Here is a 144179-nt window from a genome sequence, read left to right on the forward strand (position 1 = left end):
ACCTGTGGTGGTGCCTTTTGATGAGATTGTTCCCATGGAGATGTGACCCTGCCCATTCAAAGTAGGTCTTAAACCCTTACTGGAGACCTTTAAGAGAGCAGAGAGAGGGAGACAGAGAGGGCTCAGAGAAGCTGAGAGAGACATTCTGGAGAGAAGCTAAAATAACGTAATCCAGAGTTTGCCCCTGGGAGAAGCTAAGAGAGAATCTAAGAGAGAAGTTCAGAGACACTTGGACAGAAATGCCCTGGGAGAAACAAGCAGAGAGCTGAGAGAAAAGCTGGGAGACAGAAGCCCATGGACATTTTGAAGAGAGCCAAGTGTGTTGGTTTGAATCTGTTATATACACTATAAAAGACTCTGTTCTCTCTTTTTAAAATTCAGTTTTATTGAGATATATTCACATACCATACAATCATCTATGGTGTACAATCAACTGTTCACAGTACCATCATATAGTTGTGCATTCATCACCACAATCTATTTTTGAACATTTTCCTTATACCAGAAAGAATCAGAATCAGAATAAAAAATAAAAGTAAAAAATAACACCCAAATCATCCCCCCATCCCACCCTATTTTTCATTTAGTTTTTGTCCCCATTTTTCTACTCATCCATCCATACACTAGATAAAGGGGGTGTGATCCACAAGGTCTTCACAATCACACTGTCACCCCTTGTTATCTACATTATTATATAATTGTCTTCAGGAGTCCAGACTACTGGGTTGGAGTTTGGTACTTCCAGGTATTTACTTCTAGCTATTCCAATACATTAAAACCTAAGAGGTGTTACCTATATAGTGCATAAGAATGTCCACCAGAGTGACCTCTCGGCTCCATTTGAAATCTCTCAGCCACTGAAACTATTTCATGTCATTTTGCATCCCCCTTTGGTCAAGAAGATACTCTCACTCCCACAATGCCAGGTCCACATTCATCCCCAGGAGTCATATTCTGCATTGCCAGGGAGATTTACAACCCTGTGAGTCAGGTCCCACATGAGGGGAGGGCAGTGAGATCACCTGCCAAGTTGGCTTATTTAGAGTGAGAGGGCCACATCTGAGCAACAAAGAGGCACACAGGGAGAGAAACTTAGGCACAAATATAAGCATGTTTAGCCTCTCCTTTGCAGTAACAAGCTTCATAGGGGCAAGCCCCAAGACAGAGGGCTCAGCATATCACGCCATCAGTCCCCAGTGTTTGTGAGAACATCAGCATCAAAGACTATGTTCTCTTAATCCACTCTTGTGGGGGCAAACCTATTGTGGGTGGGATCTTTTGATTAGATTGTTTCCATGGAGATGTGACCCTGCCCATTCGAGGTGGGTCTTAATTAATTTACTGCAGTCCTTAAGAGAGCTCAGGGAGAGAGAGAGAGCTCAGAGCCAACACAGACTGACATTTGGAGAAGCAGACAGAAAGATGTTTGGAGATGGTAAGCTAAGAGATGAAGCCCAGAATTTGCCCTGGAGAAGATAAGTGAGAACCCACAGGCACTTAAAGAGAAAGCCACTGGAATCAGAAGTTGAAAGCAACGCAACCCAGGAGCAAAGGACCAGTAGACACCAGCCAAGTGCCTTCCCAGCTGACAGAGGTTTTCCGGATGCTATTAGCCTTTCTTCATTGAAGGTATCCTCTTGTTGATGCCTTAGTTTGGATACTTTTAAGATCTTAGAACTGTAAATTGGTGAATAAGCCCCCATTGTAAAAGCTAATCCAATTCTCATATACTGCATTCCAGCAGTTTTAGCAAACCAAAACTGAGGATAATATGATAGTTCATTTCAAATCCAAAAATCTTATTTGTTTTTTTAGCACCTTCAATTGGTATGTTTAGGAAATAAATTATTAAAACATTGGCATCCTGTACTGGATTCTCACTGACAGTTATGAGTAGTCTTTGCTCTACTCTGAAAATATAGGCATATCCTATATTACTGCCCTAGGACTGAGTCTCTTTTTACCCTCCACCCTCTTCTTTGGAGAAGGCATGCACTCCACAGCTTTGATACTGTGCATATAGCTCCCAAATCTGTCACTAGTCCTGACCTTGCTCCTGAACTCCAGACCCAAGTTTCCTACTGCCTATTTTGATATCTCCACCTGGATATCCACACCCGTCCCTTAAATCCAACCTGTCGACAGCAGAGCTCTTCCTTCTGACTCCTGTATTCATGCTAGGAGAAGCCCTAGGTTTTCCAGTTATCCAGGCTCAAAACCTTGGAATCATCTTTCAATCCTTCTTTCACAAGTGCTCCACACCCCCAATCAATTGCTAAGACATGTTAACCTTACCTCTGCATTGACTCTTGCATCTAGCTTCTCATTTCTATTCCTACTGCATCCGTTTAGTTAAGGCCTCATTACTTTTCAGCAGGGCCACTTTTCTACTGCCCATCTCTGCATTTCATTCATTCCCCTTTCTGTAGCCAAATTAATATTTGGAGGTTTTTGATAAGGGAAATGGAGGAGTTAAAATTTCTAAGGCATAAAGACCTTCCACAATATGACTTCAGTCTAGCTTTTCAGCCTTTCCCCCAATACACAAATTAATTAACTCAGTGTTTATCAAGAACCTCCAGTGAACCAAGGACTGTACTAAGCACTGGACCAAACTTATCTACACTTTTCAATGATCAAGTATTTACCAAGCACTTATTATGTATGCAGTACCATAAGGCCCTCTTCCAATGTATCTCTATTGAATTGAACCTATGCCCCAGGTTCAAACATGAAGCTCTTCTGTTTACTCAATGTGAGAGACCTTTATTGATGAACAGATATGTTTTACTGAATGAGTACCTACTTTGTTTAGGCCTCATGCTAGATGCTGCCAGTAAAGAAATGTGACACCTAGTCCCTGCCCTCAAGTTCCTTGCAACATGTGGGATAACAAATGCATAATATGTTGTGAGGGCTACAATAGAGATTTTTTCCCAAGGGTCTGTGGGAACCCATATGCGGAGCCACTACCTCAGCCTTGAAGGCATCCTGGAAGGCTTGGTGACTTTTAACCTGAGTTTTGTTGAGCAAGTGGAAGTTAGTCAGGTGAGAAAGGGGTGGAAGGACAATCAGAGTAGAGGTAACACATGGAAGGCACATCGATGGCATGAAACTACATGCAGCATGCAGCAAACTTCAAGGAGTTTGGAATTGAGAGGAGAGCAGGAATTCCCCAGAAAGGGAAGTTTAATAGTTCCATGCATTCTTTCTCCAGCCCTCAAGGGCCTTTGCAAATACTTTTTCATTTTTTGCCCAAAATACTTCAAAATACATCAGGGTATTACATCAACCAGTACAGAATATCAAGATCCCATTCCCTATTCTAGATTCCATATCAAATAAAGCTGAATTAGGTTGTTTAAATAAACTGACCAGACAGGTTAAATCAGATAGTGTGCTACAGAAAATTTAAATTTGGACAAAATAAATCTCTCCTCCTTTGGCCCCACACAGAAATTAAAATCTTAAAATATAGACAATATCATCCTTTACCCTGTATTCTGATTCAACTTAGTCCTAACCAGATCAGCTTCATTCACATCCCTAATTGGATTTTGATCTATTTGTCAGCTTCTCTAACAGTTGCTCTATGGAGTAATGTTGCTCCTTTAGTACTTCTAGAGCTGGAGAGCTCTGAGTCTGAGTCTCAGGTATCACACAGCTAACCAAAGTTCCAGGGAGCTACCAGGCTATACACAAAGAGCTCAGCATCTCAGAATTTAGAAATAATAGTTAAAGCTCAGGAATAAAGATGACTGCTGTAAGACTTTACCTAATTTTCATATAAACATTTTCTAAACAAAGCATTTATTTCTGGAAATAAAAACATTTGATTTGTGCCATCAACCACAAACTATAGCAGATCTGTTCTGTCTCACCTTTACACACATACCAGGGTTATATTAATTAACAGGTAGAACATAATTTATATAATTGCCTTGCTTCTCTTTTAAAGTTCTTTTTTGTTGAAGAAGTTCTGACTTGTAGCTGACCACATGTACTTTTAGAGCAGTGTTAGAGCAAAGTGGTGTAACTGACAAGGAAATTTGGTTGTCTCCATGATCTATAACATTCTTCTAAGAATAACTGAAACCGTAACTAACAACATACTGTTGTCTAACATCATGCAGATCAGTATCAGGATATAACATGGACAGTGAGAACATTGCCAAGTCTTTAGAAATTTTACATAATCTGTAAATACATGAATAATATTTCACCCAAATTTATCCAACAGAAGGTTATAAAATATCTCTTAATTTTGGTAACACTTCCCAAACACTTCTCATGCAATGTATTAAACTATTTTTAGCACCTCATTTTTTCAAGGTGAAAGAAGAAATGTTTTCCAACAGTTTGAAATAAAAAGATATCTTTTAGGGTTTGATTTTGGGGAGGGCAAAATGTCAAAAGTTGTTAGGTTTAAATGTCATGTTAAACAGGAAAATGGGTTACTGTAAAACAATGTCATTCCTTATTTAGCCAAGGTGACAGCAAAAAGTAAAATAGGAGTTAATCTGATTATAATGAAAAGACTTAGTTATTTTAAAAGTGAGATGATCTCTTCTAAAATAAGGATGATAAAGTCAACAAAAATGTCAACAAAGATATTATTCTGATACAACATAAATCTTTGTCTTTTAGACAGAATACTCAGATGGCGAAGAAAAACCTTTTATAAACTTTCATTAAGAGCAAACCAATAATTTGAATTATTTTAACAGAGATAAAATTAAACTCCAGTTTTGTATGAATGCACAGTTTGACACAAAACTCTTAAAAATAGTAAAAATAAGTCTATCAAAATTTTGGCCAGCATTGATTAGGACAAACAGAATTCACTTTCATACACCTTCTACAACTTTCCATATCCTTTCAAGTCTTGTCTTACATACCAAAATTAGCAATTTTACTTTAGGACAAAGCCATACTCCCTTAGACAAGGTTATCAAATTTTAGTCAGAATTGACTATGATAAACAAAATTCACTTCCACAAATTTCCACAACCTTCCTTATTCATCCAGGCTTTGTCCTACACATTTTCCAGGACTACACTATACTTCTTTCCTCAACAAAGCACATTCTGTATACTTCACATACCTGCATACTTTAAGTTACCTAAAAGATCTTGGATTCTGTCTTTAAACATCCTACAGAATGGAATTATTCTTAAAATAAAGTTTGTTAAAATAACTTAATTTCATAATCACAAACTTACATTTTTCACCATTTTAAAGATCGAATAGATATAATGTTAGTTTATTTTATCAGCACACTTGTGTAAATTTAGGGGGCATATACCCAAGTAGAATAAAATTGTATTTGTCTGGTTCAAAAGTCATCATAAAAACAGGGATATGACTGGACTTGGTCACTTATTTTTGCAGCTATGTTTGCTTTTTATCCCCTTTTTATTGGAGGTTAAAAAAACTCTGTTTTTTCATAGTATCTTAAAATTATGAATAACTTTAAAAGCACACTATCAAGTTATGTAAAATATACTAAAATTGTTTAATTTGTCCCAAGCATGAATCCAGGAAAACATTTGTCTCAAGGGCATTTTCTTTACTTACTAAAATTTGGCAACTAGATCTTATTTATTTACCCCTATTCCAAGGCTATTTATGTTTTAATAATATTTATTGTGGCTACCATTGCAAAGGTATCATTAGAAAGAAATTTTAATTGGGGAATTCTTTCAGAACAAACATGGCCTATTTCACAACATTTCTTCTGTGTCTACCATTTCTAGTCTCCAGGCCCAGTAGAAAGAATTCTAAATTAAGCCTACACCACTTCCCCCCCACCCCCCACCCCCCCACTCATTCTGCACTCAACTCTTTCTCCATAGTTGCCTTAACTAGTTCCTTTATATTTTGGCCAAGGTTTAAGAGGCCCTGGGGGCAGGGGTAGGTGAGACAGAAAGAATGTGGCCTGTTGAATTTGGTTTTAAAAGTTTTAAATGGGGTGGTGAGATTTAAGACCCACAAAGTGGCCTTAGTGTTGATGAGAGTTCCTATACCCTTCTTTTAATTGTTTCCAATTATTAGATCTATTTTGCTTAAAGCTGTGACCTTGACCATTGGAAAAATCTTTGTTGTTTCCTGAGGCAGCCATCTGCTGCCTTTGGGAAATTCCAGGCAGTGGTTTCTTTCCAATGCCCAGGTTTGTTTACAGTAATTACAAGTACTAAGCCCTTGAACCCTGATGCCTAGAGGGCTGTTTTTTTCCTTTTTCTCTGGAAAAAATTAACTATTATTTCTAAATCTGAGATGCTGAGCTCTTTGTGTATAGCCTGGTAGCTCCCTGGAACTTTGGTTAGCTGTGTGATACCTGAGACTCAGACTCAGAGCTCTCCAGCTCTAGAAGTACTAAAGGAGCAGCATTACTCCATAGAGCAACTGTTAGAGAAGCTGACAAATAGATCAAAATCCAATTAGGGATGCGAATGAAGCTGATCTGGTTAGGACTAAGTTGAATCAGAATACAGGGTAAAGGATGATATTGTCTATATTTTAAGATTTTAATTTCTGTGTGGGGCCAAAGGAGGAGAGATTTATTTTGTCCACAACACACACACACACACACACACACACACACACACACACTTGTTTATCTTTAAGAAATTTGAATAGAGAGCTCTTTTAAGATTTTTTTTGTTAATTTGCTTTTACCATCCAGAGGTATGAAAATATGCATTGAACAAGCAGACATATACAAATAGAAAGTTCGACACACACACAAAAAACAGAAACATAGAAATAAACTTTTGAGAGAGACAAATAAAGGACTGAATATACATCATCTCATCCTATTTCTGCTCTCTTTTGCAGAATAATTCTAACTGTAATACAGTGTCCTTTAATATAGAACCTTTTTCAGGCCATTTCTCTCCTGATTTTAAATCATATTGAGGCCAGGCTGTGCTAGAGAAATAAACAACTTTTTGTTTTTTCATAGGCTTGTGACTAAAATCTTTCAGTTTTTTAAAATACAGCCCAAAGCACTACATTCAGGAATGCTTTTAGAATTAGACTTTCCTATTTTAAAGAATTTCAGTAATCATAATTGTGCTGGTTTCGATGTCCCCCCAAATGCCATTTTCTTTGATGCAGTCTTGTGTGGGCAGGAAATGTATTGGTGTTGATTGGGTTGGAGACTTTTGATTGGATGTTTCCATGGAAATGTGATCACTCGACTGTGGGCGAGATCTTTCACTGGATAATTTCCATGGAGATGTGGCCCCGCCCATTCAGCATCAGCCTTGATTAGTTTATTGGAGCACTATATAAGCTCAGACAGAAGGAGTCAACTTGCTACAGCCAAGAGGGACACTCTGAAGAACGCACAGGAGCTGAAAAGAGAGGAGCCGCAGATGAGAGACAGTTTGAAGACAGCTGTTGAAAGCAGACTTTGGCTCTGGAGAAGCTAAGAGAGGACAAATGCCCCAAGAGCAACTGAGAGTGACATTTTGGAGAGAAACTGAAGCCTAGAGAGGAGCGTCCTGAAAGAAAGCCATTTTGAAACCAGAACTCTGAAGCAGATGCCAGCCACATGACTTCCCAGCTAACAGAAGTTTTCTGGATGCCACTGGCCATCCTCCAGTGAAGGTACCCAATTGTTGATGCATTACCTTGGACACTTAATGGCCTTAAGACTGTAACTGTGTACCATATAAACCCCTTTTTATAAAAGCCAATCCATTTCTGGTGTTTTGCATCCCAGCAGCATTAGCAAACTAGAACAGTAACCAATTAGGAACACTTGAACAATACAATTGCAGTAACATACCAACTACAAATTTAAACAGACACAACACTTACTATGCATTTAAGTAACACACCAATTAATAATTAAACCTAACACAACAATTAACAATTAAACAGACATTAAACACTTACTATATCTTGATAACACCCCAATTAACAGTTAAACAGTCATCAAACATTCACTTAATTTCATTTAGTACCAATTAATTGTTGGATTACTTATTTTTCAGGATTATACTCAACAGTAGGAGTATATTCAACAGATGAACTCAGATCAGGGTCCTGAACCATGTACAGAAAGGTACTCAGAAAACAGAAAGGTGTGGAGGTCAGAGCAAAGAGGGATCACTCTGGACCCAGGTCTCAAAAGCCAGATCCAGGGGACTCAAACCTCCATGCCAACTTCCTGATCCACTTTTACCTTGATGACCTACTCACGCAGTCTGATGTCCAAACCCGGAATTGGAAATGGTTTCTCTCTTTGAAGCTTTAAGGCAAGGAGGGCCTGGAGTGCCAGCAGAACAGAGAAACATCGGGTTGCCAAGCCTCTAGACTAAAAGAGTCTAGCGGCCACAAAAGGCTTGATTACCATGTGTGCTGATTTGAATATATGATGTCCCCCAAAATGCCATTATCTTTAATGTAATCTTGTGTGGGCAGATGTATCAGTGTTGATTAGATTGTAATTCTTTGAGTGTTTCCATGGAGATACACCCTACCCAACTGTGGGTGATGACTCTGATTGGATAGTTTCCATGGAGGTGTGGCCCTGCCCATTCAGCATGGGCCTTGATTATTTTACTAGAGCACTGTATAAGATCAGACAGAAGGAGTGAACTTGCTACAGCCAAGAGAGACACTTTGAAGAATGCACAGAAGCTGAGAGAATAGCTGCAGATGAGAGATAGTTTGAAGATGGCCATTGAAAGCAGACTCTTGCTCTGGAGAAGCTAAGAGAGGACAAATACCGCAAGAGCAACTAAGAGTAACATTTTTGCGGAACTGCAGCCTAGAGAGGAAGGTCCTGGGAGAAAGCCATTTTGAAACCAGAACTCTGGAGCAGACGCCAGCCACGTGCCTTCTCAGCTAACAGAGATTTTCCGGACACCATTGGCTGGCCATCCTCCAGTGAAGGTACCTGATTGTTGATGCATTACCTTGGATACTTTATGGCCTTAAGACTGTAACTGTGTAACCAAATAAACCCCCTTTTATAAAAGCCAATCCATTTCTGGTGTTTTGCATGCCAGCAGCATTAACAAACCAGAACACCATGCTTACCTGTCCTGCTGGGTCTCCAGAACTTCAGGTAGTCAGATTCCTTACTTCTTAGGGACCTGGTCCCATATAGGTCACCAAATTGATACCAACCAAAAGTGGGGGGTTCTCTTCCTGATGTGTTCAAATGGCCAATTCTTGAGACAAAGGGATTTCAAAGAGAGAAAGAGTTTATTGTTAAGCATGAAGCAGAAGCCCGGATGGCCTTTGGTCTAAATATCTGTCTGTCTGAACTGCAGTAGCTCTGATAGTTTTATAGTATCAAAAGGTGGTCAGGTTTTAGGATAATGAGCACAATGGCACAAGATGATGTAATTAGGGGTGATATTATTACTGAGCATATGCTTCATGAAGAGCATATGGAAGAAAATGGTGGCCTTAGTACGATGATGGGCGTGGTTTTTAGGATTATAATGAGGTATAGGTCAACTATAAGTTTGAAGTTTAAACTACTACACGTGTCAGGTGGGTCAATTTTAGTTAGATTCAGCTTCGTCTAGTAAGATAGTTTAGGAATTAGGGTGGGTTAGTTCTGGGCTGACTCAAGTTCCTACCTTAATAAACATTAGAGCTGTTTTTTGTAATCATAAGACTCTATAGTTGAAAAACAGGATAAGGGGGTACAAGTGGGGCCAGCCACAAGGTTTTTGCAATCACAAGATAAAGGTTATATAGTTATACAATCATTATCAAAGATCGAGGTAACTGGATTACAGTTCAGTAATTTCAGGTGCTTCCTTCTGGCTGTTCTGATATACCAGAAAGTAAGAATCAGTACTCATAATTATTTGTTATGTTTATGTTATCATAATTATTTGTTATATCATAATTATTTATTGGTAAACATAAATATATCATAATTAATTTATATATAATTAATCATAATTTATTTATAAACAAAATATATCATAATTAAAATAAATATATTTATAGTTATTTGTTTTTTATAATAATTATTTGTTATCATAATTATGTTTTATATATGAATCAGTAATCATAATTATTTGTTAATTCTTAATTTCTCAGTTTCAGAATGGCTGGGGCAAACTATATTTGAGGGAAAAGGACAGGATATAAAGGTGAAGAGCCAGTATGGAGTCAGGATGTGGAGAGCATCATGTGCCAGTCCAAGGAGCCAGAACTTAGGGCAATTGGTGGCCAGGGAGGAGGGATGTGATATAATCAGATTTGTGCTTCTGAAATAGTCCTCTGGTAGCAGTGTGGAGGAATGATTAGAAGGCACTGAGACAGAGGTCAGGAAACTTTTCCTGTAAAGGGCCTGACAGTAGATAACTTAGGCTTTGTGGACCTTGTGTTCTTTGTCACAACTACTGGGCTATGCCTTTGAAAGGCAAAAACAGTCAATAAAAACGAATGTGTGGGGCAGAGTTCTGACAAAACATTATTGATGGCCACTGAAATTTGAATTCCATATAATCTTCAGGCTTCACAAAATATTTTTCTTCTTTTGGTTTTTTTTCCAGCCATTAAAAAATATAGAAACCATTCTTAGCTTGCAGGCCATAGAAAAACAGGTGGCAGAGGGAATTTTCCTTCAGGCTGTACCTTGCTAATCCCTGGCCTAGGTGATAGGAGTTCAGAGAATGTAGACACCACTTTTGAGACGTTTGTCTCTTAAGGGGAGGAGAAAAATAGAGCAGTAGCTAGAGGGGTGATGTAGACAAAGGATTGTTTAGAGACCAGAAAGAGACAGTGGAGAAAGAGCCTTTGGAGATGGTGGGGTGTGTGTGGAGAGGCAGTGATGAAGTAGATCCTGGAAAAGGCAGGAGGAAGGGGGTAGAATGCAGAGTACAGGTTGAGGGATATGCTGTGAAAAGGAGGAGGAAATACATCTTTCACTGAAGCTGGAGGGGAGGAAAAAAAGATGGGCACTGATTGGGGATATTTGAGAAAGTTGTTGGGTAGGAAAGTGAGGATTATTTTCCTGAGGACCTTGATTTTCCTAGCGAAAAAGGAGGCAAGGCTCGAATTCTAAGTGAATTGTCTGCATGAGCACTGCAGGCACCCAGGACGAGGGCAGAGCTTAGGGGAGAGAGGAAGCCTGTGAACCAGATGCCCAACTACCCAATGAGTGTGCAAGAGTGACCAGGAAATCATTAGATGAAGACAACAACAAAGGCAGAGGGTGTAGCACTTCAGTGAGGGTGGAGAAGTAATGGGCTGGGAACAGCAATGGGGAGTGAGCAGAGTCCTTCTTCAAACCACAATACAAGGTGTGAGTTGTGTGCATGCATGTGTAGGACAATGGGGATGGGAGGAAGTGTACAGTCTTCTCTTGAAGCAGCTTCAGAGCAGTACCTGAAACCTGGGCAAGACTCAGGTACTGGTGAGGGAGGAGAGGGAGGGGGCATCAAGGCAGCAATGGACAGGGTAGAGTAATTTGTTCACAATGGAAAGCATTCCAGAAAGCCCACTGAAGAGGACTGGCAGGCAGGCTAGCACTGAGGGAAGAAACTGAGGGCAGGGTGGCAGGCTCAGAAGCACAGAGCAGGGTTGGGTTGAGAGAGGACATTCTGAGGGCAGGCAAAGGTTCAAGGGGCTTGGACACTTGGTGGAGTTATTGCCATCTCGACATTCTTCTTGGAATCTTGATATAAAGAGGTTGTTGGAGCTATAGAAACAGAGGTACCATAGTTGAGTCTGGGGCTGGCAGACATTTTCTAACTGTGGTCAGGCAAGCAACGTGTGACCTTGTTTTTACAAGTTCCAAACACTCAGAATAAGAATGGTTTTGTGCTCAGGCTCAACAGCCTTGGATTGGGTGGCTAAACTGAAAGAACCAGGTAAGCTCATTTGCTAGGTCTTCTGGGGTGACCAAGACAGGTCTGGGGCAGGGGCAGTGGGGCAGCTTGGGAAGGATCCTCAACTGCTTTTCTCACCTCTGCAAAGCCCATCCCTGTGTGAACAGGGCAGTGTGGTTAGGCTGGAGTCAGGGTATAGGGGACAGGCGGCCTTGAGGTTTCTTGGTAAGGTACTAATGGGAGAGAACAAACCCAGAGTCACTGTCCCTGCTCTGGGACAGTTCCTGACCTGACAGGGACAGGACTTGGAGTTGAACCCTGTTTCAGTGCTTTTTTTGTTACACTCACCATGAGCACAGAGCTTAAAGGCTGATTAGTAGGGGTGAGGAGTGAATCTACACTGGGGCATCTCAAGTTGCCTGAATGTTATTTGTTTTAGCAGGGAAGTTTTATGGCCATGAGATTAACGTGTTTGAGAACCGTGATTTCTAGGCAGAATGATAGGAGTTGGACCGATAGTAGTACCACTGATGGTCTGAGGAATTTGAGAAACAAGGAGTGTTTGTAAGAGTAAAATGACAAGCTCATTTTCAAACAATTTTAATTTTTGAGGTTGGCAGAATCCTCAATCAATATGCTAAGAATCCAACAAGTAGAGGCCTGAAGAGTGGGGAGCAGGTCAGGGCTTGAGATTTGTAGCTCACTCATGTGGAGGTAGAAATTAAAGTCTACAGAAAACAGAGCCCACACAGATCTGAAAAAATATGGAGAAAATAGGAATAAACTGTTTTCCAATATGGAAGCGAAAACTGAAAATTCTGATGTGCGAGGTTGAGAGATGTAGGAGGCTGAGAGCAGACAAAATGCTTTTTGAAGAAGAGACATGAGAGATGGGGTCAAAGGCGACTTCAGAGCTGGGGAAATTTGCTTTAAGTCAGCAGTGAAAAGGAGCAAGAGAAGGAGAAACCCACCCCGTTACAAAAGGTTTCTTCTTGGGGAGGGGAGAGGAGTTTGAGCACCAACTGATTGCGTCTTCCCTTGTGAGGATGATGAGTTTCTCGGTACAGGTTCCTGCCGTGAGAAATGACTGTATTAGGTGTTCACAAGTAAAGAAAACCAAATATACAGACAGGCAAAATCCATGCCTTTCAGCAAATTCTTTTATGAACTGCTACGGTGTTGTTTTTCCAATGAGCCCAATGAGCATGGAAAAAGGAGAATCCAATTTAAATTACAGAGATTAAGATTCAGGCCAAGCCCAAGGGGACAACTTCTTGTCCTGTTAAGAGACACTGGGGCACAATACTGAGATGGATTTTGAAAGATTGATTCCCCTGCGAGCTCTAAGAATAGGATCAAAGTAGACATCGCTCAAACCGCCTCTCCTTCAATACGCTGAGCGGATGTCTCTGTTTCAGAAGGCAGTGGGCTAGATTCGACGGCCTTTCATTCCCAGACTGCGCTTGGGTGTGTGTTGAGGCCGGGTGGATGTGGGGGGTAGACGGATGCGGTGGCGGCAAAAAGGCCAAGGGATGGGGAACAGCAGCCTGCTACTGTCGCGCTCCCTTTAAGAACGGCGACCGCGGAAACGGCAGCGCGCGCAAAGATGGCTTCCACAGGACCCCGCCCCTTTCCCGTGAGCCCTCGGGGAGTGGTCCGATTGCGGGCGGCAGCCAGTGAGGAAAGGGGCGGGGGGCGGGAGAAGACATGGCTCTCCGTAGCTGGCGGCGGGCTCCCTTACACCGTGGCGGCGACGGCCGCGGTGGTCCCCGGGCAGGTCCGCTCATGCGGCCCCTGTGGTTGCTCTTAGCGGTGGGCGTCTTTGGCTGGGCTGGGGCTTCGGACGGCGCCGGCGGAGCGGCGAGAGCCATGGATGAGGAGATCGTGTCGGAGAAGCAAGCTGAGGAGAGCCACCGGCAGGACAGCGCCAACCTGCTCATCTTCATCTTGCTGCTCACCCTCACCATACTCACGATCTGGCTCTTCAAGCACCTCCGGGCCCGCTTCTTGCACGAAACCAGCCTGGCTATGATTTATGGCAAGTGTCTCAACCCCTGTCCATCTCCTGGTGCTCCACTTTTCTCTGCCCCCCGGCTTCGTCGTCTCCTCTCCTGGCCTTTCGCGGCCTTACGTTTGACTCCCCTTCTATTCCTTCCATTTTCTGCCTCGCCCCCCAGCCCCCGCCGCCATACTCTCTGCCTCGCCCCCCTTTTTTGCGGCTTCGCTTCACCTTTCTCCGCCTTGCCTCCTTTCCTTCTCTGCCTTGCCCCCCCTCCCCATTTTCTTTGCCTCTCCACACCCAATTTCTCCTCCAACCCCACCCCCTTTCTCATCTGCACCCCTCCACCGCTTTCTCTGCCGACTAAGCTCAGAGGCCCGGGACTAAGGCTTGGAGGGGAGTGGGTGCGGTGTCGCGGATTGGGCTGTGGACTGGGGGAGGGGGAGACACCATTTCCGTCGACTTCTCTGGAGTATCAGTTTGTTAAAGGTTCATTGAAGCTGCAGTAGTATCCCTACTGCTCAGAAGCCGGCGTTCTTTTGGAGACGGAGTCGACCTTTACCCATCACCCAGCTCTTGCTACGCCCTGTCCCTTCGAGGTTGAGAATGAAAGAAAACCTTACTCCTGTGTAACCCGAGTAGAAACCCGAATGTGGAATATGTCAAAGAAGGCTTAGGATGTTTTAAATGACGTGCTGATTTATTGATCTACGCCAGTGTCTGATACGGATACATATGTTGATCCTCCCATTTCGGGCATACGGAAGTGAGGACAGGGAAGAGTTAAAGGTTCTCCCAGTAGTGTGTTGTGCTATTTATGCTCAGGACAGTTCAGCCAAACAGTAATTTCAAACCCCACGCATATGCAATATGGGTGACTTGATATCGGCATAAGGTTATTTACCATTTGGTAGAGAGTAAATGGCTTTGGTTCTCGTGGCTTAGGGTGCATTCTTTTTGAGGCTTTTAATTTATTATTTTTTTTTTGGTAATGGGAAGAGAAGGGCAAATCAGACTGTGGTCTCAGAGGTATCTTGACCTATGCTGTTGCTTCTCATGAGAGGAAAAGATACATATTGCTGACTGTCTTAACCTAAGATGACTGTGGGGGTATGGCTGAAGAGATAAGGGTCGACAAACAATTCTTTCTGTGCAGCACATGAGTGAAGGTTGTTTATCTTCGTTTGGAACAAACCTAAAACGATGAGCTTGTTGAGGTTTGTTTCTCAGACTTGCAGATAGGTAGAAGCAGCTTTGGCACGAAAAGACATTTCTCCACACCCCCTCCACCTCCACCCCTTTCTGGTAAATACAGACTTCTGGATGTGCATCTCAAGGGTAGCAAGGAAAGGTTGTTGTGTGTCAGGAGAATGCATGAATTGAGGCTTATTTTTCATTTGTAAGGTAATGAAATTCTAAGAATGCACAATCTCTCTACTCACTAGGATACCTTGTTTTTAGACACACTAGGTGGTTTTTCTATTTCATATTTTTGCGTTTAATTCACAGCACCCCTTAAGCTAAAGTTGTCAGAGAAGCTATACATTTCTATATAATTTCTCTATATAACAGTGTGTGATTTATTTATTAACCTTAACAAACATTTACTAAGGAGCCAACTAGGTATCACACAGAAAATGCAAAGAGGTATAAGATCCTTGCCTTTAAGGAACTTATAGTCCTTGTTGGATAGGCAGGTTGTATGTAAAAAAAAATAATAATAACAGCATCTTAAATTTGGTTAAATGCCAAATGAATATTATCGTATTAAAAGAGGGAACCAATCATAGATGCATCTTTCTTATAGAGAGAGATAGTATGATGTAGTGGTTAAAGATGCAAGGCTTTAGACCAGAGGCTGGAAATTTTTTTCTGTGAAGGGTCAGATAGTAAATATTGTCACCTTTATGCATCACATAGATCTCCGTGTCTCGCGCATTTTCCTTCTCTCTCTCTCTCTCTCTCTCTCTCTCTCTCTCTCTCTCTCTCTCTCTCTCTCTCTCTCTCTCTCTCCAACTCTTTAAATACATAAAAGCCATTCTTAGCTCATGGGCAATACCAAAGCAGACTGTGGACCTTACTTTGGCAACCCCTGCTTTAGAGTCAGACCTGGGTTCCCATCTTACTGTGCCAATAGCTATGTGGAGTCTTAGACTGTCTCTTACACCCTCGTCTATAATAAGAGACAAGGATGGTAGGATTGTGAGGAAAAGATGTTGTTAGCTTAGTACCTGATCCCTGAAGTAAATGCTCAGTAAACCATAGTTGTACAATTATTATTGTTGTTGTTACAACTGAATTTCCTAGAGTTAGACTTGGAACAATTATTTTAAATTGCTCAGTCTCATAAATTAAGAGGCAAACATACTACTTTTAAAAAATCAAATAGGGACTCAGAATTGCCCTGAAGTCTTTTGCTCTTGGGAGGTTGATACCATTAACCTCATCTGACTCTTGGGTTGAAGTTGAAAAATGGGATTAACGATTATGTTTCCTGAAGTTTCCAAGTTACTAAAAAGTGAGGGAGTGTCTTAGTGCTAGTATTTTGTAAAGAATAAAGAAGTTTGTCTTGTGGATTATAACGTGGAAGAGTGTCAATCTGAGGGTCAAATCTGGGGTTGACTCTACCTCAGCTTGGCATTATGGGAAATGGGGACTGTGGGTATACCCTCCTGACTAGCTCCCGAGGCCAGTTTGAGAATGGATGGGATTGGGTTGATACCATGGAATCGATGTTTTCTAATCCTAATTACTGTTGTCATTTACCTTTTCTTCCAGTTCTTACACCATCATAGCTATTGTGTTACTATATTATTTAAGATCTTTATTTTTCAGCTAGACTTCCAGGTGAAAAGGCTACTCTGGGAAAGTCTTGACCTCCAAGTTTCAGCCCACTGATGATTTCATTCTTGTGATGTCAGGGTTAGCTACTTAAATCCTGGAAAAATGCTTAATTTTTTTAAGAAGCAGGGGTAAGAAAAAGTCTAAATTGCCAATGTGGTCAGTTTCTAGATTGTAATATAGACTGATTGCTTTAGTTACAAACATACAGTCTCAGAGCACCCACTTGTTTTGTTCATTTGGCTAGCTTTCTTAAAAAGCTTAAAAGTGGGTCACTATTAGTAAAAACTGTCAAGGAAGTTAAGTCTGAAAAGCGACCACCCACTGCAGTGTGCTTACAGATGGTACAAAAGGCAAAGGACAGGAAAGAAGTTATTTATTTATTTATTTTTGCCTTAAAGCATCCAGACTTCTAAGCTTAACTAATGTGATTCATCAATAAACATTTAAGCATCTGATGTGTGAGATGATGGGAAATACAGGTGTGAGTCGTAGTTTCTGCCCACAAAGCACTTACAATCTAGCAATTTAATAGGTAACATAGAGCATTACAATGTATTAGACTCTGTGCTAGGCACTTTGCAAGTATTATTTCATTTTAAACCTCCTAACAACCTTGTGAAATGGGGTATTTTATTTTTCCCATTTTAGAAATGAGGAAATTGGGGCACAGAGAAATTAAATGACCTGCCTGAAGTCGTATAACTAGTAAGTCTGGAGCCAGGCTTCAAACCCAGTCAGGCTGGTTCAAAAGCCCCCTTCTCCTAACCCCTGAATCATATTGCCTCATGTTGAAGCAAGAAAACTTAAAAAGACAAAGTTGGAGAGATAAGAGAAATAAGTCTACTTCTGGAGGAAGGGGTAAAGAATCCATATTACCTTCTCAAAGGGGCATGTACCCCCCCCCGCCCCCCCAGTTTGTCAACTATTTCTTCAGAGAGTGCAGAAATTAGATTACAAGGATTTGAGGAGAGTGGATGGTAAGAAATATGTAGCTAGTAATTTACATTGACATTTATGAAATGCAAATAATTTACATTTACATTTAATTCATTTAATCCTTAACAGCAACCTTATGATGTATTAGAGTATCAGTATCACCATTTACAAATGAAAAAAACTGAGGCACTGGGAGGTTAAGTCACCTGCCTGAGGTCACACAATTGGGATGGCAGAGCTGAAATTTGAATATAGGCAATCTGGCTCAAGAGTCTGTGCAAACAACTCTTTCAGAAGGTTTGGAGGAAGGGAAGGGAGCTGCCATTGTTGAGTACCTACAAGGGCCAAGACACTGGACTAAGCCTTTTAGGAGAATTATCTCATTTAATATTCTCAGCAGCCGCATAAGGTTAGTACTGTCATCACCACAAGAGAGGATACTGAGGTTCAAGGAGAGGTTATCAACCCTGAGGTCACCCACTAGAACTTTATAGAATCAGAATTTATATTTCCATCTGACTTCTAAACCTGTGCTTTTTCTCCAGCACTATATTGTAAGTTTTGTAATATCAAATACATAGGGAAATAGTACTCAAAGAGGTAGGAGTTTTAGGAGGTGGATTGTGAGGGAAAGATAATGGAAACCTAAGCCATTCTGGCTCTCTAGAGAACTACTGGAGAAGTTGGTGAAGTGAGATTGAGGAGATGATTAGAAAACCATGGAGGCTTTAGAATTAGAAAAGCTAGATTTCAATTCTGGCTTTGTCACTTAAGGCTGAATAATGTTGGGCAAGTCATTTACCCCCATTTTATAGATGAGGAAGCAGTGATTGAGAAATTGATAATAACTGTTTCACAAGGTTGTGAAGATCAAGTCACATGCAGAAGCAATGAGGATGGGGTTCAAGGTCCTCAGTGAAAGGATTTCCTTGGGAAAGATGTTTATCTCCTGAGAAAGGAGCTAAAAGATAACAGCTCCTATTGCAATAGAGATGCTAAGAATTGAGGCAGCTTATGTCACAAGGCCCCTGTCTTCTCAGAAGAGTAGGCAGTGGGGTTGAGGACTTGAGAAAGGAGGGTGAAGATTGGAGGAGCCATTGTGGGAAACGTGCTGGGAAACCAAGAAATGAATAAACGTATTTAAGACTAGAGGTCAGCAAAAGCCTTAACTTTCTTGACTGTCTTGGAGTTTAATTAGCTTTTAACAGACTATAAAACAGCCTTCTTCAAGCAAATAGATAGATAGACATTTATTTATCTTTATATCCATGTATAGATATGGACACATATGTATCTATATTTATCTATATATCTATATATATCTTTTTTATCTGTATATATACTTTTTAATCTGTAGAAATTTTATCAGTTGTTCACCACACTTAATGCCCCAGACTCACATATTTTTGAGTCTCAGAGGCTTGAAGTGTGATCCCCTGGAAGAATGGGCTAAAATCAGTGTGCAAACCAGTTTGTCGTAACAGTGAGAGTCAGACAATAAAGGGGCCTTGGGCCATCGTGAATTCCTTATCACTGGGAGAGTTTCCAGCACAAGTAGGTCAGGAATGTGTAGGAGGGTTTTGAACTATCTGTTTTGTGAAAAATATCTCTTTGTGGTTGTATTCTTTGTTTCCTGTAAGTGGTTATTTTAAATTTCATAATATCAATATTTTCTGTGCCTTTGACTATGTAGGAAGCTAGAATGTTTCTATCTTGTTCTTGTAAGAAAGCCCCCTTGTTGTGTTCTTTCTCCTGAGAATTGTTTTAACTCCATGATTAGGATTTGACTTTTCACAGAACCCAAATTAACTTGATTTTTCAACTTTTTTCAAAGAAATTTCAACTTTTCAGATGCCTGATACTGTAATAAAAGGATCCTGATTTCTTTTTCCAATCTAAGTATTTATTTTCTTTGCTGTTGTTTTAACTCCCAGGGTGTGTGTCTCAATTTGGCTAGTGCTGAGTCCTACTCGGGGCCTCTGATGATGTTTTAGCGCCAGGGAGGCAGTAAATCCAGTGGGTACTGTTCTTTATGTAGTTGCCAGTGGGTACTGTTCTTTATGTAGTTGGACTTGGGGGACATGAAAAGAATTTATGCTGCTGTTATTAGTGTTTTTAGTAGCTTAACTGTGATTTTTCCCTATAAATCTAAGGCGACAACTTTTACTGCGGTCTTATGGCAGAGTAGAGAAAAGAGCTGTTTCTATATCATAATGCCTGATTTCAACCATCTTGTGACTGCCAAGTGGGTATCTCCAGTAGAGAAACCTCTGCCCCCTCTTTGAGGCAGATTGACTCTAGGTCCTTTTTTTAGGCTACGTCCAGCAGACATAGTTGATAATTTGCCACCGATTTTTTAAATTAAATCCAGTTTTATTGAGATATACTCACATACCATACAATCATCCATGGTGTACAGTCACCTGTTCACATTATCATCATATAGTTAGGCATTCATCACCTCAATCTATTTGTTTTATTTCTTTTTTTTAAATTCACTTTTATTGAGATATATTCACATACCATGTAGCCATAGAAAGCGTACATTCAGTTGTTCACAGTATCATTATGTAGTTGTGCATTCATCACCAAAATTAATTTTTGAACATTTTCATTACTACACACACAAAAATAATAAGAATAAAAATTAAAGTGAAAAAGAGCGATTAAAGTAAAAAAAGAACACTGTGTGCCTTTTTTTTGTTTTGTTTTGTTTTGTTTTGTTTTGTTTTCCTTCTCCCATTTTTCTACTTATCCAACCATAAACTAGACAAAGGGGAGTATGGTTCATATGGCTTTCCCAGTCACACTGTCACCCCTCATAAGCTACATTTTTATACAATTGTCTTCAAGATTCATGGGTTCTGGGTTGTAGTTTGATAGTTTCAGATATTTACTGCTAGCTATTCCAATTCATTAAAACCTAAAAGGGGTTGTCTATATTGTGAGTAAGAGTGCCCACCAGAGTGACTTCTTGGCTGCTTTTGGAATCTCTCTGCCAATTAAGCTTATTTCATTTCCTTTCACATCCCTCTTTTGGTCAAGAAGATGTTCTTCATCCCACGATGCCGGGTCTACACCCCAATCTATTTTTTAATAATTCATCTGATTGTATAAAAATGTAGCTTAAATGTAGCTTATGAGGGGTGACAATGTGATTGGGAAAGCCGTGTGGATCACACTCCCTTTTGTCCACTGTTTGGATGTGTGGTCGCAGCTAGGTAGGGGCGGGCACCCACGGAACCTTCTGCTGTTAGGTTTGCTCCGTGGGTACCGGCGGAGGCTCTTCCCGGAGGCGAGGGCGAGGTGGGGGACTTGGCCGAGTCCCCAGCGGAGGCGTGCAAGGTGTGGAGGGCGGCGAGGGAAAAAAAAAACGAGACACTCTCCTTACAGGGGGGTAGAACAAAAAGCCTTTATTCAGGGGTGAGCACAAGTTATATAGGCTGGCATAGAGGGCGGGGTTGGTGTAGGGGTGTAAGGGCCTTAAATGGTAATGCTGAGGGGAGAAAGGCTAGGATTGGTTCTGAGAGGACGTGGAAGCTGTTTGCCAGGGGCAGGAGTTGCTCTGGCAATGGTGCATGCGCACTGGCGGTGGGGGAGTTGCTCTGGCAACGGGGAGTGTGTGGCAAGATAAGGGAGGCGGTTTTCTCCGGCAAGCCTCCTCCAATGGTTGTATTTTGGGTGAGGAAATGGGGCCTGCCTCCGGCCTCACTTTCTCAGGCCCAGGGGGCTGTGGAGGGCGCTACCGCCCGTGCCCACCACCCTCCCCAGGGGCTGATCAGGTCCCCCGGCCCAGGCCCGCCAAGTCGAAGCACGTAATCAGTATCCCGCATTTCCCCCTTCTTTTCTAATTACAGGAAGAAGCTTACTGGAGAGATCCGCTAAGGGATGAGGGAAAGGTGCGGTCGCAGTTGATTTGTCTGGGGGTGGGGCAGCCGGTTGCTGAACCCTCGGCTCTCGGCGTTGCTCGGAGGGTACCGGCGGCGGGGGCTCTTTCCCGGAGGCGAGGGTGAGGCGGGGGACTGGGCCTGGTCCCCGGCGGAGGCGTGCAAGGTGTGCAGGGCGGCGAGAAGGAACAGGCAGGACACGGTTCTTTGAGGGTGAAGAAGCCAAGAGAGCTTATTAGGGGTGAGCACAGGTTATATAGGCTGGCATAGAGGGCGGGGGTTGATACAAGCCAATGCTGAGGGGATAAAGGCTAGGATTGGTTCTGAGAGGGTGCGGAGGTTAGGATTGGTTCTAAGAGAGCATGGAGGTTGTTTGAAAAGGGGCGGGAGTTGCTCTGGCAACGGTGTCTGGCAACAATGTATGCGCACTGGTGGTGATGGGAGTTGCACTGGCAACGGGGAGTGTCCGGGCAAGATAAGGGGGTGGGGAAAAGGCGGTTCCCTCCGGCAAGCCTCCCCTAATGGTGGTATTTTGGGTGAGGAAATGGGGCCTGCCTCCGGCCTCACTTTCTCAGGCCCGGGGGGCTGTGAAGGGCGCTGTTCACCCGTACCCACTACCCTCCCCAGGGGTGGCCGATCCCCTGGCCCAGGCCCGCCAAGTCGAAGCACGTAATCAGTGTCCCGCAAAAGGGGAGGTCGGGGAGGGGAAAAGGGGTTGACGGTTGCTCAGAGAGGCTGGAGCTCGACGTTGGTGTGGCGCCCGGGCGCTCGAGAGGGGGCCTCGCTGCTTGCAGGATGGACGAGGGTGGTGGCGCTGCGGAGGGTCAGCTTCTTCAGAAGAAGACAGCATTGGCTTGGTTTTTAGCAAGTTGGCCAATTCTGCGGATAATACAGGGCCCTAGGGTGAGAGCTAGAATAATCATTAGTAGGGGGCCGAGGAGAGGGAGGAGGTATGGGAGGATGGGGCAAAGATGTGGGACCAATAGTTGGCGGCTTCTCGGTCCCTTTTGCGTTGTTCTAGTTCCTCTCGGACTTTCTTTAGGCTGTCTTCGGCGAGACCTGTGGAATTGGCATAAACACAGCATTCTTCTCCTAGGGAGGTTTTGGAGCACGACCTCAGAGAGGGAGTTAACAGAATTTTTAAGATGGGAAATAGCGTTTTGTAGGTGACGAATGTCCTCGTCAACAGCTGCCCGGAGGTGAGTTAGGGCGGAGCCTTGACTGGCTAGCGCAGCGATTCCGGTGCCAGCGCCTGCAAGACCTAGGAGGGAGGCGATCGTGAGGACGGTGATGGGCTCTCGCTTTTGCAGACGGGCAGGAGCTGCAGTTCTTTCTAGGCGGAGGAAGAAGTCTTCCTTGCTGTGGTATAAGACCCTAGGGATAAGGACAATTAGGAGGCAAGTTTCATGAGTTGTATTGAGGGTTCGCACGTTAAGGCAGGGGGTAAGTCCTGTAGAGGAGCAGAGCCATTGAGAGGAGTTGTGGGGAATAAGAAATTTGGCAGAGCTGTTGGGGGATGAGTAGTTGGCACAAGCTGTGAGGTTGGGAGAGTTGTATGAGAGAGGGCGGATGCACTTTCCTGTGGAGGAAACTGAATGAAAGGTTAGGGGGACGGCAGAGGTATTCCAGTTGCATTCCGAGGGGCTATTCTCTGTATTTTCTGAAAAGGAGAGGTTGGAGGCGACGGGCTCATACAGGGAGGAGGAGGTGGAGAGGCAAAGCCAATAGGAGGAGGTAAGATTGGGGTTGGAGGAATTCACTGAGGTGAAGGCTGCTTGGATAAGGCCGAGGAGGGGAGAGGAGTAACGAGAGGGGGGTAGAAAAGGTTGGGGTGGTGGGGTTGGCGATGCGCTGTTGGCAGCTGAGGTGCGGTTGGTTGGAGCTGAGGTGTGGCTGGAGGGCTGTGGATAAAGGGGGTTAAGGACCTGGTTGGGACCGATGCCAGAGGGTGTTTTTAATGCAGTATTTTGGCATGGTTGGTTTGCAGCCTCCTTTTTTATGAGAATAAGTGATCCTCGGTCGGCTCCTTTCTTATAGATTCTGAAGCCCCAAGTTCGACCGAGTAACCAGGAGGGATCAGTGGGGAGCTGCACTGTAAGATTAAGATGTGTGCAGGATCCCTCACTTTCTTGGCCGAGCCAGTTAACAGTAGGGAGTTTGCACCCTGGAAGGGCCCACCTTAAGGTAAGGTATTGATCAGGAACAGGAGGCTTCCAATTAGTGGCTAATGTTTTACACCCCCAGTATGCACAGTAGTACTCGTTGGGAGAATTGCAGTACGATTTTCCAGGATTTGAGGATGGGCACATGTAATACTGGTCTAGGTTTTTGTTACTGCGTACTCCAACTCGGCCTCCCCTTCTAGAACTGCCAGAGTCGCTGTTGGCGGGGACAAAGGTCCCGGGAAGAAACAGTTTAGAGGCATTAAAAGAAAAGGAGGGGGGTTGTGCAGTGATATTGCAAAAGACAATTTTTGAATCCTCCCAACGCGTAAGGGTCCATTTCCAAGGCTGGTGGGGGTTGGCCTGGGTAGAAGAGGCGAGGGCCAACATGATCGTTAGAAGGGAAGCAATGCTTGGGTGGGGGTTAAGGAGGTGTAGGGGGCTGGTTTTTGCCTGTCTGTATAGGCGCATGATTTCCCTGATTTCCCGTCTCTCCGGGGGTATCTCGGGACTGGGCTTCCGATCCAGGTGCAAGGTTGTCATCTGGTACACCAGGTTGCGGAGACGACGGTGTTCTCGACTCGTTAGACTTGTGGCTGCTGGTGGCGGGTCGGATTGCTCTTCCTGGGATCCAGATTGGCTGTGATGCATTATCTGGGAAAACACAAGCAAACCCGCGCCCCTGGGCGAGGAGTGGGGAGGGACCCTTCCAGCCATTACTCTCTGGGTCCTTTTAGTAGACCATTGGGGCCTGGGTGGGCCTATACGAGGGCCCCCAATGTCTATGTAGGGGCGAAAGCCCTTCCTTATTGAATGTGAATAGGTTAAGGTGAATAAGGGCTGCTATGATAAGGTCCCCTGGAGTTGCCTGGGGGAGCATGGCCCTTTCTTTTTCAATTTGTGTTTTTAAGCGGCGGTGGACTGCTTCCACAATGGCTTGCCCCTGAGGATTATAAGGGATGCCGAAATGATGGGTGATGTTATATAACTGAAGAAAGGCCGCAAAGGAGGCACTGCGATAGGCAGGCCCATTGTCTGTTTTTATGTCCCAGGGAACTCCCATGAAGAGAATTCCTTGTCTTAGGGCCTTGATACAGTGTTTGGCCATTTCCCCGGCAAGGGGGACTGCATAACACATGGCCGAGAAGGTGTCAATCATTACATGTACATACTTGAGGCGCCCAAAGGACGGAACGTGAGTTACGTCCATTTGCCATCTAGAATTGGGTTTTAGGCCTCGTGGGTTGACTCCCTGAGGTTGCAGGGGGCCAAGCGGCGCAAAGGGCGCACAAGTTGTGCAATTGCGGACAAGATGTTTACAGGTGTCTAGGGGGAGGCCACATAGATGATGTAATGATGTAGCCGAAAAGTGAAACCTAGAATGCAATAACTTGGCCTGGTTAACAGCGTCCCCCGGGGGGGGCCGCTGTGTGAGTTAGCATAGCTTGGGTATTTTGAGCTGAGACCGCTTGGTTTACTATACTGTTGCCATTAGCCAAGGGCCCCGGAAGGCCTGAGTGACTACGAATGTGGCTAATGAACCAAGAATCCTGTTTATGCTCTAAGATGCTCCTGAGGTCAGAAAGTGCTTTATCGATGGCCGAGTTTCCGGGGAAAAAGGTGGAAAACGCGAGGACTCGGCAGACCTGATAAGTGTAGAGGCTGTCGGTGAAAATGTTTACTGGGTGGTTGCAGTGGGTGTTCAGCGCATATGACACCGCCAGGATTTCCCCCACTTGGACTGAATGAAGGTTGACATAGCTGAATAGGCGGGGTTCTGGGTGGTCCGGGGGATAAGAGAGGAAGGCGAATCGGGTTTTGGAGGCGTCAGTAAAGACGGTAGTGGCACCCGGGATGGGTGCAGAGGAGGGGAAAGGGTGGAAGGGACTGCGGAAGGGAAGCTTGGCGAGCCCCTGTAACAGTCAATGGCTAGGATAGTGGCAGCTGAATTCCCCATGAAATCCTTCTAAAAGGATTTGCATGTCTGGGTTATCACGTATAAGCAGGCGAGTTTGGCCTGCGTCCAGGGGCCAAACAATTTTTTCCGGCGGCGCTCCAAATACATGAACAGCCAGGGTGACTAGATCTGAAGCTAGGCTGATCCAGAGCCGCACTGCGGGGCAAATTTTTCTAAGCCGGCTTTTAGCGGGGTGCGCCCAAAGTAGGGGGCCATCTTGCCACAGGCAGCCCATGGGTGTTCCGGGCGTAGGAAGGATGAGTGCCATAAGATTGCCCCCTCTAGTGCTGAACCTGTTGAGACAGCAGGCGGCGAGCGCCTTGTTAATGGCGGCAATGGCTTCTTCTGCCTCCTGGGTGAGCTTAATGCGCCGGGAGACCGCTAGCGGCAGGGCTTCTGGGACACTCAGCAGCATAAAGAGTGGTTGGAGCTGCGCGGTGGTGATCGGCAACGCAGAGCGGAGCCAATTGATTTGACCGCAGAGCTGTTGGAGCTCAGTGATGGTGACCTGATCTGGTATATCCAGCTGGGGAGCGGACGGGGCAATGGTTTTATCAATGCTAAACCCTAAGAAGGCCAATGGTGGCACAATTTGAACCTTTTCGGGCTGAACTGTAAGGCCGAGGTCAGCTAAATTAGTGGTGAGGTCTTTGAGGATTAGAGGAAGCGCCTCGGCGTTCTCAGAGGCCACCAAGATGTCATCCATGTAATGGATGAGCATGGCCCGCTTTCGCAGGGGGGCCACTGCGTGATTAACATACATTTGGCAGATGGCCGGACTGTTACGCATTTCTTGAGGGAGGACTTTTCATTGGTACCTGCTAGCCGCGCCCGCGTGATTGGGGACGGGGACTGTAAAGGCAAAGCGAGGGCGGTCTCGCTCATGTAGCGGGATGGAAAAGAAACAGTCTTTGATGTCAATGGTGGCTACATGATAATGGGCCGGGATGGCCACCGGATGGGGGAGGCCAGGCTGCGGGGAACCCATGGGAAGAATATGCTTATTGATCTCCCGCAGATCATGGAGGAGCCTAAATTTCCCTGTGGCTTTTTTATGAATAACAAACACTGGCGAATTATAGGGACTAGTAGAAGGTTTTATGTGGCTTGCGTCCAGTTGTTCTTGGACAAGGGCTTGGAGTGCAACTAATTTGTGCGTGGGAAGGGGCCACTGCTCCACCCATATAGGTTCCTCAGTATTCCACTGCAGAGGAACGGGCGCTGGAGGTGTTAAACGAGCAGTGGCGCACATTATTGGGGGGGCTGCGTGGTAAGCACTGCCCCAGAGGCGGCGAGGATATTACGGCCCCATAAAATTTGGTCTATGGTGTGTAGGAACAATGGGTGGAAGGTGCCTGAGTGGCCTTCTTCATCCTCCCACTTAATGGGTCCCATAGCCTGAAGAGAAGTGGAGGTACCAGTGGCTCCCACTACCGAGGGACCATCGAGAACCATGCACATGGTGGCATACTGAGCGGGCATGCAAGAGACTTCTGCCCCTGAATCGAGCGTGCCCGTGTACCATTGCCCCCCTATTTTTAATTTACAGGTAGTCTTTTCCGGAGTGATTGGGACTGTCCAGAGAAGCGTTTTATTGCCGGTGAGGTGATGGGTTTTATTAGAACCGGCCGGCACGTTGCTTCTTAGGGGCGGGGCTGAGGCTTGCCCCACTTGGAGTTTAAAGCTTGCTCAGCGTCTTGGTGCTGATTAACATCGGGGCAGCGGCAGAGGGTTTTGGGGTTAATTTTGCAATCGCGCGCCCAGTGATAGCCACGCTGGTAGCGTGGGCAAGGAGTGGGAGGGGGGCGCCCATTGCGCTGCATGGGAGGTGGGCGGTTGACCTCTGCATTGGGGCACTCCTGGGCAAAATGGCCGCTTTGCCCGCACTTGAAGCAACCGGCGGTGGCGGCTAAGGCAGCCGTGACAGCGCCAGAGACAGCCTGGGCTAGAGACGCGGCAGTTGGGTTAAGGGCGCTGCAGGCAAGTACCCAATCATGTATGCTCTTCTCCCGCAAGGGAAGGATAGCCTGCTTGCAAGAGGGATTGGCTCCCTCGAGAATGAGTTCTCGAGCAAGGGCCAGTTGGGCCTGGGGATCACTAACCTTTCGAGCGCAGGTTTCTTCGACCCTGGAGACAAAGGTGGCGAAAGGCTCACTCGGCTCCTGGAGGAGCTTGGTGAATTTAGTAGGCCGACAGGCGGAGCAGTTGGCAAACGCTCTTAAGGTGATTCCCCGAAGGATAGGCCAAAAGGTGGCGGGTGCATTGATATAGGCGGATGCGTGTATAAACGCTCCCGTGCCCAAGTAAGCTTCGGCGGGATGAGTGGCCCAGTGGCTGCGTCTTGCTCGCTCTGCCTAGCTGCTTCTGCCTGGAAGTGGGCACGCCAATCAACGAACTGGCCGGGGCTAAGGATGGTACGGGCAGGCGAGGCCCAGTCTTGGGGGAGGCAAAAGTTCATGGCGAGATTCTGCAGTATTTGGGAAGCGTATGGGCTACCTAACCCGTCCTCCTTGACGGCCCTGCGAAGCTGCTTGATAATGTCTGAGTCAAAGGGATACCAGTCGTACGGTTTTTGCGGTATGGGGGTAACGTTAAGGGGAAAGCAGCGAAAAGCGTGAGGGAAAGGAGGGCGCGCTTGCAGAGGGCCTGGCACGGGAGTGGGGGTAGGGGCAGCGTTGCCCCAAGGGTTGCCTTGAGGTGTAGAAGGCAACCAGGGGTTGTTTGCCGGCGGGGCGGGAGGGGCGGCGGCAGCCGCCGGCAGCAGCTCTAAAGGGGAGAGGGAGGCAGGTTGCGAGTGGGGGATGGGAGTGAGTTGCGGCGGCGCAATCCAAGAGTCCGTGGAAGGGGGAAGCGGAAGCGGGAGGCCCCAAGTGTCGCAAGATGGCGGCGCGGTGGATGTAGCTAAGGCTTAAGATGGCGGGCTGGCTCCGCCCTGTGAAAGGGCGGGGTAAAGCGCATGCGGTTTCCGGCCCGGCTTAGGGCTGACGTTATTGCTGGAGCACTTCCTCCCTTCAGTGGAAGAAGAAGGAGGAAGTTCGCCATTTTGGCGAGACTCGGTATTGTTTCGTTTTTGGGGGGTGACTTCGAGCGCGTTGTTAATCTGCTCGACTAAAGATTTTGCGTCCGAATCGTGGTCCGCATTGGTCTCACTGTCCGAATTTGTCGATTGAGTTGACAGGGCCTCCTTGGATTTAATGGGGCCTCGGTCAGGGGGGAGGGAGCCTTGAAGGCAGGAGCGGACGGTTATTAAGGTGGGGAGTAAGCCGGGAGGGAAGCGCTTGCTCTCATGTTCCATGGCGTTGGTGACCCGATCAATAAGGCGATTATAAGTGACGGGGTCCCAAAGATGGCAAGTGGTGAGCCATGGGTTAAAGGGCAGCAGGAGGTCCCAGTATACTTGCAGCTGCCGGACAGACACCTTACAACAATGTGTATCTAGGAGACCCGCCAGAGTGCGAACTTGAGGCGCTTGGCGTGCGGATAGACGATTACCCATAGCGGAGGGGAAAGGAGGGGGGTGTTGTCTATCGAGCAAGGAGAATGAGGTAAACCGTGGCCGCGAGGCCGAAGGAGATGACGAGAACAGAAAGCAGGACTCTCTGGTAACGAGAACAGTCGGGGGGGCGTCACGGCGAGGCACACTGCGCCGAACAGAGAAACGAAGACACAGAGGACTACAGCAAAGTAATGGAGGGGAAGAGGGAGAGTGTTAGGAGGAATGGGGGTCATAGAAAGAGAAGACGAGAGGTAGTCGGGGGCAACAGTATTTGTAGCCGGGATAATTCGGCAAGGGAGAGGCGGCTCCGGGCGCGGAGCGGCGAGGGAGAGGCGGCCCTTACCTTGCAGGCTAGGGGAAGGGGAGATGGAGAGGCGTCCGGGCGAGTGGGCGATTTGCTGGACCATTGTGTGGAGAGGACCTGCCTCACACGGGGCACCAGTTGCGGTCGCAGCTAGGTAGGGGCGGGCACCCACGGAACCTTCTGCTATTAGGTTTGCTTTGTGGGTACCGGCGGAGGCTCTTCCCGGAGGCGAGGGCGAGGTGGGGGACTTGGCCGAGTCCCCGGCGGAGGCGTGCAAGGTGTGGAGGGCGGCGAGGGGAAAAGAAAACGAGACACTCTCCTTACAGGGGGGTAGAACAAAAAGCCTTTATTCAGGGGTGAGCACAAGTTATATAGGCTGGCATAGAGGGCGGGGTTGGTGTAGGGGTGTAAGGGCCTTAAATGGTAATGCTGAGGGGAGAAAGGCTAGGATTGGTTCTGAGAGGACGCGGAAGCTGTTTGCCGGGGGCAGGAGTTGCTCTGGCAACGGTGCATGTGCACTGGCGGTGGGGGAGTTGCTCTGGCAACTGGGAGTGTGTGGCAAGATAAGGGAGGCGGTTTTCTCCGGCAAGCCTCCTCCAATGGTTGTATTTTGGGTGAGAAAATGAGGCCTGCCTCCGGCCTCACTTTCTCAGGCCCGGGGGGCTGTGGAGGGCGCTACTGCCCGTGCCCACCACCCTCCCCAGGGGCTGATCAGGTCCCCCGGCCCAGGCCCGCCAAGTCGAAGCACGTAATCAGTATCCCGCAGGATGGATGAGTAGAAAAATTGGAGGAAAAAAAAAAAAAAAGCACCCAGTGATGTTTTTTACTTTAATTGTTCTTGTTCACTTTAATTTTTATTCTTATTACTTTTGTGTGTGTGGTAATGAAAATGTTCAAAAAATTAATTTTGGTGATGGATGCACAACTATATGGTGGTACTGTGAACAACTGAATGTATGCTTTGTGTAACTGTATGGTATGTGAATATATCTCAATAAAAACTGATCTCATGTCCCTACTTATAACTTCCTTTTGCTGCTAGGATAAAGTCCCAACTCCCTTTCCCAGCATCCAAGGTCTTTTATGATTCAGCCCCTGCTTCTCTTTCAAACCTCAACACTTGTAACTTTCACCTGTATCTTAAGAGCCAGCCATGCTGAACTACTTGTGATTCCCCAAATGGGCTGTGTTCTTTCACTCTTCCTTGACTCCATAAGTACTACTCTTCACCCTTCCTGGAATACCCTTTCCTCTACTTTGTTACCTGCTCAGGTGACACCTCTGGAAAGACTTCACTTATGCCCCACTTCCTCAGACTTGGTTAGGTATCCATTTTCTGTTTTTTTTTTTTATAACCCCTTATATACAGATATATTGTATTACAGTTTTTTACTTGATCTGTTTCCCTAACTGGACTGAGATCTCTTTGAAGGAGGGGCCTTGTTTAGATCTCTGAATCCTGGAGGGCTACCTAGCATAGTACTCCATTCACATATGTTAAAAGAATGGCTCGCTGGTTGGAATAAAAGGACACAGGAATGCAAAATGTAACTAGTGGTATACTGTGCATCTGGGAGTTAAGGAATGTTGTAGAAGTTTGGGTTCAATCTGCAGTTGAAGTGTGTCCATACAGTGGAATATTTGGTCATAATAATCATGCGTAAAATACAGGATTCCCATATATCACCCTATTATTATTGTTTTTTTCATCAGACATTCATATATGAGAAACAGACAAATATTTTCACCTTTCCTCTGGACATTGGTTTGTTGACACCAGCATAAGTAATCTTTTTTTAAAAGTTTTATTCACACACCATACAATCCATCCAACGTTTACAATCAGCGGCTTTTGGTACAACACATAGTTATGCATTCATCACCACAATCAATTTGAAAACGTTCTCATTGCTCCAAAAAGAAGAAAAAAATTTCCGTACTCCTTATGACCCCCCCCTCCCATTATTGATGTTTGCCTTTGGTATATACCTTTGTTACAGTGGATGAAAGAATATTACAATGTTACTGTTAGCCATAGTCCTTAGTTTGCATTAACTGTATTTTTTCCCATATGCCACCCTATTGTTAACACCTTTTAATGGTGATGTACATTTGTTCTTGTTCATGTAGGAACTTTCTTATGTTTGTACAATTAACCACAGTCATTCTCCACAATAGGTTTCACTAAGTTATAAAGTCCCATGTTTTATTCTCTAGCTTTCCTCCTAGTGACATACATGACCTTAGACTTCCCCTTTCTACCACACTCACACTCAGCATTGTTAATTACACTTACACTGTTGTGCTACCATCACCTCTATTTCCAAACCTTTACAATCAACCTTATTAAACATTCTGTGTACCTTAAGCATAATCTACACATTCTGTAACCTCTTTCTATTTCCTGGTAACCTTTCCTCTAGATTTTAACTCCCAGAGTTTACTCATTATAATTAGTTAATATTAGTACCACCCTATTATTAAGACCTTGCATTAATATGGAACATTTGTTACAATTGATGATAGCATATTTTTATAATTGTATTAGTAACTATAGTCCATGGTTTATCTTAGGGTTCAATGTGTAGTATAGTTCCATGACACAGCTTTTTGAACATACTAAAACCCACTGGATTGTACACTTGAAAAGGGCAAACTTTATGGTATTTGAATTACATCTCAATAAAAGTGTTATCAATATGGTTTTATAGTATCTAGAACATTGTGCATATCTGAATATCAAAAGCGAAGCAATGTGTTCATCTCCTAGCACTAGATTCAGGACTTATATTCCATGATTTTATTATTTAAAAATTGTATTGTGGTAACATACATACAACATAACATTTCCCATTTTAACCACTTTCAAATGTACAATTCAGTGGTGTTAATTCATTCACAGTGTTGCACTACCATCATCACCATTACCAAAACTTTTCTTCACCCTGACATGTTTTGATTTTTAAGCAGATATTTTAAAATTAATATCTGACCTTTTAGAAGAAGAATTCAATTGATCTATGAATATTATTGACTTTTCAATTTATTCAGTGTGTGTTATGTGGCCAGCCATGTGCTGGAGGAATAAAGTGTGTAAGTGCTTGTGTTTAACAGTCTTGTGACTTGATGGATGGAGGTGGAAACTACAGGGGACTATCGTAAGAAAATTTCCATTACCAGTCCAAAGGTATGTGTGGGGTTCAGAGGAAATCATCTGTCTGCAAGAGGGACTTACATTTTTTTTTAATTCAGTTTTATTGAAATATATTCACAAACCATACAGTCATCCATGGTATACAATCAACTGTTCACAGTATGATCATATAGTTATGCGTTCATCACCACAATCTATTTCTGAACATTTTCCTTACATCAGAAAGAATCAGAATAAGAATAAAAAATAAAAGTGAAAAGAGAATACCCAAACCATCCCCCCATCCCACCCTATTTGTCATTTAGTTTTTACTCCCATTTTTCTACTGATTTTTTTCAATTTTTTAACTTTGTTTATCAAAAAATTAAAAACAAACAGGCAAACAACAACCAAAAAAACCCCACAACATTTCAAACAAAGCAATGGATTAAGGAAAACAAATAAGCTAAAATAACTGCTTTGCTTCCAATATGTTCCTACCATACCCCAAGAAAATTAATAAACCATGTCCAAACAGAGGAGTAAGAAAAACAAATAATCTAAAATAACTACATTGCTTCCAACATGTTCCTTCCATACCCCAAGAAAATTAACAACCCCTAAGAAAACAAAGGAATAAGAGAAAAAAAAAACCTAAAATAACTCTATTGCTTCCAACATGATCTTACTATATCCAAGAAAGTTTACAAACCATAATCATTCCTGAGCATTCCTATAACATTGAGATTACCCTCCATAGTTTATCTGTTCTTATTAGATTATCATTCCCCCTCCACTAATTGGTATCTCTAGGTCCCCTACATTCTACAGTATAAAACATTGTACATTTTTCACAGAATTCACATTAGTGGTAACATACAATATCTCTCTTTTTGTGCCTGGCTTATTTTGCTCACCATTATGTCTTTTTTTTTTTTTTAATCTTCATTTTATTGAGATATATTCATATACCGCACAGTCATACAAAACAAATCGTACTTTCGATTGTTCACAGTACCATTACATAGTTGTACATTCATCACCCAAATCAATCCCTGATACCTTCATTAGCACACACACAAGAATAACAAGAATAATAATTAGAGTGAAAAAGAGCAATTGAAGTAAAAAAGAACACTGGGTACCTTGGTCTGTTTCTTTCCTTCCCCTACTTTTCTACTCATCCATCCATAAACTAGACAAAGTGGAGTGTGGTCCTTATGGCTTTCCCAATCCCCTTGTCACCCCTCATAAGCTACATTTTTATACAACTGTCTTCGAGATTCATGGGTTCTGGGTTGTAGTTTGATAGTTTCAGGTATCCACCACCAGCTACCCCAATTCTTTAGAACCTAAAAAAGGTTGTCTAAAGTGTGCGTAAGAGTGCCCACCAGAGTGACCTCTCGGCTCCTTTTGGAATCTCTGCCACTGAAGCTTTTTTCATTTCCTTTCACATCCCCCTTTTGGTCAAGAAGATGTTCTCCGTCCCACGATGCCGGGTCTACATTCCTCCCCGGGAGTCATATTCCACGTTGCCAGGGAGATTCACTCCCCTGGGTGTCTGATCCCACGTAGGGGGGAGGGCAGTGATTTCACCTTTCAAGTTGGCTTAGCCAGAGAGAGAGGGCCACATCTGAGCAACAAAGAGGCATTCGGGAGGAGGCTCTTAGGCACAACCATAGGGAGGCCTAGCCTCTCCTTTGCAGCAACCGTCTTCCCAATGGTAAAACCTGTGGTAGAGGGCTGAACCCATCAAACCACCAAGGACTTACATTTTTCTTTTATTTCCAGGACTTTTGGTAGGCCTTGTGCTTCGATATGGCATTCATGTTCCAAGTGATGTAAATAATGTGACCCTGAGCTGTGAAGTGCAGTCAAGTCCAATTACCTTATTGGTAAATGTTAGTGGAAAATTTTGTGAGTATATGCTGAAAGGAGAGATTAGTTCACATGAACTCAATAATGTTCAAGATAATGAAATGCTTAGAAAGGTAAGTTCTGGTTAAAGGGAATCTTTGGAATATTTTTAAATGTATAGCAGTAAAGTGATTCAGAAGAAAAATCAGTATGAATTTTTTTAATAATGAATTTTTTAATGATATTTAAAATAGTCTTTTAAAATGAAGTAAACCTCACTGAAGTAATGTAATGTGATGCTAAGGAAATGAATATGTAATTTCATTTTCTGATTGAGGCCAAGTATTATAACCTTTTTTGTTTCACCCATGTTGTTTATAATTGTTGTAATAAGTGGTGAAGAGCATCAAGTTAAGCAGAATTCAGAAGCCTTTGTTTCCATTTGAAGATGGCCCTTTCAGTTTTATAGTACTTTAGCACATTGCCTTTATTTATAATACTTAAAATGTTCCATTAATGTTTGTTTATTTGAATTCTCTCTTGCCTTGATTGTATTCTATATTGATCACAATTTAATCTTTTTAGATTTATAACCTGGTACAACTTCAGGGACCTTTGTATGAGTATCAGTTATTTATTGTGCCATGCTATCTTAAAGATATATGTAGGAGGTTGGGATGCATCTTTTGGCTTGCCAACATTCCTGGAGCCACTTTCTCCTATCCTCTTCATAGTCATTGCCATGAAGCTTCTCAGTGCCACTTTGCTCACGTCCCTTTCTTTTCACCCATCCATGGCTGTTTGTCTCCACTTTGTCTTCTACATTGGCAGGACTGGGCTGTTATAGCTCCTTGGTTGTGTTTCTTGACCATTTTTAATGTTTTAGAATTTCATATGAACTTAAACTTTACTTTGCAGTAAGAGTTCTTTCCACCTGTGGAAAATTCCAGTTCCTTAAAAGTTCTAGTAAACTGTTTTAACATGGGTATATGTGTAGCTTCTTTGTATTCATGTCAAATTCTACTACAGCCTTATGAACAGAAGGGGGCGTCTGCATTATTATATTGAGTAGGTCTTAAAATAAGTGACTAGAAGTCTGGGTTGTACAGAAACTTTTTATCGTGATACTGTTGTGTACATTTAGAGATGCTACCTATGCAAGAAGTATGTTTTTTCTTACCAACTATGGTGTTATACCCCCAAATTTTATATTACCAGTTTTAGAGTCACTTTTATTTAAAGCAAAGATATGTTCATGCTTTCTCCTATTTATATGATTTTTAATATCATAGTATTTTAACACACTTTCCAAAGATATGACTTAATTGTTGCATCATCATCTCCTTGTCATTTGTTTGAGAGATAGAACAACAGCTATTCTATATGAAATATTTTTAAGTTACCATAGTACTTTTCTTATCTTTGACCAGTTTAACATTTAATTTTTTTTCTTTTGGATAATTTAGTAATGTAATAGGAGGTCTTCTAAGAAATCCGTCTAAAAGAACTCTTTATTTTAACAAGTTACTTTTGATCCAGAAGTATTTTTCAACATATTACTTCCCCCTATCATATTTTATGCAGGCTATAGTCTAAAGAGGGTAAGTGCTTTTGTATTTCATATACTCTGAGCAAACAAACTCCATGGGATTTATGATAACTTGACACTTCCAAACCACACAGTTCTTTCCAGGTTCTCCTCCCTTCTCCTTTCCATTTCTTTAATTACTTACCCTTTTTAGATGCTGAAATTTATGCCCATACAAGAATGCTTTCTCTTATTTCCTTTAATGAATAATGCATTTAATATTAGCATAGCACACTAGAATAGAAAGCTGTTCTTTTTCACATAATTGTTACATATTCTAACACAGTATAACTTTTTTTTTTAAAATCAGAGACATTTCTTTCAAAACATTGGTTCTATCCTAGCATATGCTTTTCTTGAAACAGCAATTTCTTGTTTTGTCATTGGGTAAGTACTTTTGAAAGACACTTTTTAGTCTTCATATTATAATTTAAAAATATTACATATTTGATTTATGCAATATTGTATTCTTGAATGTGGCCAAGGACTTATGCAGTAAAATGTATTCACATAGATAATAGTTTGACTTTTCCTTAAGGCTAAGGTATTACCATATTTAAATGACATGAATTAAATTCAGGGTTAATCAAAAGGTACGACGACGGTAGATGCATCTTTTTTTTTTCTTTGATTCTAACTTCTTTAGCAGTTGATGTTTTTTTCTAAAGTAGAAATATTTTTATTTAACAGGTCAATAATGTATGGCTGTGTAACACTGATGAAAGTAACTGGGCAACTTGCAGGAGATTTTTACTTTACAGATTGCCTGTTGTTTGGTGCTATTGTATCAGCAACTGATCCAGGTATGTGTTAGATGAGCATGGAGCATAAATACTTAAGGTACAGTGTTTTGCAGTCAAAGCACATGTGGGTATTTGAGGTGTAGAATTCATGGTTAGGTACTTCCTGTATTGCACTTCCCAGTTGTGGAGGAAAATCCAGAATTCATGGTTCCTTTTGTCTTAAACACAAGTTCATTTTTTTTTGCTTTTAATTCTTTATTACAATTGCCAGTTACTGGTCCATAATTTGGTGCTATTTAGCCAAGCTTTATAAGGTACTTTCTTTAGAAATTCAGGTTGCTCTCTCTCTTTAGTGATTGAGTTTAGGGGAAGATTAGCTAGATTAATTGAAATAGGTTCCTTTCAAGCTTCCAAAAAAAACCAGTTCCCTAAAAATCTTCTGTTTACCTTCAGCTACCTACATTTAATAGAAAAAAGAGTTTTTAAATGATTGTGACAAGGCACTTGTCATACAAGTGTGATTTGGGTCATTGGTGGGCCTTAATTAAAAATTGTTTTTATAAAATTGAACTGTGGTTATAAAATTGTTTTGATATTAACACTTCTTTCCCTTGTGTTTTTAGTGTTAGCTCTTCTAAAATATCACGATGTAGAATGAATTTAATTTTACAGAGTTAGGTTTTAGTTTTCCTAATATAGTATTGGTAAGCTCAATTTAGGGATTTAGAGAAAAATGCGAGATGAAGAGGCAGGGTTGGGAACATAGACTAAGGATGGAAGTTTTCTTCTATTGTACTTCATGGTAGAGGTAGAGGTTTATTCTGTTTTTACCTTTTGACCTTGTAAGTATAATCATCTTCTTTAATTGCCTGTCAGCACAATTAAATGCAAGATCCTAAGGTTATCTCTGAGTTCCTGTGTTAACTCTTATAACAGAGCACTATGGGAGAGAGAAAAATGTATTCTATACTCTATAAAAGATGATTTTAAAAGATTAGACAGTGGACTTTTTTTTTCTTAGAAAAGCCTGTGTGTTGTTCAGCATGTTTTAAACTGGAGGTCTTTAAATTGCTTCCTTAAAGACCATCAAGGCCACCCACTTATTGTTTGTAGCTGTTTGTATTATCAATTTGAAGGTAGGAAGGTTTTTGCAAAGAGTCAGTGGTCTTTGTTTTCTGTGCCATCTCTGTTTTCTGTGTCCTCTCACTGGAAGCAAGCTCCTCGACTTTTCAAAGCCTATGAGAAATCTTATTTGATTGGGCTTGGCTACATTACTTCAACCTTCTAGTTTTATTTTAGTAGGGATATTGCCTGGATGGCTCAAGCAAAAATCTTTTGCTTATATAATGTGTTATAGTTATAGTTTTTTTTTTCCTGAGTTATATAGGCAGCTGCTCCAATTCTATGATTTAGCAATTGTTCACTTGATAAAAGAATGAACTGTAAGTTCTATTTTCAAAATTCTGCAGCATTGCTCCCACCCTCCTTTTCTCTCTCTCTCTTTGTAAGCTTTGGTATCAGTAGAATCCAGATGAGATGTTTACAGTTGAAACTATATCTTTTAAAATGAAAGTTTAGTGGTTTTTGGTTGGCATTTGAAGAGGCTCTCTCATCTCTGGTTATATTAATCTTTCCTGTCTGCTTGGGTTTTATTTAGTTAGTGACCTGTACGTGACTTAGCAATTAAAGTTATAACACAACTTCAGTCTCATCTGACTTTTTAAGGATTCTCTTCTAATTGTTTTCCTGAAAGAAGGTTTTTTTCACCCTTCTCAAGCTGTACTATCCTGATAGTTTGCTGCTTCTTATGTTAAATTTAGCAGCTGTGATTCTGGCCATACATTTTACTGCAACCAAAAACTAAACTTGTATTTTCATTTCCTACTGTCGTTGCCAAACCAGTATGCTTGATATTTGCAAGTCAGATAGAAATGAGTTGTAAGTCTTCATGTAGAAAATGAAGTTTGCAGCAGGAGATACTTTTAATAATATGCTTCATCCTCAAAGATTAATGGCTACTTGGTCTGGAAGAAATTCTGAATCTATTGTTTATGGAAAAGAAATGTAAAAGACAAGATTGTTAACATTTGCAAGAAGAATATATCAACTTAGTCCTCCAAGGTTATTGTCAGCTGTTTTTTTTATTAAATTCAGTTTTATTGAAATACATTCACACACCATACAATCATCCATGATATACAATCCGCTGTCCACAGTATGATAACATAGTTATGCGTTCATTGCCACAGTCTCTCTCTGAACATTTTCCTTACATCAGAAAGAACCAGAACAAGAATAAAAAATAAAAGTGAAAAAAAAACACCCAAATCATCCCCCCATCCCACCCCATTTGTCCTTTAGTTTTTATCCCCATCCTCCACTCATCCATACACTAGATAAAGGGGGTGTGATCCACAAGGTCTTCACAATCACACTGTCACCCCTTGTAATCTACATTATTATATAATTGTCTTCAGGAGTCCAGACTGCTGTGTTGGAGTTTGGTAGTTTCAGGTATTTACTTCTAGCTATTCCAATACATTAAAGCCTAAGAGGTGTTATCTATATAGTGCATAAGAATGTCCACCAGAGTGACCTCTCGACTCCATTTGGAATCTCTCAGCCACTGAAACTATTTCGTCTCATTTTGCATCCCCCTTTTGGTCAAGAAGATACTCTCAGTCCCACGATGCCGGGTCCACATTCATCCCCGGGAGTCATACTCTGCTTTGCCAGGGAGATTTACACCCCTGGGAGTCCTGTCCCATGTAGGGGGGAGGGCAGCGAGTTCACCTGTCGAGATGGCTCAGTTAGAGAGAGAGAGGGCCACATCTGAGCAACAAAGAGGTACTCAGGGGGAGACTCTTAGGCACCATTACATACAACTTTAGACTTTCCTTTGTGGTAATGAGCTTCATAAGGGCAAGTCCCATGCTTGAGGGCTCAGCACATCAAACTGCCAGTCCCAATGTTTGTGACAGCATATGCTAGGGGATCAGCATCTTAAAGTTTAGAGATAGGCCTTACAATTCAAGGATAGAGTTAACTGCTGTAAGAGCTTACAATCTAGGGACTATTACAATTATTGTGTCCACGTTAGGCTATGTTCTAAGATTCAATTCTGAGTTTACACATTGTAGTTAGTCCATATTGGTGAGGCATCATCCCTCTCACCATGTTTTCTCCAACACTTTTACTCCTATATATATATTTTCCTACAATTTTATAGAGTTATGTTCACATACCATACATTTAACCACAGTGTACAATCAGTTGTTCATGGTATCATCATAAAGTTGTACATTTATCACCACAATCAACACTTGAACATACTGATTACTACAAGAAAAATTTTTTTTTAGCAATAAGAAAAAATGATAAAAAGAATAATAACATGTCATACAATACAATATACTGCTAAGGACAGCAAATAACACCACTACCAAGAATCCCATATTACTCCCCTATATCCCCCTCTCGTATACATTTAGCATTGGCATATTGCCTTTGTTACATTTAATGGAGGTATATTACAATGTTACTGTTGACCATAGACTCCAGTTTGCTTTGATTATGTTTTTTCCTGAATACCATCCCTTTTTCAAATTTCTACATGGTTGACATTCATTTGCTTTCCCACATGCAAAAACATTTTTATATTTGTATATTTAGTAACAGTCATTGGCCACTCCAGTTTTTGCCACGTTATACAGTCCCAGTCTTTATCATCTATCTTTACCTCTGGTGTCATACATTCTCCTGTCCCATCTCTTTCAGCTTTACTCACAGACATCTTTGTTCAGTGTACTTACAATACTGTGCTACCATCACACAGTATTATGCTATCTATTTCTGGATTCATGCAATCAATCCTAAACATTCTGTAGTCCTTCAGCATCAAATGGCTGACCTCTGCCCCCTTTTTATCTCCTGGTCGCCTGTGTTGTCAGCTTTTAACTTCCAAAGTTTGTTCATTAATGCTGTTCATATTAGTGAGACCGTACAGAATCTGTCCTTTTGTTTCTGGCTAACTTCACTCAACATAATGTCCTCAAGGTTCATCCACATTATTACATGATCCATGTCTTTGTTCTGTCTTACAGCTGCATAATATTCCATCATGTGCATATACCACAGTTTGTTTATCCACTTGTCCTTTGATGGACATTGGGCTGTTTCCATCTCTTGGCAATTGTGAATAATGCTGCAATAAACACTGGTTTACAAATGTCTGTCTGTGTCTTAAGTTTCAGTTCCTCTGAGTATATACCCAGCAATGGAATAGCTGGGTCATATGGCAAATCTATATTTAGCTTCCTGAGGAACCTCCATACTGTCTTCCAGAGTGGTTGCACCATTCTACATTCCCACCAACAATGAATAAATGTGCCTCTTTCTCCACATCCTCTCCAGCACTTGCCATTTTCTGTTTTTTGGATAATGGCCATTCTGGTAGGTGTGAAATGATATCTCATTGTGGTTTTGATTTGCATTTCCTTAATAGCCAGTGAAGTTGAGCATTTTTTCATATGCTTTTGAGCCATTTGTATTTCCTCTTCAGAAAAATGTCTGTTCATGTCTTTTGCCCATTTTTTAATTGGATTGTTTATCTTTCTGTTATTGAGATGCAGGATTCCTTTATATATTCGGGATATTAAATCCTTATCTGATATGTGGTTTCCAAATATCATCTCCCATTGTGTAGGTTGCCTTTTGACTTTTCTGAGAAAGTCCTTTGATGTACAAAAGTGTTTAATTTTGAGGAGATCCCATTTGTCTATGTGTTCTTTGGTTGCTTGTGCCTTGGGTGTGAGCTCTAAGAAACCACCTCCTTTCACAAGATCTTTAAGATATTGCCCTACATTTTCTTCTAAGAGTTTTATGGTCTTGGTGCTAATGTTTAGGTCTTTGATCCACTTTGAGTTAATTTTGGTATAAGGTGTGAGATGGACATCCTCTTTCATTCTTTTGGAAATGGTTATCCAGTTCTCCAAACACCATTTATTGAACAGGCTGCTCTTTCCCAGTTGCTTCGGCTTCACTGCCTTATCAAAGATCAGTTGTCCATAGATGTGAGGGTCTACTTCTGAACACTCAATTCAATTCCATTGATCAGTATATCTGTCCTTATGCCAGTACCATGCTGTTTTGAGCACTGTAGCTTTGTAATATGCTTCAAAGTCAGGTAGTGTGAGACCTCCCACTTCACTCCTCTTTCTCAAAACATTTTTGGCTATTCGGGGCATCTTACCCTTCCAAATAAATTTAGTTATTAGTTTTTCTATTTCTGTAAAGTAAGTTGTTGGGATTTGAATTGGTATTGCATTGAATCTGTAAATCAGTTTAGGTAAAATTGCCATCTTAACTATATTTAGTCTTCCAATCCATGAACATGGTATGTTCTTCCATTTTTTCAGGTCTTGTTCAATTTCTTTTAGCAGTTTCTTATAGTTTTCTATGTAAAGGTCTTTTGTGTCCTTGGTTAAGTTTATTCCTAAATACTTGATTCTTTTGGTTGCTATTGTAAATGGGATTTTTTTCTTGATTTCCTCCTCTTGTTGCACATTACTTGTGTATAGGAACACTACAGATTTTTGCGTGTTGATCTTGTAGCCTGCTACTTTGCTGTATTCATTGACTAGTTCTAGTAGCTTTGCTGTAGATTTTTCTGGATTTCCTACATATAGAATCATGTTGTCTGCAAATAGTGAAAGTTTTACTTCTTCCTCTCCAATTTGGATGCCTTTTATTTCTTTTTCTTGCCTAATTGCTCTAGCTAGAACTTCCAGCACAATGTTGAATAGCAGTGGTGATAGTGGGCATCCCTGTCTTGTTCCTGATCTTAGAGGAAAAGCTTTCAGTCTCTCCCCATTGAGTGTGATACTAGCTGTGGGTTTTTCATATATTGCCTTTATCATATTGAAAAAGTTCCCTTCTATTTCTATCCTTTGAAATGTTTTCATCAGGAAAGGATGTTGAATTTTGTCAAATGCCTTTTCTGCATCAATCGAGATGATCATGTGGTTCTTCTGCTTTGATTTATTGATATTGTGTATTACATTAATTGATTTTCTTGTGTTGAACCAGCCTTGCATACCTGGAATAAATCCTACCTGGTCGTGGTATATAATTCTTTTAATGTGCTGCTGGATTCGATTTGTGAGTATTTTGTTGAGGATTTTTGCATCTATGTTCATTAAAGAAATTGGTCTATAATTTTCTTTTTTTATATTATCTTTGCCTGGTTTTGGTATTAGGGTGATGATGGCTTCATAGAAAGAGTTAGGTAGCTTTCCCTCTTCTTCAATTTTTTTGAAGAGATTGAGCAGGATTGGTACTAATTCGTTCTTGAATGCTTGGTAGAATTCACACGTGAAACCATCTGGTCCTGGGCTTTTCCTTTTTGGGAGCTTTTTGATGACTGACTCAATCTCTTTACTTGTGATTGGTTTGTTGAGGTCATCTATTTCTTCTTGAGTTAATGTTGGTTGTTTATGCTTTTCTAGGAAGTTGTCCATTTCATCTAAGTTGTCTAGTTTATTAGCATATAGTTGCTCATAGTATCTTCTCATTATCTCCTTAATTTCTGCAGGGTCGGTAGTTATATTTCCTTTCCCATTTCTGATTGCATTTATTTGCATCTGCTCTCTCTCTTTTTTTTTTTTTTTTTTTGTTAGCCTAGCCAGTGGTCCATCGATTTCATTGACTTTCTCAAAGAACCAACTTCTGGTTTTGTTGATTCTCTCTATTGTTTTCCTGTTCTCAATTGCATTTATTTCTGTTCTAATCTTTGTTATTTCTTCCCTTCTGCTTGCTTTGGGGTTAGTTTGCTTTTCTTTCTCTAATTCCTCCAGGTGAGCAGTTAACTCTTCAATTTTTGCTCTCTGTTCTCTTTTAATATAGGCATTTAGGGCAATAAATTTCCCTCTCAGCACCACCTTTGCTGCATCCCATAAGTTTTGATAAGTTGTATTTTCATTGTCATTTGCCTCGAGGTATTTACTAATTTCTCTTGTAATTTCTTCCTTTACCCACTGGTTTTCTAAGAGGGTGTTGTTTAGCCTCCATATGTTTGTGAATTTTATGACCTTCTGCCTTTTATTTATTTCCAACTTCATTCCATTGTGGTCTGAGAAAGTGTCTTGAATAATATCAATATTTTTAAATTTGTTGAGACTTGCTTTGTGACCCAACATGTGGTCTATCCTAGAGAATGTTCCATGAGCACTTGAGAAAAAAGTGTATCCTGCTGTTGTTGGATGTAGTGTTCTATAAATGTCTGTCAAGTCTAGTTCATTTATCATACAATTCAACATCTCTGTTTCTTTAGTGATCCTCTGTCTAGATGTTCTATCCATTGATGAGAGTGGTGTATTGAAGTCTCCAACTATTATTGTAGAGGTATCTATTTCTCCTTTCTGTGATCGCAGTGTTTGCCTCATGAATTTTGGGGCATTCTGGTTTGGTGCATAAATATTTATGACTTGGGAAGACGGTTGCTGCAAAGGAGAGGCTAGGCCTCCCTGTATTTGTGCCTAAGAGTCTCCTCCTGAATGCCTCTTTGTTGCTCAGATGTGGCCCTCTCTCTCTGGCTAAGCCAACTTGAAAGGTGAAATCACTGCCCTCCCCCCTACGTGGGATCAGACACCCAGGGGAGTGAATCTCCCTGGCAACGTGGAATATGACTCCCGGGGAGGAATGTAGACCCGGCATCGTGGGATGGAGAACATCTTCTTGACCAAAAGGGGGATGTGAAAGGAAATGAAATAAGCTTCAGTGGCAGAGAGATTCCAAAACGAGCCGAGAGATCACTCTGGTGGGCACTCTTACGCACACTTTAGACAACCTTTTTTAGGTTCTAAAGAATTGGGGTAGCTGGTGGTGGATACCTGAAACTATTAAACTACAACCCAGAACCCATGAATCTCGAAGACAGTTGTATAAAAATGTAGCTTATGAGGGGTGACAGTGGGATTGGGAATGCCATAAGGACCAAACTCCACTTTGTCTAGTTTATGGATGGATGTGTAGAAAAGTAGGGGAAGGAAACAAACAGACAAAGGTACCCAGTGTTCTTTTTTACTTCAATTGCTCTTTTTCACTCTAATTATTATTCTTGTTATTTTTGTGTGTGTGCTAATGAAGGTGTCAGGGATTGGTTTAGGTGATGAATGTACAACTATGTAATGGTACTGTAAACAATCGAAAGTACAATTTGTTTTGTATGACTGCGTGGTATGTGAATATATCTCAATAAAATGATGATAAAAAAACTGCAAAAAAAATATTTATGACTGTTATGTTTTCTTGATGAATTGACTCTTTTATTAATATATAGTGTCCTTCTTTGTCCCTTTTAATTGTTTTGCTGTTGAAGTCTAACTTGTCTGATATTAATATAGCTACTCCCGCTTTTTTCTGGTTGTTGTTTGCATGAAATATCTTTTTCCAACCTTTCACTTTCAGTCTATGTTTGTCCTTGTGTCTAAAGTGAGTTTATTGTAGACAGCATATAGATGGGTCCTGTTTTTTTAATCCATTCTGCCAGTCTGTGTCTTTTTATTGGGGAGTTTAATCCATTTACATTTAGTGTTATTACTGTAAGGGTAGTACTTTCTACTACCATTTTGTTTTTTGGAATTTATATTGCATATCTTATTTTTTCCTCTCCTTTTACCTTTCCTGATAATCTTCATTTCTGCACTCTTCTCCAACTCTCTCTCCTGTCTTTTCCTATCAGCCTGTAGCACTCCCTTTAGTATTTCTTGTAGTGCCGGTCTCTTATTCACAAACTCTCTCAGTGTCTGTTTGTCTGAAAATGTTTTAATCTCTCCCTCATTTTTGAAGGAAAGTTTTGCTGGATATAGAATTCTTGGCTGGCAGTTTTTCTTTTTCAGTATCTTAAATATATCATGCCACTGTCTTCTTGCCTCCATGGTTTCTGCAGAGAAATCTGTACATAGACTTATTGACTTTTCCTTGTACGTGATGGATTGCTTTTCTCTTGCTGCTTTCAGAATCCTCCCTTGGTCTTTGACATTGGACAATCTGACCAGTAAGTGTCTTGGAGTAGGTCTATTGGGATCTATTCTATTTGGGGTACGTTGTACTTCTTGAATCTCTAATTTTCTGTCTTTTATAAGAGTTGGGAAATTTTCAGTGAATATGTCTTCTGTTACTCTTTCTGCCCCTTTTCCCCTCTCTTCTCCTTCTGGGATACCCATAACACGTATATTTGTGCGTTTCATGTTGTCACTTAGCTCCCTAAGACCCTGCTCATATTTTTCCATTTTTTTCACCATCTGTTCTTTTGTGTGTATGAATTCGAATGACCTGTCTTCCAGTTCACTGATCCTTTCTTCTGCCTGTTCAAATCTACTGTCGTGTCCCTCCATTGTGTTTTTCATCTCCTCCATTGTGGCCTTCATTCCCATGGGTTCTGCCATTTGTTTTTTTAAGTTTATGAATTCTTTTTTATGGTCAGCCGGTGTCTTCTTTATATCCTTCAGCTCTTTTGCTATATCTTCCTTCATTTCATCAAATTTATTTAGCATTAGTTGCCTCCACTCCTGTGTCTCAGCTGAGCTATACGTTTGTTCCTTTGGCTGGTCCATGTTTTCGTGTTTCCTGGTATGGCTTGTTATCTTAAGTTGTCTAGGCATCTGATTCTCTTGATTAGTTTATTTTGGAGCTTGTTTTCTGTCTTTTACTTAGTGGTTTTCTTGTTGGTTGGCTTTGTTTTCTGGCCTCTGTTATTCAGTTCAACTTATTCTAGACCTCTAACTTAGGTTCTATTTAGTTGATCGGAATTTTTCCCCTCTTGTTTTTTCTGTTTCTTGCTCTGCCTCTATGTAACCTTTTTGTGAGTGGGTCTCCTCAGATATGGTCGACCCTAGTCAGATTTTCCCAGTCTAGTGAGGCCCATGTCTCATTGGGAGGGTATGGAGTTTTCCTGAGAATGAGACCCTCCTATGAGGCCTTTAGAATTGGTGCTTTTCCTCTCCTGTCCAGCAGGTGGCGCTGGCCAGCCTGCAGCTCCCCCACCAGTGTAAGGAGGTATGGAGCCTTTAGTTCTCCTGGTGACTCTGATCCTGTCAGGGGCGTGGCTGACTGAAGCTGGAATCTGAATTCCAGCCCCTGGGGTCTGAATTCCCAGAAGGAGGACTGCCAGTTGAGCTGGGCCTCCCTCCACTCTCCCAATCCTCAGAATTCCAGTTGTCTCTCAGGGGCACTATTTCCTTCTCCTCTCTCCTCTTTGGGGCCTCTCCAGGTAGATTCCTTGGTCAGCCTGAGTTGCCAATTAAAGACGGGGGTGGAGGCCTTCAGTAGTGAATACGGAATTCAAAGACACTGTAGGTACTCTGTCTCCCCTCAAGCCCAGCCTAGTCCCTCAACCTGGGCTTTCCGATAGAAAATAACCACATATATTACTTTTAGATTTAAAAAAAAAAATAGTAGAAAAGAAATCAAGAAAAAGAAAAAAGGAAAAAAAAAAAAAGAGTCTTTTTTAAACGTTTTTCCCCAGCCTGGAAGTTTTGTCAGTGTCAGAATAGAGCATTTAAAGATATGCTTTGGGCTATTGTCTGATAATTACTCTCCAACCGCTTCAGTTCCACCCCTGCCGGGGGGCTATTGAAATGCAAAAAGATAAGGGATCAGTGAGAAGCCAGAAGGGACAAAATGTAAGGGAAAAATAATGGCTTTTTTGGAGTCTGGGAATGGGTGCCTGCTTTTACATGCCCCCACTTCTTGGAGCCCAGCCCTTCTTTAGCACCCCAGCTCCCAAAGTTAGTTAATTAATTTGTTAATTAATTCTGCAGTTGAGGCTGGTTTGAGCCTCCCTTCTTGCCCTCAGCAGATTGTTGTTTTTTGGTTTTTCTTCCCCCCCCCCCCTTTCAGGGAGCCGGCAGCAAGACAGTCTGTGAGGTCTGGGTGGGGAGGGGCGCCAGACCCCTGGTTCAGGAAACTTACAATGTTCGCTGCGATCTCAGCTTTTCCTCCAATTCCAAACTTGTGTCCAGTGTGTGACTGGTTACTGGAGATCCCCAAAACACTGTTTCATATAGTTCTTGGGTAATTGCCAGCTGCTCTACGGGAGAGACGAAATTCTGCTCCTCATCACTCCGCCATCTTGCCTCCCTCCTTGTCAGCTGTTTTTAAGAGAGAGCAAAGATACTGCATATATATGATTAGGGAAAAGAAAGATATGGACATAAAATTACTGTATCTTTAATATGGTAAGAGAATGTTTATTAGGATTAAATTCTAAGAGGAAGTAATTAATTTCTAAATAACTATTATAATCATCTGTTGAGGGGGATATATTATTATTTGTAATCTCTAAATATTCCTCTGGCTCTTTCTACTTGCTAGTGACTGTTCTTGCCATATTCCACGAGCTTCAAGTTGATGTTGAACTATATGCACTTCTTTTTGGTGAAAGTGTCCTCAATGATGCTGTTGCCATAGTGCTGTCTTTGTAAGTGTTTGTTTTCTTACTATATTCTGTATATTAAATGTTAGGCCACTAGGAACCAGAAGTCACTCATTGAACAAAGTACATCATGAATGCGAACATTTGAAAGAACCAGTCATTTTTATTTCCTTATGAAGAAATGTAACTTATAGATAACTTGGAAAATGCAGGGAAGAAAAAATGATATATAGCCCCACTGTAAGAAAGGAATAAGTTTCGTTTTCACATAGAGACAGCATGGAATAAGGGAAATGGAGGCAAAACCAGTTTAAACAAGCCCCAGACAAAGAGAAGAGATAATCTGCCTGATGTAAAGAGACATGAGGTAGTATCAGAGGCGGGAACTCACAGCAAAAAAATAAAAATTTGGGGGGGGCATTGGCTAATCAGTTCAAAATCTCAATAATGAGCTAGTTGGCTCTCTGGGATTGGCTGTACAAATTAAAATCTCAAAAGATGAATTAGTTAGTGTTCTCGGATAGGCTGTAACCTCTGTAGTACCCAGTCAATGGGGAAACAGGGGAGGGACTTGCGAATTAGGAGTAGGAGATTTAAACATCGCCATTCTCTTCCTCTGGTGCGCCAGCCTTCCGCGTGTTTGGCTGGACGCCCTATCTTGCAAGATCGTAAATAAATTTTTTTCTCCTCCAGAACCGAGAGAGGGTTTATTCCCTTACAGGTACCACTTTATTTCCGACAACTTGGGGGCTCGTCCGGGATCCGAAGCTTCGGAGGGGGACCCCCGAGGTGGACAAAGGGAAGGCGCGCCCCGCTGATTGAGTGGTCTCGGACTCCGCCATTGGGGGCCCATCTCCGGCAGCTAAAGGGCCCGAGACCAGATGCTTGGATCTGCCGGTTGTGGATGAGAAAAGGGGGAAAAGAAAAGGCCTGCCTCTGGTTAACCAGGCAACTCCGTGCACGGACCAAGGTAAGGAAAGAAATATTATATTACCTTGGTGGTTAAAGCATTCTGAAAGTCTGGGGCTGATCCTGAGGGAAAGATGCCCAAACAAGACTCAGAATGGGGACATTCTGATGAGCCTAGAGCTGATCCTAAGGGAAAGATGCTCGGGCAAGACTCAGAATGGGGAATAGAGGCAGTCAGCCGGCCGGGAATAAAGGGAAGGGGGTACCTTTAGGGTCCCCAGGGAACATTCCTCTAAATAATCCATTGGGAAACATGTTAAAACATTGGGCTAAAAGTAATTGGACCAAGGGAAAGGGTAAAAGAAAATGATCAAATATTGTTATGTTTAGACAAAAAAAAAAAAAAGGGGGGCATTTTGCTGCCAAATATATTCTGGCCAAAATATAAGGCAGATAAGAGTTGGCTTTGTGCTGACCTCATGTGTCATGTTAATAAAAATAAACCTTTTTCCAAGGCAGAATTGAACTGTGCCATGTGGTGGCTGCAGGGAAAAAAGAAACTAAAACCTGGGGTATGCATTCCCCCACCTTATGGTTTCCCCTCCCCCACTGGGGTGGGAACCATTAAAGCCTGAGGTTTTGGTGGAAGCAGTCTATGCCCCCAGGCAATTGGAGAGCCAGTTAATGCTGACTGCTCCAGTAATTACAACCCACCAAAAGTTAAAAAAAAAAAAAAATGGAGAGATTTCCAAAAGTTTCTGTTTCTAAAGGCTCTTAAAGAAAGGAAGGTAAGAATCATTAATAAAAAGCCTAGCAAGGCTAGCTGAATAACAATTAACTTGATTCTTAAAATCTGGTTTATGTAAATATCCCTTTCTTCGGAGAAGAAGGGGAAATGGGAAAGAGGGCGGCTATGAGAGAAAGAGAGAGACTGCATCCACCTAAAATAAAATTGGCTGTATCCATATCCCCAAAGAACGATGAAAGTTGAGGTCTGAAGTCAAGTGGTCTCAGGCTGGGAGACTGGAGTGGCCCACATGCATGAAAAGGGTGAGTTTGCCCTGCGGGTTGAGGGTGGGCCTTCCGCCTCAATGCTCTAGAAAAGTTTTGCCGCCTCAGGACCCAGAGGGTGGAGCACATTCCCAGGGGAATGCGAAAAGCCTGGCTGCCACCCCACTGTTCAGAGAAGGTAGAGCCTTTACCCCGAAGAGGCAGAGTCTGGGTGGCACCCCGATGTTTAAGAAGGGTGGGGCCAAAAAGGTAATCTCCCCAACATCACCCCAGACTTTGAAAAGAAAAGGGCTGCCACAAAAGCCTCTAAAAAGGGTTGGACTCCCACTCCCTCAAGCCCCAAGAATACAATGTCATTCTGTTAATAACTCAGACTTTAAAAGGTCAGCTATATAAAGGAATTTTAGCCTAATATTCAGAGAAGATCCAAAAATCGATGAATGGCTGAATAAGCCATTAGAGGAAATATTCAGAGAGTCAACAAGCCAGGGAGGAAACAGACAAAAGTGAGATAGAGAAGTAATTGGAGCAGTTTAAAAAAAAAAAAAAAAAAAAAAGGAGGAAGGAAATTTGTAGCATGGGGTTTGTGTGATTCTCTGTTCATATACTTATGTGGGGCTAAACAGGTATTAATAAATACATTTACATATTTTAGTGTGCTGTGTAATTAAGTCTAAAGCATGTGGAAGCTACATTTAAAGTCCCTTAATGTGTGTATCAGGGTATATAGAAAGTTATATGCACATTTTTTAGGACTGTATTTGGATGCATTCTGAGAGTTAAAACTTCATGAATCTAATGGGAGTTTAAGTTGTATGTTTACACAGGAATGTGGGATAGTTGTATTTGTATGTAATAAAAGCATGTAATATAATTACGTAGAAGTCTTTCAAACTGTGAAAGTTTGTCAGTGTGTAATTTAAAACTTGGCAAAAATTTCCTGTGTACTCATCTATAGTAAACTGAAGCTATTTCTTTGTGTCTTTATAGCGTATACTAGTTTGTGTGTACTCTAAAGCTGGGCAATTGTGTGCAGTTTCACAATAGTGTGAAAAATGAAAAAAAAAGTGAGAAAAACTGTGTAAAAGTTTTCTATGTATGTGTAACAGTAGTGTATTGGCTATACATGCTTGTAAATGGGAATGTATGTCTGTTTCGTATGGTTATGAGTGTGTATATAAGTTATATGTGTCTGTATTACAGATATATGAGACTGTGTATTCTTGTAAAAAGCAGAATAATTTTTCTGATATATTTTGGGCAAAAGCAAAAGGTCCATACTCAAAGTGCAAGTAAATGTTCCTATAAAAGGGTTTAAGGTTCACTAAAGCTGAATTAAACAAACTTAAAACAGTGAATGGTTCATATCTCTTCCCAGGTCTCCATTTGGTAATGCCAGGTTGCTATCTTAACATTAAGTCTAATAGGAATAAAGACACCACATATATTGTCAAATACTACACACCAAGGCTTGTTCTCCTCTCCCTGGAGAGTGGGTTTTTACTCATCTAACAGCAAAACTTGTGTGTATGTTCAGGGTATGCATATATGTGAATCACGTATATTCAAGCATCACTAAACTAGGTGTACTAAAAACTGAATTTTAAGTTAGCATTTAAGAGTGGTAAGCCTTTTTATGTTCATTAATCTTAGGTTATTGTAAATTATTGTTGTTCTTTAGTCTAATTGTTCTAGCCTGAAATGTTGGTAAGTTCTTGCTGCTCTTCATGCACATGACTTCAGGAGTGTCTGTACCTAAAGCAGGTATTAGCAGTTTTACACTAGGGGAATCATTAGAGGAGTGCAAGCCATGTGTAATTTAGTACTTAGGCAATTACAAGGTGTAGGCCTTTGGTTTTTGGTTTGCCTTTCCCCAGGAGGACTGGAGAGCTCCCCTCCCTAGACACAAAGGATCTTTTTCTTAAGAATTATATACTGGCCTTGTCTTCTACTTTATCATCTCTCAGGCACCGTGGACTGCTGGCTCAGACCCCGCCTCTTGAATTTGCTGCCCATCGACATCAGCCTGGCAGCTGGGTTCTGATCCAGTCGTGGAAAGAATCCAAACTTCAACCGATCTGGGAAGGACCCTATCAAGTCTTGCTGACAACTGAGATGGCAGTCCGAATGGCAGAAAGAGGCTGGACTCATTACACACAAGTGAAGGGACTGGTGCCTGAACCAGACGATAAGTATCCAGCAACTCAACCTGAATCCTGGAAAGTGACTCCTACCTCAGATCCCCTAAGGATCACTTTAAATAGGCAACAGTTAAAGGAACGTATTAGAAGGGAGAAAGGGCTGGATTAAACCCTATGTTTGCATTGTGCTCTGTGTATAGCTTAATGATGAAATTGCTTATGCTGATCATAATGTTCTATATTCAAGGAGTAACAGGTTCTGCTAAGCTGGTTATAAGTGTAGTCAAAGGCTTAAAGTCTCAAACTGTACAATTTGATGTTTGTCAAGTAATGAGCTGTAAAAATCTAAAACATCAGCAACAACTGAGGGAGGAATATAAGCATTTATGTAAGCAGACTGTTCAAATAGAAAGCAAGATTGTTGGGGGGCGAACATTTGAGAGTATAACTTATGAGACACCTAACCCCTGTTATTCTTGGAACACTGCTTGGTGAACCACACAGTATGAGGGATGGGTCTTACCCAGGTTGGAGGAAAAACCATTAAGGAAAACTTGGCTGGAATTTAACTCTCCAGTACAAATTGACCCCAAGGTCATTAGAATACTTAAGACCAAAGACTTAAAGCAAACCACAGAAATAGAGACAGGTTATGGAAATACAAATGCCTGGGTAGAATGGGGCAAACATACCATCCAGAGTCTAAACAGAAGTGACTGTTATGCTTGTACAACCAAACAACCCACTGTTCAGATTATGCCCTTCCCCTTGGGGATGAAAAAGCATGAAAGGGAGTTTAAATGTATAACACTCCTCTTTCAAAATGCTACTCCTGGTGAAAGTTGTAGTACGTGGTCCTCCCTTTTCCCTCCAGTCCAGGAGGGAAGTGTCATTCCTGGTATAGTTAACCTCTGTAGTACCCAGTCAATGAGGAAACAGGGGAGGGACTTGCGAATTAGGAGTAGGAGATTTAAACATCGTCATTCTCTTCCTCTGGCGCGCCAGCCTTCCGCGTGTTTGGCTGGACGCCCCATCTTGCAAGATCGTAAATAAATTCTTTTCTCCTCCAGAACCGAGAGAGCGTTTATTCCCTTACAGGTACCACTTTATTTCCGACACCACTACCTAAAGACAATTGCTATAAACATTCTAGAACATTTTCTTTTGCTCCTTTTCTCCCCCCTAATGTTTGGTATTTTTATATTGTTGTTGTACTATATATATAATTTTGTATTCTGGTTTAACATTATAACCTGAACATTTTATTTTTTAAATTCAATTTTTTTGAATAGCTTATATTTTTACATGGTCAGAAATCGAATCTATATAAAAAGGTACACACTGGAAAGTCACATTCTTACTCCTGTCCTAGTCTACGCTGTCGCCCCAACCCCCCTTGTAGGTAACCGTTGTTATTCATTTCATGTGTATCCTTCTGGTATTTCTTTATTCAGATACAAGCATATATGAATAAGTATTCTTATTTGTCTCCCATTTCTTATTTTAAAAGTATTATGCTGTATCTCTTATATACCTACCTTTTTTCTCACTTAACAATAGATTCTGGACATCTTTTCATATCAAAATAGTTTCCTCATTCTTTGTTTATAGCCGTGTAGTATTCTGGGTGTGAACTGTGCTATATTTAATCAGGCCCTATTGCTAGACACTTGGAGTGTTTTCAGTCCTTTGCTATTCCAAACAATGCTGCAGTGATTAACCTTGAACTTTCCTAGTTTTGTACATGTATAGGTTTCTTGGTAGGATAAATTCCCAGAAATGAGATTGCTGGGTTACAGGATTTATTTTGTATTTTTTTGGTAACTTTTTATAATTTTGTTAGCTAAATTGTCTGTCATAATGGTTGTACCATTCTGCACTTTAACCAGTAAAGTATGGGAGTGCTTGTTTCTTCACAGCTTTACCAAGACAGCGCTTGTCAAACTTTTATAGTTTTGCTAATTTGCTAATTATGAAATAGTTCATCATAGTTTAATTGACATTTCTCTTATTTAACATAATCATTTCAGAAACATTTTTAATCTTTAGAAGTGTTAATACAGTTTTATTGAAGACAGTTATTGAAGTGAGAAATACTTTTGCTGCAATTATAGAAATTACTATACGTGTCATTAGAAGGTTTTTGCAGGTGGAAAATGGGTCTGGACCTCTGAGGAACTCAGTCCTGCCTATTCAGTCCTACTAAGCGAATATCTAACCCTACAGACAGTTGCCTTCCTTTACTTCATACCAGAACTTTCTATGAGAGAGAAATAAAGACCCTTCATATTTTCTCTTTATTTTTATTTCACTCCTTAATTTCTACTTTGTTGACTATAACAAAGTAATAATAGGTCACTAACTCTGGTTTGTGTAGCCTGATTGTCCTCATTGCCTTACTGAAAAGTGGAAAATTGTCCTTTCTGAGCTGACTCTGTAACACTGATCTCTTAAATTTTGTGTATGAAGATTTCAAAAGGCCAAATCCACTTTTTTTTAATCATCATTTTATTGAGATATATTCACATACCACGCAGTCATACAAAACAAATTGTACTTTCGATTGTTTACAGTACCATTACATAGTTGTACATTCATCACCTAAATCAATCCCTGACACCTTCATTAGCACACACACAAAAATAACAAGAATACTAATTAGAGTGAAAAAGAGCAATTGAAGTAAAAAAGAACACTGGGTACCTTTGTCTGTTTGTTTCCTTCCCCTACTTTTCTACACATCCATCCATAAACTAGACAAAGTGGAGTTTGGTCCTTATGGCTTTCCCAATCCCATTGTCACCCCTCATAAGCTACATTTTTATACAACTGTCTTCGAGATTCATGGGTTCTGGGTTGTAGTTTGATAGTTTCAGGTATCCACCACCAGCTACCCCAATTCTTTGGAACCTAAAAAAGGTTGTCTAAAGTGTGCGTAAGAGTGCCCACCAGAGTGATCTCTCGGCTCGTTTTGGAATCTCTCTGCCACTGAAGCTTATTTCATTTCCTTTCACATCCCCCTTTTGGTCAAGAAGATGTTCTCCATCCCACGATGCCGGGTCTACATTCCTCCCCGGGAGTCATATTCCACGTTGCCAGGGAGATTCACTTCCCTGGGTGTCTGATCCCACGTAGGGGGGAGGGCAGTGATTTCACCTTTCAAGTTGGCTTAGCCAGAGAGAGAGGGCCACATCTGAGCAACAAAGGCATTCAGGAGGAGACTCTTAGGCACAAATACAGGGAGGCCTAGCCTCTCCTTTGCAGCAACTGTCTTCCCAAGGGTAAAACTTATGGTAGAGGGCTCAACCCATCAAACCACCAGTCCCCCATGTCTGTGGTCATGTTAGCAACCATGGAGGTGGGGTAGGCGAATACCCCCGCATTCCCCACAGGCTCCTCAAGGGGGCACTACATCTTTTTTTTTTTTTCCTTGTTTGTCTTTTTTCTTTTTAACTCTCCCTTCTTTTTTAACAAATCCACTTTTGTGAATGCAACATGTGTAAATTTTAGCCCACATATTATTTTCAGGATTTTTTTTGTAGCTTTATAAACTAATATAAATTTAACATAAGAAATAAACCCCAAAGGCTGTGACTAATATTGATTCAGAATGCAAGCACCTTCAATGGCAATAGATGCAGAATAAAAGTTTTGCATTATTGGAAGAGAGGAAGAAATGAATACCATGGTTGTAACTTGTGTGTTATAAAACCAATGAGGCTGCAAAGACTGTTGAAGCTTTCAGTGCTTGGGAGATCACAGTGCTACCGAGTAAAGAGAATGAAGTATAGGCAATTGCTTTTAGCATCAATTCCCTATCCTGTAAAACTATTCTACACTTAATCATCTTAGTCATAAATGTTCCTTCCTCATTGCCCTGATAGATTAAGAGTCAGAAACTCTCTGTTCTGATCCTGTCTTAAACTGATGTTGCCTGTGCCTTAGTTTTTCCATTAATGAAGTAACCTACTTCCTGCAACTTTAAAAACAGTTGAATGTTGTTAAAGGTAAAACAAACAAACAAAAAACACAAAAACAAAACCAAAAAAACTCATTGAAAGGTTTTGAGCTTGGGATACACATATCAGTGTTGGTGAAGAATAAATGTGTTAAAGAGAGAATACCCTTTCCATAACACTTCTCACAAAGGGACATGCTTATCCTTCTGTTGCAGCCAATCTCAAGCAGGTTCTGTGAGAGTGTTAAGCCTTATAGAAAATGATTTGAGTGATTCTTTTCTCAATTCTCCTAAGGATGGTGTATGGCTAGTATTATTCTAGAGGGATAGGAGAAAAATTACATACTCTGGTGGAACTCAGATGGAGAAAGGCTGTGTCTAGAGTATATCATATGAGGGAATTTGTTAGCTGTGTAGGTATCTTAATGGAGTTGATCACATGAGTTCTTGCTCAGAAGCTGAAGGGAAGCTGGTTGTGTTGCTGACTATAAGGGGTTACTATCTGGAGTGCTCAGCAATATGTTTATCATCATTTCTCATTTGTCTTTTATGTGTTGAAAGCATCCAGTGGATAGAGGCCAGGGGAATCACAAAATATCTTGCAATGCACAGGACAGCTCCCCATGACAAAGAGCTGTCTGGCCCCCAAAGTCAGTAATGCCAAGGTTGAGAAATCTGACCCCTCATACATTATTGTTAACATTGAAATTGTTATCACATAGACTTCTTATTCCATCTTTTATCATTATTTATGGTAATAAAATCAATACATTTATAAAAGTAGAAAGTAGAAAATTCCTGAAACTTCAGCTCTCAAAGAGAGCTGCTGTTATGGTTTTCATCCAGACTTAGGGTATTAGGATATTAGCAGACATATAAATATATTAATAAATTCAAAACAAAAAAAGGCATTGTACCAGGCACTTTTTCTGTAGCTTGATTTTTGCATTAGGACATTGTGCTATATTAATACTTCTATTCCATTGTGTGGATGCACTACAAATTTACCTCTCCAATCCCTTGTTGATTAATATTTGGCTTTTTCAAATGTTTCATTATTATGAACGGTGCTGCAGTGAACATATACTTAAGTGTAAATCTCTGGGAATCCTTGAGAATATTTATGTGGGATATTCTTTGAGAAGTAGAATTTCTGGGTCAAAGGTTATGATCATTAAAAAATTTTGAGAAATATTGCCATGTTTCTTCCAAAAATGTAATAGAGACCTTTTTTGAAGGTAATTGAGCAACATTTAAAAAGAGCCATAGATAGAATAATATGTTATTTCTAGGACCATAGCCTAAGGAAATAGTCCAAAATATGTAAAAAGCACAAAGGTATCCTTTCACTTATTAATTATAATGGAAAGAAAATTTGAAGTAACTTTTGAATATCTAATGAGAAAATGGTTAAGTAAATTATGCTCTATCCATTTGGACTGTCTTGAAATCTTAAAAACCATGGTTATAGAGAGAGTGCAGTGATTCTTTAAGTCATTGTCAGCTGAAGAAGCAGAATTCGAAACTGTTCACTATGGTTACAACAAAACATGAAATAGCACACATGTTTAAAAAAAGTAGGGAAAGAAATACAAAAGGAAAATAAGATAGATGTGTCAGGGTAGTGGAATGATGGGATGATTTTTCTCCTAAATTGTACGTTTTATTCCTTTCAGGATTTAAAAATAGTATTCATAAAAATGTTGCTGCCTCGAGATAAAATGTTGATTGGTGTGGAAAAGATGAGTTAAGATTTCAATCCACAGGCCAACATTTGACTAAAAAAAGGGAAAACCCTTTCATCTGTTCTCAGCCATGCTCCCCATGTGTTCTTTGTACTCTTTAATGGTTAAAGAATAAATGATGATGATTAGTGTGAATCTCGAGTTTATGTGAACTAATCTGGGTAAAGCAATCTTGGGAGTCGTGGCGTGGAACAAATTATCTATTTGTTCCAACCAGCATTTGGAAAACTATCTCAAGGGAGAAAGAAAGTGGTCATAATAATATCCTTTCTTTTCTTTTCTTCAGCCAGCTGCTATATTTTAATGTTATAATGTGGGCAAATCTCCTCATTTGTGGTGGTGGGGCCCTTTATGTTTAAGTAAGGTAGCTTAATATTAAAGGCCATTTCATATTTATTAAAACAGTATCAAATTTGTTGGTCCCCAAATTATCTGGTTACTTGCAACATTTAAATCCAAATGTTCAAAAAATTCAGTTCTGATTGAGTTGCAGAAATTTCTGGATGCCATGATCAGAAATTAATGTCAGTACTATACTTCAATAGTTTGATTATATATATATATATATATATATATAAAACTTAAGCTGAGAAGTATGAAAAGAACCTGATGTATATGGTATAGCAAGCACAATTTTTAAAAACATTGCAGTAATCACAGGGAGAATTCATTATATTTTTTGGAACATGTTTTTCTTTCTTTCCTTTGACGTGACTTGTATGATGTCTTTGAGTCTGAACTTTTTATAATGTTGGTACCTCAATTACTGAGTTGAGAACTGATTTAGTAATGGCAAGCACTATTGCCAGAGACTGCTGGCACCAGCAATTTTCTCAGCCATTTCTGTTTCCTGGTGTGATCATATAAAAGAAGCCTTTTCGGACCAGGTTTGGACTGAGTTGAAGATGGAGCGTGTCTCCTGTAATTGCGTGCCTTGGCCTCTTACAAAGTGACTTTCTTTCGGAAGTTTGGGATGGGGGATCCAGCTGGGTATGTTAAAAGTACTGTTGAGTGGATTATAATTCCTTGGAAGGCCTTTCAAGCCCTTTTTCCTATACAAATCCATTTCAGCAAGTGAATAGATATTAGGCATTTGGCCCATTCTGGTATTGTAAAGATTGAAAGGGTACTTCAGTCTTCTTTTTTCCCATAGCAAAAACAAAATGTGAGTGGATTGGATGTTGAACAATAGTCTTTATATTCTTATGTCTCTGCTGGAACTATGCAGAATTTTTCATTCATATGTTCACATTAGTACTTTAGGGCTTTCAAGCATTCAGCACTAATAAGTCTTAAGCAGAGTCACAAGAGAACAGTAGTGCACAATATTTTGAGGATGGAGGAAAAGGCTCGGTACAACATTCATAAAGAGGACTTTAAAATATTCTGCTTCTTGAAATCATCATTTAATTAAAAGCTGTGTTTTCTTGCTAGCTGGGTACATGGCAGGATATTGTCCTTATTTTGAGCATCTGAATCCAACCAAAGCTGCTTTTTTCTGTCTGATTTCATCTTTCAACTCTATACTAAATAATATTTTTAAACTAAAAATTGTTCTGGAAATAAGCACAGTCTCTCTTTTGCAGCTCAATAGTGGCTTACCAGACAGCTGGGGACAATAGTCATACTTTTGATGTCACAGCCATGTTCAAGTCTATTGGGATTTTCCTTGGGATCTTCAGTGGATCTTTTGCAATGGGCGCTGCTACTGGAGTGGTGACAGCTTTAATATCCTTTTATTGTGTTTATTTTTTCAAGTTAACCTAAAATGAAGTAGGTAGATGCTGTGTTCAGTGGTATCTCCGAGTTCCCTAATTGGAATTAGGTTATAATTATTAACCTTATAACGAAATACTTGGTTTGATAATATTAGGCAATATTTACCACTAAATAAATAAAAGAATTTCACTATATTACACAGGGCTCAGTGCCCTAAAGCTTTAGCTACTAAAGTCTAATTAGGTACCATAGCCCTTTGGGGGTAAGTTTTAAGGTTGTAGATTTAAATTGATACAAAGGTAGATATATTTCATAGATCCTCCATGTGTTCTGTGCTGTTGGTTGGCCTGGTAGTCTTTTGCTCTTTGTTTAATAGGACAAATGGGAAATGTAAGACCCTGAAGCCAAACAAACAAAATGTGGTTCCTGGGTTAGGATATATGGGATCACATCTCAGCTCTCACTGATTTTCCCTGCTCTACATTCCTGGGTTGTAGTGCTGGCACTGCCACTGATTAGCTATCAGAAATACTCAGTAAGTCATTTTTATACTTAGCAAGTCATTCAGGCACTTATTTATTGATTACCTGCTATATGCCAGATAGATGCTATGCTAGGTTCTGGGTATCAAAGATAAACAAGACAAACATGGCTCCAGCCCTCATGGAGCTTACAGTGTAATGACAGACACAAACACATTGGAAGCTTTTACACTTCATCTCTTTGAATCTCATTGTAGGAAAGTGGAAGGGAGGGGGGGAGATGAGTGAGACTAGAAGATCTTGAAAGAGTTTCCAGCTTGAAAACTTCTGAGATATTTTTATGTAAAACGAATATGTGCTTTATTATTTTTTTAAGGATCTCCTAAGTTGACTGTACTTCAGCTTTGTGTTAGAAGACTTGTTTTATGACTTTTTGCAGGTGAATTAAGGCATAAAGAGGAAGTGAGAAGAGTTCTGAGATAGGAACCAGAAAGGATATCTCTTTCCCATTACAAGTTCCTTGAGAGTAGGAAGTATATCTTGCTAACCTTTTCGTAGTAGTACACATTTGCTGAAGGAAATCTAGATTCTAGCCTAAGATAGGTCACAACTTGACATGGGTCCCACTGCTATCAACTGACAATTTTTAGACTTGTGTAAGTAGAAAAAGTGCCTCAGTTTCTTCATCATCAAATGCCCTACATCACAGAGGTGCTAGAGGACAAAATAAATATGAAATGACATGTTTTTATAAATGTCAGTTTCTGTAATTATGGAAGCTGTCTTGCTTTGGGTCACAAAGCAAGCGTCAGAGTTCAAATGTTGCGCATTTGATCTGTTGCTCCAGTTTCTAGCTGACCTTTACTGCATCGTTTCTGGTAAGGGATGTGCTACCCATAAAACAAGTGGATTGACTAAGCTGTAAGACTTCCTTATTGAAGGGAAGAGTGCTGACTCCTCAACAAGACGCTCATTTTAAGAGTTCTTCATTTTGGTGCCTGTTAATTCTGTGTGTTTTGTTAGAGATGCTAGAGAACCCTTCTTTTGCTTTTGCAGTTGCCTTGTTTAGACTGTTACCAACCCTAACAGTCTTACGTAACAAAATTCACCAAATTATGGGAGTTCCAGTTATTGGAGACTGGCTTTTTCTTCTTGATGTCCTGGAGTACCTTCCTCTTGGCTGAGGCATGGGGTTTCACAGGTAGGTTACTTTATCCTTTCGATTTTAGAGTGTTAAAACATTTTCAATGTAAGTGGTTCCTCTCAACAAAGTAAGTCACAAATGAAAATTTGTGTGAAACCTACCTCTCTAAAATGAGTCTTCACTGTAAAAGCCAGGAACCATCCTTTTACGTGAACTTGGAATACATTGTTTTTATAGGTGTGGTTGCAGTATTGTTTTGTGGCATCACACAGGCACATTATACATACAATAATTTGTCCACGAAGTCTCAGCATAGAACTAAACAGGTAAGAAAAACTTTAGTTTGTGAATAAACTTTTCTTCCTTTCGCCATAACAGAAGTATTTTTACTTAACCTTTGATCTGTTTAAAATGATGGCTAATAATTTCAGCTCCTTTTCCTTTCACTGGAGAAATAAACAGGTTTGGCAAGTTGAAGGGTAACAGCTTTTAGGGTAGAGATGGGTCTGCAGAATAGCAGGGTCTGTTAGTATTTTTTCTAAATTAATGGCTTTTAAGTGGAATGTTTTGGAAATTCATTATGATCTGACCAGAGCTACTGCTGTGTGATATCAATAAAATTAACTTTCTTCAGTGTTCCTTCAGGCACTAGGAAGCTGCTATGTGTCCAGGAATGTCGGGACTACATCAGTGGGTCAGACTTCATATGGGACTGAGTGACCAATTGTGCCAGGGTACCTGAAGGGAATTAGGAAGGAGATAGGCATAGAATTTTCCAGTCTCAGGAGGGATACAGGATGAATACATGAACAATGTGGAATGTCTGAAATAGAAACAAATGCCTATTTGATTATGGTTCTGTTAAGAAGTGGAAGCTTTGAGTTTTGCCAAGTTATTAGAACACAGTGAGATTGCCTTGGAAAGGGCTAATGGCAAGGCAGGAGCAAAGGCACTTTTTTTCTTTTCTTTTTTGGAGCCACAGATTTAGTTTATTACCTGTGCTTTTTCCCAACCCTTCAGAAAAGACTTGAGTTTTTTCCCCAAAACAAATACATTGGGGTTACAGGTCTTTTTTTTTTTTTACACAAATTAATTCAGTACATTAAGAATAGAGAAGACACTCTTGAGGGGTTCAGCATTTTTCTAGGCAGTGGGGTAGAGAATTAAAAAACAAACAGGATAAGGGCTTCCTAACTTGTTGCTGATATGAAGCTTGTTTACTTAAAAAAAGAAAAACCAGACTAATAATACAAATTCTAGATTGGGTGCTTCAGATTATATGTCATGTAAGAGGTCAGAAAAGGGGGAAATGATTTTAGGCTTGAGGAGCTGGCAAGCTATCATAGAGGACATGACGAGCCTAGAAGGATGGGAAGGTTTCAGAAAGGCCTAAGGGAAACTGTGCTGGTAAAGGCAGGAATAATGATAACATTTGTCAGTATGGTTTAGTTTAGTGCAAGGCTATATTGCAAGGCAGTCTCATTTAGTGCAAGGGGTGACAAGCTTCTGCTCTCAGGCTAAATCCAACCCATACCCTCTTTTGTAAAGTCTGGAAGCTAAAAAAGCTCTTTACATATTTAAATGGTTGAACAAAAAAATCAAAAGAAGCTTTATGTTTCATGACACATAAAAGTTATATCAAATTCAAATTTCAGTGTCTGTCAATAAAATCTTCTTGGGACACAGTCATGCCCATTTGTTTCCATATGGTCTGCAGCTGCTTTTGTGCTACAACAGCAGAATTGGCTAGTTGTAACAGAGACCTTTATGGCTTGCAAAGCCTAAAATACTTATCATCCAACCCTATACAGAAAAAGTTTGCCAACCCTTGGTGTTGTGGATTAAAGCTTGGACTCTGGAGGGTGGTTTCAAATCCTCGTTTTACTCCTTGCTAGCTGTGTGACCTGGGGCACTTTACATAACTTCTCTGTGCTTCAGTTTTGTCCTCATTAAAATGGAGATGATAATAGTACCTATCTTATGGAGCTGTTGTGAGATTAAAATGAGATAATGCATGTAAAGCCCTTAGCCTAGTAGTGGGCACATAGTAAAAACTTAGTAAAGCTTAGCTAATATCATTAGCTAAATAAATAGTAATGGTAAGTATATTAAATAATTTAAAGTACGTTAGGTATACTTACTTCCATTTTCATTCCCATCTTTCATTAATAAGGCAACCACATTTTAGAAAGGTTAAATAACTTACCCAAAGCCACACAGCAGCAAGTAGGGAACACAGGATTCCAGTTGAGGCATTTTGACCCCTGAGTCTAGGTTCTAACCACTACCCTGTTGTTGTGGGGCAGAGGGCTCATGTTAAGAAGCAGTGGTCGATAACTATGTCAAATAGAGGGATGCCAGGTTATGGAGGGCCTTAAATTCATTCATTCAGTAAGTCATGTATGCCTGCTTTGTTAGCAACACTTGACTAGACAGTAATATGAGAGAGGGGTGGGCACAGAGCAGGGGAGGGTGCAGAGCACAGGACTAAAATACATAGGCCCTGTCCTTGGAAGCTTACTTCCTGAATGAGGGTTAAGCCCACATAAAAAGTGAAATCACACAGAAAGGCAGTGATACAAGAGGTGTCATGAGGCCCTCTGTGACGGGATAAAAGAATTTGAAGTGGATTCTTAAGAGGGAAGTGTTTTGAAACTGCTGTTTTGGGGAGAGATTCATTTTGGTGGGGATGTGGAAGAGGGGAGGTGCATAGGGGAAAAGCTGGAGGCAGGGATACCAGCTAGGATCCTTTTGCAGCATTATGGGTAGGAAGCAATGAAAGCTAGACTAGGGCAGTGGAAAGGACACAAGAAACATTCCCAAAGGAAAACTGACAGGCTTTGGGGAAGAAGGATAAGAGTGACCAAAAATGGGGATTTGGAGAGGGAAGCTGATTGGGGGAAGTGAGGTGGTAACATTTCTGGCTTTTTCCATGGGACTAGAAATGTCGTCCCTACATTCTCTCCCCTCTGAATCACATATTTTAGAGTATATACGTGAAATTTATTTAAAGTGACTGTTTTATTATCTTAGTAATACTCATGTTTTCAAATTATGTAACTTATTTTTTTAACTGGACTAACATTGCAAAATTTTGTTTCAGTTGTTTGAGCTTCTCAATTTCTTGGCAGAGAATTTCATCTTCTCCTACATGGGGCTGACACTGTTCACCTTCCAGAACCATGTCTTTACTCCAACAATTGAAGTAGGAGCATTTGTATCCTTTATTATGTGTTCTATTTTGAAAACAGTTTTAAAAATTGAACTTTTCATGTGTTCTTAAGGGGTGGTGTGGTTGATAAAAATACATTTAAATATATACAAATTTCCTCTGATAAACCAAACAAGGATTTCAGCCTGCTTTTTCTTTTTGCAAAATGCTAGGATGGCATTTTTGCTTATTGCACACATAGTGTTGAAATGGCAGGAAAAAAGGCTCCTACCATCCTGCCAACCCCAAAAGATAAAACTGTTTGTCCTCTGTTATTAAAGGGAGGAAGGAGAGAATGGATACTGAGGAACAGTTAGCAGTCTGTGCCACAGGGCAGCAGTTAAAAAATGAGAGGTTGAACAAGACTGTTTTTGTCCTTCTCCTTCCTCCCCACCACCTCTCCTGAGTGAATTGAATCTTTAAAAATCATTTGAAATGGAGAAGCTGAGTATATGAAAAAGATCAATCAAAGAACACAGGAGGAGATAGAATGCAAAGCATAGAGAGAGGGATTGGCCTTTAGCAGGAGGAGGGACAGCTCCATCATTGTCACAGGGGAGGTTGGGGTACATAGAGATGAAAGTATGTTTGTGAGACTGAGTTCCTGTCTGATGGATTCTAATTTTATCTGTAAAGGAGGAGGTGAGATGATCTGCTGAGAGAGATAGAGAACAGGTGGCATATCAGTTATCTAGCCTGTAACAAATTACCCTAAAATGCAGCAGCTTTAAACAACAGACATTTATTATCTCACACAGTTTCTGAGGGTCAGGAGTTCAGGAGCAGATCAGCAAGTTGCTTCTGGCTCCAAGATTGCTCATGAAGCTGTTGGCTGGGGCTGCAGTTTGTGAAGATTTCACTGGGACTTGAGGAGCCACTCCAAGCTGACTTATTTGGCTGCTGGCAGTAGGCTTCAGTTCTTCACCTCATTGCTCTTTCTGTAGGGCAGCTCACTACATGGCTCCCTTCCCCCAGAGTGAGTGAGCTGAGAGAACACCAAGATGGGAGTCATGGTGTCTTTTATAATAACCTAATTTTGGAAGTGGCATACCATCATCACTTCTGCCATGTTCTGTTGATCCCACAGAGCAACGCTGCTACAGTATGAGAGTGAACTGCATAGGGGTGTGAATACCAAGATCGTTGGGGACTATCCTGAGGGCTGCCTTCCACAGGTGCTAGGTTTTGAGGAGGGTGGAGAAAGTTTGTGAGATTGTCTTGGTAGAGTGTAGAAGAGTGAGTGGACTAGAGAAGTGCAATAGGATTGCTGAGCAGTATTAGGGACCCATTTGAGTTTGCAGAATAGGTATTAACAGTAGAAACAGTTTGTCCTGTTGTGTAACTTTGTCCAGGAGTGCTTATCTGTAAGCATGGAGAAAAGAGATAGTTGGGTCCATCCAAGGTTAGGTTTTTTTCAAGCAGGTGCAATGGGAACACAGAGAAGGGCAAACAAATTTAGGCTACTGAGAAGAGTATTATTAAAGTGATGGATAAGAAGGGAAATGAAAAAAGAGGACAGATTGAGGGAAAAGTACAGGGATCATTGGACTGGAGGTCCCTGTGATATAGAAGAATGATCAGAAAGGATAGTTGAACAAGAAACATGGAAAGAGATTGTGGTCAGAGAGAAAAATGTTTGAATTAGTGATTTTCAAAAGAAATATGTTGAAAAAAACCCACCTCAGAATGAAGGTTCTGCCAAAGAGATAAGCAAAAAAATAATAATAATAATAAAATGAAGACTCTAAGTAGGGTCTCTGTCAGAAAGTGAGGTATTCCTGAAGTGCCATTATGCAGTCTTAGTCCATGAATGAGTTTCAGTCAAAAAAGATAAAGCCCTGTTAATAAGAGAAGAAACTTAGCTAGAAAATTACCGTGAAATCAGTAGCTTCATATCCTGCTAGTCTTTGCGAGTGACTTGATGAACTAGTATCACTCTATTTAATTCGGAAACAAAGCTAAATGTTCTTTGTATGTTTCCATTAAGAATTGAAGTTCCTCAGTTAAAAACCCTGTCATGAAAATTGGCTCTTAATAGGAGAGATTTCTCTTTCTGGCTATGTTAGTTAGAATTTAGGTTTAGTTTGATGTGATGAAGACCCAGATGAGCTGAGATTTAAACATGATAGAAATTTCTTTCTTTCTTATGTGAAACTGTGAATTGGTATGGCAGCTGTGTCCCACAAAGTCATCAGGGACCCAAGCTTCTACTGTTGTTACCATTCTTAGAGAGTTGCCATTCTTCTTTTGGTCCAAGTAACTGTTTTATTTTCCTAGCACCTGTAACAAATACCATACATGGGTAGACTGAAACAACGGGTATTTATTGACTCATGGTTTTGAGGCTAGAAGTCTAAAATTGAGTTGTCGGCAAGGCAATGCTTTCTCCCAAAAGACTGTGGCCCTCTGGGACTGGCTGCCAGTGATTCTTGGTCCTTTGCTTTCCTGTCTGAAGGCAATGCATATGGCAGTGTCTTCTCCTTTCTCTTACGAGTTCTGCTGACTTCCAGTTTCTGGCCGCTCCTTGTGGCTTCTCTCTGTGTGACTTTTACTCTGCCTGTAAAGGACTCTATAATCTGGATTAAAGCCCAGCCTGATTCAGTTGGGCCACACCTTAACTGAAGTAACATCTTGAAGATATTTTATTGGCCATGGGTTGATACCCATCAGAATGTAGACCAAGGCCAAGAACTTGTCCAAACTGGGGTATGCAATGCAATATACCACAGTGGTTCACTCCCATGTCTGCCAATCCCCCTTTAAGGGCATGATCTGGAAGGATACACATAGTCCTTACACTGCACATCCCATTGATTACAACTACCTGCAAAGGAGGCTGGGAATTATATTCTTTTTCTGGGTAACCATGAAGCCAGATAAAAATCAGGTTTGGGTCGGGGATGTCTGCTGTTATAGAAGAAGGGAAGAATAGATATTAGGGATAACTAGTAGTCAGTCGCTGCCACATTAGCCCACATGTTTTGTTCTTTTTGTCAGGGAATCATGATTTTTTACATAAACTTTTAATTTGAAGATAGTTTTAAATTTGCAGAAAACTTGTAAAGATAATACAGAGAATTCCCATGTACGCCACACCCATTTTCCTTGATTATTAGCATCTTATATTACTGTGGTACATTTGTTACAATTAATGAACCAATATTGATAAATTTTTAACCAAAAAGTCCCTAACTTTATTCAGATTTCCTTAGGTTTTACCTAATTTCCTTTTTCTGTTCAAAGAGCCCAAGATAGATACCATATTACATTTAGTCATCATGTGTCTCTTCTCTGTGACAGTTTCTCAGACTTTTCCTTTTTTGACAGCCTTGATGGTTTTGAGGAGTACTGGTTGTGTATTTTGTAGAATGTCTCTCAATTGGAATTTGTTTGTTGTTTTTCCTATGATTACACTGGGCTTCTGTGTTTAGGGGAGGAAGACCACAGAGGTAAAGTGCATTCTCATCACATCATATCGAGGGGACATATTTATTAACATGCGTTATCAGTGTTGATGGTAATCTTAGTCACTTGGCAGAGGTGGTGTAGGTTAGGCTTCTTCACATTAAGTTACCCTTTTTTCCCCTTTCCATACAGTACTCTTTGGAAAGAAGTCACTATGTGCACCCCAAACTTGGGAATGGAGAATTATGTCTCCCCTTCTTGGGGGCAGAATATCTACATCAGTTATCTGGAACTGCATAGGAGAATTGTCTCTTCCCCATTTACTGTTTTACTCATTTAATTTATCTCACTCTGGACTCATGGATATTTATTTTATACTTTGGGTTTAATCTAACGCCACACTATTTTGTTGAAATTGTTCCATTTTGGAAACCAGTAGCTCTTTCAGTTGGCTTCTTTGTCCCTTTAACATACCCCCATCATTGTGGATTGTCTTATAAATAGACAAGTTATAGGTTTAGAGAAAATCGTGCAGAAAATACAAAGTTTTACCTTCCCTGGCCCCCACTTCCCAGCATGGATTTTTTTTTTTTGAGCACTTGCTTTCTGGTATTGCAAGATGCTTTAGGCTCACCTTGCATATTCTCTGCCTTAGCCCTGGAATCAGCCATTTCTCCAAGAAGCCACCTTTTGTTGGAGAGTGCTAGGTTTGTTTGTCGTTACTCTGGTGGTATTGCTTCTAGGCCCTTTCAGCTGACAGCAATGAAATATATGTGTATGTACTAATCCATGTGTGTGTATATATACACATGTGTAAATATTTCTATAGCAATCATCAGTGTTAATATTAAGCTAAACATGAGTTCATACCAATGTCTCCAACTTATCCATTATCACATGGATCATTCTAGCCTCCTCTCCTTGTTGATATGTAAATTCCCATTCCAAAAATGAGAAACGTGGTTTTCACCATCCACCAAGCATTTACTTAATTGTTTCAATTCCAGTATACATGCATAGCAGTAACAGAATTGTTAACCTATACCCCATGGGAATGTACTTTATCAACAAGAATATAGGGCTCATGTGTATTCCTTTTGTCTTTTGTCTTAAAATTCCAATCATTTCTAAAGTTACTTAGGTCAGCACCATTTCTCCTACCATGTTTTGTTTTAAATCTTAGGTTTTCTTTTATATGCCTTTCAGAAAATTGGGTGAAGACTATATTGTGATTCCTGAATTAAGAACTATAATTGTAAAGCAAGGGTCTCTATAGACAGTTTGACATCTGTTTTGACTTGGAAAAAAGATACTAAAATTGGTTTCTAGTTAAAGCCAATCTGAATTCACATTAAGCCTTTCCTTTGAAGCAAGTTGAAGTGTAGACTCAGGGGAATATAGCAGGACTAGCAGGAACTTCAGTGGTATGAGGTGTTTGAGCTGCCCTTTTCTTTGTTCTGAGAAGGGAAGGGGAGGTTTAGCCAATGTTACTCTTCTTCCTACCAACATTGCCAATTAAAATGAATTAACCTATTACATTAAGGAGCTTAAGATTATACCCAAGAAGTTCTGCCTTTAATATGTTTCTATTCATCTAATGAATTTCCTATATGTTAGACTTGCACTGTCCAATTTGATAGCAACTAGCCACACATGATTATTTAAATATAAATTTATCAAAATTAAATAAAATTAAAATATCAGAGCCTAGTCACAGTAGTCACATTTCAAATGCTTACCATATTGGACAGTGCAGATATAGAACATTTCCATCATTGCAGAAAACTCTACTGTACAGGGCTGAATCAAGACAGTGGAATTCAAAGATTTTGTGTTAGAAACTGAGTTCCCTAAGATATTCTTTCACCATCTTGAACGTGTAGTTTAAATAACATTAACACTAAAAGGAAATTATCCTTAACCTACTGATTTTAGATTGCTATTTTCTTGGGAAGAGCTGCCAATATTTATCCATTGTCCCTCTTACTTAATTTGGGTAGGAGAAGTAAGACTGGATCAAATTTTCAGCATATGATGATGTTTGCTGGTAGGTTATAACTTTTCTCTCTTTCCTACACCAAGAAACTACTTACAGTTTATATGCCTGTTTGATTTCAAATGAAGATTGTCTGTGGGTAATATAAGACCCCTTTAAACATTGAAATTGCAACCTCAAGGAGGAAATTCATTCCCTTCTATGGGAATTTTTTCATTTTTTGTTTCCAAATCCCAGATTCACAAAGATGTTACATGAATTGGGAATTGGGAAAGATACAGATTAATGTAGGTTCACACAAAATCCTGTAGGTGAATGTTTATAGCAGCTCTATTCATAATTGCCAGAAATTGGAAACAACCCAACTATCTGTCCTTCAATTGGTAAGTGGATAAACAAACTATGGTGCATCCATACCATGGAGTATTACTCAGCATTAAAAAGGAATGAACTGTTGATATATTCAACAATGTGGATGAATGTCAAAGGCATTATGCTGAGTGAAAGTAGCCAGTCTCAAAAGATTACATACTTTTTGATTCCATTTATATGACAGTCTTTAAAAGATAAAAACCATAGCGATGGAGAACAGATCAGTGATTGCCAGGGATTTGGCAGGGTGGCGGTAGGGTAGACTATAAAGGGGTAGACAAAGGAAATTTTGGGGGGGATGATCAGACTATTCTGTGTCTTGATTGTGGTAGTTGTTATACACCTCCATGCATTTGTCAGAATTCATGGAACTGTACACCCAAAAGAGCTCATTTTATTGCATGTAAAGTAAAAAATAAAATTAACAGTTACTAAAAGATTAATCTATTTCAGTGTCATACACTAGTTCTATTTTTTGTGTATATTTACATAGGTGAACATATGCTACATATCTGTTCATGTTTTTCTGCAGTTTTAAAATGTGCTTTCTTTCTCTGAATTTATTCTTTGGTAAAGAATTAAAAGAAAAAATACCTCTTCCATTCCCTTACAGGTCTTCGTGGTGCAATGTCATTTGCCTTGGCCATTCGAGATACTGCCATTTATGCACGGCAAATGATGTTTAGCACCACACTTCTAATTGTGTTTTTTACTGTGTGGGTATTTGGTGGTGGCACCACTGCAATGTTGTCATGCTTGCATATAAGGTAAGTAGTAACCGGAGACACTAGTTTTAATATTAAATTGCAAGTTGGTTTACTTTTCTTTTAATCATGACAAGATTTTAGGCTTTGGTGAATCTATCTATAATGTTTCCTTTTTCTCCTTCTAAAAAGTATATAGCATTTATTGCTGAAAAAATTGAAAATATGCAAAAGAAAAAGGAAAACCATTGTTAACAGCTTGAGTGATATTTTTCAAGACCTTTTGCTATGCATTATATACCTTTTCTTTTTTTAACTAAAAGGGCTGACCTGAAAAGTAGTGTTTTGTAAACTGATTTTTTAATGTAATATAGCATGGATGTTTATGCTAGTAAATATATTTTCAGCATTATTTTTAATGGCTGCACATATTAACCAAATCTCTGTTGTTGGACTTTTGTATTTTGCCTAGAATTTTGCTATTGCCATTGATACTGTGAACATTCTTAACATGTAAACATTACTGTACATTTGTTTGATTATTTCCTCAAGATACGTTCCTGGAAGTGAAATTGCTTAGTCAAAGGATATGCATGTATTTGAGGCTTTTGTTCCATATCACCAGATTGGATCAAAAAATTTTCTTCTCTCTTCAGTGTAAGAGACAGTTCAGTTTACCCAATCCCATTTAATCAATACTAGATAGGATCATTCTTTCTCATCTTTATGATCAGCATTGTTTCTAACCTAACAATCCAAGGCTGAGATTGTGAAGTCTTAGTCTTGAAATTATACCGGTTAATATATTCAATTTGATAGCTCCCTTCCATCTTGAAAGTTCTGCATTTGTTTCCATGGATACAGCAGCCTATTTTGCTAAAGCCTTTGCAGATTTTAGTTCTGTGTTTGGCTGAAACTTCATAGATGAAGAGTACTGAGCTATCAGAATCTGAAGGATCATTAGTGAAAACAGTATTTCACATTTTATAGAATCTGTTCTCCATTTCTTCATTCTTTTATTTCCTTGCCTTTCTTTTAACTTTCTGAAGACCAGCCAGCCCTAAATTTCGCTTTGAATGTTGTTACCATTGTCTTAATCTCTCTTTACTATTCAAATCTCTTTGTCATTGTTTCTGTGCTATATGTAATATAGAATGCATGAAATTAATGTTCTTATAACTAGTACCTCAAGGAGGACCTAGCATTTGTTGAGCACCTACCATGTGCTGGGCATTGAGCTAACTGCATCTTACGTATTTACCTAATCACAGTAACCCTATTTTACAAATGAGGAAATAGAGGCTCAGAAGGATTCTAAGTTGTTCAGGGTCGTACTGATAATTAAATGGTGGAGAGGAGCTCCTGGTCCCACTTAATTTCTTCCAGACATGTAACATCAATAAATGAGGGTGGTGATACTTGAAAGGACTAAGCTCTTATCTCTTCTCAAGAGTTTATGAAAGAGGTCTTTCGAATTCCACTAAGGAGAACAAAATGAAATGTAAGATAATTTCGGAAAGATAATACTCTTCAATGTACTTCTGTGTTTAAGTTAAAGCAGTTCTCTTTCCTGACTACCCTCTGCCCAAACGAAACAGGACACCCATGCTTACCACCACCCCCCAACCAAAACCAAAACCCAAAACCCACCTACTCACATGAAGTTTAATCTGTTTTACTACCTGTGAAAGCTCTTTGGCCCCATCTTGCCTGTCCTGTAGCATATACTGTGGCACTTAATTATATACATTGCCTTAGAGTTTTAGATTACTTTTCCTTCTTTTTTAAATTATTTTTTTGCCTTTTCCCTCCCCCCATGTTTGTCTAGTATAATTTTGAGGATGCAGATAAGCCCTTAAAAGTTTAAGATTCATGCAGACTTGGCTTTGAGTATTTACTCCTTCACTTACTAATTCTGTGATCTTGGGCAAACTATTTAAGCTTTTTAAGCCTCAGGTTCCTCCTCTGTAAAATATATATAATAGTACCTCCCTCCCAGGGTTGTTGTGAGGACTCAATGGGCTAATGTATGTAAAGCTTTTAGCACAGCATTTCAAATGTGCCTGTTATTCCTTCATTTGATAAATATTTCCTGAGCACCAGCTATGTGGTTCTCAACTGTAGGTGATTTTTGCCTCCCAGGGTATACTTGGTAATGTCTGGAGACATTTTTGATTGCTGCAATTGGGAGAGGACTGCTATTGGCATCTAGTAAGTAGAGGCCAGGGATGTTGCTAAATATCCTACAGTGCACAGGACAGGCTTCCCCCAGCCCAGCCGCCAGCCTTCCAACAAAGAATTATCTGGGTCAAATTGTCAGGAGTGCAAACTGTGCTCTGAGAGAGGTATAGTGGTAGTAAATTAAATAGAAAAGGTCTTTGGTCTCATAAAGGTTACCCTTCAGTGGGAGAAGACAGACAAACTAGTGAACAAATAAATGAACATGACAGTTTCAGATGGTATTAAATACTGTGATGACAATTGAACAAGGTACTGTGATAGTGACTGAACATGGAGGTATATTATATGAGTAGGTCAGGGAAGGTCTCTGAAAGGTTATGTTTGACCTCAGTCTACCTGAATCTCGAGATCATGCCAGTTAAGCAGTGATCAGGAAGAAGAGAAGTCTAGGCAGAAGGAAAAGGAAATGCAAAGGCACTGAAGGAGGAACAAAGTTGGCCTGCTTAATGAGCAGAAAAAAAGCCCATGTAGCTGGAGTATGATTGAGGGGGAGGTAGAAAATGAGATGGGCAAGGTTAGCAGGGGCTTGATATTACAGGGCAGGCACCAGCAAACCTTTCCTGTAAAGGGCCAGATAGTAAATATTTTAGGCTTTGTGGGTCATATGGTCTCTGTTCCTTCTACCCAGCTCTATCACAAAACCAGCCATAAACAATACATAAATCAATTGGCTTGTCTGTGTTCCAACAAAACTTTATTTACAAAGACAGGTGATGGCTTTTTTTTAAGCCGGCAGTGACCGTGGGTCAGAAAAATCTTGAGCCATGAAGCTGCTAACCAGAGCTGGCTCCTTTTCGAGGTTTTATTCCCTCAAAGTTGCTCCCAAAGTTAAAGCCACAGCTGCCCCTCCCAGAGTGCCTCCACATCCTCAGGATCTTGAGTTTACCAGATTACCAAATGGCTTAGTGATTGCGTCTCTGGAAAACTATGCTCCTACATCAAGAATTGGGTTGTTCATTAAAGCAGGCAGTAGATATGAGGACTCCAACAATTTGGGAACGTCTCATTTGCTGCGTCTTTCATCCAGTTTGACTACAAAAGGTGCTTCATCTTTCAAGATAACCCGTGGAATTGAAGCAGTTGGTGGTAAATTAAGTGTGACTGCAACAAGGGAAAACCTGGCTTACACTGTAGAATGCCGGCGGGATGATACTGAGATTCTCATGGAGCTCCTGCTCAATGTCGCCACAGCACCAGAATTTCGTCATTGGGAAGTCTCTGCCCTTCAGCCTCAGCTGAAAATTGACAAAGCTGTGGCTTTGCAGAATCCACAAGCTTGTATCATTGAAAATTTACATGCTGCAGCTTACCAGAATGCCTTGGCTAATTCCTTATATTGTCCTGATTATAGGATTGGAAAAGTGACACCAGAAGAGTTACATTACTATGTTCAGAACTATTTTACAAGTGCAAGAATGGCTTTGATTGGACTTGGTGTGAGTCATCCTGTTCTAAAGCAAGTTGCTGAACAGTTTCTCAACATGAGGGGTGGGCTTGGTTTAGCTGGCGCAAAGGCCAGGTACCGTGGAGGTGATATTCGAGAACAGAATGGAGACAGTCTTGTCCATGCTGCTCTTGTAGCAGAAAGTTCTGCCATAGGAAGTACAGAAGCCAATGCATTTAGTGTTCTCCAGCACGTCCTTGGTGCTGGACCACATGTCAAGAGGGGCAGCAACTCCACCAGCTCTTTATACCAGGCTGTTGCCAAGGGAGTTAACCAGCCATTTGACGTTTCTGCTTTTAATGCCAGTTATTCGGATTCCGGACTGTTTGGGATTTATACTGTCTCGCAGGCTGCAGCTGCTGGAGATGTTATCAAGGCCGCCTATAACCAAGTAAAATCAGTTGCGCAGGGAAACCTTTCCAGTACAGATGTCCAGGTTGCCAAGAACAAGCTGAAAGCTGGATATCTAATGTCGGTAGAGTCTTCTGAAGGTTTCCTGGATGAAGTCGGGTCCCAGGCTCTAGTTGCTGGTTCATATGTACCACCAACCACAGTCCTTCAGCAGATTGACTCGGTGGCTGCCACTGATATCATAAATGCAGCAAAGAAGTTTGTTTCTGGCAAGAAGTCAATGGCAGCAAGTGGAAATTTGGGGCATACACCTTTTGTTGACGAGTTGTAATACTGAAGTACATATTACAGGAGAAAGCTGAACATTTTCTCAATCCAGAGCAGCAAACACTTGAAAGTTAAAAGTCTCTAATAAAACATTTATCTTTTTTTCTCAATGAGGTGAGCTATCTTAGAATAGAAATGCAGATAATTACTCCCAGCTGACCTAAAGTAAATAAAATATTCTCTTTAAGTGTTAAAAAAAAAAAAAAAAAAAAAAAAAGACAGGTGATGCACCAGATTTGGCCTGTGGGCCATCATTTGCGGACCTCTACTATAGGGTCTTGTAGGACATATGTAGGGAGTTTTGATTTTCAAGTACAATTGAAAATCTTGGGGGATTTTTAAGCAAGGGAGTGGCACGATCTAATTTACAGTGTAAAAGAGTCACTCTAGCTGTTGTTTAGACAATGGATCCTCACAGAGTTAGAGCCAATCAGCTGGTCCTGCTTCCTTTCACATGCTTAGTGACATTCACATGTGGCTCCCTGTCATTTACTGAACATACTTGGCACTTCTCCATCACTGAGCCTTTGCTCGTACTGTTCCCTCTACCTGGAAGTCTGTTTCCCTCCCAGTAAATGACTCAACTCAACCATCTCCTCCTTTTTACCCCATTCTTTTTTGTTGGAACCACTCTTCTGTTTGCTTAACAAACTGTGTATCTCTGTTATAGTATTTATTTAATTCAGCCTTGTAATAGTAATAATACAATAGCTACCACTTTAGTGCATGTTCATGGGGTATCAAACACTGCTAAAATCTTCAGATACATTTTCTCATTTAATCCTTGCAGCAACTCTGTGTGGTGGATATTAGTACCAATTTTCCAGGGGACAAAATGTTCGTAGGGCGGCATAATTTGACTACATTCACACAGCTAGAAAGCAGCCAAGTCCAAACTTGAAACCAGCTCTCCCTCATTGCAAAGCCCCTAGGGATTACGCTATGGTTGTGTTGGTCTCGCCCACTAGTCTGTGAGCTCCTTGAGGGCAGGGGCCGTGCCTAATTCATGTCTATGCCTTGTGCCTAGTACAGTGCCTGACAAATAATAGGTGCTCTATAAATGTTTATTATATTGAATTGGCTTCAGATATGTGCAATCTAAGAATATTACCAATGTGCTATCTTCAAGACCACTAGATGTCACTTCAGCTGTATAAATGTGGTTAAAATTTACTATGACTAAGAAGGTATTAAACGGCTTCTGGCAGTTTCAGCAAAGAAATGAGTCCTTGGATTATGAATCTGGTCATGGACATCTGTTTTCAAGTAGTTGACCATGATTCACTTGCCTTCCACGTAAGGTTTTGCATCATTTTCTTCCCTTTAGTGTTATTCGTATTCTGGGATGCTACTGCTACAGCTTCTCACACTGCTATTTTTTTCTGTGTTGTCTGTAGTAGTTAGCTTAATTGATAAACATTTGAGCACCTATTGTGTGTCAGGTACTGTGCTAGATTCTGGGGATACAGAGATGAGTTGAGACATGGCCTTTATCCTCAAGGAACTCACAGTCTATTTGGGGAGACTGACAGGTAAATAACTATAATCTACTGTGCTAAGTATTAGAGGAATCTACAAAGTGCTGCAAAAGCACAAAGAAATGATTCTGCCTGAGGGGGACATAGAATGGTAAATTTGGAACTTGAAAAGCAAGTAGAAAATATGAGGGAAAGTACATTTCAGACAGAGGGAACAGCACGAGCGAAGGCATGGAGACTTGGGAAAGGACACGGATTTGGGGAGAGGAGTAGTTGGGGATGGCTAGTGGAGGGTATGTAGAGGACAGTGATGGGACATAAGGGTGCAAAGGTAGGTTCTAGTCTGTAGAGAGCTTGAATGCCACACAAAGGACTTTAGACTTGACCTGGGTTGCAAGCTGCTTTTGGAGTCTTTTGTCGAGGTCGTTAACCCAGTGAGTTCTATGCTTTAGAAGCTAACTCTAAGAGAGAGCCCTGACAACTGGAAAACCTTACAGCCAGTGGCTACAGACTCCATGAGTCAGCACGAGGGCTCGAGCTTGAGCACTTGGGATGGAGACAAGGGAAGACCTGAGAGTTTAGAGGAAAAAAACCAACAGAATTCGCAGGCATTCTTGTTTGGGGGGCAGAGAGGAGTCAACATGAACTTCTTTATAATGAAGCTGTTCCCAGGATACAGAAAGCAGGGATTTAAAGCAGGTATAAAAAAGAATTATGAAGAATCAAGGCTGATGTCTATCCATTAGCCTGTGAAAAAAACCTGTAATTGGATGCTTTTTTCAGTCATTGTAACAATGTTGCCATGAGAGGAGAGATCCAAACACAGGCAACTCCCTCCCGGAATTGCATTGTGCCAGCCTTGTGTTTCAAATAGCTACCTAGTACTACTTACTTATTCAGCAACTGGGGCAGCGTTGCTTTCCTGGCTCTGCTTATAGTGGATGTACATTCAGAGAAGGAAATGTTGTTTTTCTGACACTGGTAAGTGGGATTGCAGGAAGAGAATCATTAGTATACCTTGTTAGACTTAGAATCCAAGCTGCCATTTAAGAAAGTGTCAGGAGCCAAAAATCGACGTCAACAACTGTAGGGAAGCAAGAAAACAACCATTCCAAGCTTCGTGTTAAGAAAACAAGTCGCCTGTCATTGCACATATGTAAATAGACCTTTTTTTTTGCTTCAAAATCTTATTTGCCTTTTGTGTTTCTTCTTTAGGGTTGGTGTTGATTCAGACCAAGAACATTTGGTAAATATGTATTTGTGTTGTCTCTGGCATTTCTGTCGAATGTGCAGTCATTTGGAAAGGAAACAACCAACTGTAGACTTCAATTCACCATGATTTAGATCCTGCCCCATTTGCCTCAGCTTTGAACTGACATAATATCTGGCTTGTCTCACTGCTTGATAGAGACAAAACCAAATTTTAGGCAGCGTGTAGTTATCAAGGGTGACAGTTTTCCAAATCTGTGGGCCCTAGTGGGCTTTTGCCACCGAGGAGAGCAGTCTCTTAAGTGCTCCTGGGTTTTCAAGTGACTGCTCTGGCACGGGGAGCCTTTTTTCCACTTGGGTTTGCGCATGAAAGCTTGTCTCTGATGTAAGTCCCACTCCAGCTGCTCTTCCTGTGTAACTTTCAAATTGGATGACCAGCAGCTGCCCTTGAGAACTAACTGCCTAGAAACTGTTGAATCTCCAACCAGAATTCCCTGCCTGTTAAAGAGAATACACTTTCTTACCCTGTGCCTTAGCCTTGTCCAGATTTACTTGCTTATTTCCATGTGTCATTTCCTCCACTGTTCCTATGAACCTGAGACTGTTGAATGAATACAGTGTAACTTGGTTCCCTCTGTAGACTGATCACCTTTTTCTGGTATTTTCCATCAGTTTTTAATATTTTCTGAGCACCACTGAATACATGACTCTATTGGATATTATTTATAATGACTTGTATGAGAAATCACTGCAATTGGGTTTTGAAGGTGGGAAGCATCTCAGGGTAGCATTTGGTTTCAAAACACAGTTATTTTTCTTGTCTGAAACAAGCCCTGGTATATTTGTCTGCCGGATGTGATTAAAAAAACACACATACACACATGTTTATCAGGTTCATTTCCTAAATGCTAATTTTGTTAGCTGGTGAGTGATGAGTTTGTATGTGATATAGTAAGTACTTGCCCCGTTTTGTGGTCAGAACCTTAAAATATAATTCCATGGACTTAAAATACTTGTACAGACGAGGCTGGATAAATTTCCGTGATGCCAAGCTGCTGGGGCAGTCTTCAAGGTATAATAGCTCCTCAGTGCCTCCACCCCTGTGTCAAAACAAGAATAAAGTTATCACACAGCTCACAGGACAGATGCTTGATTACTATCTGCATAAGTCTCTACCTGCTTTGTCACCTCTGTTACCACAGGGGAGAAATGGAAATGAAGTGACAGGGAGAGAGCCAGTTAGGTGAGTACCAGTTGTGACAGGCAGAAAAAAATGATCACTTTCCCTTTGCCCTCAAAACACCAGGGATGTCTTAGTTATATTGTTTACCCAGTATTTTGAGTGTCCATTAGGAAGCACAGAGGAAAATTATAGTAAGTATGGGGGGAGAAGGGGAGTTGGGTGCACCGGAGGGTGTGTGGTGAAGGGGTGGTGGTGAGATGTAAAGTTGAATCAAGAGAGATTTTTTACCTTGTGACTGACACTCCCTTTTTCCAGTGTATGGACAGATAAGTAATAAAATAAAGACAAAAATATATAAATAATAGGGGGGGTAAGGGCTATGGGATGTTTTAGGTGTTCTTTTTAATTTTTTTTTCTTTATTTTGGAGTAATGAAAATGTTCTAAAATTGTGGCGATGAATGCACAACTATGTGATGATACTGTGAACCATTGATTATATACTTTGGATGGATTATCTGGTGTGTGAATAAATCTCAGTAAAATTGCATTTTTCAAACAGAGATTTTTTTTTTGCTCTTAAAGAAGCAGGGATACCCAAATGTACGCCTAAGGTTTTTAGGTCCTTCTGAGCCCATATAGTGTAATCTCAAATGTTTTTATATTGTGTATGTTTTGGTACATGTTGAGGGGGATATTAATTTATTTTGAGGGTCAGGAAGAACAGGAGGAGAGGAACCAAAAGCCAGAATTCAACACTGCTCTTAGGAAATCATGGAACCATGGAACATTATATCTATTGAACCCTCACTTTTTTTTTTTACCTTTTTTGTTGTAGTAACTTTTTTTTTCTTGATTAATTCTTTAATTTTAATATAAGCACTTAACAATTTTAAAAGAATAAGTTCTATTTTAAAAAGACTCAAACTTACTATTTAATCGAGGAACTCAAATTGCCCTTGCCCCCGAAAAATATCACTCCCTGCAGTTCACAGTTTGTTTCACTCTTTTAAATGTTAAGCACAAATAATGGCAGAATTGAAATAACTCAATTTCTGTTTCTTCCTCTTTACAATCACTGTGCTCTCATTGTTTATTTTGAATCTACTGTTTAAATGCAGAAATATGCAATATCACAAGAGCTGGAGATACAGACTGTGCCCTAAGTGAGCTCAAATGATTCTGAACTGTTTGGTCCTTACTCTCAAAGCAAACCAAGTCTACGTATGTCAGGGGCCCTGAGGTTCTCCAAATTCTTCCTTACAGAATACAATGTTTATTAAAGGATAAGTAATAAAAATGTGCTAATTTGAAACTTCCATGTATATTATTTTTTTATGCATTGTGCAGATTGTACAGTCCTGGTTTTGATTTTTTTTTAATCTTCATTTTATTGAGATATAGTCACATACCACGCAGTCATACAAAACAAATCGTACTTTCGATTGTTTACAGTACCATTACATAGTGGTACATTCATCACCCAAATCAATCCCTGGCACCTTCATTAGCACATAAACAAAAATAACAAGAATAATAATTAGAGTGAAAAAGAGCAATTGGAGTAAAAAAGAATACTGGGTACCTTTGTTTGTTTCCTTCCCCTATTTTTCTACTCATCCATCCATAAACTAGACAAAGTGGAGTGTGGTCCTTATGGCTTTCCCAATCCCATTGTCACCCCTCATAAGCTACATTTTTATACAACTGTCTTCGAGATTCATGGGTTCTGGGTTGTAGTTTGATAGTTTCAGGTATTCACCACCAGCTACCCCAATTCTTTAGAACCTAAAAAGGGTTGTCTAAAGTGTGCATAAGAGTGCCCACCAGAGTGACCTCTCGGCTCCTTTTGGAATCTCTCTGCCACTGAAGCTTATTTAATTTCCTTTCACATCCCCCTTTTGGTCAAGAAGATGTTCTCCGTCCCACGATGCCAGGTCTACATTCCTCCCCGGGAGTCGTATTCCACGTTGCCAGGGAGATTCACTCCCCTGGGTGTCTGATCCCACGTAGGGGGGAGGGCAGTGATTTCACCTTTCAAGTTGGCTTAGCTAGAGAGACAGGGCCACATCTGAGCAACAAAGAGGCATTCGGGAGGAGGCTCTTAGGCACAACCATAGGGAGGCCTAGCCTCTCCTTTGCAGCAACCGTCTTCCCAAGGGTAAATCCTATGGTAGAGGGCTCAACCCATCAAACTGTAGTAACTTTTATATACATGAAGCAATTTGGGCCCAGAGAGGGAAAGGGACTTGCCCAAACTAGTTTATGTCAGAGCCAGGACTCTTGCCTAAGTGCCCAACTCCTGACTGACCACATCATGTTACAGAAAAGGGCACACTGTTTCTGGAAGCTATTTTTGAAGATGCCTGCTGGCTATGTTAGTTTTTCCTCCTAGCCTGTCAGGTTACCATGGAATTTCCCTACTTGCTTTCATTTTGTTGGTGTGCTAAGAACATAGTAGCAACTTTGAAAATGCCGGTTACTTTTGGAATTCATGACAATTCACAAAGATAGGGATGTTGACGTGACGTTTTATATTTAAAGTGTTGTTCACATGAGGAGTATAGGTCTTTCAGATTTAGGGGTGAATTATCCCACACTGATTTTTTTTTTTAATTCAGTTTTATTGATATATATTCACAAACCATACAGTCATCCATGGTATACAATCAACTGTTCACAGTATGATCATATAGTTATGCGTTCATCACCACAATATATTTCTGAACATTTTCCTTACATCAGAAAGAATCAGAATAAGAATAAAAAATAAAAGTGAAGAGAATACCCAAACCACCCCCCCGTCCCACCCTATTTGTCATTTAGTTTTTACTCCCATTTTTCTACTGATTTTTTTTTCAGTTTTTTAACTTTTGTTTATCAAAAAATTAAAAACAAACAGGCAAACAACAACCAAAAAAAACCCCACAACATTTCAAACAAAGCAATGGATTAAGGAAAACAAATAACCTAAAATAACTACTTTGCTTCCAATATGTTCCTCCCATACCCCAAGAAAATTAATAAACCATGTCCAAACAGAGGAGTAAGAAAAACAAATAATCTAAAATAACTACATTGCTTCCAACATGTTCCTACCATACCCCAAGAAAATTAACAACCCCTAAGAAAACAAAGGAATAAGAGAAAAAAAAAAACCTAAAATAACTCTATTGCTTCCAACATGATCTTCCTATATCCAAGAAAGTTTACAAACCATAATCATTCCTGAGCATTCCCATAACATTGAGATTACCCTCCATAGTTTTATCTGTTCTTATTAGATTATCATTCCCCCTCCACTAATTGGTATCTCTAGGTCCCCTACATTCTACAGTATAAAACATTGTACATTTTTCACAGAATTCACATTAGTGGTAACATACAGTATCTCTGTTTTTGTGCCTGGCTTATTTTGCTCAGCATTATGTCTTTTTTTTTTTATCTTCATTTTATTGAGATATATTCATATACCACGCAGTCATACAAAACAAATCGTACTTTCGATTGTTCACAGTACCATTACATAGTTGTACATTCATCACCCAAATCAATCCCTGACACCTTCATTAGCACACACACAAGAATAACAAGAATAATAATTAGAGTGAAAAAGAGCAATTGAAGTAAAAAAGAACACTGGGTACCTTTGTCTGTTTGTTTCCTTCCCCTATTTTTCTTTTTCTTTTTTGTTTTTTAATTCAGTTTTATTGAAATATATTCACAAACCATACATTCATCCATGGTATACAATCAACTGTTCACAGTATGATCATATAGTTATGCGTTCATCACCACAATCTATTTCTGAACATTTTCCTTACATCAGAAAGAATCAGAATAAGAATAAAAAATAAAAGTGAAAAGAGAATACCCAAACCATCCCCCCATCCCACCCTATTTGTCATTTAGTTTTTACTCCCATTTTTCTACTGATTTTTTTTCAATTTTTTAACTTTGTTTATCAGAAAATTAAAAACAAACAGGCAAACATCAACCAAAAAAACCCCACAACATTTCAAACAAAGCAATGGATTAAGGAAAACAAATAAGCTAAAATAACTGCTTTGCTTCCAATATGTTCCTACCATACCCCAAGAAAATTAATAAACCATGTCCAAACAGAGGAGTAAGAAAAACAAATAATCTAAAATAACTACATTGCTTCCAACATGTTCCTTCCATACCCCAAGAAAATTAACAACCCCTAAGAAAACAAAGGAATAAGAGGAAAAAAACCTAAAATAACTCTATTGCTTCCAACATGATCTTACTATATCCAAGAAAGTTTACAAACCATAATCATAATCATAATCTGTTCTTATTAGATTATCATTCCCCCTCCACTAATTGGTATCTCTAGGTCCCCTACATTCTACAGTATAAAACATTGTACATTTTTCACAGAATTCACATTAGTGGTAACATACAATATCTCTCTTTTTGTGCCTGGCTTATTTTGCTCAGCATTATGTCTTTTTTTTTTAATTTTTAATTTTTTTTTAATCTTCATTTTATTGAGATATATTCATATACCACGCAGTCATACAAAACAAATCGTACTTTCGATTGTTCACAGTACCATTACATAGTTGTACATTCATCACCCAAATCAATCCCTGACACCTTCATTAGCACACACACAAGAATAACAAGAATAATAATTAGAGTGAAAAAGAGCAATTGAAGTAAAAAAGAACACTGGGTACCTTTGTCTGTTTGTTTCCTTCCCCTATTTTTCTTTTTCTTTTTTGTTTTTTAATTCAGTTTTATTGAAATATATTCACAAACCATACATTCATCCATGGTATACAATCAACTGTTCACAGTATGATCATATAGTTATGCGTTCATCACCACAATCTATTTCTGAACATTTTCCTTACATCAGAAAGAATCAGAATAAGAATAAAAAATAAAAGTGAAAAGAGAATACCCAAACCATCCCCCCATCCCACCCTATTTGTCATTTAGTTTTTACTCCCATTTTTCTACTGATTTTTTTTCAATTTTTTAACTTTGTTTATCAGAAAATTAAAAACAAACAGGCAAACATCAACCAAAAAAACCCCACAACATTTCAAACAAAGCAATGGATTAAGGAAAACAAATAAGCTAAAATAACTGCTTTGCTTCCAATATGTTCCTACCATACCCCAAGAAAATTAATAAACCATGTCCAAACAGAGGAGTAAGAAAAACAAATAATCTAAAATAACTACATTGCTTCCAACATGTTCCTTCCATACCCCAAGAAAATTAACAACCCCTAAGAAAACAAAGGAATAAGAGGAAAAAAACCTAAAATAACTCTATTGCTTCCAACATGATCTTACTATATCCAAGAAAGTTTACAAACCATAATCATAATCATAATCTGTTCTTATTAGATTATCATTCCCCCTCCACTAATTGGTATCTCTAGGTCCCCTACATTCTACAGTATAAAACATTGTACATTTTTCACAGAATTCACATTAGTGGTAACATACAATATCTCTCTTTTTGTGCCTGGCTTATTTTGCTCAGCATTATGTCTTTTTTTTTTAATTTTTAATTTTTTTTTAATCTTCATTTTATTGAGATATATTCATATACCACGCAGTCATACAAAACAAATCGTACTTTCGATTGTTCACAGTACCATTACATAGTTGTACATTCATCACCCAAATCAATCCCTGACACCTTCATTAGCACACACACAAGAATAACAAGAATAATAATTAGAGTGAAAAAGAGCAATTGAAGTAAAAAAGAACACTGGGTACCTTTGTCTGTTTGTTTCCTTCCCCTATTTTTCTACTCATCCATCCATAAACTAGACAAAGTGGAGTGTGGTCCTTATGGCTTTCCCAATCCCCTTGTCACCCCTCATAAGCTACATTTTTATACAACTGTCTTCGAGATTCATGGGTTCTGGGTTGTAGTTTGATAGTTTCAGGTATCCACCACCAGCTACCCCAATTCTTTAGAACCTAAAAAGGGTTGTCTAAACTGTGCGTAAGAGTGCCCACCAGAGTGACCTCTCGGCTCCTTTTGTTTTTTTTTTTTTTTTTTTTTTTTTTTTTTTTCATAAAAATTCCATAATAAATGTTAATAGTTTTATTATTATAATGACAAGACAGATGATTTTTCATATTACCATTACATTCATTTTAGGGATAACAATACTTCCTCTATTATAAATGCTACTTGACTTTTTTATAACACGTTATTTACTTTGCCTAAGATATTTGGGCATGCTTAATAAAATAATAAAAAAATTATAAAACATTCCAATTAATTCTTTTACTAAGTAAGGTATCTAATTTTATACAATTTACACACAACCTTTAATTTCAGTAGTAAAAAAAAAATGAAATTATATCACTTCTTGGTATTTAACAGTAACAAGACTTTAACTCCCCAAGACATGCACTACAACCATATAATAGATTTTTCATCAATATGATGGTCTTGGCATCTTAAATACTATGTTCCCATTTTAAATTAAGATCTATTTGCTAAAATAAACACAGGCAAAGACAATGAACAGGCAGTTCATAAAAAAGAAATACAAACAGCCATTAACATTGATATATCAACTCATTAGTAATGAAAGAGATACAAATTAAATAAGATACCATTTTTCACACTGTTAAAAATGAAATATTAAAAAAACATAATTTGACAGTTGACAAGGGGGTAGGTAAGTGGCAATGGGCACACACATACTACTATCTGGTCAGGTAAGTTGTACAGCCTTTCTGGAGAGCAATTTGACAATATCAAAGCTCTAAAATTGTTTAGTCCTCTGAACTAGTCATTCCACTTCTATAAAGTTTTTTAAGGACATGATTAAGCCTAGACCTCAAAATGTGACTACAAGGATATTCATTACACCATTTGCCTAGATTAGTAACAGCAATCAAAATGTTTAACACAGAGGAAAGAGCGAGTAAACCGTGGCATACCTTCTTTACGGCAAGCAGTGGGCTTCCTCTTATGCCATTCTCCCACCTCCACCTCATCTTCTTCCTGACCAGCAGAGTTCACTTTCCACACAGAAACTAATAATGCTAGATACTGGCTTTCCATGATCTGAGTCAAAGGAAACTGAAGGGAAACCTGTGAGCATCTGTGAAAAATCTTCCTCACTGATAAAAACTGAGATGTGAAAGGAGAAATGGCCCTTCCTGACTTTTGGATGTGATTGTATGAGGGTGTAAAGTTGAAAGTTACCACAGGAGCTCTTGTGACCATGAGGGGAACAATCCTAAGGCAAAAATCAATAAAATGAGGATGGCAGAGCCAAAAAAAAAAAAAAACCCTCAATGACATCTCTGAGCTGTGTGTTATACGATAATATATGTCCTTGGTTGAAGTCAATTACATTTGGACATTGTATCCTCTTGCAAAAAGCATCTGAACAGATACAGTCATACACAATACAGTACTTTGGAGTCACTAAAAGTTATGCCACAGAGGTATATTTATTAACAGTAGATGCGCTGGTAAGTGAAAAAAATTACAAAAAAATGTATATCCTCATTTGTTTTTAACGAATGTTTCATTGGATTCATTGCCAAGAAAAGTCTAGAAGGATATACACCAAGGTTTTAGGAGTAGCTATCTCTGAAACAAAGGATTTAAATGCTTCCTTTTTGCATATTTGCATTTTCTATTTTTTTTCTACAATGAGCATGTAGTACTTTAAAATTCTGCTACCTTTCTTTATTTCTTCTGTCAATTCAATGCAATTTTGGTGAAAAAGACGTCAATATAGTCTAGTGAACTACTGTGAACCAGAATTTTTTGCTTTCTTTACTAGGAATTTTTTTTTTTACTGTTTTGTGAAATAAAATTTGATACTATCGAGCATTTATTTTTCAGTGAAAATGGGAAATTACAAACAGTTTTCATTTTCCTTACTTAAGGAACCATATCATGACTTTGTACCATTTCTCATTGGAATTTCTTCCGTGAAGCAAAAACAGTCCCAAAATGAAGGATCTTCAGGTGTCATAGGAACAGCAGATGCTATTAAATCATTAAAGGTCAGAATAGTAAACTGCCTTTGGGTCGGTTTAGAATCATCTTGAGATGGAACATCCTGATGTCTAGATCCATCGGGCTTCCTAAGAGCTACTGCAACAAAATGGTGCTCATCTATTTTGCTTTCCTCAAATGCCCATTCTTTTTCTTCCTCCCCATCCAGGAACAAGCGTGTTTCTTTATAAACTTGGCCTATATCCAGGTTTAATGGTGATATATCAAATTCAAGCCGCTGTAATTCAAATCCTAGTCCAACGCCAATGGCTTTTATGAAGCTTTCTTTCAGTGCCCAATTCCTATAAAACATATCCAGCTGAGTCCATCCGTCCTTAAAGCTTCTGATTGTTTCCCATTCTTTGTTGGTAAACTTTCTTTTCATAATATGAAAGAACTCTGGAATTGAACCACGACCTGGAAAACTAGTTTTCATTATATCAATTCCAACTTGTAGTTCAGGTTCAGCAGCAAGTACAGCATAGTCTCCTTGATGAGAGATGTTAAAGTTGAAATTGGGATAAGGATTCAATGAGTCCTTTGCAAGAACTGGTTTTCCTTTTGCAGTTCTTTGCAAACGAATGTTATTCCAAGGGATATTCAATTTCTCTGCAACTAATTTCCTTATCATCAGACGACCAGCCATGGCTGCCTTAGCGTCCCGGGCAAAGACGAACTGGCCAATGCGCTCCTTCTCCTCGGGCTGGATCGATCGCACCGCCAGCAGCCATTCGGCTCGGCTCGGCAGCCAAGTGCCGCAGGAAAAGGCCCAGCGCACACCCTCCATTGCTGGCACCAAGCAGAACCGCTTGGCGGGGTAAACCATACACTGAAAACCAACGTCGCCGCCACCTAGAGCCTGAGATGGCGCGGACGCTAGCCTCTCGGCTCCTTTTGGATTCTCTCTGCCACTGAAGCTTATTTCATTTCCTTTCACATCCCCCTTTTGGTCAAGAAGATGTTCTCCGTCCCACGATGCCAGGTCTACATTCCTCCCCGGGAGTCGTATTCCACGTTGCCAGGGAGATTCACTCCCCTGGGTGTCTGATCCCACGTAGGGGGGAGGGCAGTGATTTCACCTTTCAAGTTAGCTTAGCTAGAGAGACAGGGCCACATCTGAGCAACAAAGAGGCATTCGGGAGGAGGCTCTTAGGCACAACCATAGGGAGGCCTAGCCTCTCCTTTGCAGCAACCGTCTTCCCAAGGGTAAAACCTGTGGTAGAGGGCTCAACCCATCAAACCACCAGTCCCCTATGTCTGTGGTCATGTTAGCAACCATGGAGGTGTGGTAGGCGAATACCCCTGCATTCTCCACAGGCTCCTCAAGGGGGCACTGCATCTTTTTTTTTTCCTTGTTTTTTTTTTTTTTTTCACTTTCCCTTCTTTTTTAAATCAACTGTATGAAAAAAAAGTTAAAAAGAAAGCAAACATACAATAAAAGAACATTTTAAAGAGACCATAACAAGGGAGTAAGAAAAAGACAACTAACCTAGGATAACTGCTTAACTTCCAACATGTTCCTACTGTACCCCAAGAAAGTTACCTAATATAGCAACATTTCTGTGAACTTGCTCCTACTATATCCATCAGAAATTAACAGACCATAGTCATTCCTGGGCATCCCCAGAACATTAAATAGTTTATCTGTTCTTCTTGGATTATTGTTCCCCCTTCCTTAACTGCTCTCTATTGCTAGTTCCCCTACATTCTACATTATAAGCCATTTGTTTTATATTTTTCAAAGTTCACATTAGTGGTAGCATATAATATTTCTCTTTTTGTGCCTGGCTTATTTCGCTCAGCGTTATGTCTTCAAGGTTCATCCATGTTGTCATATGTTTCACGAGATCGTTCCTTCTTACTGCCGCGTAGTATTCCATCGTGTGTATATACCACATTTTATTTATCCACTCATCTGTTGAAGGACATTTGGGTTGTTTCCATCTTTTGGCAATTGTGAATAATGCTGCTATGAACATTGGCGTGCAGATATCTGTTCGTGTCACTGCTTTCCGATCTTCCGGGTATATACCGAGAAGTGCAATCGCTGGGTCGAATGGTAACTCTATATCTAGTTTTCTAAGGAGCTGCCAGACTGACTTCCAGAGTGGCTGAACCATTATACAGTCCCACCAACAGTGAATAAGAGTTCCAATTTCTCCACATCCCCTCCAGCATTTGTAGTTTCCTGTTTGTTTAATGGCAGCCATTCTAACCGGTGTTAGATGGTATCTCATTGTGGTCTTTTTTTTTTTTTTTTTTTTTGCATTTTTATTGAGATTGTTCAGATACCATACAATTATCCAAAGAACCAAAGTGTACAATCACTTGCCCCTGGGTACCCTCATACAGCTGTGCATCCATCACACTTAATTTTTGTTCAATTTTTAGAAACTTTTCATTACTCCAGACAAGAAATAAAGTGAAAGATGAAAAAAGAAAAAAAGAAAAGGAAACTCTAATCCTCCCCTATCCCTAACCAACCCCCCTCAATTGTTGACTCCTAGTATTGATATAGTACGTTTGTTACTGTTTATGAAAAAATGTTGAAATACTACTAACTGTAGTATATAGTTTGTAATAGGTATATAGTTCTTTCCTATATGCCCCTCTATTATTAACTTTTAATTGTATTGTCATACATTTGTTCTGGTTCATGAAGTGATTTCTAGTATTTGTACAGTTGATCATGGACATTACCCACCATAAAGAATCAGACAATACCACCAATGTCAAGTGTCTAACATGCCTCTCCTATCCCCCCCTCTTATCTGCATTTACCTTAGTATATCACCTTTGTTACATTAAAGGAAGCATAATACAATGATTCTATTAGTTACAGTCTCTAGTTTATGCTGATTGCATCCCTCCCCCAATGCCTCCCCATTTATAACACCTTGCAAGGTTGACATTTGCTTGTTCTCCCTCGTAAAAGAACATATTTGTACATTTTATCACAATTGTTGAATACTCTAGATTTCACCAAGTTACACAGTCCCAGTCATTATCTTTCCTCCTTTCTTGTGGTGTCTCACGTGCTCCCCATCTTCCTCTCTCAACCGTATTCATAGTTACCTTTGTTCAGTGTACTTACATTGTTGTGCTACCATCTCCCAAAATTGTGTTCCAAACCACACACTCCTGTCTTCTATCACCCTGTAGTGCTCCCTTTAGTATTTCCTGTAGGGCAGGTATCTTGTTCACAAAGTCTCTCATTGTCTGTTTGTCAGAAAATATTTTGAGCTCTCCCTCATATTTGAAGGACAGCTTTGCTGGATACAGGATTCTTGGTTGGTGGTTTTTCTCTTTCAGTATCTTAAACATATCACACCACTTCCTTCTTGCCTCCATGGTTTCTACTGAGAGATCCGCACATAGTCTTATTAAGCTTCCTTTGTATGTAATGGATTGCTTTTCTCTTGCTGCTTTCAGGATTCTCTCTTTGTCTTTGACATTTGATAATCTGATTATTAAGTGTCTTGGCGTAGGCCTATTCATATCTCTTCTGTTTGGAGTACGCTGCGCTTCTTGGATCTGTAATTTTATGTCTTTCTTAAGAGATGGGAAATTTTCATGAATTATTTCCTCTATTATTGCTTCTGCCCCCTTTCCCCTCTCTTCTCCTTCTGGGACACCAATGATACGTACATTATTGTACTTTGTTTCATCTTTGAGTTCCCGGAGACGTTGCTCATATTTTTTTCATTCTTTTCTCCATCTGCTCCTTTGTGTGTAGGCTTTCAGGTGTTTTGTTCTCCAGTTCCTGAGTGTTTTCTTCTGCCTCTTGAGATCTGTTGTTGTATGTTTCCATTGTGTCTTTCATCTCTTGTGTTGTGCCTTTCATTTCCATAGATTCTACCAGTAGGTTTTTTGAACTTTTGATTTCTGCCGTATACAGGTCCAGTGCTTCCTTTACAGCCTCTATCTCTTTTGCAATATCTTCTCTAAACTTTTTGAATTGATTTAGCATTAGTTGTTTAAATTCCTGTATCTCAGTTGAAGTGTACGTTTGTTCCTTTGACTGGGCCATAACTTTGTTTTTCTTAGTGTAGGTTGTAATTTTCTGTTGTCTAGTCATGGTTTCCTTGTTTATCCAAATCAGGTTTTCCCAGACCAGAACAGAGGGAAGAAATATTCAGTATCTGGTTTCCCTGCGGGTGTGTCTTAGAAAATTGCTCCACCCTTTGATGCCTCGGGTCACTGTGCTTTTCTGCCCAGCAGGTGACGCCTGTTAGCCTATAATTCTTGACTGGTGTGAGGTGGTGTGGCCGTGTTCCCCCAGGCTCTGGGGTCTGGTTCTGAATGGAAAGGGCCCCACCCCTTTCCTCCTAGAGAAGACAGAGCCCCCAGGTGGAGGTCATTAGCATTTCAATGGTCTCGCTCTCTGCTTATGGTGTCTCCACCCTTCCCCAAGTCACAGCCCTGGAAACTTAAAATGACTGGGGCTTTCTCCACTGAGCCAAAAAAGAAACAGATAGTCCCCTTCAGACCCAGTCAAGGCAACCCTCCGGCTCTCCAAGGTCAGTCATCACCCAAAGCCTCTGTCTGTTTTTTGGGGCTGCGTACCTGTAGTGAGCAGTTCACACTCGCTACTTAAAACCCCAGTTGGAGCTCAGCTGAGCTGTATTCGCTTGCTGGGAGAGAGCTTCTCTCTGGCACCACGAGGCTCCGCAGCTCGGGCTATGGGGGAGGGGGTCTCACGACCTGGTTCCACAGGTTTTACTTACAGATTTTATGCTGTGTTCTCGGGCATTCCTCCCAATTCAGGTTGGTGTATGATGAGTGGATGGTCTCGTTTGTCCCCCCGCAGTTATTCTGGATTATTTACTAGTTGTTTCTGGTTTTTTGTAGTTGTTCCAGGGGGACTACTTAGCTTCCACTCCTCTCTATGCCGCCATCTTGCCTCTGACTCCTCTCATTGTGGTCTTAATTTGCATCTCTCTAATAGCTAGTGAAGCTGAACATTTTTTCATGTGTTTCTTGGCCATTTGTATTTCCTCTTCAGAGAACTGTCTTTTCATATCTTTTGCCCATTTTATAATTGGGCTGGCTGTACTATTGTCATTGAATTGTAGGATTTCTTTGTATATGCAAGATATCAGTCTTTTGTCAGATACATGGTTTCCAAAAATTTTTTCCCATTGAGTTGGCTGCCTCTTTACCTTTTTGAGAAATTCCTTTGAGGTGCAGAAACTTCTAAGCTTGAGGAGTTCCCATTTATCTATTTTCTCTTTTGTTGCTTGTGCTTTGGGTGTAAAGTCTAGGAAGTGGCCGCCTAATACAAGGTCTTGAAGATGTTTTCCTACATTATCTTCTAGAAGTTTTATGGTACTTTCTTTTATATTGAGATCTTTGGTCCATTTTGAGTTAATTTTTGTGTAGGGGGTGAGGTAGGGGTCCTCTTTCATTCTTTTGGATATGGATATCCAACTCTCCCAGCCCCATTTGTTGAAAAGACCATTATGACTCAGTTCAGTGACTTTGGGGGCCTTATCAAAGATCAGTCGGCCATAGATCTGAGGGTCTATCTCCGAATTCTCAATTCGATTCCATTGATCTATATGTCTATCTTTGTGCCAGTACCATGCTGTTTTGGCAACTGTGGCTTCATAATAAGCTTCAAAGTCAGGGAGTGTAAGTCCTCCCACTTCGTTTTTCTTTTTTAGAGTGTCTTTAGCAATTCGAGGCATCTTCCCTTTCCAAATAAATTTGATAACTAGCTTTTCCAAGTCTGCAAAGTAGGTTGTTGGAATTTTGATTGGGATTGCATTGAATCTGTAGATGAGTTTGGGTAGAAGTGACATCTTAATGACATTTAGCCTTCCTATCCATGAACATGGAATATTTTTCCATCTTTTAAGGTCCCCTTCTATTTCTTTTAGTAGAGTTATGTAGTTTTCTTTGTATAGGTCTTTTACATCTTTGGTTAAGTTTATTCCTAGGTACTTGATTTTTTTAGTTGCTATTGAAAATGGTATCTTTTTCTTGAGTGTCTCTTCAGTTTGTTCATTTCTAGCATATAGAAACATTACTGACTTATGTGCATTAACCTTGTGTCCCGCTACTTTGCTAAATTTGTTTATTATGCTCTAGTAGGTGTATCGTCGATTTCTCAGGGTTTTCTAGATATAAGATCATATCATCTGCAAACAATGACAGTTTTACTTCTTCTTTTCCAATTTGGATGCCTTTTATTTCTTTGTCTTGCCGGATTGCCCTGGCTAGCACTTCCAGCACAATGTTGAATAACAGTGGTGACAGCGGGCATCCTTGTCTTGTTCCTGATCTTAGAGGGAAGGCTTTCAGTCTCTCTCCATTGAGTACTATGCTGGCTGTGGGTGTTTCATATATGCTCTTTATGATGTTGAGGAAGTTTCCTTCAATTCCTACCTTTTGAAGTGTTTTTATCAAAAAGGGATATTGGATTTTGTCAAATGCTTTTTCAGCATCTATTGAGATGATCAATTGATTTTTCTCTTTTGACTTGTTAATGTGTTGTAATACATTGATTGATTTTCTTATGTTGAACCATCCTTGCATGCCTGGAATAAACCCCACTTGGTCATGGTGTATGATTTTTTTAATGTGTCTTTGGATTCGATTTGCAAGTATTTTGTTGAGGATTTTTGCATCTATATTCATTAGGGAGATTGGCCGGTAGTTTTCCTTTTTTGTAGCATCTTTGCCTGGTTTTGGTATCAGATTGATGTTAGCGTCATAAAATGAGTTAGGTAGTGTTCCATTTTCTTCAATGTTTTGAGAGAGTTTGAGTAAGATTGGTGTCAGTTCTTTCTGGAAAGTTTGGTAGAATTCCCCTGTGAAGCCATCTGGCCCTGGGCATTTATTTGTGGGAGGATTTTTGATGACTGATTGGATCTCTTTGCTTGTGATGGGTTGGTTGAGGTCTTCTATTTCTTCTCTGGTCAGTCTAGGTTGTTCATATGTTTCCAGGAAATTGTCCATTTTCTCTACATTATCCAGTTTGTTGCCATACAGTTGTTCATAGTATCCTCTTATAATTTTTTTAATTTCTTCAGGATCTGTAGTTATGTCACCTTTTTCATTCATTATTTTGTTTATATGTGTCTTCTCTCTTTTTGATTTTGTCAGTCTAGCTAGGGGCTTGTCAATCTTGTTGATCTTCTCAAAGAACCAACTTTTGGTGATATTTATCCTCTCTATTGTTTTTTTGTTCTCTATGTCATTTATTTCTGCTTTAATCCTTGTTATTTCTTTTCTTGTACTTGGTTTAGGATTGGTTTGCTGTTCATTTTCTAGCTTCTTCAGCTGTTCCATTAGTTCTTTGATTTTGGCTCTTTCTTCCTTTTTAATATATGCGTTTAGTGCTATAAATTTCCCCCTTAGCACTGCTTTTGCTGCATCCCATAGGTTTTGGCCACACTGATTTTTAAATAACGGTAGACTCCTAAATCAGTAAGTAGTCTGAGTAATAGAGGTATTCAGGAAGAAAACATTTCTGTTTCTTATTCCAAAGCTACAATAGACAAGCAATTAAATTTCTAAAATTGCCCACATTGGAGAGTATCGTATACATACTAGGCTATATTTCTGAGTCTGCAAAGTAATGGCTCTAAATAATGTGTTTTGCCTCTGTGTATGTATGGATTTATTTATTATCTGTTTGTAGGGTATTCCTGAAAGTGAAAGGAGAACTACCAAAGCAGAGAGTGCTTGGCTCTTCCGAATATGGTACAACTTTGATCATAAGTATCCTTAACTGAGAAAACATTATAGTATGGACATGGGTACTTATCATTTAATGAAACACTGTTTTGACCTTTCTGTTCCTGAAGTGGAATATAAAGCCTATGTTTAGTCTTCCCTTTCCCCTTCAGTGTAGTGGAGAAGGTTATTCAAGGAAACACACATAAATGAATTTTTCCCCAAACCCATGAAACCAGTAAGAACTGGTTGTTGCAGAAGCTGGCTATATGAAGGAAATCAAGAGTCCTAATGCCATACTTTCTTTGATATATAAGTGTATGTATTTAGCAAACTAATATTTATCGTCCCTTAGCTAATTTAGTGCATCCTACAAGATGTTTTTGTTGGTTCTTGTCAGTATACCTCCTAGAGTGAAAGAGGAAAGACTGCCTCAGGAAAAAGCTTAAGAATGAAAGAAAAATACAGTAGTGTTAGGTACCACAATATTCAGTGATATCGCTTTATTCCCTGACATTTTCAAAGGCTATGAGATTCTCTTCTCCATTCAGGATGCCACAAACAGCTAATGTTTTCATTGTTTACCGAATGTTCTTCTTGTCCTGTTCTAACAGTCTCCTCCATAGCTATACTTTGGATAGTGTTCATATCCAATAACCTGTTTAAATTATGCATTTTAAAAAAACATTTGATCATTGTTATTTATAATTAATTTCTTATTTGAAAATCCACCTAGATAGAGGAACCATGGAGTTCTTTTGGGCTGGGATTTACCAGCAGATGAATCAAAAGTCGGTTTATGTTTTATTGAAACAAATTTGGGTGTAAAAGTTTTTGCTTTGCTTTCAACTTTCTGATCAAAGCCTTGTGTATTTAAGAATAATGCACTTGAAACTTATCATTAGAAACTGCTACTTACTATTTTCTGCTTACTAGATTTGTAAGTTCACTTTTTTACTTCAAAATTAATTGACTGAATGGAAACAAATTACTGTGTGGAATATGTATGGTGTTAAAACTCCCATTAGGGAGAGAGATCCTGGCTCTTCAAAATTGTTTTATAATTGTGTCACGACCTTTGGCTCAATTATCGGCATTTGGGGTATAAGCCAACCCCATATCTCTTGGGGCTTTTTCATCCCTCTGATTTAACAAATTATTTTTAGTGTTTCTGCATTAAATGTCTTGTATGTTTTCTGCATAAGTTATAGAACAATTAAATAAACCTAATGTAGAAAAAGAACTTGAATAATTGCTTATTTTTCTGTGTATCTTTATAGAAATAAACAGTAAGATTTGTTAACCTCAGCCTCACCCTATCAAGTATTACTAGATCAACACTGGTAGTTTTAGTAGAATTAATAATTCCTTTGTGTGTCCAGATTGTTCATTTGTTTTAATTGAGATATAACTTAAATACAGTAAAGTACACAGATCTTAAGTGTGCAGCTTAATGAGCTTTGTTTTGCCTATGTAATTGACTATATAAAAAATCAGCATCCCAAAAGATGCCCTGTGTTCCCTTGTAGTCAGTAACCCCTTCCCCACCCTTGCCCCTATCTCACAGCAAAAGAGTAACCACTATTCTGACTTCTGTCAACATGGGTTAGTTTTGCCTGCATTTGAACTTCATATAAATAGAATCGTATGTGATGTGTTCTTTGGTGCCTGGTGTCTTTCACTCAACATTATGTCTGCATGATTTATTCACATTGTTGCATGTATCAGTATTTCATTCTATTTCATTGCTGTATAGTGTTCCATGGTATGAATATACTATTTTTTTTGTTGGCGTTTTGTGTGTGCAGGTGTATACCATTTTACTGTTGATAAACATTCTTGTGTATATCTTTTGGTGGACATAAGCCTTCATTTCTCTTAAATATATACCTAGGATTGGAATTCAGGGCAAGTGTATGTTTAGCATTAGTAGATACTGCCAACGAACTTTTTAAAGTGGTTATAACTGGTTTATACTCCCATCATCAAGTTAAGGAAGTTCTGGTTCTTCCACATCTTTGTCAAAACTTGGTATTTGTCAGCCTTTGAAGTTTCAGCCATTTTGATGGTGTGTAATGATATATCATGTTGATTACTTTACATTTCTCTGAAGATCAATGAGGTCCTGCACCCTTTCATATGCTTATTGTCCATTTGGATATCTTCTTTTTGCCAAAAAAGTCTGTTCAAGTCTCTTGCCCATTAATTCATTGGGTTGGCTTATCTTTTTCTTACTGATTTTCTTATTGAGTTCTTTTATATTCTGGAATTGAGTTCTTTGTTATATGTATTGTAAATTTATTTTCCCAATTTGTAGCTTGCCTTTTCTTTTTCTTAATCCTGTCTTTTGAGGAATAGTAGTTATTCATCTTAATGAAGTCCATTTTATTAATCTTTTCTTTTATGGGTAGTGTTTTTTGTATCCCAAGAAATATTTTATATCCCAAGATCATAAGAATATTTTCCTGTTTTCTTTTAAAAGCATGGATGTTTTAGCTATCACATTTAGGTCTTTGATCCATCACAAATTAATTTTTGCGTGTGAGGTGTATGAGTCAAGATCTACTTTTTTCCACATGGATAGCGAATTGACCCAGTACCATTAATTGAAAATACCATCCTTACCCCCACTGAATTGCATTAGAGTCTTGGTAGTAGGTCACATGGCCATCTATATGGAGATCTGTTTATAGACTCTCTGCTCTAATATTTATCATTTTTTCCACCAATACCACACTCTCTTAATCGCTATACTTTGTAAGTCTTGCTTACCAGAAGGTAGGTAAATGCTCTAGGCTTGTTCTTTTTGAGTATTGCCTTGGCTATTTTAAGTGCTTTGCATTTCCATCTAACTTTTAAAAACAGCATGTCAATTTACACACACACAAACACACACACACACACACACACACACACAACTGCTGGCAATTTTATTGGGCTCTAATTGAATCTGTAGATCAATTTGCAGAGAATTGAGATCTCAACAATATTGAGTCTTCCTATCCATGGACATAGTATATCCCTTCATTTATTTAGGTCTTCTTTAATTTCTCTCATAAACGAGTACAAGTCCTATACATTTTCATTAGATTTATCCCTAGGCGTTTTATGTTTTGATGTTATTATTAAGGATATTTAATTTTCCACTTCTTTGTTGTTAAAATATAGACATTCAATTGGATTTTATATATTGACCTTGTATCTAGCAATCTTGCTAAATTCGCTTACTAATTGTAAGCCTGTAGATTCTTTTCTTTTATATTTGATGAGTAATGAATTATCTGCTTTCTGTGAACCTACATGACAGTTTTGGAGCTTCCTTTGTAGCACTTATCACTTTCCTCCTTGTTCTGGTTATTTCCCCCTTTTTAAAAAATAATTATTATTAGAGAAATTTTGTTTCCAGAAAAATCACGCAGGAAATAGAGTTTCCATATACCCCACCCCCCCACACACTCAGTTTTCTCTGTTATTAACACTTTGCATTAGTTTGGTATCTTTGTTACAATTAATGAAAGAATATTATTATAATTGTACTTTTGATTATAGACTACAATTTACATAAAGGTTCACTGTTTGTGTTGTACATCCCTATGTTTTTTTAAAAATGTTTTTTCTAGTAACATATATTCAACCTAAAATTTCCCTTTTGACCACATTGAAATATATAATTCAGTAGTGTTAATTACATTCACAATGTTGTGCTACTGTTATCACCATCCATTACCAAAACTTTCCCATCACTTTAAACTGAAATTCTGTAACAATTAAGCATTAACTTCCCACTGCCTACCTCCACCCCAGCCCCTGGTAACCTGAAGTCTAGTTTCTGATTCTATCAATTTGTTTATTCTAATTATTTCAAAAACAGTGAGATCATACTATTTTTGTCCTTTTGTGTCTGGCTTATTTCATTCAATATGTTGTCTTCAGGGTTCATCCTTGTTATCTATCACATGTATCAGAAATTCATTCCATTTATGGGTGAATAATATTCCATTGTATGTATATATCACATTTTATCAGTTCATCAGTTGATGGACATTTGGGTTACCTCCATCTTTTGGCAGTTGTGAATAATGCTGACAGAAACATCAATGTGCAAAAATGTTCGAGTCCCTGCTTTCATTTCTTATGGGTATATATGTAGAAGTGGAACTGCTGGGTCATATGTTAATTCTATACTTAACTTTCTGAGGAACTACCTGTGGGAGCCCGGGCCCCCAAGTGCCTTGAAGACTGCACACAGCAGTTTGCTTGACCTTGGACAGTTAAGATTTGACCTATTCTCCTTGTAATATCGGGTGCTAAATGTATTCTAGACCCCAAATACCTCCTCCCTGAGACTCCCTGAAATACTGGTATCTACAACATAATTTATAATCCTCCCCTCCTCCCTGTTTATTACAATCAGTCCCTCCTTACGTTGCATGACTCTGCTCCCATATGCTCTCATACCCGTTGGAAAGTCAAGCCCTTATAACCTGTTTAGTCAGCCCCCCAAAATGCGGACTGTTTCCATGTTGAGCTCTGAACTCGCCACCATTCAGAGCAGCTCCTGAATCCATTCAGAGAAGCTCCTGATTTCAGGGCAACATGACTCAACTTCCCCATCCTATAGGTAAGCCCCATAATGAAGACTCGTGTCTCAGAATGTGTCTGGTGCTTTCTTTAGTCCTTTGGCAACAAAAGCCCTTTTGGGCCATGATACTGCCAAACTGTTTTCCATAGCGGCTACACCATTTTACATTCCCACAAACAGTGAACAAGTGTTCCTGTTTCCCCACATCTTCTCCCACACTTGTTATTTTCTGTTATTTTTAATCATAGCCATTCCCACGGGCATGAAATGGTATCTTATTGTAGTTTGATTTGCATTTCCCTTAATGGCTACTGATATTGAGCATCTTTTCGTGTGCTTATTGGCCATTTGTATATCTTCTTTGGAGAAATGTATATTCAAGTCTTTTGCCAAATTTTTAAACTGGGTTGTCTGCCTTTCTTTTATTGAGAGGTAGAATTTCTTTTTATATTTGGGATATTAAACCCATATCTGATATGTGGTCCCCAAATATTTTCTCCAATTCTATAGGTTGTTTTTTTTTTTTTTTTTTTTTTTTTTTACTATATGATGAATTCCTTTATGAGCAAAAGTTTTTGATTTTGATAAAGTCCCATTTATCTGTTGTCTCTTTTGGTGCTTATGCTTTTGGTGTAAAGTGTAAGAAACCGTTGCCTAACATAAGATCCTGTAGATGCTTTTCTATGTTTTCTTCTAGGAGTTTTATAGTTCCAATTCTTGCATTTAGGTCTTTCATCTATTTGAGTTGGTTTTTCTACACAGTGTGTGGAGGGGGTCCACCTTCATTCTGTTGCATATGGATATCCCAGCACCATTTGTTGAAGAGACTATTCTTTCCCCATTGAATGGACTTGTCACCCTTATAAAAACTCAGTTGGCCATAGAGGTGAGCATTGCTTTCTGAACTTTCAGTTCGATTCCTTTGGTCTATATGTATGTTCTTGTGCCAGTACCATGCTGTTTTGTTTTTTTTTTCCTCCCAGAATTATTTATTTATTTATTTTAGTATCACACTGTTTTGATTACTGTAGCTTTGTAATGGATTTTAAAATCTGGAAGTGTGAGTCCTCCAACTTCGTTTTTGTTTTCTAAGATGGTTTTGGCTGTATGGGGCCCCTTACTCTTCCATATACATTTGATGATTGACTTTTCCATTTCTGCAAAGAAGACTGTTGGGATTTTGATTGGGATTGTGTTGACTCTGTAAATCTCTTTGGGTAGAACTGACATCTCAACAATATGTAGTCTTCTAATCCAAGAAAACAGAATGTCCTTCCATTATTTAGGTCTTCTTTGATTTATGTTAGCCATGTTTTGTAGTTTTCCTTGTAGAAGTCCTATCCATCCTTGGTTAAATTTATTCCTAGATACTAGATTCTTTAAGTTGCTATTGTAAGTGGAATTTTTTTTAATTTCCTTTTTACGTTGTTCATTACTAGTGCGTAGAAACACTGTAGGTTTTGCGTGTTGATCTTATACCCTGCCAGATTGCTGAATTTGTTTATTACTTCTAGTTATTGCAGATTTTTCAGGATTTTCTGTATATAAGATCATGCTGTCTGCAGATAGGGAAAGTTTCATTTCTTCCTTTCCAGTTTGTATGCCTTTTGTTTCTTTTACTTGCCTACTTGGCTCTGGCTAGAACTTGCAATACAATGTTGAGTAAAATTGAGGGCAGTGGGCATCCATGTCTTATTCTTGATCTTAGAGGGAAAGCGTTCAGTTTTTCACCATTAAGTGTGATATTAGCTGTGGGTTTTTCATATATGTCCTCTATCATGTTGAGGGAGTTTCCTTCAATTCCTCATTTATAGGTGTTTTTATCAAGAAAATATTTTGGATTTTGTCAAATGCATTTTCTTCTTCAATTGAGGTGATCATTTTTTTCCTATTCATTCTGTTAACGTGTTATATTACATTAATTGATTTTCTTACGTTTAATGACCCTTGCATACCTGGGATAACGTCCACTTGATTATAGTGTATAATTCTTTACTGTGCTGGTGGATCCAGTTTGCTATTATTTCATTGATGATTTTTGCATGTATATTCTTAAGAGATATTGGTCTGTAATTTTCTTTTCTTGTGATATCTTTATCTTCCTTTGGTATAAGGGTGATGTTGGCCTCATAGAATAAATTAGGGTGTTCCTTCTTCAATTTTTGGGAAGAGTTTGAGCAGGATTGGTGTTAATTTTTCTTGGAATGTTTGGCAAAATTCCCCTGTGAAGCCATCTGGTAATGGGCTTTTCTTTGTTGGTAGGTTTTTGATTATTGATTCAATCTCCTTACTAGTTACTGACTTGTTGATCTATTTTTCTTGTGTCAGGTTAGGTAATTTGTATGTTTTTAGGAATTTGTCCATTTTGTCTAGATTATCTAATTTGTTGGCATACAGTTCATGGTATCCTTACATAGTCCTTTTTATTTCTGGGGTATTGGTAATAATTTCCTCCCCTTTCATTTTTAATTTTCTCTCTCTCTTTTCGTTGCCAGTCTAGCTAAAGGTTTTTTTTTGTATTTTTTTTAAAAGTTTATTTCTCTTTTCAAGGAACCAACTTTTGGTTTTGTTTGTTCTCTCTATTGTTTCTTTGTTCTCAGTTTCATTTGTCTGTGCTCTAATCTTTGTTACTTCCTTCTTTCTGCTCATTTTGTTTAGTTTCCTCCTCTTTTTTCTGTATCTTCCACTTGTGAGGTTAGGGCTCTGGTTTGAGATCTTTCTTCTTTATTAATGTAAGCATTTAGAGCTATAAATTTCTCTCTCAGCCATGCCTTTTGCTGCATCCCGTAAATTTTGGTAGTTTGTGTTTTCATTTTTGTTCATCTCAAGATTTTCCATAACTTGCCTTCTAATTTCTTTTTTGATCCATTTGTTGTTGAAGAGTATGTTGTGTTATTTCCATATGTTTGTGAATTTTCTATTTCTCCCTCTATTTTTGATTTCTAGTTTCATTCCATTGAGATTGGAGACAATACATTGTGTGACTTCAATATTTTTTAATTTATTGAGCCTTGTTTTGTGAACTAACAAATGGTCTGTCCTGGAGAATGATCCATGTGCACTAGAGAAGAATGTGTATTCTGCTGCTGATGGGTGAAGTGTTCTTTATATGTCTATAGCATTAGTTGATCTAGAGTATTATTCCAGTCTTGTATTTCCTTACTAATCTTCTGTCTAGATGTTCTATCTATTATTGAAAGTGGTGTATTAAAGTCTTCTATTACTGTAGAACACCTGTTTCTCCCTTTAAATCTGTCAATTTTTCCTTCATATTTTGGGGCTTTGCTGTTAGGTACATATATATTTATGATTGTTATGTCTTCCTGTTGAATTGACTCTTTTATCATTATATAATGACCTTTTTGTCCCTTTAAACAGTTTTTTTATTTGAAGTCTATTTTGTATGGTATTAGTATAGCTACTCCAGCTCTCTCTTGGTTATTACTTGCATGGTGTATTTTTTTCCAGCCTTTCACTTTCTACCTGCTTCTGTTTGAACTTAAGGTGAGTCTCTTAAAACAGTATATAGTTGTTATCAAGAGTTGGGTTGTGCTTATTTATCCATTCTTCCTAAGTCTGCCTTTTGACAGGAGAGTTTAATCTGTTTGCTTTCAAAGTAACTACTGATAATGCAGTACTTTCTTCTGCTATTTTTCTATTCGTCTTTATAAGTCTTATATGTTTATGGTCCCTCAGTTCTTCCATTAATACCTACTTTCATATTTGATTTCTTGTATCATGCCATTTTGGTGCCTTCTCATTTCTTTCTATATATCTTTCTTATATATTTTCTTTATGTTTACTATGGTACTTAAATTTAACATCCTTAATCTACAACAACCCCATTTGATTTGGTATCATCCTAACTTCAATAGCTTGTATATGCCCTGTTCCTATATCTCTTAATCCCCCTATATTTTGGTTGTACTTTTTACAAATTATATCTATATATGTTGTATGTTCAAAACCATAGATTTATTGTTATATTTGATACATATGCATTTTAGAACCTTTAAGTTAAAAGTGAAGTTACGTACCAAAAAAAACCACAATACAATAGTACTGGCATTTATAGTTGCTCATATGATTACCTTTACCAGAGGTCTTTATTTCTTTATGCCACTTTTAGTGTTCTTTCTTATCAGTAGAAAGACTCCCTTAAGCTTTGCTTATAGGGCAGATCTAGTGGTGAGGAACTTCCTCAGCTTTTGTTTTTCTGGGTATTTCTTAATCTCTCCCTCATTTTTTTATGCTTATCTTTATTTTATTACTCATCTACTCATACAATGGATAAAGGGAGTGTCAGTCCAAGGTTTTTATAATCACACAGTTACAAGATTAAAGCTATATAGTTATACAATCATTATCAAAGATCAAGGCTACTGGATTACAGTTCAACAATTTCAGGTATTTCCTTCTGGCTATTCCAATACACTTGCAACTGAAAAGAAACAATCCATGTAATGTTTCAGTAGTCATAATCATATGCTAAATCCTAATTTGTCAGTTACACCTCCTCCCTCTCAGTTGATCTCTCAATCTTCAGGGATATCTGGGTAATGACCATTTTAACTTCTCCATTCTGGAAAGGGGTTTTGACCTTATGGGGAGGAGGAATGAATCTGGATGATGTTTTTGGAGAAACTGGTACCTCTGGGTTTCAGGGCTTATCTGGCATAGGAATGATCTCCCTCAATTTTGAAAGAGTGTTTTGCCAGATATACAGTTCTTGGTTGGCAATTGTTTTCTTTCAGCACTTCAAATGTTTCATCCCACTGCATTCTTGTGTTGTGGTTTCTGATGAGAAATCAACACTTAATCTTATTGTGTCTCCCTTGTACATAATATGTTGCTTTTCCCTTGTAGCTTTCAAAAATTCTCCTTGTGCTTGGTATTGAATGCTATGTGTTTGGCCCTGGCTCTCTTCGAGTTTATCTTGTTTGGGTTTGATTGGGCTTCTTGAATGTATATATTCAAGTCTTTTGTTAAATTTAAGAAGTTTTCTGCCATTTTTTCTTTGAATATTCCTTCTGCCCCTTTCTCTCTTTCTTCTCCTTTTGGGACTCCCAAAATGTGCATCACAGGTATATTAGGCTCTGGTTGTTTTTCCTATTTTTACTTTGTGCTTTTCAGCCTGAATTACTTTAATTTTATTCTCTTTGAGTTAACTGATTCTTTCTTCTGCCTGCTCCAGTCTGCTGTTGAAACCCTCTAGGGCATTTTTCATTTCAGTTATTGTGGTCTTCAATTCCAATATTATTGTTTTGTTCCTTTTTAAGATTTCTGACTTTTTATTAACACTCATATTGTTCATTCATTGTTTCCCTGATTTCCTTTAGTTCTTTCTCTGTTTTCCTTTATCTCCTTGGACATATTGAGGATCATATTTTGAAATGCAATTTTATTGAGATATATTCACACACCATACAGTCCATCCAAAGTATACAGTCAGTGCCTCACAGTATCATCACATAGTTGTGCACTCAACAGCATAATCAATTTTAGAACATTTTCGTTACTCCAGGAAGCAAAAAAAAAAAAAAAAAAGAAAGAAAGAAAGAAAGAAAAGAAAGAAAGAAAATGAAGAGAACACCAAAACATCTTGTATCCCTTATCCCCCCCCCCCCGCCTTGTCACTGATCTAGCCTTAATGCGGTACATTTGTTACCGTTAATGAAATAATAAGATATTACTGTGGTTTGCAGTAGGTGTGTTTCCCCCCATATACCACTTCATTATTAACTCCTTGTCATAGTTTTGTACATGTTTTCTGGTTCATGGAGGAAATTTTTATATCTGTACTGTGTTAATCATAGTCATTGCCTCCACAAAATTTACTGAGTTATACGTTCTCATGTTTTAACCTCTGGCTTTCCTTCTGTGGACATATATGACTCTAAACTTTGCCTGTCAAATCCACTCAGACAGTATTCAGCACTGTTAATTATACTCACAATAATGTGCTGCCATCCCCTCTATCCATTTCCACTCATTTAAATTCAGCCTAGTTAAAAATTCTGCACATCTTAAGCAACCACTCCCCATTTTCTACCATAATTCTATCTACTGGTAACCTATATTCTAAATTCTAACAATATGAGTTTGTCCATTATAATGAGCTAATATTAGTAAGATAACAAAATACCTATCCTGTGTCAGGGTTACTCCACTCAACATAATGTCCTCAGGGTTCATACATGTTGTCACATGCTTCAGGACTTCATCTTTTCTCACTGCTGAATAATATTCCATTGTAGGTATATACCACATATTGTTTATCCATTCATCAGTTGATGGACACTTGGATTATTTCCATCTTTTGGCAATTGTGAGTAATGCTACTGTGAACATCTGTGTGCAAATGTCTGTTTGCATCCCTGCTTTCAGTTCTTCTGAACATATACTGTGTAGTGGGATTGCCAGATTGTATGGCAACTCTATCCTTAGCTTTCTAAGGAACCGCCAAACCATGTTCCACAGCAGCTGTACCATTTTACATTCCCACCGGCAATGAATGAGTGTTCTTTCTCTCCCCATCCTCTCCAACACTTGTAGTTTCCTGTTTGTTTAATAGTGGCCATTCTAATAGCTGTGAAAAGGTATCTCATTGTGGTTTTGATTTGCGTTTTCCCTAATGGCTAGTGAAGATGAACATCTTTTCATGTGCTTTTTAGCCATTTGTATTGAGATTATTTTTTAAAATCTTTGTCCATTATGTCCAAAGTATGGTCTTCTTCATTGATGTTTCTGGATTTTTATCTTGTTTCTTTAGATGGGACATCTTTTCCTGTTTGTTTGTCTTGTAATCTTTTGTTGCACACTGTACATTTTAATATTTTAATGTGTTAATTCCCGGATTTAGTCCCTGAGCTCTCTGTTCCTTAGGTTTGTAGCCAGCTAATGATAAGACAGATTTCCTTGAGTGCCAATATCTGTAATAACAAACAAGTGAATGCAATACACACCTTTCTTAGTCTTTGAAACTTGGCTCTGCCTTATCTGGTGCTCTCCTTTCGAGTTTAGCCCTTCTCTCAAAAGATCAGCCTGAAAGTGAGTTGCAGGCTCCTCTCTGTCAATTCTGGGCCTGAGTCTTGTCCTGGGCTTGTGCTTGCTCCTGGACTTAGGAATTTCCTCATTTACAGGAATTTGAATGCCCTGTACCCTTGTGAAGTGGACTTCTTCCCCTCCTAGGTGCTTTATTTTAATCACCTGAACAGGTAGTCCTTTGCCCCAGGCCACATTGGCTCAATTGTTTCTTACTATGCTTGGGCTGTCAGAGCTGCTTTTGCCTGCAGAGCAGATCATGGGAGAGTGAGCCACAAACGAGTTTCCTGTTTCAGGTTTTTTATGGTGCCACCGGATTGATAGATAAGGGTTATTCTGCTCCCTTCTGAACAGGTCCATGGACTTACAATGAGAGCACAGGCTGGCTCCACACCACACCGCTGAGGGGTACGGGAGGACCAGCAAGGGTGCCACAAACTTCTATCCTTTTTAAAACTGCATTTTCTTTTTTTTTTTTAACTTTATCAAAAAATTTAAAAAATAAACAATAAAAAATACATTTCAAACAAAACCAAACGGAGGAATAAGAAAACAACCTAAAATAACCACATTGCTTCCAACATGTTCCTACCCTACCCCAAGAAAGTTGCATTTTCTTGATTCAGCACTCGCCCAGTTATTGCAATCCTTTAACTGTTTTTGACAGTTTTGAAGAAGTTGGCTCTGCCGGGTTTTGCTAGTTGGTCAAAGATTCTGTGGGGCAACAGCAGCCTGGAGTGTCTTATGCCACCTTGGTTGACTGGAAGCCTTTGTAGGTTCTTTTTGAGTTTCTTTATACACAGTCATTTCATCTATGAATAATGCTTTATTTTTTTCTTTTCCAAAATCTTGTGTTTCTTCCTCTTCTCTTATTACACAGGCTGGACCTCTCTAGTGCAATGCTGAATATAAGTAATGATAGTAGACATTCTTGTCTTACTCCTGACCTCAGGGGGAAATTGCTCAGTATTTCACCATTAAGTATGTTTTTAGCTATAGGTATTTGGAAGAGCTCCTTTATCAGATTAGGAATATTTCCTTCTATTTCTAGTGTGCTGAGATTTTATCATGAACAGGTATTGCATATTATCAGATGTTTTTTCTGCATTAAGATGATCATATGTGTACTGTTTTCTACTTTAACCTGTTAATGTGCTGATTGTCATCAATCGATTGACTATTAAACCAATCTTGCATTCCTGGAACATATTTTATCCTTTATATATATATCACTAGATTTAATTCACTGGTGTTTTGTGTCTGATTTTTGTGTCTAGTTTCATGAGAGGTAGTAGCTTGTGAATATTTTTCTTGCAGTGTTCTTGTCAGGTTTCTATAACAAGATTATACCAACCTCATAAAATGAGTTGGGAAGTATTCCTTTTTTTTCTGTTCTCTGGAGGAGTTTGCATAAGATTGGTGGTGTTTCTTCCTTAAGGGTTGGGAAGATTTTGCCAGTGAAACCTGGAACTTTTTGTACAAGAAGGTTTTAGATTTCTTTAATAGATATGGGAGTATTAAGGTTTTCTTTGTCAATTTTGGGTAAGTTTTGGTTTGTTTGTTTTTTTTTTCATTTTTATTGAGATTGTTCAGATACCATACAATTATCCAAAGATCCAAAGTGTACAATCACTTGCCCCTGGGTACCCTCATACAGCTGTGCATCCATCACACTTAATTTCTGTTCAATTTTTAGAAACTTTTCATTACTCCAGACAAGAAATAAACTGAAAGATGAAAAAAGAAAAGAAAAGAAAAGGAAACTCTAATCCTCCCCTACCCTTAACCAACCCCCCTCAATTGTTAACTCCTAGTATTTATATAGTACATTTGTTACTGCTTATGAAAAAATGTTGAAATACTACTAACTGTAGTATATAGTTTGTAATAGGTATATAGTTCTTCCCTATATGCCCCTGTATTATTAACTTCTAATTGTATTGTCATACATTTGTTCTGGTTCATGGAAGGGATTTCTAGTATTTGTACAGTTGATCATGGACATTGCCCACCATAGGATTCAGTTTTATACATTCCCATCTTTTGACCTCCAACTTTCCTTCTGGTAACATATATGACTCTGAGCTTCCCCTTTCCACCTCATTCACACACCATTCGGCGCTGTTAGTTATTCTCACATCTTGCTACCAACACCCCTGTTCATTTCCAAACATTTAAGTTCATCCTAATTGAACAATCTGCTCATACTAAGCAACCACTCCCCATTCTTAAGCCTCGTCCTATATCTTGGTACCTTATATTTCATGTCTATGAGTTTATATATTATAATTAGTTCCTATCAGTGAGACCCTGCAATAATTGTCCTAATGTGTCTGGCTTATTTCACTCAGTATATTGCCCTCGAGTTTTTGTCATCAACCCATTTTTTTTTAATATGGTTTTGTTCACTCACCATACATTCCATCCCAAGTAAATAATTGATGGTTTTCTGCATGGTCGTACATTTATGTGTTTACCACCTTCACCATTATCTATGTAAGAGCATCTACATTTCTTCCACAAGGCAGGAGGGGGAGTCAAAGAAGGTAGAGAGGCAAAAGAAAGAGGAAAAAAAAAGACAGCTAGGAAGCAGCAAAAGGAAAAATAACCTTAAATCAAAGTAGAATAAAGAATCAGACAATACCACCAATGTCAAGTGTCTAACATGCCTCCCCTTTCCCCCCTTCTTATCTGCATTCACCTTGGTATATCACCTTTGTTACATTAAAGGAAGCATAATACAATGATTCTATTAGTTACAGTCTCTAGTTTATGCTGATTGCATCCGTCCCCCAGTGCCTTCCCATTTTTAACACCTTGCAAGGTTGACAGTTGCTTGTTCTCCCTCGTAAAAGAACATATTTGTACATTTTATCACAATTGTTGAATACTCTAGATTTCACCAAGTTACACAGTCCCAGTCTTTATCTTTCCTCCTTTCTTGTGGTGTCTCACATGCTCCCCACCTTCCTCTCTCAACCGTATTCATAGTTACCTTTGTTCAGTGTACTTACATTGTTGTGCTACCATCTCCCCAAATTGTGTTCCAAACCATGCACTCCTGTCTTCTATCACCGTGTAGTGCTCCCTTTAGTATTTCCTGTAGGACAGGTGTCTTGTTCACAAAGTCTCTCATTGTCTGTTTGTCAGAAGATATTTTGAGCTCTCCCTCATTATTCAAAGGACAGCTTTGCTGGATACAGGATTCTTGGTTAGCGGTTTTTCTCCTTCAGTATCTTAAATATATCACACCACTTCCTTCTTGCCTCCATGGTTTCTGCTGAGAGATCCGTACATAGTCTTATTAAGCTTCCTTTGTATGTGATGGATTACCTTTCTCTTGCTGCTTTCAGGATTCTCTCTTTGTCTTTGACATTTGATAATCTGATTATTAAGTGTCTTGGCGTAGGTCTATTCATATCTCTTCTGTTTGGAGTACGCTGCGCTTCTTGGATCTGTAATTTTATGTCTTTCATAAGAGATGGGAAATTTTCATTAATTATTTCCTCTATTATTGCTTCTGCCCTCTTTCCATTCTCTTCTCCTTCTGGTACACCAATGATACTTGCATTATTGTACTTTGTTTCATCCTTGAGTTTCTGGAGACGTTGCTCATATTTTTTCCTTCTTTTCTCCATCTGCTCCTTTGTGTGTAGGCTTTCAGGTGTTTTGTTCTCCAGATCCTGAGTGTTTTCTTCTGCCTCTTGAGATCTGCTGTTGTATGTTTCCACTGTGTCTTTCATGTCTTGTGTTGTGCCTTTCATTTCCCTATATTCTACTGGTTGTTTTTTTGAACTTTTGATTTCTGCCGTATACATGCCCAGTGCTTCCTTTACAGCCTCTATCTCTTTTGCAATATCTTCTCTAAACTTTTTGATTTGATTTAGCATTAGTTTAAATTCCTGTATCTCAGTTGAAGTGTACATTTGTTCTTTTGACTGGGCCATAACTTTGTTTTTCTTAGTGTAGGTTGTAATTTTCTGTTGTCTAGGCATGGTTTCCTTGGTTATCCAAATCAGGTTTTCCCAGACCAGAACAGGCTCAGGTCCCAGAGGGAAGAAATATTCAGTATCTGGTTTCTCTGCGGGTGTGTCTTAGAAAATTGCTCCACCCTTTGATGCTTTGTGTCACTGTGCTTTTCTGCCCAGCAGGTGATGCCTGTTAGCCTATAATTCTTGACTGGTGTGGGGAAGTATGGCCCTGTTCCCCCAGGCTCTGGGGTCTGGTTCTGAATGGAAAGGGTCCCACCCCTTTCCTCCTAGAGAAGACAGACCCCCCAGGTGGAGGTCATTAGCATTTCAATGGTCTCTCTCTCTGCTTGTGCTGTCTCCACCCTTCTCTGCTTCACAGCCCTGGAAACTGAAAATGACTGGGGCTTTTTCTCCACTGAGCCAAAAAAGAAACAGACAGTCCCCTTCAGACCCAGTCCAAGGCGACCCTCCAGCTCTCCCAGGTCAGTCGTCACCCAAAGCCTCTGTCTGTTTTTGGGGGATGCATACCTGTAGTGAGCAGTTCACACTCGCTACTTAAAACCCCAGTTGGAGCTCAGCTGAGCTATATTCGCTTGCTGGGAGAGAGCTTCTCTCTGGCACCACGAGGCTTTGCAGCTCGGGCTATGGGAGAGGGGGTCCCACGACTTGGTTCCGCAGGTTTTACTTACAGATTTTATGCTGTGTTCTCGGGCATTCCTCCCAATTCAGGTTGGTGTATGATGAGTGGATGGTCTCGTTTGTCCCCCTGCAGTTATTCTGGATTATTTGCTAGTTGTTTCTGGTTTTTTGTAGTTGTTCCAGGGGGACTACTTAGCTTCCACTCTTCTCTATGCCGCCATCTTTCCCATTCTCATCAAGTTTTGGTTTTTAAACAATTTTTTCTAGTAGAGTTAAACACCAAGTCTTGTTAGCCTCACTTTACCCTATATGTACCACTAGACAAAGACCTGGTAGCTTCTTACTCAATACATTATTAGTAGTCATTATTCCAGTTTTTCAGTTGCTCTGTTTGGTCAGAAGTTTCATAAAGTACGTTAAGTGTGTTTACATAGAGTGCTTTAGCCTTTATTTGGAATTTATAAATATGGGAATTCATGAAATTTTCTCTTTCTCATTTTCTTCTGAGAACAACCTGAGGTTCTAATTTTAGAAAAGTGGAGAATATATGTATGTTTCTTTCTCCCTATTTTTTCTTGTGATTCCGTCTTTTTTATTCTGTCATATATTATCACATCTATTTTAATATTTTTTCATGAGAATAAGTGAATACTGAAATGAAGGTCCATGATGAGAAGCCCATGATACATAATTTTTTTAAATGTCTCTAGAATTTATTTTCCTTTCCTCCTTATAGGTTTATAGGAAAAGAATCAACATGATACTGAGGTTTCAACTTACAGCCTTCAAGAGGCTAGCTTAATACAAACTAAATGATTAATACCATTTTTTTATTATCATATTCTACTACGGGACTATTCAGTCTCCTCTCTATTATCATTATTTACTTTCCCCTTTATCTCCTTCAATGCTAAATGTAGAGTGATTTTGTCTTTTGATTTTAGTAAAATCAAAGAAGTATTATGATGTAGTGGAAAGGGCACAGGATTTGGAATCAGACTATCTGGGTTAGAGTACCATTCGTGTATTTACATAATTGCGTGAACTTAGGCAGACCATTGACCTCTCTGAACCTCAGTTTCTATGTCTGTGAAATAGAGATAATAATAAAATTTCCCTGTGCTAGTGCACTGACATAATTTGAAAATGAAATAAAATTGTATAGCCCTTTGCAATCCTCTGAAATGACAGGTACACTGTGAAAGTGTTATTATCAAATGAGATGTTCTTTTAAATTTGTGAAGAAAGGCATGGAGCTCTTCCTTAACCAGCACAGCTATCTGAAGCCTCTGCTGACACACAGTGGGCCTCCTCTTACCACAACACTCCCTGCCTGCTGTGAACCCATTGCGAGATGCCTAACCAGCCCTCAGGCTTTTGAAGTAAGTTGGTTTTATCCAAAAGCTAAGTTGTTCATTAAGTTAAATTTATCTGCTCTGTGGCTGGGTTGCAGGTTTTATTTGTGTGTGTGTGTGTGTGTGTGTGTGTGTGTGTGTGTGTATGTGTTTTGTTGTTGTTGTTGTTTTTGTTTGTTTGTTTGTTTTTGCCTTTGAGGGATAAAAACCTTAAGGAGGAATATAGGCATATTTTGCTCAACACATTGACAACCAGACAAGTCACAGAAATCTATAAATATAATTCACAGCCTTCAAAACATCTTTTGAAAACAGCTATAGAATATACCTCGTCTTACTGTAGGTGATTTTAGCTAATAATTCTATTTCCATGCTGACTTATATTTATGTGCAATGTGTGACCTGAGCTCAGTAATAAATGCACTAGATGTTCATATATAAATTAGGGTTGTCCCATTTACATTGAGAGGATTAAAAAAATTTTTTGATGCACCTAAGTGTGCAACAGATGGTCTATCATTGCACACCTGCCAACTTTTGGATCTTAGGGAAAGTTTATCTACTTCTGTTCCACATACTGGGAGAAATGAACATGTGTAGATATGATCCTGATTCCATATTTTTTTCCTTAACTACCAGCATATGATTGGTAGCTTGGTAAGTATTGCAGCTTACAAAGAAGTGACAGATAAGCTAACCAGCCTTTATTTTTAAATATGAATATTTTTATCTTTTTAAAAAAACCCTTGAGTCCTAGCGTTTTAATTTTAAACCAACCCTTCAAAAATAATCCATGGCAGCAAATAGGTACTTATGTAAACAACACCCACCCTGACTACCCTGATGCAACACTCAGAACCTTGAGTAAAGAAGGGAAGCTGTAGAGAAGCAGGGTGGTCATGCACATCCCCAGTTGCCTACAAGCTCTTTTGTGGTTTTAGAGCAGCAAGACTTGGCAAGTTACAGGAGTCGGATCCCACAGGAAATGGATGGGAAAGAGGAGGCCTGGAGGGAGGGGTGGGGGTGGTACCCCTGGTCGGGGAGGAGTACCCTACAGCTGTGTGTTATGTGGAGTTTGACGGATTTTACTGGTGGGGTGGAGAGAATACCCCATGTTGCCTTGTCTCTCCCTCCCACATTCCCAAGCATAGTTTCTATTTCCTCTGGGCCCTGGTAGCCTGTGTGACCATGTATAGAGGGCTCAGCCAGCATCGTTGGTTAAGTCAGTGAGTCTTGGCTCTTGGATTCCAGAGACCCATTTGCCATCACCAAAAGCCAAAAGAATTCCACCACGACTTCGTGTCCTGTGGCATATCATAAAATACAACACAATGTCAAACTTAATTTTTTATATTAAGTTTTGTTTTTGTCAACTACTACTTTTTTTTTAGTTTTCAAACTAACATGTTCATGGCCAAATAGTCAAACAATATGGAAGTTGTGTACAAAGGGAAAAATAAAAGTCCTCCTTCTCCCACCTGTGTTCCCCAGAGGCAGTCTTTATTAAAGGTTTACATATACACTTCCCAATATGTTTTATCTATACAAACACATATGTACATATAGTTTTGTTTGGATTGTTTTATTTTTTTTTTTTTAATCATCATTTTATTGAGATATATTCACATACCACGCAGTCATACAAAACAAATTGTACTTTCGATTATTTACAGTACCATTACATAGTTGTACATTCATCACCTAAATCAATCCCTGACACCTTCATTAGCACACACACAAAAATAACAAGAATAATAATTAGAGTGAAAAAGAGCAATTGAAGTAAAAAAGAACACTAGGTACCTTTGTCTGTTTGTTTGCTTCCCCTACTTTTCTACACATCGATCCATAAACTAGACAAAGTGGAGTTTGGTCCTTATGGCATTCCCAATCCCACTGTCACCCCTCATAAGCTACATTTTTATACAACTGTCTTCGAGATTCATGGGTTCTGGGTTGTAGTTTAATAGTTTCAGGTATCCACCACCAGCTACCCCAATTCTTTAGAACCTAAAAAAGGTTGTCTAAAGTGTGCGTAAGAGTGCCCACCAGAGTGATCTCTCGGCTCGTTTTGGAATCTCTCTGCCACTGAAGCTTATTTCATTTCTTTCACATCCCCCTTTTGGTCAAGAAGATGTTCTCCATCCCACGATGCCGGGTCTACATTCCTCCCCGGGAGTCATATTCCACGTTGCCAGGGAGATTCACTTCCCTGGGTGTCTGATCCCACGTAGGGGGGAGGGCAGTGATTTCACCTTTCAAGTTGGCTTAGCCAGAGAGAGAGGGCCACATCTGAGCAACAAAGAGGCATTCAGGAGGAGACTCTTAGGCACAAATACAGGGAGGCCTAGCCTCTCCTTTGCAGCAACCGTCTTCCCAAGGGTAAAACTTATGGTAGAGGGCTCAACCCATCAAGCCACCAGTCCCCTATGTCTGTGGTCATGTTAGCAACCATGGAGGTGGGGTAGGCGAATACCCCTGCATTCTGTTTGGATTGTTTTATACAAATGGGATCACAATAAGTGTATTGTCCTCCTACTTGCTTTTTTCATTTAATGATACATCATGGATACCTTTCCATGTAAATACATTAGATCTGTTACTTTCTTTTTTCATGGCTACATAGTATTCCATTGCATGGCTATGCCAAAATCTATTTAATCAGTCTTCTATGGTTAGACATTTCAGTTATTTCCTTTTTTTTTTTTACTGTTTTAAATAACGCTTATAGTGAATATCCTTGTACATATAAATTTACCCAAGTATTTGTAGGAATATAGAATAGACTTTTGTAAATAAAATTGCTGGGTCAAAAGCAAATGCATTTTAAAATTTGATAGATATTGCCCCAAACCTCAAACTTAATAAAGAAATTAGAAGGTGTGCTATCCTGAGAAGGAGCTACAGAGCTTTGTTGTGAATATTGCTGACCTAAGTGATAGAGATTAGTTAGACAAGAAGGGATTTTGGTTGGTTGCTGGTTATGGATTGGTTAGTTTTTCAGTTCACATTTCTTTGACTTTGAGTATCCAGGCAAATTTCTATCAACAGTGAATTAATTTTTTTGTTTTTTAGATTTTGTCTAATAGTCTTCTCAGTCTAGTTTGACTCTTTTAGACAAATTAAAGATCTTCCAACACACACAAGATTGGGAAACCTGCATCATTTAACTTCATCAGCATGTATGATGTCTCTGTCAGTTCTACTTCCCTCAAGGGGTATTAATCACACTTTTCTTTTTACTAGATCAATATGAATATTAGAATGATTCTTACTCTTTACATTAGAAAAAGAAGTGACTTTTTCCCTGATCTTTAAAAGTAATATGTACTCATAATAAAAATTCAAATAGTACAGAAACATATAAAGAAGAAAATAAAAATCATTGGCAATCCTATCATCCAGTGCTATCATCACTTTGTTGAACACCCTTCCAGAATTTTCCATGCATACATACTTTTTTTTATTTACCAAAATGGGACTATATATTCTTGACTTTTTCCCCTTTTGTAGTACTTTAATTATACTGTTTTGGCCACTAAGTTTCCATTAGAGCCAAAGTGTATTGGGCTGGGAGACAAGTATGCAGTGAGAGTTCAGTATGTTTGGGGATATTATCTTTCTGTGCATTGTGAAAACAAAAGTAAAAGTTTTATTTAAAGCTATTAAGTAATCAATTCAGCTTGCATTTAGTGAGTACTCTCTGTGTGCCACAAACTGTGTTAGGTGGTTGGACTACAACACAGAAAACAACTCAGTCCCTGACCTCACGGGGTTTAGAGTCTAGTGGGAGGAGGGGGAGCAGGCCAGTACACATGCAGTTATGATACAAGGGTGAGTGCCACTATAGAGACAGGTCTAAGCACAGGGTGCTATGAGAGCTCACAGGAGGGATCCCTAGCTTAGTTCTGGAAGATCAGGGAAGACATCTGGGAGAGGGTTTTTCAAGCTGAGGCCTCAGTGATATGTAGCCATTAGTCAGATGGAATTGGGCAGAGGGGACAGCATGTAGAACAGCCTGCAGGTAAGGGAGAACACAAGAGATTTGGGCAACTGTCAGCAGTTCAGTCTGGCTGGCACACAATGGGGATGTTGATGTGGGGAAGACAGATTGTGGCAGGCTGGGAAGCTGAAGAGGCCAAGTCAGTACACAGTGTCTTTTTTACTTTATCCTAAGGGCAGTGGGGTACTGCTGAAGGTTTTTAATAGAGAATCCTTTAAAGTTCTGTTATAAATGTTCCTTGAATTTCTTAACGATTCTTAAAACTTATTTTATTTGCATTTAGAACCAGGAACAATTGAAAGATGATGATTCAGATCTTATTCTCAATGATGGCGATATTAGTTTGACACATGGGGATTCTACCGTGAACACTGAATCAGCAACATCCAGTGGTCCCAGGCGATTTATGGGAAACAGTTCTGAAGATGCCTTGGATCGGGAGCTTGCATTTGGGGACCACGAACTGGTCATTCAGGGAACACGTCTGGTTCTTCCTATGGATGATTCTGAACCACCATTAAATCTCTTAGATAATACAAGACACGGTCCTGCCTAAGCTTGGTGATACTCACTTAGTGATTTGTAAACTTTGCACATGTGTTTGTGAAGAAATTTGTACTACCTAAAAAGTCCCAGTGCATGTCTCTGAATTTTAAGCTGTATAAATACTGTTTATATGGCATAAAAAGAATATCAATATCCTGTACAAGGCGGATTCTGAGCAAACTTCCTTTTTTTCAAGATTTACTGGCTGCACTATGTAGAATGGATCTGTTTTAGAAAGTTACTTTCACAGTGATGCTGTGGGTTCTGTTAGCTTTGTGTCTCAGTTAAGTATAAAAAGTGACCGATTTACTCCTTCTTACATTTACCTGACAATTAACCAGAGTACCAAGTTCTTGTGATGTGAATTAATTGTTTTTGATGTGTGTGTGCTGGGGGTTGGGGGGAGGGAGAGGGAAGAGGGAGTGTTATTTCCTAGGGAGCTATGGTTGGAGAGGCTCCTTTGTTGGGAAACTTTGTGTTGATTGCTGCTGCCTTTGTTGTGATCTTTTTCCTTTATCTCTGATGGCCTGTTGTGGTGCAAGGAGCTGATGAAATATAATGCTGATGGCATTCTGATCTTGCCCTATTCAGGTTGGGGAGTGAAGTGTGGGGGCCCTTTTTCCCCCTTCCTTTGAAAGAGCAGATTCTTTGACCTACAGTACACTGTGGTTCAGAAAAAAAGACTGCAAATACTTCCAAGACTTTATTTTGGTTTGTTTTCCCAGACCAAGACCACAGAAGGAGGTGCATCCAGCCTGCTTAGCCAAAGTACAGCTGTATATAGTTCAGAGCACTTGATGTAAATTTGGAGGCGCTGGGGCAGAGAGGGGATGGAGAGCAGGAGGGAGATAAAGATGATGGTGGTTTCAGAGCTCTCTCTTCCCAAATATGTAAATATTCTTTGCCAGATAAGTTTAAATAAGACATTTAATTGCTGCTTAAGTTTTGTTTATGTACTTTATCTGTATAGCATGCTTTGTGGTCAGACTTTTTATATCAATTTAAATTGCTGCTCTTTAGCAGCTTAACAGGAGCAAAATGTAAAATTTTTGAACTTATTGTGTCAAATTGTCCTTTGTTACTTTGTAGTTAATATTAAAAGTTAATTTATGATTCCACAATAGTTCCATGCTACGCCAAAGTCAGTTGTACAAGAAATATAAACACTTTGGGGCACCTTCCCCTTGGCGTTTATTGAGAAAACAGTGGCTCTTTTGTGTGCACTGGGTGTAGTTGTCTTCATTTTTATGTTACTTTTTAATATAAGCTGCCATGTGGGTTTTTATGTTTTTCAAGGAAGAGCACAGAACAATTCTCCATTTCATATTCAGAGTATGAAAGTGGATTTTTATTTTTTGACAATGAAAATACCTAAAAGGCACATTGAACACTTGGAAGGGGGGTGCTTTTTGATGTAAATTCTGACCTGTTAATGTTTCAGAAGAAAAATATGAACTTTTGTGTTTTCTTTTCCCCCTCTGGTGGGCGTGGCATTGCCTTAATTTTACCCAACTGATTTACACAAGGTTCACATATTCCAATGAAAAATACCTTTCCAAACAAAATGTGGACTTACTGTCCAAAAGGTATCTGTGCTATTGAAAACACTCCTTGAGTTTTAAGGGAATGCAAATGTTATACTTTTTGGTGGCAGCTTTAACTGTTGGCATAGCCATTTGTTATGTAGTGATAGTGAATTTCCTACCATGCAGGAATCCTGTGAAGTGTGCATTTTATATGATGTGTGCCTCTTCATGCAGTAAATAGTTTCTTGTTAATGTACATTTGAGGGGCTTTGAACTTCAGCGTCATTTACCCATAAAAATATTCAAGTTGTTAAACATTATACAATAAATTAACAGCTACCTTTTTCAGTCTGTCAGGTTACCAAGCTCACTTTCTGTAAATTGCTGTAAATACATAGCATGACAAATTCAGTAACTCGTCTCTTTCAGCATGCATAAGATTTTTCATTAGAGAAACTGATAAAGCTTGAGTCAACTAAATCTGCCTTCGTACTTTATCAAAGGGGAACCAAGCCTGCTGTGCTTACATCAGCATCTGGAAGATTATCCTCTCCTCTAATCTACGTACACATCTCCAAACAAAGAAAAAGAACCAAACTCTGCTTATGTATCTACTGGTTTCAGACACCTGAATGAATTTGGATGAAGTACCATCTGTTACTATCATGCACAAGTAGAACTGTTCTCCGACTTGTTTTTCTGTGGTTTGTGGAACCTACATGTTTGAATGACTTGAACTTTGCATCTTTTAAAGTTTTTAAGTTTCCTTGGCATTTTATCCTAGTTGTTTGTGTTTGGCAATGTGCTGTTAAAATAATAGACTTTTTTTTTTTTAATCATCATTTTATTGAGATATATTCACATACCACGCAGTCATACAAAACAAATTGTACTTTCGATTGTTTACAGTACCATTACATAGTTGTACATTCATCACCTAAATCAATCCCTGACACCTTCATTAGCACACACACAATAATAACAAGAATAATAATTAGAGTGAAAAGGAGCAATTGAAGTAAAAAAGAACACTGGGTACCTTTGTCTGTTTGTTTCCTTCCCCTATTTTTCTACTCATCCATCCATAAACTAGACAAAGTGGAGTGTGGTCCTTATGACTTTCCCAATCCCATTGTCACCCCTCTTAAGCTACATTTTTATACAACTGTCTTCGAGATTCATGGGTTCTGGGTTGAAGTTTGATAGTTTCAGGTATCCACCACCATCTACCCCAATTCTTTAGAACCTAAAAAGGGTTGTCTAAAGTGTGCGTAAGAGTGCCCACCAGAGTGACCTCTCGGCTCGTTTTGGAATCTCTCTGCCACTGAAGCTTATTTCATTTCCTTTCACATCCCCCTTTTGGTCAAGATGATGTTCTCCGTCCCACGATGCCGGGTCTACATTCCTCCCCGGGAGTCATATTCCACGTTGCCAGGGAGATTCACTCCCCTGGGTGTCTGATCCCACGTAGGGGGGAGGGCAGTGATTTTACCTTTCAAGCTGGCTTAGCCAGAGAGAGAGGGCCACATCTGAGCAACAAAGAGGTATTCGGGAGGAGGCTCTTAGGCACAACCATAGGGAGGCCTAGCCTCTCCTTTGCAGCAACCATCTTCCCAAGGGTAAAACCTATGGTAGAGGGCTCAGCCCATCAAACCACCAGTCCCCTATGTCTGTGGTCATGTTAGAAACCATCGAGGTGGGGTAGGCCAATACCCCTGCATTCTCCACAGGCTCCTCAAGGGGGCACTACATCTTTTTTTCCTTGTTTTTCTTCTTTTTTTTTTTTTAACTTTCCCTTCTTTTTTTTTTTTAAATCTTCATTTTATTGAGATATATTCACATACCATGCAGTCATACAAAACAAATCGTACTTTCGATTGTTTACAGTACCATTACATAGTTGTACATTCATGACCCAAATCAATCCCTGACACCTTCATTAGCACACACACAAGAATAACAAGAATAATAATTAGAGTGAAAAAGAGCAATTGAAGTAAAAAAGAACACTGGGTACCTTTGTCTGTTTGTTTCCTTCCCCTATTTTTCTACTCATCCATCCATAAACTAGACAAAGTGGAGTTTGGTCCTTATGGCATTCCCAATCCCACTGTCACCCCTCATAAGCTACATTTTTATGCAACTGTCTTCGAGATTCATGGGTTCTGGGTTGTAGTTTAATAGTTTCAGGTATCCACCACCAGCTACCCCAATTCTTTAGAACCTAAAAAGGGTTGTCTAAAGTGTGCGTAAGAGTGCCCACCAGAGTGATCTCTCGGCTCGTTTTGGAATCTCTCTGCCACTGAAGCTTATTTCATTTCCTTTCACATCCCCCTTTTCGTCAAGAAGATGTTCTCCATCCCACGATGCCGGGTCCACATTCCTCCCCGGGAGTCACACTCCACGTTGCCAGGGAGATTCACTTCCCTGGGTGTCTGATCCCACGCAGGGGGGAGGGCAGTGATTTCACCTTTCAAGTTGGCCCAGCCAGAGAGAGAGGGCCACATCTGAGCAACAAAGAGGCACTCAGGAGGAGACTCTTAGGCACAAATACAGGGAGGCCTAGCCTCTCCCCTGCAGCAACCGTCCTCCCAAGGGTAAAACTTATGGTAGAGGGCTCAACCCATCAAGCCACCAGTCCCCTATGTCTGTGGTCATGTTAGCAACCATGAAGGTGGGGTAGGCAAATACCCCTGCATTCTCCACAGGCTCCTCAAGGGGGCACTACATCTTTTTTTTTTCCTTGTTTTTCTTTCTTTCTTTCTTTCTTTTTTTTTTTTTAATTTTCCCTTCTTTTTTAAATCAACTGTATGAAAAAAAAGTTAAAAAGAAAACAAACATACAATAAAAGAACATTTCAAAGAGACCCTAACAAGGGAGTAAGAAAAAGACAACTAACCTAAGATAACTGCTTAACTTCCAACATGTTCCTACTTTACCCCAAGAAAGTTACATAATATAGCAACATTTCAGTGAACTTGTTCCTACTACATCCATCAGAAATTAACAGACCATAGTCATTTCTGGGCATCCCCAGAACGTTAAATAGCTTATCTGTTCTTCTTGGATTATTGTTCCCCCTTCCTTAATTGCTCTCTACTGCTAGTTCCCCTACATTCTACATTATAAACCATTTGTTTTACATTTTTCAAAGTTCACATTAGTGGTAGCATATAATATTTCTCTTTTTGTGCCTGGCTTATTTCGCTCAGCATTATGTCTTCAAGGTTCATCCATGTTGTCATATGTTTCACCAGATCGTTCCTTCTTACTGCCGCGTAGTATTCCATCGTGTGTATATACCACATTTTATTTATCCACTCATCTGTTGAAGGACATTTGGGTTGTTTCCATCTCTTGGCAATTGTGAATAATGCTGCTATGAACATTGGCGTGCAGATATCTGTTCGTGTCACTGCTTTCCGATCTTCCGGGTATATACCGAGAAGTGCAATCGCTGGATCGAATGGTAGCTCTATATCTAGTTTTCTAAGGAACTGCCAGACTGACTTCCAGAGTGGCTGAACCATTATACAGTCCCACCAACAATGAATAAGAGTTCCAATTTCTCCACATCCCCTCCAGCATTTGTAGTTTCCTGTTTGTTTAATGGCAGCCATTCTAACCGGTGTTAGATGGTATCTCATTGTGGTCTTAATTTGCATCTCTCTAATAGCTAGTGAAGCTGAACATTTTTTCATGTGTTTCTTGGCCATTTGTATTTCCTCTTCAGAGAACTGTCTTTTCATATCTTTTGCCCATTTTATAATTGGGCTGTCTGTACTATTGTCATTGAGTTGTAGGATTTCTTTGTATATGCACGATATCAGTCTTTTGTCAGATACATGGTTTCCAAAAATTTTTTCCCATTGAGTTGGCTGCCTCTTTACCTTTTTGAGAAATTCCTTTGAGGTGCAGAAACTTCTAAGCTTGAGGAGTTCCCATTTATCTATTTTCTCTTTTGTTGCTTGTGCTTTGGGTGTAAAGTCTAGGAAGTGGCCTCCTAATACAAGGTCTTGAAGATGTTTTCCTACATTATCTTCTAGGAGTTTTATGGTACTTTCTTTTATATTGAGATCTTTGGTCCATTTTGAGTTAATTTTTGTGTAGGGGGTGAGGTAGGGGTCCTCTTTCATTCTTTTGGATATGGATATCCAACTCTCCCAGCCCCATTTGTTGAAAAGACCATTATGGCTCAGTTCGGTGACTTTGGGGGCCTTATCAAAGATCAGTCGGCCATAGATCTGAGGGTCTATCTCTGAATTCTCAATTCGATTCCATTGATCTATATGTCTATCTTTGTGCCAGTACCATGCTGTTTTGGCAACTGTGGCTTTATAATAAGCTTCAAAGTCAGGGAGTGTAAGTCCTCCCACTTCGTTTTCCTTTTTTAGAGTGTCTTTAGCAATTCGAGGCATCTTCCCTTTCCAAATAATTTGATAACTAGCTTTTCCAAGTCTGCAAAGTAGGTTGTTGGAATTTTGATTGGGATTGCATTGAATCTGTAGATGAGTTTGGGTAGAATTGACATCTTAATGACATTTAGCCTTCCTATCCATGAACATGGAATATTTTTCCATCTTTTAAGGTCCCCTTCTATTTCTTTTAGTAGAGTTATGTAGTTTTCTTTGTATAGGTCTTTTACATCTTTGGTTAAGTTTATTCCTAGGTACTTGATTTTTTTAGTTGCTATTGAAAATGGTATCTTTTTCTTGAGTGTCTCTTCAGCTTGTTCGTTTCTAGCATATAGAAACATTACTGACTTATGTGCATTAATCTTGTATCCTGCTACTTTGCTAAATTTGTTTATTAGCTCTAGTAGGTGTATCGTCGATTTCTCAGGGTTTTCTAGATATAAGATCATATCATCTGCAAACAATGACAGTTTTACTTCTTCTTTTCCAATTTGGATGCCTTTTATTTCTTTGTCTTGCCGGATTGCCCTGGCTAGCACTTCCAGCACAATGTTGAATAACAGTGGTGACAGCGGGCATCCTTGTCTTGTTCCTGATCTTAGAGGGAAGGCTTTCAGTCTCTCACCATTGAGTACTATGCTGGCTGTGGGTTTTTCATATATGCTCTTTATCATGTTGAGGAAGTTTCCTTCAATTCCTACCTTTTGAAGTGTTTTTATCAAAAAGGGATGTTGGATTTTGTCAAATGCTTTTTCAGCATCTATTGAGATGATCAATTGATTTTTCCCTTTCGAGTTTTTAATGTGTTGTAATACATTAATTGTTTTTCTTATGTTGAACCATCCTTGCATGCCTGGAATGAACCCCACTTGGTCATGGTGTATGATTTTTTTAATGTGTCTTTGGATTCGATTTGCAAGTATTTTGTTGAGGATTTTTGCATCTATATTCATTAGGGAGATTGGCCGGTAGTTTTCCTTTTTTGTAGCATCTTTGCCTGGTTTTGGTATTAGATTGATGTTAGCTTCATAAAATGAGTTAGGTAGTGTTCCATTTTTTTCAATGTTTTGAAAGAGTTTGAGTAAGATTGGTGTCAGTTCTTTCTGGAAAGTTTGGTAGAATTCCCCTGTGAAGCCATCTGGCCCTGGGCATTTATTTGTGGGAAGATTTTTGATGACTGATTGGATCTCTTTGCTTGTGATGGGTTGGTTGAGGTCTTCTATTTCTTCTCTGGTCAGTCTAGGTTGTTCATATGTTTCCAGGAAATTGTCCATTTCTTCTACATTATCCAGTTTGTTGCCATACAGTTGTTCATAATATCCTCTTATAATTTTTTTAATTTCTTCAGGATCTGCAGTTATGTTACCTTTTTCATTCATTATTTTGTTTATATGGGTCTTCTCTCTTTTTGATTTTGTCAGTCTAGCTAGGGGCTTGTCAATCTTGTTGATCTTCTCAAAGAACCAACTTTTGGTGATATTTATCCTCTCTATTGTTTTTTTGTTCTCTATGTCATTTATTTCTGCTTTAATCCTTGTTATTTCTTTTCTTCTACTTGGTTTGGGATTGGTTTGCTGTTCATTTTCTAGGTTCTTCAGTTGATCCATTAGTTCTTTGATTTTGGCTCTTTCTTCCTTTTTAATATATGCGTTTAGTGCTATAAATTTCCCCTTTAGCACTGCTTTTGCTGCATCCCATAGGTTTTGGTATGTTGTGTTCTCATTTTCATTCGTCTCTATATATTTAGCAATTTCTCTTGCTGTTTCTTCTTTAACCCACTGATTGTTTAGGAGTGTGTTGTTTAACCTCCAGGTATTTGTGAATTTTCTAAGTCTCTGATGGTTATTGACTTCTAATTGTATTCCATTGTGGTCAGAGAATGTGCTTTGAATAATTTCAATCTTTTTAAATTTATTGAGGCTTGTTGTATGTCTCAGCATATGATCTATTCTGGAGAAAGTTCCGTGAGCACTAGAAAAGTATGTGTATCCTGGTGATTTGGGATGTAATGTCCTGTAGATATCTGTTAAATCTAATTCATTTATCAGATTGTTTAGGTTTTCAATTTCCTTATTGGTCTTCTGTCTGGTTGATCTATCTATAGGAGAGAGTGATGTGTTGAAGTCTCCCACAATTATTGTGGAAACATCAATTGCTTCCTTTAGTTTTGCCAGTGTTTCTCTCATGTATTTTGTGGCACCTTGATTGGGTGCATAGACATTTACGATTGTTATTTCTTCTTGCTGAATTGCCCCTTTTATTAGTATGTAGTGGCCTTCTTTGTCTCTCAAAACATCCCTGCATTTGAAGTCTATTTTATCTGAGATTAATATTGCTACACCTGCTTTCTTTTGGCTGTAGCTTGCATGAAATATTTTTTTCCATCCTTTCACTTTCAGTTTCTTTGTGTCCCTGTGTCTAAGATGAGTCTCTTGTATGCAACATATTGATGGTTCATTTTTTTTGATCCATTCTGCGAATCTATATCTTTTAATTAGGGAGTTTAATCCATTTACATTCAACGTTAAAACCGTGAAGGCATTTCTTGAATCGGCCATCTTATCCTTTGGTTTATGTTTGCCATATTTTTCCCTCTCTCTATTAATATCCTTTAATGTACCCATACCGAATCTCTTTAGTACTGAACCTTTCTCCAAGTCTCTCTGTCCTGTCTTTGTTTCTCTGTCTGTAGGGCTCCCTTTAGTATCTCCAGTAGGGCAGGTCTCTTGTTAGCAAATTCTCTCAGCATTTCTTTGTCTGTGAAAAATTGAAGCTCTCCCTCAAATTTTTTTTTTTTTTTTGCAGAATTAAATTTTATTTCACATTGATACAAACCGTGAAAAAGATTTACATTTTCCCACACTACAGCAAAACTTTTCAATGGAATAAGGTATCTTGACCATAAATAAGATGTTTATTTGTATAACTGAATATAACTTTATATTCTTCAAAATAAAAGACAATGTGTTTGTAAATGATTGTTTAAAAGTTTTAAATCCAGACATAAACATATGGCTTAATTATTAACATTCTATATTGTACACTGCCAAATTATTTCCTTTATCAATTAGCACCCATTTATACTGACGCAATTCCATCATTGTTTTATCAGTTGGAATAAAACCCCAAAACTAGCAATTCAAAATACCAAGCATACACTTCAATTAAATATTAAACTGTGTGGTAATTATACCATATGTATCAAGTTCTGACTACCCTTTATTACCCAGAAATTTGTTTTCAAATAATTTTACAGTAATCTGAAAATACTGACTATATAAAATCAAAGGATTGCTATTTTTATGTTTGCACAAAAACTAAAATATCATTTGATTAAAGTCAAAATTTCAAAGATGTTCACTGGCAGATAAAAACCAAAGCAAAATTTTCTGATGGATTCTAATTTTCCACAGTAGCTGGTTTCAAACATGTACAAAGTAAGTAAAATTAAACTCTATACTACAAGGAGAATCATCTTAGATCAAATCACCTTAGAAATTACAATTTTTAAGATCAAGTCTTAAAATTTCAGAACATAGTAAAGTATGATCTAATCATTCTTCCATTTGATTACAGAAAATTAAAACCACAGAATCATTCTGTTCCCTGAACTAAAGATTCTAATAACTGAGTAAGTCTAAATTTGGACTAAAAAACAGTTAAAGAAATAAGTAGCACAGAAGTTTTAAGTGATGTCTGGTTTCATTATAAGTATAAATACATCATAAATACCATATGTCTGTGATTCAGAATGTCAAATTACAGCATTTATTAACATCTGATGTCTATGGCAGGGAAGCAATATTTGGTCTCCTATGAAGGATAATAAAGGCAGAACACATGCCTTTTCTAGAAAGGAGAAAGAGTATTAAATGGAAATGATAAGAAAAAATGTCTGGTCCCCCAAATAAAAGGGCATTAATTGAGGAGAGCAATATTACTCTTTCATTAACACTTAAAAGTATTATCCCTATTATTAGGAATTATATAATACCATCTCATTTTGTACTATCATTTTGATGTATATCAATACCACCTTATTTTGTATTACAATTATTATGTATATATGAATACATACATAAAAATACAGCCACTGTGTGGTGACTAGGCAGTTTGGGAATAAATCCATAGTCTAAGTCATGATGCACTTAAATCATTTATATCTTAATTACTCATTTAAACCTGAACAAATTTTCTCTAAGCATACTAATAACTTCCAAATGATGTAATGAATATTCTGGTTGCAGTATTTTATTATCTCCCTCAAATTTGAAGGAGAGCTTTGCTGGATAGAGTATTCTTGGCTGGAATTTCCTCTCACTCAGAATTTTAAATATATCGTGCCACTGCCTTCTCGCCTCCATGGTGGCTGCTGAGTAGTCACTACTTAGTCTTATGCTGTTTCCTTTGTATGTGGTGAACTGCTTTTCTCTTGCTGCTTTCAGAACTTGCTCCTTCTCTTCTATGTTTGACAGTGTGATCAGTATATGTCTCGGAGTGGGTTTTTTTTGGATTTATTCTATTTGGAGTTCGCTGAGCATTTATGATTTGTGTATTTATGTTGTTTAGAAGATTTGGGAAGTTTTCCCCAACAATTTCTTTGAATACTCTTCCTAGACCTTTACCCTTTTCTTCCCCTTCTGGGACACCAATGAGTCTTATATTTGGACGTTTCATATTATCTATCATATCCCTGAGGTCCATTTCGATTTTTTCAATTTTTTTCCCCATTCTTTCTTTTATGCTTTCATTTTCCATTCTGTCATCTTCCAGGTCACTGATTCGTTGTTCAACTTCCTCTAGTCTTGTACTATGAGTGTCCAGAATCTTTTTAATTTGGTCAACAGTTTCTTTAATTTCCATAAGATCATCCATTTTTTTATTTAGTCTTGCAATGTCTTCTTTATGCTCTTCTAGGGTCTTCTTGATTTCCTTCATATCCCGTACTATGGTCTCATTGTTCATCTTTAGTTCTTTGAGTAGCTGCTCTAGGTGCTGTGTGTCTTCTGGTCTTTTGATTTGGGTGCTTGGGCTTGGGTTATCCATATCGTCTGGTTTTTTCATATGCTTTATAATTTTCTGTTGTTTTTGGCCTCGTGGCATTTGCTGAACTTGATAGGGTTCTTTTAGCGTTTGTAGACCTACTGAAGTCCTTATCTCTAATTTATCAGATCTACAGCTTCGTGGAGTACACTTTCTCTAACTAATCAGCAGGTGGCGTCCACGAGCCACCTGTTCTCCACAAGCCAGTTCTCCCCTGCTTAGCCTTTTTGGTGAGTGGGGGAATGAGTCTTGTGGGGCCCAATTGGTGTACCAAGCTTGCGTGTGTAGTTGGTGTTGCCTGCCCTGTATGTGGGGCGTGTTTCTGGGCAGTCGGGGAGGGGGGGTGGCCCTAACAATCAAATCTCCCTGATGATCCTAGAGTTTTAAAGGTGCTGCAATAGTCTAATCCTTCAGTTCAGTCCTGCCACAGTTTGTCTCTGCCACTGACCCACAAGTCTTTGGTATTGGCGTATGGCTCCTGAGACTTGCAAGTGGGCCCCTCTTCCAGGCTGTGCACCCCGGGTCCTCTGTTGAGGGATGACTGTGCTATGTCACAGGTGAGTGCCGTCCCCCCAGGGCAGTTCTGGGCTGCTGGGCTGTGTAGGGAGGCTCCCAGTCTGCTCAAATGATGGCTGAATGGGGCTTTGTTAATTCACACTGCTCCACCTTCCCAGTTCTGGGACATTCAGCTGAGGTTGCAGGGAAGGCTAATGTCCACGCCCAGTTTTGTGGTGTGTGCCTGTTATTTGAAGCACTTCCGTCACACTGGGTTGTCTGGGGCAGCTCTGGGCTATGGGGCTGGCGATGGGCAGGAGTGTTTCCTGTCCACCAGGATGGTGGCTGTGAGCGGACACCCCCCTTTTCTTGGGAAGTTGTGTTGTTTATTGAATTTTCTCAGCCACTGGATTATTGCCTTTTGTCTCAGAGCTCTCTTAGTTCTGCTCTTGACTTGACGTGCCCAAATTGCAATTCTTTGAAGCTTTCTGTATTGGGCTTCTTAGAGTAATTGTTTTAGAAAAAGAAAAAAGGATTAAAAAAAAAAAAAAAAAAACGGCCCTCCTCAGAGATCTAATGGGTTATTGAAATGCTAATAGACGAAGCAACCAGGGTCATTAAGGAAAGGTCCACAGGGCAGAGAGATCAGCTTTTCTTCGGGATTTGCATATGCCCCTCAGGGCCTGAGCTCGGGCTTGAGCTCTGCCCTTCCCCCTTCTATGTTCACCAGAACTCCAAAAATCTTCCGCTTTTATTTTGGAGTTTTTCGTGTTGTTTTTTTTCTATGCCTGTCTCCTCTCTGCTGGGCTGGCTGCTCTCAGAGTCTCTGGTGTCTGGTCTCAGTCTATCTATGGTTGGAGTTTGAATCAGTAGAATGAGTTTCCGATAAGAGCAGCCACTGCACTTCTCCCTTCTCCTTCCCGGAGCTGACAGCCCCTCCTCCCACGGGACTGAGCCTGGCAGGGAGGGGCGCGGGTCCCCTGGCCGCAAAAACTTACAGATTTCGCTGATCTCAGCAGTTCCACGTTTTCATGAGTGTTGTATGAAGTATGCCCAAAGTCAGATTGCTCTGTGGTGTCCAGTCCACGCAGTTCCTGGCTTTTTACCTACTTTCCTGGAGGAGTAACTAAAACATACAGCTCACCAGTCTGCCATCTTGCCCCGCCTCCCAAATAATAGACTTTTAATCTTTACGTATTTTTTTTGTTTTTCCTTGGAGTACTTGGACGGATGTTATAGTGGTTTCTTTTAGGAAAATCTGTCATTAAAAAAAAAAAAGATTATAGCCTTGCAAAATAACCTTACTCTCCGTATTTGAGTCACAGTTTATTCTAGTGAGAAGTAAAGACTCCTGACTTCATTTATTTTTCTAGCTGTATACCTACTGGGAAAAGGGAAAAGACTGATGTTTATAAAAGAAACATACAGAAACCTAACAAAGTAACTTATGGGGTGGCAAATTTTAGGTGCTTATGTGTAAAGGTGGATATATTTGCTTATGGTCACAATTGGAGCATTTAAGAAATACAACCCAGAGCAGTTGGATTCCATTACACTGATCTGTAGCCTGTTAGCTCACTAATGGACAAGGTCATGAAAATTTTAGTTCCATTATTTGGGGACAGTAAATTCTATACCCTGTTAGGTAGAGACACGGTTCCAAGTTTGGTTGTGAGCATGATCCCACAATTACTCTTTCCTCCAAGTTAAAGTTATACCTTTCTTTTTGTGCATGAGAAGTTTTCTGGGTTAGAGTTCTCTGATGGCAACTTCGTGTCACCTGGTAATGGCACCAAACATACTGTGCAGAGGAGTGCAATAGCAGCTTTGTTTCCATCCATTCCAGCTTCCTTTTTTGTGACCTGGTGACAGCAGGCCCTCTCCTTGAACAAACCCATGTTTTCTGATCCACCACAAGTAAAACCATATGTTGAATTCGAGCAAAGACATTTGTTAACCTGACCCAGGGCATGAGCATAAGGAGATGATGTTTTGACTTAATCAGAAGGTCCTTGATAGGAAGTACACCATGTGAGGTGTGAGGATTGGAAAGGATAACAAGGTAGTTAGCATCTTTGAGTCCCTATTAGGTACAGGCAATGTGTATACTAGGTGTTTTTCATCTACATTTTAATTCAATCTTAATGCTCTAAGGGTAGATTCTCGTATTTGCGTTTCACAGATGAAGAAGCTGAGGTGGAGAGAAGGTGTTACACTGCCAGTAAGTGACAGAGCCAGGACTCAAATCCAGTCTGACTCCAAAGGCCAGTTTCCAGCTCCAAAAGAAGGTGACATGCTCATCCAGCTCAGATATGACTAGAGGATGATTAAAGGAGTTGCAGGGTTCTTGCTGCCCACCACCTGCTTGTCATCAGGTCAGTGTAGGGCATGAAATCTCAGCTCTGTCCCCCTAATCACTGCCCTGTTAGCTGCTGGATATGAGTTCCTCTGGTTGGGAGGCTTCTCTCATTCTTAGTGAAGTGCCCTCCTGTGTCTCCTTGAGTCCTTGGGCAAGGCAATCTGGCTAGGAGCATTTCTTCACACTCGGCATTCCAACATTTTCACCAAGGGGCCTTTCATGGTAAAGTATGTGGTCCTGAACGATGGTGCTGTGTCCACAGAGTAGTAGTGTAATAGAAAAAGCCCAGGCTTTGGAGTTACACAGACCAGGGTTCAAATCCAGGCCCTGCTTCTTGCTTATTGTATAGCACTGGCCAGTTACTCAATGTCACTGAGACTTTCCATTTTCTTAGGTGTAAAATTAATACATTCTGCAAATATTTTCATGCTTACTTTGTGCCACATACAGTGGATGTAGCGGCAAACAACTAAACAATAGTCCCTGCTCTCATGGTGTGTAGTGTACAGGAGATGCAGCTATCTCATGGGGTTGTTATGTGTCATTCATACTGCTTGCCTTCTAGTAGGGGCATATATGTCTCAAAATAATCAACTAAAACATCAAATATAATAATTATAATTATGATGATGATTAATTGCTATTATTATTATTTCCACTATGACTGAACAGTACTAGAAGCTATGAGAGGGTACTGTAATCTGGTGGTGGGAGATGTAGGCAAGATGTCCCTGAAGAAGTGATATTTAAGCTTAGACCTCAAGGGTAAGTAAAGGGAGTGGGGAATAAGGAGCATTCCTGGCAGAGTGAAGAGTAACAGCTCTATAATTGATACTCCACACAACATTCATCTAATCCAATACTTATTGAGGGGCAACCATACCACCTACTGTCCTATGTGTATATATATTTGTATGCATGGTGATGAATAAAATAGATATGGGGCTGCTCTCATGGCACTTACATATTAGTGGGGAAGATGCCATGTATCCAACAATTATAAGAGCACAAGCATAACAAGGAGTACCTTAAACCCAAATCTGCCTCCCTGCAACTTTCCTCCACCTCCCTTCCACTGGATCTCTTAGAGCAAGTCCACTCCCCTCTTCTATATTACAGCCTGCCGACACTTGAAACAGGGAGCTGGTATGTTTTCCTTGAGTCTTTCCAATCTTAGGCCAAACAACCCCATTCCCTTTCTATCTTCTGGACAGCCACCAAAAGTCCATTGTTCTCAGTGCTTCTGTGAGTATGCTTGAGACCACATTGGCTTCTTGTTTCAGTGGCTACCTTACACTCTCATCTTATATTGCAATAGAAAGTCCGGGCCAGCACACTGCCCTCGTGGAGCTTACATTCCAGCTGGGGAATAAATACATGCATGCATGCATACATACATATATAAAATTATTAAATATTGCAGTAAGTGTAATAAGAACTAGGAAAGGTGATAGAAATGGGTGGGTGGGAGGGGGACAACTTTAGGCAAGGTAGTTGGAAGGTAGGCATAAAACCAAGGCTTGCAGGAGCCAGTCAGGCATAGGACAGAAAGAGTGGTGAAAAGGTCTGGTTTAGCATAGATGGTTAACAAATGTTTGTTGAAGAGGAGCAAAATGTACTCCTGACCTTTACATCAGCATAGTAGAATGGGAGAAGCAGTTGGCTAATAGGAGGCCAGAGTCCCAGCCCTGCCTGCCTTTGGTGCCCCTTAAGTGGGGAAGCCACTTAAACCTGAGCTGGTTTCTTTATGAAGCAATGATGGTTCATTGATTCAGTAATCATTTATTGAGCTACTACCATTTGCTTGCCCCAAGTAGCTCCCAGGCCTGTTAGGGAGATTAGATGAAGTGATTACATTGAAACAGTTTGAAAGAGATCCAAAAGGTTCTTGACGCCAAGGTTGAGTATTATGTAAGGTTTGGCTGATGTGGCACTATATGAATAAAACATGAAAAACTCTTAACAGACCATGGACTGCTTTCCTTTGGAATCTCCAGTTCAGCAAGTTGGAGGTGTCCCAAGCAGTTGCCACAGTGAAGACTGAACTCAGAACTGGCTTAGCTGGGACTGTCATGTCTGGAGCCTGTACTCCATGAGACCTGACTTCTCTGGCCAATTCTGCCTAGCGAAAGAACCACTTCTTTACCATGAACCCTTATTTACAGTTGCATCTTGGGGAGACCTGCCCAGGTCTGCTTATTTTCCACTTAGTGCTGCTTGGTGGGCACTGGGTCTCACTAAAGAGACACAGCTTAGTTGTGCAAGTTATTTCTTTTGCAGTGGTGGAAAAATATATTGAAAACTCTGTGAATGCTTCTTGGAAACAAGGTTTAATTTCTCCAGATTTGTTGGAACTGAAGTGGTTTGCTGTGTGTTTAAACACTAATCCTACAAAAATTTCTTGAGAAGTATTCAATTCTTGGTTGCTTTGGGAGTCACGAGGCTTTATTGCATGACTTTTTGTCTTCATTTGAATTTCCTATACAGCTGTGTTCCCACGTGGACCCAGCAAAAAGCGTGTGAGCTGTTTTTGCATCTGAAAAATCTGGAAGGCTTCTGTTAGATAATAGAAGTTGCCTGTGTGTGTGTGTGTGTGTGTGTGTGTGTGTGTGTGTGTGTGTGTTTAAGTCTTAGAGCTCGTTTAAAGTGAGACAGCAAGATAATGGCAATTGGACCCCGTGCTTATGCTACAAAAAAAAATTTTTTTAACACTTTCTTGAAACCTCAACAATCAAAGCTCTTGTTTTCTAAGGGGAACCAAGAAGCGGATATTTCAACATTCCAGCCAAACATTTTATTTACTACTTTTCAGTCAACAGACACTGAACACCTCACACAGGCTGAGCCCTGGCCAGACATTGGGGACACAGAGGTGACTAAATCATGGTTTCAATTTAAAGGAGACTGCCATAACTAGGTAGGAGTATTGCAACTGTGAGGAAAGCATCATAATGGGCTACTGGATGGAATTTGGGTCCCTCACTTATTGCTCCCTGTGGTGGGTAGAATGTAATCCCCCAAAGAAGTCTGTACCCTAATCCTGGAACCTGTGAACATGATAGTTTCCATGGCAAAAAAAAAAATCTTTTGCCCATGTAAGTAGGGTTAAGGCTCTTGAGGGGGGTGGTGGGTAAGAGGAGGATTAGCCTGGATTATCTAGGTGGGCCCAATTAACCACATGGGCCCTTAAAATTGGAGAACTTTTCCAAGTTGTTTTTGGAGAAAGCGATGTGACAGCAGAAGTAGGATTAGAGAGATGCTACGATGCTGGTTTTGTAGTTGGTGTAAAGGGGCACCCCCAGAAGTTGGAAAAGGCAAGGAAACGGATTCTCATCTAGAACCTCCAGAAGGAATGTGGCCTTGCCAACACCTTGATTTTAGCCCAGTGAGATCTGTATAGGACCTCAGACCTAAAGTACTATAAGATAACAAATGGTGGTGGTTTTAAGCCACCACGTTTGTAGTTTTTTTTTTTTAATCTTCATTTTATTGAGATATATTAACATTGTAGTAGTTTTTTATGGAAGCCATAGAAAATGAATACACGCACCTTTAGGGGAGAGGGTATTTCTGTTATCATTTGGTTCTGAATATTTGCTTTGTACCAGGCAGTGTGCATGGTGCTATGGATACAGAAATGAACAAGACCCGCTGTTCACAGTCTAGTGGGGCAGTATACAAACCACTGAGATACAGAACAATAGGAGCCATGGTGGAGAAAAGTCCAGGTGATAAATGCACAGCCTGGAGAAGGATCAGGAGGTAGTAGAAGAGCCTGCCATTTCCATGACTTTAACCTGGCTTTAACTAACATTTCCACATTACTCACTGGTGTAAGAAATCTTCCCTGGCCACCATGCTCACTACATTACCCGGGAATAGCAGTGTACAGGAGACATGATCATGTTTGGGTTTTAGAAAGATCACTCTTGTTGTGGATGCAGTGGGAAGAGTGGAATGGTTTGGGGCAATAAGAGACCCAGAGTAGATGGCTAGAAGACTTGTCCAGGTGTGAGAGAGTGGTGGCCTGGATTACAGAAATATCAGTGGAGATGGAGAGGAGCAGTAAAAGTTCCCATCTAAATTTGCCTTTGGATCACTTAGGTAAGGGAGGATGGCACTCAATCTGGGAAAGAGATGTGAGAGAAAGGGACTAAGGGCCCCAAATGAGAAGGTTGGGAAAGGAATGCAAGTTTGAAAAATACAAGGACTTGGAATTCATTTTCATATCATAACCTAAGAACATCTGCTTTGGGTGGTGTCTGGGAAAAATCATTGCTTTAACCAGAGTACAATAGATGGAGGAAAAAGTGAATTATTTTCCCTCCTTAGGAAAAGCAGAAAGCTTCAGAAGTTTGCAGGGAATGATGGGTGGTGTTATTAGGGAACTTTTAAAAGTGCATCATTCTGGATGTCAGTGTATCCCACCACTGGTCTGGCCAGAAGAATGAAAATATATGTTGTAGGCTCTGAAATACGGTTCTTAGCATTTTCCAGGAGGTAAAGGGCCAAGGAATGAATACAGGATATGGAAAGGAAGCCATGGCTCACTGGCCAGGCCCTTTCTGGTGCTGTGGAGGTTTACATGCAAGCAAGGAGACAGCTTCATTTTAGGCTATTTCCCAAAGGCTGTTGTGAGCATTCTCTAGCAAATCCAACCTAGCATGCTGTTCTTGTATGCTGTGTGCCATTTAGCCTTCTGAAAGTCAGTGCCTACAAGTTTGAGCCAAAGAGCAACTTTTGAGAGAGAATTCAACAAAATGCAGGGATACAAACGTTCTAAAAGTTGATTTTTGCCTCAGTGGAAGGAAATCAGCCATTGACAGTATAAGTGAAAAAAGAAAGTGTAGAGGCCTATATTAAGATGAAGGAAACATCTGGTTTTTGTTTTCTCAACTTGTATTAATTCATCTGAGGTGTGAGTCACCAGCTCATCTAGCCAATGTTTCCAAAATGAAGTCTTTGTTGCCTCCAGAGGAGTTGGGAAAAGGCACTTCAGAACTACCTCGAGAGAATCTGATGATTCACAGAGAAACATCTATTTTTTTCTTTTAGGAATGCAATGTTGGTTCCGACAGTTATTTTCTAAAACTGCTTCTGTGTTAACCCATGATTACATACTTTCCTCATCAGGATTTCATTTCTCCACCCATAATTTGTAGGACTGTTGGGCTGACCTAAAAATATATATTAATCACAGAATCTCACAAGCTATGCCCTTCACCTATAAAGAAAATTTTATTGGCTCATCTTAGTCAGGGTGGGGTTAGGTGTATAGCCGCTAGGAACATTAAGGAAGAAGAAATCTCCCCTCCTCCCTCTTCCCAAGGTTCTCTTGAACCAACACCAATCCCTAGCAAGGGAGCTCAGGTCAGGACACCAATAAGAAAAGGAAATTATTGCCTGGAGCTAGACCCTACCACCATTTGGGTTAATGATTCTGTGTTCTCACCATGTCCTCTTCATGACCAACATTGCATTTTCAAGACGGCCAGTTAGGGTTCACAGTTGGCCTACAGTTACAGCTCAGAGCAAAGCTGACTGGTCTGCATAATGATGGAGCCAGCAAGTTTGCCCTTATTACACTGTCCTCTATCCACCTGATCTCTACTCTTTCTGACATGTTGGTAGGGATGCCAGTAGTGGAACTAAAATCTCTGCTTGTCATAGGAGAGCAATTACTTGATTCTACTCACCACTCACTCATCCATCCATTCATTCACTGATTCACTGAACAAACTTTGTCTGGATGCCAACCACCCTAGATACTGGGAATTCAGAGGTGAATAAGGCATGGTTCCTACCATCAAGGAGCTCACAGTATAACAGGGAAGACAGACCTGTATTAGATGAAATATGATTCTATGACCCCTGAAGAAAATAGTGTTGAACTAAGCCTTAAAAGATAAGTTAGATATGTAAGTCTGAAGCATAGGAGAAAGATCTGTACTGTGGGAATGGATGAGGTCACCAAGAGAAAGTAAATAATAAAAAAGATCCCTAGGGGGAAAAAAAACAAAAAACAAACAAACAAAAGCAGTGACATAAAGGTAACATAGAGTAAGAGGAGACTGGGGAGGAATAACTAGAAATGTCAGTAAAAAACAAGGAGAGGGTGGTGTTACAGATAGTAAGGGAAAAAGAGAGTTACCATAAGGATGGAATAGTCAGTAATGTCAAAATCAGTAAAGAAATCAAGTAATACAAAGATAGAAGAGTATCCATTAGATCCAGAAATATGGAGACATCACTGACCAATGCTGACAATAAGGAAGTGGCAAGAGTGGGTTTAGGGTGACCTATTGATGGCTTGGATATGGGAGGTGAGGGAAAGTGGGATGTTATGGATGGACTGAGTGAGTGAGTAGTGGGTCCATTAGCCAAGATGTGGAATTCAAGAGGAAGAGCAGATCGGAGGGAAAGGGGAAGGAAATGAGTTCAGTTTGGGACATATTGAGCATGAGGTGCCTGTGGGAGAACCAAGTAGAGGTATCCAGTAGGCCATTAGACATGTGACACTAGAACTCAAAATTCCTAGTTTGAAAACATAATTGACCAAAATGGTCTGATTTTTTCTGTAGAGACCTCCATGCCTTCTCTTCATTTCGCCTTTTACTAGGATCAATCACTGAGGTATTTTCTAATTTTTGCTGTTTCTCTGTGATTTCTCAACTGATTTTATTGGAACCAGGAGCATCTATGCTGCTAGATCCTGTAACACGCATTTGGAGACACTTCTTAAGAGAAACAAAAAGTATATGAAAGTACCTGGAACAGCTCTTCTCTCTGTATTGAGACAGTTGCCCACCTCCTGTCCATAATGCTGTTGTTATATTATAGAATATTCTGTTGTTGTTAACCTAAGGAAGAGAGGAAAAGTTTAGTTCCAGATCCTGTATAGGATATAAGGTCAGAAGTTATCCACTTCTATATTAAATAAATTACAAAACAGAGCTCAAATATTTAAATGACATGGCTGAATTTGAAAAACCATGCCTATCCTGGTAGTTCAGAATGGGAATTGTAGCACCTGTCCCTATGCCATAAACAAAGTAGGTCCTCAAGCCTTTAAATGTATGAAGGAACTTCTGTGTCTAGATAGCTCTCTTTCCTTCAGCAGGTAATCTTAATTTCTTGCCAGCTTCTGGATCATTTTTCTCCAAGATAGTTTTTATGCTGTGTACCATCTAGGAAATGAAAGCTCTAATCTTCCTAAAGAAAGTGATGTCATTGGCTTGCCCTTTTCCCTATTCCCCATCAGATTGAATTTAGACATGATATTGGCAAGAGCAACAGGGTAAATGATCAATTTGTGATGTGTCGGGTCCAAGGGGGATTGTTTTGATAGTCTGTTCTAACCATGAAAGCAGTGTTTCCAATAAAAATTTTTATTAGGTGTTGTCACAGATGTAAATGTTTCATAAAGATATCAGTCAGACTGTAAATCATACGCTTGAATCAATATTGAAGTTATTAAATACCAAGAGATATTATGTCTTTCGCATAAATCCCAGTCACAAGTGACTTAAAAAGAAAAAGCAAAGAACAAGAAACAAAATTCAAGCCCCAACATCTGTGGCTGAATTTTGAGAGACTGAGAGGAATATGAAAATTTCCCTTGTCTTTTCCTTTAATGTTCAATTTCTAGAGCAGAGACTACAAAATTTTCCTGACCTTCCTAAGTCCCTCAAATTCACCATAGGTAATAGAACCGAAGAAATGATCTAGATTCTTTAATTTTTTTAAGTCAGATTTATTGAGGTATGACTGACATAGAGTAAAACTTACCCTTTTTAGTGTATGGTTCTGTGAATTTTGACAGACACATACAGTCATATAACCATCATCACAAATAAGGTATGGAACCTCTCTACCACTCCCCAAATTCCCCTATAACCCTTTTATGAATAACCCCACCCCCCACCTCTAGCTCCTGGCAACCACTGACCTGTTTTCTATCCAAATTGTTTTGCATTTTCCAGAATGTCTTCTAAACAGGTTCATACAACATGTAACTTTTTGTGGACTTGTTAATTTTTTTAAAAAAATTCAGTTTTATTGAGATATATTCATATACCATACAATCATCCATGAGGTACAATCAACTGTTCAAAGTACCATCATATAGTTGTGCATTCATCACCACCATCTATTTTTTGAACGTTTTCCTTGTACCAGAAAAAATAAAAATAAAAATAAAAACTAAAAAAGAACACTCAAATCATTCTCCCTCCCACCCTATTTTTCATTTAGTTTTTGTCCCCGTTTTTCTACTCACCCATCGTTACACAGGATAAAGGGAGTGTGAGCCACAAGGCTTTCACAATCACATGGTCACACCATGTAAGCTACATAGTTATAAAGAGTCAGGCACTTCCTTCGAGCTGAAAATTGAACCAGCGACCTAAGGACGTTCACAGATGTGCAGTCTACAGTCCTCCCCTCTACCAGCTGAGTGATTGAAGGGTGCCTCTTTAACTTTTGAAATTAATAACATTACTTTTAAGATTATAAAGAGAATATGCTTTCATTATGGAAAAACTAAAATATTTAACTTAAGAAAAAAGAAGATATGAAAATGCTTCCCAAAGATAACCATTTTTCGCGTTTTGGTGCATTTCCTTCCAGTCTTTTTACTATATATGCTTATGCATGTGCACCCACAGAGAAAAAATATAAAATCGGAATAATACAATATGCAGAATTTTGGATTTTGTGACTTAATATTGTAACCATTTTCTTAAGGATTAACTCTTCCTTGAGGGTTGGAGGCAAGAACCTAATCAGCAGGACCAGGAATGAGCAAGAAACAGGAAAAGAACCTCAGAAACCCATAGAGAAAACCTCATACATGACCTCCAGGCCCTGTGACCTGTGCTTACGGTTTCCTGGGCTGCCAAGTCCCACTTGTTTCAATCAAAGGCTATTTTTATTTTCTTTCGGTTGCTGACTTTTTCTCAGACTAAAACAAACATATACTCTCAGAATGAATTTAGTGCCCATTCCTGTGGGACCTTACAGCACCCTGTGATCCTCTCTAGCTGAGAACTTTTCACACCACATTAGAATTGTTCATTTATTTTGTCCACCTCTCCTACTAGATAGATAGTGAGCCCCTCGGGCACAGACATCCTGTCTTACTCATCCCATTTTCCCAAAGTCTCAGCAAAAATCTGTTGCCTTCAATATTACTCAGCAAAGAGTAGATAGTGAAAATATAATGGATGAATGATTAAACAAACAGTACACCAAGACCAAACATTTCCTTCACTGGACTGGTTGGTGCCAATATTTTGTTCTTTTCTACTTTACCCTCAGAAGAAGAAGAAAAATGCCTTTTTGGACGTTACTTTGGGTGGTTATCACAGAAAGGGTGAATTTTGCTTTTAAAAGCCTTGACATTTCTGATTCACAGCTATACTGCCTGGCAAGACAGCCAACTAACCACTTTTCACATTGCTATGACATGTGTCTTAGTTGCCTGGTGGAGCCTGGCCAAAGTTTTATCAAGGAGATGTGAAATAAAGAAAAAAATGGACCTGTCAGGGAGGAAGAACAAGACAGTCAGCTGAGAGTTGCTATTGATGAGCACATGGACCTGTGGGTGATTAGTTTGGAAAGAACCAAAAGGGTCCAAGTTTAAGAACCAAGGTAAGGTAAGAAGGGTGAGGGTGGGAGAAGAAAGAAGCAGTGCAGGGAAAAGACTAGAAAACAGATTCAAACAAGTCCCTGTATGTTCATAGCAGCATTTAATCACAATAGCCGAAAGGTGGGAGCAACCCAAGTGCCCTTCAACAGATGAATGTACAAACAAAATGTGGTATTACATAAAATGGAATATTATTCGGCCATAAAAAGGAATGAAGTTCTCAAGAATTTGAAAATGTGGATGAATTCATGTTGAGTGAAATAAGTCAGGCACAGAAGGACAGATCTTGTATGGTACCACTTACATGAAATATCCACAATAAGTGAATTCTTAGAGAGCTAGGTGGAGGAGTTATTGCTTGATGGGTACAGAGTTTCTGTTCAGGGTGATGAAAAAGTTGTGATAATGGATGGTGGGCATGGAACCACAATATCATGGATGCGATTAACATTACTGAATTGTACACACGATAGCAGTTAAGACGGGAAATTTTGTGCTGTGTTATTTGAATTGTGTTAACACAATTCAAACTAAAACAAAACAAAAACTTAAAGCTCTTCTCATCTTCCCCCTTGATCCCAATCATTGAATATTTCTCACATATAATAATAGAAGTACTGGTAGAAGTACTTACTGAGCACCTACTCTGGGCCAGGCCCAGGCCTAAGCCGTTTACATGCTTTGCCATGTTGCATCCTTACAACCCTCTGAGGTAAACGCCATTATTATCCCAAATTTAGAGATAAGGAAGAAATTGAGGCTCAGAGACATTCAGTGAATGTCAGAGTTCACACAGCTACTTAGCCCAGTACCTGGGCTATAATGAACACTTGCTCAATGGTAACAATTATAATAATTACCACTATTATTAATCATAAGACATAGCTGATGCCATAGTCTGAGCAGCCAGGCCCAAAGGCCCAAATAGGCTCTGAGATGCAGACTCCCATAGGCCTTCTAGAGCTTACAGAGGCCTGCTGAACCAGCCATGAGGCCCCTGCACTTCCCCTTCTGCTTCTTGAAGACTTGGAAACGTGGCTCCTTGGGTGGTGGGGAAAATGATGTCGTACTTGGTTTTGGCTCCTTCTTGGTTCCCACAAATGTACTTAACATTTTCCATTTTCTGAGTGCTTTTGTGAAACAGCTATGATGTGGTTGACAGCATTTGCAGTCGGTGCCAAGTCAAGCTGTCCTCTGGAGGGAAGCTGGAAACCTTTATGGGTCTTGTTAATGTTCACGTAGTCCACAGCCTCCTTCTCCAAGTGGCGCAAGGCAGAGCTTTCCCGGCAGTCAGCTGCTGAGCACAGGGCTCTCATTGATGTCTGCTCTGTTTCTTTGGGTGGGGGAACCAATGCCATATCAGCCTGGCTTGGGATTGCCAGGGCCTTCTTTCTCCAGGGAGGGCTTTGCTGGAGCCACCAATTTGCCTGTGAAGCTGTTCACTGTTTAGGGACTGCTGCGTACTGCTTAAGATGATTTCCCTGTCCATGTTTTCTGCAGCTTTTTTCCAGGACCCCATAGAAACTTTGAAACTTAAAATTACCCACATGCCAGGAATCCCCACAATTTCCTTGTGAGCGGGAGATGAGCACCATATGCTGTTTATATCAAAATGAATGCCTTGCCCCCATGAAGCACCAGGCCTGAATCACTGGCTAGCCCCTCTTTTACCTTAGCAGCTGGAGTAATGGCCCTCTGCGTGAGGATGCATATGCAGATGACTACTTGGCTCTGAAAAGCCCCAAACTGTTTGTTTGTGTGAGAGCTGTGTCTCCTAGGCAGGCAGAGGGTGGGAAGGCTGGCCTTCTCCTGTGGGACTGGCTGAAGAAGGAAGGAGGAAAAGACAGACAGGAGGTGGTGTAGGATTACATTCTGCCTCCCCAAACAGACTTGCAGAGAGGCAGAGGCCACCTCCTCATCCTGCTGGCCCTTCCCAACATCATGAGCCCTAGGCATCGGGAGAGGAAGAAGGTATCTGTCTTCTTGGACTTCAAACCCTGTGGAGTTTGACTGGTACAATAGCCATTCATTCATCCATTCAATTGTCAAACAATTATCAAGCACCTACTATGTACACACCTGAAACTGCACTAAGTCCAGCTGCTACCTACCACTTGTCCCCAGTGTTGACCCAACGAGGAGACTGGGCTGGAACCAAAAGTCTGGAAGTGGAACAGGCTGAAACCAAACAGCCTGGGCAGCTGGTGAGTGTTACTACTCTTCAATGGGGTTCCATTCATTCATTCAACAAATGATGCCTGAGTTATGTATGCCAGATATGGCACTAGGCACTAGGTTATCAGAAGGGGGAGTCTTAGCTTTAATTGAAGGGGATTTCAGGTTGCAGCAGCTAACACCGATTGAGTGTTTACTATGTGTGCCAGGCACTGTGTTGAATGCTTTCTCTTCCTCATCTCTTAGAATCCTCATTCCAAGGCTGGCCGGAAGGTCCACACAGATGGAGAAACTGAGCCTCAGAGACTTGCTTAAGGTCACATAGGCTGAAAGCCTGAACAAAGCAGAAGTAGGCTTGGAATTCAGATAAGTCCAAATGCTGTTGGCTATGATCTTTGCATGTGACTGTGTGTAGCAAACTATGGCCCGCTGGCCAAATCCTGCCCAATGCCTATGATTTATACAGCCCAAGACCTAAGAATGGGTTTTACATTTTTAAGCAGCGAAAAAAAAAAATCAAAAGAAGAATAATATTTCACGACATGTGGAAATTATATGAAATTCACATTCCAGTGTCCGCCAATAAAGTTTTATTGGAACACAAACAGGCCCATTCATTTACATATTGTCTATGGCTGCTTTTCCACTACAGTGGCAGAGCTGAGTAGTTGCAACAGAGAGACTAGAGTCTATAAAGCCTAAAATGCTTACTACCTCACCCTTCACGGAGAGAGTTTTCTGACCTCTGGCCTAGGAAGTCAATGGCAGCGAAGGAAGCAGGTCTCAGCCCATCTCCAGGTTCAGGTGCTTTCCAGAACCCCGTCCTCGTATCTCAGCTTTTCCTCAGCAAGTGAGGGAGCTCTTGAGGGAGACTCGAGGGAGCATTTTGGATGATGGCTACCTTTGAGTTGTTTTCAGCACTTCTTTTGAACCCTGGAGCCTTTGAGGCCTGAGATGTTTAGGGTGGTATTAGGTTTTTCATCAAATGTTTAGATGAAAATGGAGACAGCAGATTTGGGGTTATTTGTGAACAAAGTCCTGAAAGCAATCCTGTTGGTCTTTGCTGAGAGATGCCAAATTATCTCAGGCTCCACTGGGAGCTGCCTGCCAGGCCTTATATGGGCATAATCCCCTAAGCCCAGTTTGTCTTACTCCGCAGTATGGCCACATCCACTTTTAAGGATATGTGCGAACATTTCTTGTCTTCCCGTTTGCTTGCTCTGTGGGGGAATTTAGCTTCTGCTGTGCTTGAAGGAGACATGAATGCTGTCAGCTTCTACACGTCTTATTTGTACAAGAAGGATGACAATTGCCTTCTGTTTGGCATTCATCTCCCTTTACATTTGTCTGTAGGTGGAAGGAAGCATTTTTGCAGGTGCTGGGGTGGGGGAGATGTCAATTCATTCTCCTAATTGCTTCCTGGGATTAGTGTGCTTGAGGAGATGTTGATAAAGAAATTGTTTACTGTTTGCCTATAGGCAA

General features: G+C 39.7%; 3 protein-coding genes across 3 annotated transcripts; 2 read left to right on the forward strand and 1 right to left on the reverse strand.

The window, feature by feature from the left end:
• The first annotated feature begins 13520 nt into the window (after positions 1–13520).
• SLC9A6 (solute carrier family 9 member A6) lies at positions 13521–118440 on the forward strand. The gene is made up of 16 exons (XM_037822783.1): positions 13521–13851; positions 34323–34522; positions 35912–35989; positions 36287–36363; positions 36667–36779; positions 48093–48198; positions 59504–59645; positions 61214–61319; positions 61500–61588; positions 64366–64479; positions 69814–69925; positions 70860–71013; positions 78007–78037; positions 94861–94940; positions 112408–112513; positions 116773–118440. The coding sequence occupies exons 1-16, from the start codon at positions 13521–13523 to the stop codon at positions 117043–117045; spliced, it is 2112 nt and encodes a 703-aa protein (XP_037678711.1). The 3' UTR covers positions 117046–118440.
• On the forward strand, positions 73920–75500 carry LOC119524148 (cytochrome b-c1 complex subunit 2, mitochondrial). The gene has a single exon (XM_037822781.1). It carries the CDS (start codon positions 73956–73958, stop codon positions 75315–75317), a length of 1362 nt encoding a protein of 453 aa, XP_037678709.1. The 5' UTR covers positions 73920–73955; the 3' UTR covers positions 75318–75500.
• LOC119524149 (L-aminoadipate-semialdehyde dehydrogenase-phosphopantetheinyl transferase-like) lies at positions 86998–88087 on the reverse strand. The gene has a single exon (XM_037822782.1). It carries the CDS (start codon positions 88036–88038, stop codon positions 87109–87111), a length of 930 nt encoding a protein of 309 aa, XP_037678710.1. The 5' UTR covers positions 88039–88087; the 3' UTR covers positions 86998–87108.
• Positions 118441–144179: the final 25739 nt, after the last annotated feature.

The sequence above is a fragment of the Choloepus didactylus genome, chromosome Y (assembly GCF_015220235.1).
Source record: "Choloepus didactylus isolate mChoDid1 chromosome Y, mChoDid1.pri, whole genome shotgun sequence".
Classification (NCBI taxonomy): domain Eukaryota; kingdom Metazoa; phylum Chordata; class Mammalia; order Pilosa; family Megalonychidae; genus Choloepus; species Choloepus didactylus.

Coding starts and splice junctions, on each gene's coding strand:
- SLC9A6 (XM_037822783.1), top strand. CDS start 13,521: ATGGCTCTCCGTAGCTGGCGGCGGGCTCCCTTACACCGTGGCGGCGAC. Junction 36,780..48,092: donor TGTATCAGCAACTGATCCAG/GTATGTGTTAGA, acceptor TCTACTTGCTAG/TGACTGTTCTTGCCATATTC. Junction 94,941..112,407: donor TGGTACAACTTTGATCATAA/GTATCCTTAACT, acceptor TAACCAGCACAG/CTATCTGAAGCCTCTGCTGA.
- LOC119524148 (XM_037822781.1), top strand. CDS start 73,956: ATGAAGCTGCTAACCAGAGCTGGCTCCTTTTCGAGGTTTTATTCCCTC.
- LOC119524149 (XM_037822782.1), bottom strand. CDS start 88,038: ATGGTTTACCCCGCCAAGCGGTTCTGCTTGGTGCCAGCAATGGAGGGT.